Source organism: Stenella coeruleoalba (genome assembly GCF_951394435.1).
Source record: "Stenella coeruleoalba genome assembly, chromosome: 16".
Lineage (NCBI taxonomy): Eukaryota > Metazoa > Chordata > Mammalia > Artiodactyla > Delphinidae > Stenella > Stenella coeruleoalba.
The window spans coordinates 9,389,241-9,491,503 of NC_137162.1; the positions used below are offsets into that span (position 1 = coordinate 9,389,241).

Genomic DNA, 102,263 nt, shown 5'->3' on the forward strand with positions numbered 1-102,263 from the left:
ACCTCAGGGACCTTCACCAGGAAAATGGCCGTGACAACGGGTCTCCCTGGGGTAACTAACCTAAGAGTGTTTTTGGCAATGGAACCACTCCTGTGATGGTTCACAACCTAGAAGAGGTGTTTGTGACTGTGATGATCGGAAATGCAAGCCACATAGGCCACAGGGCTGTACTACTAGGGAAGGAAGAAAGCACCTCCCTGCTGCTGGAAGCCATGCTGGTGGTTTCCTCAGGAGGAGTCAACTGAGGGAGGAATGGAAGACCGAGCAGAACCTGAGAAGCAGAATTGGAAATGCCCAAGGTTTTAGAAAGACCATGATTGCATCACGATCACCCCCCTGCTCTGAGGATAACGCGGATCGCCAAGGGGACAGCTTGATCCAGGGGCCCCAACAAGTCCACGGACTCTGAGTTAGAAAATTAAAGTCCCACTGAAAGGATTATGGGGGCCCTGAACCGTCCACGTGGGAGGGTGTTGTGTGTGTGTCCACGAGAGGGCACGTGTGGAAGAACAGAATAAATCAGGTGAAACCTGGCCTCAGGCGCCCAGCATTGACCATCCCTTCGTCCCAGCATCTCCATATCTAGAAATAATGCTTTTGAAATGAAAGGGTTACTCTTTCTCTCTTTTATTTCTTCCTCCTCTGCTGCCACTTATAAAGATAGTTTCTTAAAAGATGCATTTTTTGAATACATCATGAAAAGTCATTTCTCACTCGCCAGGTCTTGGCACAGATTCCTAGAGAGGATTTTTCCAGAGAAAAGGGGGCAGTTCTGAAGCCACACAGGCGAGTTCCCTGCCATCCCCTCTGCAGGCCAGATCTGCAGCATGTAAGCTTTCATTTTGAACAAAGTCAAGCCTATTCATGAAGAATGAACAATGAAACACCATGGCTGCCAAAGCCTGGGTTTGGAAATGGGGCTTCTGAAGTGGAACCATGGCTGTGCTTCTCAGAAGGAGAAAGATCTCCCACGGGGTCTCCCAAGTGCATGAAGGACCCAGAGTGGTGAGAGCCCTATTGCCTTTCCTCATCTGCAGGACCAGAAGCTAGGGAGCAGTGGTAACACTTTTGTCTCTTCCTAAAGTCTTGTCAGTCCCCTACCCCCTAACTTCCCGGTCTCTCAATCACAGTCACATGAAGTCCAGACTTCATGCCCGATGCTCTCCCCCAAAATGCCCTCAAACCAGGCTGCCCTGTGGTCCCAGGGCGGCAGGTATCCTGAGTTATTCCCCCATAGCGCCCACTCTCACTCTCTCCATAGTAACAGAACCCTGGCTGGCACATGCCACCTCTGAGCTGGTTTGGGCTCCCTTCCCTCTGAGTACCAGGCACGCTCCCATCACCTCCTGCCACCCCACCGTCAGAAGGTGGTGACCTCCTGTGACAATAGGCACACCCTGGTCCTGCTTCTCTGAAGACAGTCTCACGTCCGATCGGTTTGGTTTGGTTCAGGAGAAACTTCTGAGCATCTGCCATGTGGTGGCCATTCTACTGCCCACCGGAGACGTGGTGTTGAATGATGCAGCCCCTGCCCTGCAGGAGCTCAAAGTCTAGAACTTCCTGCCGTGATGGAAAGGCTCTCTCTACTTGTGCTGCCCCAGAAGGTCGCCACCAACTAAATGTGGCTGCTGAGCTTTTGAAATGCGGCAAGTGCCCGTGAGGAACTGAACTTTACTCGTCTTTCATTTTAATTCATTTAAGTGTAAACAGCCCCGTGAACGCACTCCGTGAGGCGCAGGAAACTAGTGCCTGTTACTCAGGAGAGAGAAGGACAAGAAAACAAATGCAGGGGGGTTGAAGGACTTCCGTGAGGGGAAAATTGGGGCGTTAGAAAGGTGCTAACAGAGCTCCATCTTGAGGGACGGGGAACAGCAGGAAGCACATCGTCCACGGGGGTGGGAGGGGACGTGATATTACGAGGGCGCCTAGTTGGGAAAATTCTAGTGTGGCTACAGGCGGGAAAGGGGTCCCCGTGGGCAGGAGAGGCAGCTGGAGTAGGGGGCCAGGTTGAGAAGGGCTCCAGCTGTCCGCCTAAGGAAGTTGGGCTTACACTGATGCTGGTAAGTTCCACTAGGCTTTTAAGGAGCTGTGTTTTGGCAAAATCACCCTGCTGCAGTATGGATGCTAGACTGAAAAAAAAAAAGTGGATTCAGTAACAGACATTTAAAACTATAGATACATTATTCGATTTTAGGTGAAGGAGAACTTTGAATTACATTGAAGATGCAGTTAGCATAACCCAATAGGATAAGAAGCAAAGAGATTCCATTAGCTTTGTAACAGCTAATTCATTTCAGCAACGACTTCTTCAGTGCAAACCCCTCCTTCAGAAATAGTGCAAACGGTATGGATGTCTAACATATTCTGGAGAACTTCTGAAGCACTTTAGGAATATTAGGATTTCTGATATCAAGTCACAAAACATTCACGGCTGTTAATTAAAGAAGGACCCCCCGTAGAAAACAATCCCAGACCTGGCTATTGCTCTGTTTCCTTTCAAGCCCTCAAGATCTCTAATTCAGACCTTTCATTAATTTAAGACTAACCTGTCGCCTAAATCAACTGCAGAAGACCAACGGTCCACGTTTGCACTAATTAGCTCGTTCCAGTATATTTGCTTTAGAAAACTAAAAGTGCAAGGTGCGTGACCAGTTTTTTCCACTCTCAATGACCAAATATCAGACAGACACAATTTCAAATAGACCCACAGGCAGGCACCCAATTGTAATGAATGACAGCTTGTCGATTTTCTGTTATTCAGGAGCTGCATGAAAAGCTGAACAAGGTCACATGTAGAGCATGCCGCCTTTTAGGCAAGATAGTTCACGTTTTTTCTTGTTTTTTCTTTTTGAGGAGAGGAAGGGAACAAGCATTTATTGAGCATCAGCAGATTCCCAGCAGTTTGAATATACAAGCTTGACAACAACCCTGTAACGTAGGTATTATTATCACAACCTTGCTTTTGAAATAAGGAAACTGAGACTTAGAAAAATCCAGTAACTTATCGAGGTCGTGAGTGTTAGAGGTGAGATTTGGTACCCAGGTCACTCTGTCTCCTCCCAGTTGTGTGTGATTAACTCTCCTGGCCACATTGGAAAAGGCTTCATGGAGGAAGTGACATTTGAAAGTAGCCACAAGAAGTATGTCTAAAGGCACAGAACCAAGACAAGGCTGTTTAAAGAGCAACGAGGGGCTTCCCTGGTGGCGCAGTGGTTGAGAGTAAGCCTGCCGATGCAGGGGACACGGGTTTGTGCCCCGGTCGGGGAAGATCCCACATGCCGCGGAGTGGCTGGGCCCGTGAGCCGTGGCCGCTGAGCCTGCGTGTCCGGAGCCTGTGCTCCGCAACGGGAGTAGACCACAGCAGTGAGAGGCCCGCGTACCGCAAAAAAAAAAAAAAAAAAAAAAAAGAAGAGCAACGAGGAGCCAGTTTTGTCTAGACAGGTAGGAAATAAGCATGGGAAGGGAGCTTGGGGCAAGACTGTGGAAGTTCATATGCCTTACTAAGGAGTTTGGATGAGTCAACACAAACCAGCACCACGTCACAGAAAACAAACCGAAATGCAAACCCTGTTGGTGGTGGTTTGATGATGTCATCTTTAGGTAGAGAAGGGAGCATCCTGCTACCCCCTTGGGTTAGTCACAAAATGAACCCTGGAAAATATCATTCAAAAATGAGTTGGGAAAAGCACTTACTGGAAAAAAAAACCAAAAAACCTGCCTTCAGAAAAGGGTTTTTTGTTTGTTTTTTAAGAAAATATCTTTTAACATTTAAGAGGTTTTTTTAGAACGTGTAGTCTTTTTGGATATGGACTATATGGATATATTTATTTTGGACCTCAGGTGCACAGGATTGAGTAAATCATACTTTTTATATTTTTCCATTCAAGGCCCCTCTCTTGTTTTCTGTATTTATTTATTCTCTTTTACTCACATATCCATCTCTCCACCTCCATCCCACTCTCAAGCATTCTGATGGTTCATTGTGCATCTGTTCATTTGCACGTATTAGTGCAAACAGGCATTGGTTTGGAGGGATGCATTTTTACTGAGGTGTTATTGACATGTAACATTACATTAGTTTCAGGTGTACAACATAATGATTCGGTATTTGTACATGTTATGAACCGATGGCCACAGTAAGTGCAGTTAACATCTGTCCCTCCTCGTGGATAGTTACAAACATGTTTTCCTGTGATAAGAACTTTTAAGATTTATTCTCTTAGCAACTTTCAAATATGTAATACGATACTATTAACTGTAGACACCATGCTGTACATCACATCCCCAGGACTTATTTATCTTATAGCTGGAAGTTTGTACATTTTGACCCCTTTCACCCATATGTGAACCATATGTGACCCCTTCACCTATATGGAAAAAGTTCACATATAGAACATGCTGTCTCTTAGGAAAGATTGTTCAACTTTGACTCAAGGAAATTATGAGACAGAATTTTAAAGGTACTCGTAAAAAGACTTTTTAAAAGGGAGGGGGTGCTTCAACCTCTGAGTTATCTCACCATCTAGTTATATAGACACTAAGGGATCCTCAAAGTGCCGAAGTTCTATAAGCGTTAAAAAGCGTTCACTAAAAAAAAAAAAAAAAAAAAAAAAAGTATTCACTAAGTTTATTTATCAATAGGATCTCTAAGGTCTTAGAAATCAAAGTTTAAACCAACTTGACCTAGAAGGCCCAGATTCTTCTTCTACAAACTTGAATTGTTTTCTTACATATACCGCCAAGTGTTTTCTCTTTTAGTTTTTTTTTTTTAATCCTTAAATCAATGGGAACCATGAGATGTGTAAAGCTGTGAGAATATAAAAGAATTATGCAGCCATGTCTACTCTAAAAACCTGGACCAGAAGTCGCTGACAGCTGAGGTCTCTGCTCCCCTCAGTATAACCCCCCAAGACAAGGCTGCCACCAGCTCAAGGGGCCGCCCAGATGGCCTTCCACGGGCTTTGGGATTCCCGTCACCCAGTCACATTCTCCCACCCACGCCATCTTTCCTGTTTCCTTTGTCTGGCACAGAATAGGTTCATTGGAAATATTTGTCAATATTCTTGATTCACCAGCTGTAAAGAACGTGTGCTTTGAGAAACTTGAACCAGAGAAGGGCTGGTCCTGCCTGGACCTCCCTGTGACCATAGCTACTAGGCCAGGGGGTCTCAAACCTGAGCGTGCATCAGAAGCTCCTGGACGGCTGCTGAAGACTCAGATAGCTGAGCTCCACACCCCGGGAGTTTCTGTTTTGTAGACCTTAAACAAAGGCAGGGAAGAGCAGAGCAGAGACGGCCACTGCTCCCATTTATTGAGGATGGAGGAACTCAGGCTTCATCTAGGGATGGGGTTTTAATCAGGAATGGGATGTGGTCAGATTTGTGTGTTAGAAAGACCACCGGGACCAGGGTGAAAGCGGGCCTGAGGGATAGGGAAGCAGAGGGAGGGTTCTGGCAAGAGAGAAGAGCGTATAGTAAATAGAGTTCAGCTAGGATTTTAGCAGCTGGGCTCACGTTGTGCCACAAAGAGTCTGCCGCTCTGCCTGCAGTCACTCTCTCTCCTCCCCTCTCAAATGTCAAGCGCAGACTCGCCAAGGGCGGAAATGAAGGGTACACATCCAACTAAGCAGAACAGACTGGCTGCCCCAGGCCCTCAGAGGCGGGCCTCTCCCCCCACCCCCTCCTCCGTGGCTACAGCCAGTCCTGGATGGAGAAGGCGCCGTGTGCTAGGTGCAGGGGGTGTAACGCTGTCTGCTCGCCAGCCGGCTGCCCACCTGGGTCAGCTCTGGGAGAGGTGTCTTTTCCCAAGTCACACAAAGGTGCCCCAGAGGATGGGTACCCTGAAAACTCTTTCCTAAATCATTAATGACCTGAGGGAGGACATTCTCCTCGCTGGCTTTAATGGTCCTCCTCAGCGAGGGGAGGTGACAGAGATCCCTGTTGTCCAATAGAATCACCTGGGGGGCTTTAAAAAAAAAAATGCTGGTACCCAGGAATTTGGCAAAAGTTGGATAAATTCAGTAACCGATAGTATTGAGTTTGTGCTGATTTCGATGATTTTACTGTGGTTGCAAAAGGGAAAGTTGGTTTTTGTTTTTGTTTTGTTTTGTTTTAAGAAAATACGCACTGAAACATTTAGAAGTAAAGAAACTTCACGTCTGCAACTTAGTGTTTTTTTTTTTTTTTTTTTTGCGGTGCGCGGGCCTCTCACTGCTGTGGCCTCTCCCGTTGCCGAGCACAGGCTCCGGACGCGCAGGCTCAGCGGCCATGGTTCACGGGCCTAGCCGCTCCGCGACATGTGGGATCTTCCCGGGCCGGGGCACGAACTCGTGTCGCCTGAATCGGCAGGCGGACTCTCAACCACTGCGCCACCGGGGAAGCCCTGCAACTTAGTCTTAAATGTTTCAGAGCTAGAGAATGATTAAGCACATGTGGTTAACACTTGGGGAATCTGGGCTAAGGGTAAATAAGAGTTTTGTCCTATTTTTGCAATTTTTCTCTAAACCTAAAATTATTTCCAAAAAAAACAATTTTTAAGGAAAAACAATAAGCACCAGCAAGCCCGTGAAAAGTTCTCAACATTGTTAGTCATCAACAGATCAACACCATAACGAGATGCCACCTCACATTCAGCAAGGTGACTAGAATCAAAGAGCCAGGTGAGGGCTTCCCTGGTGGCGCAGTGGTTGAGAGTCCGCCTGCCGATGCAGGGGACACGGGTTCGTGCCCCGGTTCTGGGAAGATCCCACAGGCCGCGGAGCGGCTGGGCCCGTGAGCCATGGCCGCTGAGCCTGCGCGTCAGGAGCCTGTGCTCCGCAACGGGAGAGGCCACAACAGTGAGAGGCCCGCGTACCGAAAAAATAAATAAATAAATAAATAAATAAATAAAATACATATAAACCCCTCTAGGGGGTGTGGTTGAGCATCCCTGGTGTCTAGCTTTCAGGGCTCTCCAGGGACTGCAATGGGCAGCCGGGCTGAGAACCACAGGCTGTTCCTATGTAGTGATGCTATGTGAACACATGTTTAAACCATCCAGTTATTCTATAACCAGGGTAATGTCCTTAGAGATCCAAAATTCGGTGGCACTGGGAATTCCATTTGTCTAATCCACAGCCCCTATTTAGTCAACCGAACTGTGCCTGGATGGCTCACCCCATGCCACCCCCCTACAGCTTCAGCAGGCTGGGAGCTGCCTGGACCAGCCACCTGGACTGCCCATTGAGCGAGACAGTGCCAGCCACAGAGCAGACACAAGTCGCACACTGGCTGAGTTAGAGATGCTCACTTGCAGCAGAAGCCAGGAATTGCATTGAAGTAATACATTTTCATCTTGATTTTCATTTACTTTCTTCCCTTCAGCTTGGTTCCGTTTTTGATATGACCTCTGCTGTCACTGTCAGTACTCCCGGACGGTGACAGTGGGACATCAGCAGCACATTATCCGTGATGAGTCACGGCCGAGGTACTTTTCCACTGGGCTCACAGCCACAGCCCTTCTCCATCCTTCCATAGAATCACCACACACCATGGACACCTGCCTCTCTCTCTCCTGCTGGACTCCACTTCTTAGCTTCTTAGGGACAGCTTCTGGGTGCTCAAGCCTATCTCAGTGCCTAGCACCCAGTTATTAAATTGACTCTCTATTCCTTTAAAAAAAAAAAAAGGAAGAACCACCACTTTTAGAAATCAGACCGAAAACTCAGTCTCTTGCGTTTACACTAGCCTTCCTGACGTGAAGACCTGTAGCTTGATAGGAGTGGAGGGAGAAAAAACCAGAACCCTCAATTTCAGGAAGACCGAGCCCAACCCCTGTGATCATTCAAAGAGATTTCAGGAAATCCTCCACGAACGGCCCAATTTCCCTGGCTTGAGATTCGAGAGGAAACAGAAGAAAGACCCAGGGGGTTACTTATACACCGAACAAGAAATGCAGGATATAAAACTGTGCGTGCTGTTTGCTCCTGATTGTTTAAAAAAATAATCATCAGACTTAAACCTGGAAGGAACAAAACCTGAGTGTTAACCATGGTTCATTCTGCGTAGAGGGGTGGTGGGGGATGGATGATAGTTTCTGCTGCTTTCTATTTTTTGCACTAACCATTAATACTAGGGGGGAGAGTATTAAAATGAAGGAAGGAAAGGTCAAGAAAGCCAAAGCCCTGTTAGGGGGCAACCTCCCCAGTCGTGCTCTCCTTAAAGCCAAGGCCCCCTCTCCTAGGGCCCCTTAACCCTGGGCTGTGCTCCTTCCTGGGGTCACTCCTAGTCCCTTAGGCACTTCACACCCACCTTTTCCCTCCTCTGAGCTCAGCATCTGCTCCATCCATGACTGCCTTCTATTCACTGGGCACATGGTAGAGTGTGTACCAAGTGCTTAGCACTGAATGAATACAAAAAGATTACAGATTGTTCCAAATCTATATTTTCTGACATTTTAAAATGAGGATGCTTTTCTATGCTTTTTAATCCACCAAGATATCTATACATCTTTAAAAAACAAAAAACCTTGACGTCTTTAGATAAGCTCTTTTGGTGTCTGGACGTGGCTTATCCATTCCCTTTCTGTTTTCCCTGTTTCACTGTCCCCATCCCTAGGGGCCAGTTCTCTGTGTCCTGGCACAAGGAAATGGCCTTGCAAACTCTATAGAGGTGGCAACTCCCAGGATACCCTTGAAGATGGTGTTTGGGAATCACAACATAATTTAACAATAATCAGGACAGCTGGGTATTGGCATATGATGAAAGTATAGATCAATGGAACAGGAAGGAGTCCAAGTCAGACTCATACAGACAAAAGTCACCTGATTTCACAAAGGCATAACTGCAATTAAATAGGGTCTTTTCAATAAATGGTGCTGGATTAATTGGCTCTTCATATGGGGGGGGGGGAATGAACATAGGTCCCATACAGACATCAAATGTAATTAATTCAAAGTGGATCATAGACCTAAATTTGAAAAGTAAAAATAAAGAGTCCAGGGACCCTATGGCCTGCAGAGCCTAAAACGTTTACTATCTGGCCCTTTACAGAAAAAGTTGCCAACCCCTCATTTAGACAATCAGTAAAAGAATAAATCAGGCCTTCATTTGTAACTTCCGGTTTGCCAATTTCTGTGGTGTAAATGCTTCCCCTGTGGGCACGTCACACTGCCGATGTAACATCACTGAACACGGAATTGGAAGGAGAGGCAGGACGCACAGCATCACACAGTCCGTCAACCACCCAGGTCCAGTAGATGTAAATAACCCCTAGAGCGTGGGTAATAGTTAGATGCAGTAAGACAACTAGGAAGTGATGAGTTCTGAGTTTTTTTATTACCTTTGTTCCTAATGTAATTTATGTAATTGTAAGTTTATGTCTAATTTTCAATAATGGCTGTTTGACAACCAGCTTGCATGATTCCCCAAAATTCAACAGCTGACTCTCCTGAGCCAGCCCCCAGCACCTCACCAACTGAAGTGGCCAATGGCCTGGCAGATGTCAGTTTTGTGGCTTGTGTCCACACCAGGTTCCACAGAACTGGGGGGAACACCCTTCTCTGTGCCCACTCTGCCACCTGGTCCTAAAGCAGGGGTACTTCTTATCATCCTGTCTCCAAAGGCACGTTACTCACAGCCTTCTCTGTGTTCAGAGCCTCCACCCAGCCATCCTCTCCCTCCACGCACATGGCCTCCTCTGCAAATCTCCTTCCCCCAAATGCAAACAGCTACCAGGAAGATCCCCAGTGGGGAGACCCCCCCCGCCCACAGAGTCACCTAACACAGCTACTATCACATCTCAGTTGTAACAGGAGCACCTCACACAACTACAAACTTGACGTAATTCCAATTTTTAAAAAGTAAGATATTTTGGAACTCCAAGATAAAGATTCAGAGTTTCAAAAATTGAATAGAAAAACATTTCTATGATATTAAAATATATTGTTAACTACAATTACTCATATTGTATGATTCTGGCGGAGAAATATCCCTATTCATGTTATAAGAAGTTCAGAAATGGACTCCACTCTGAGCGATTACTGCCTGAGTGCTATAACCTGAATGTCTGTGTCCCCCCCCAGATTCATATCTTGAAACCTAACCCCCAAGGTGATTGTACTGGGAGGTGGGGCCTTGGCAAGGTGATGAGGCCATGAGGGCTCCACTCTCACCCCATCAGAGACTCCCGAGAGCTCCCTTGCCCCTCCGCCACGTGAGGACAGAACGAGAAGGCAGCTGCCTAGAACCAGAAAAAGCGTTCTCACTAGACGCCACAACAGCTTGATCCTGGACTTCGCAGCCTCCAGGATGGCGAGAAAGACATTTCTGTTGTTTATCAGCCACTCAGCCTAAGGTATTCTGTTGTAGCAGCCCAAGCTGACTAAGACACTGATAAAAGTCTTATTTCAAGTCAGTCGGAAGAAATAGATTTTTAATACTAACAGCTTAGAGAAAACTGGACAGACTCCTGTGCTAGTGTTAAGGACATTGATCCCATCTTACTCAGTGTCCCTTGTAACACATCCATACAACAGAAGCTTCTGAATATTCAATGCCAAAGAGGTTCTCTGGCTGAGTAAAGGTGACATGCTTCTTTGCATCAAACAACAGACTTACAGAACTCAACATCTGCTTCTTCCATTGCCAGGAGGCTCAGAGTTAAATGGTATAAGCACCTTTCCTAGATTCCTGATAAAATTCTGTCTCTATAGAAGATATCAAATAAAGAAAACTTTTTATTCTTACCTGAGTGTAATCTCTCAAAGCAGGTGGATGCAGGCAGCCTTTTTCAGTGGGGTTCCTCAACTGAACCCCAGAACACAGATGGTGATATGGGTGTCCATTTTCTCAGCTCTCCTAAGGAGATGCCTAGGAGAGAATTCACGACATGCAATGGATGCGTTAGGGCAGTGGGTCTCAGACTTTATGGGCACCGGAATCACTTAGAGGCGTTAAAACAGATTGCTGCTCCCATCCCCAGAGGCGCTGATTCAGTAGGACTAGGGAGGGGCCGATAACTTGCACGTCTAACAAGTTCTCGGATGACGGTGACACTGTTGGTCTCCGGACCACACTTTTGAGAGCCACTGCTTTCGGGAATTAGAATTTACTTTCTCCCACTGCAGGCTCAGAAGAGCAATGGGGCAGTTATGGGTGCTCCAAACTTCAATGTAAAATTGAATGTGATGAGCGTGAAAGGGACCCTGGACCTCCAACAGCTGTGAGTGACTGCTGAAACCACACATTCTCGCAGTACTTTCACAGAGCGGCCAACACTACCAGGATCTGTTTAAATTTTGTTTTCTCTCTTATGTACTTCTCTTTTGGGCCAATCTAATCAACAAACCGCTAGACTGAGGCTGTTTCCATTTTCTAATCTCTTCCAAATTTTGAAGTCATTGGCTTTTTGAAAAGACTGCAGCGGTGAGAGAAGAAGCTATACAGTGAGCCCAGAGTTCAAGCACAAAATCTTAAAATGCATTCCAGTTCCAATTAACTGAGTTGAATGTTGGCACAGGAAGGGAGAGGGAATCAGGTAATTTGGGGCCATCGTGGCTTGTGTTGTGGGGAAGCTGAGAAAGCAAGTCCAACATCTCAAGGAGGAAGTTGCATCTTAGCGGAAATGGAAGGATGAGTGGGATTAAACAGCACAAGGGATCAGGAAAGTGGCATTCAGGCAGAAGGACCAGCGTGAATAATGACAGGGAGGTAGGAAAATCAGGAAACAAAGAATGGTTCCCTGGAACTGGCGCGTAGGATATACAAGAAGCACTGTGTGAGAAGGTGGAAACGTAAGCGCCTGAAGCTAAGAAGTTTAAACACTTTCCATAAGGAGACTGTTTCTCAAATGAGAAACCCAGACTTGTTCTCCTGGGATCACTGATTCTTTATGATAAATTATATATGTCACACTTGAATTTTAATTTTTAGACGACCCATACATTTGATTTAGATGGCCTCCTTATACCTGAATTGCAGCACTTTATTCTGGTGCCCATGTTTGCGTTTGTAATCATCTTGGTGCCAAGTAAAAATCAGATATCACAACTTGCCATATAAACAAAGTGTTCATGTTAGTTCATTTGAGTTGAAGACAAAGTGAGTTCTTACACTGTGTGTTTTGCTCAGCCCCATGCACATACATTTGAAAACTTAGAATGTATACTTTTCTAGGAATATAATTTATTGAAACTGATTCCAGGGACTTCCCTGGTGGCGCAGTGGTTAAGAATCATCCTGCCAATGCACGGGACACAGGTTCAAGCCCTGGTCCGGGAAGATCCCACATGCCACGGAGTAACTAAGGCCGTGCGCCACAACTACTGAGCCCACACGCCACAACTACTGAAGCCCATGCACCTAGAGCCCGTGCTCTGCAACAAGAGAAGCCACCGCTATGAGAATCCCGCGCACCACAACATAGAGTAGCCCCCGCTCGCCACAACTAGAGAGAAAGCCCGGGCACAGCAACGAAGACCCAACGCAGCCAAAAGTAAATAAATGAAGAAATAATATATACGTACATAAATAATTCTTTTAATTAAAAAAAAAACTGATTCCAGAAAAGATAGAAAACCTAAGCGCATCAATTTTCATAGAGGACATGAGGAAGTAAGTTGTCAAATGTAGCCCCGCAAAACAGGTCCAACAGGTTTCACAGGGAAAGTTCACCAACTCTTTAGAGGAATAATTCCAAGTCTTTTTCAGCTGTTCCAAAACAGCTTAAAAGAAGAAAATCTTCCAAGTTCTTTCCACGAAGCTAGGCATAACACCACAAAGTCTACAAAGACTAGATCCACACAGAAGAAAAATACAAACCAGTATCACTTGTATTTATGCCAAAAAACCCAAATAAAGTTATAGCAAACAGAATCAAGCAGTACATTTTTAAATAATGCATCCTGGGCTTCCCTGGTGGCGCAGTGGTTGAGAGTCCGCCTGCCGATGCAGGGGACACAGGTTCGTGCCCCGGTCCGGGAGGATCCCATATGCCGTGGAGCGGCTGGGCCCGTGAGCCATGGCCGCTGAGCCTGCGCGTCCGGAGCCTGTGCTCCGCAACGGGAGAGGCCACAGCAATGAGAGGCCCGCGTACCGCAAAAAAATAAATAAATAATAAAATAAAATAAAACAAAAGAATGCATCCTGACCAAATGGTACTTATTCCTGAAATGTAATGATAGATATTAGGAAATGGATTAATGTTATCCACCAAATTAATTGACCTAATTAATTGAGGGAAACAAGATTATTTCCACAGATATTGAAGATATTTGATAAAATTCAACTACCCTTCTTCATTTAAAAAAAAATAAAATATGAATAGTTGAATACTTCTTTAACCTGATAAAATATTCCCACCTCAGCCCAAAAGCCAGCACCGTGCCCTTCAATGGGAACCACTAGAGGCCTTTCCACTAAAGTTAGGAGCCCGACAAAAATGACTGCAATTGCCTGTTATTTAAGACGGTAATTCATGACCACAGAGCTCAAGTGTTGCCAGAGCTCAAGTGTTGCCAGGATGTCCTCTATTTCCGTAGTCCATTCCTTTTCCACAGTCCGAGACAATTCACACTTTCTATTCTCTCCTCAAACCTCTAAAACCGTCTTCCCCATCTCACCGTTGAGGATTGTTTCCTAAGTTGCTGAGACTGAGGCAACCAGACTTTCAGAGACTCCTTCCCTCCACATGCACCCACTTACTCTGCCCTCCCACCACAGAACACCGACACATTGAATAAAGCCAAGCCCTCTACTGGTGTGCCAGATTCCATCTCATCTCCTCCCGGACTTGGTTCCAACAAGTCTCCCCACCTCCTACATCATCAATCCTCCTTTTGCTATTGGGTCATCCCATCAACGAAAGGCCACTATTTCTTCTATCTTAAAAAAAACAACAAAAAATTATTGAATCCGCTTTGGCTACCAGTAACCATCCCATTTCTCTGCTCCTGTTACAGCAAAACTCACAATAGTTCTGTTTGGTCCACTCCACCAAAACTGCTCCTATTAAGATTTCCAATGGCCTCCACACTGCCAAACCGAGCAGTCATTTCTCAGTCGGCCTCTTACTAGACCTGTGAGCTTCGTTTGACACATCTGAGCCCCTCCTCCTTGACTCATTTTCTGTCCTTTGCTTCCAATTGACTTGTAGTCACAACTTCTCATTTTCCACTGCCATTCCTCTCCTGAGCTCTTAATGTTGGAGCACCCTGTCCGTTCCTTGGTCCTCTTTTCTCCTTTCTTCATCTCTATAATCCAGCCTCATAGCTTTGAATAGCACCTAGTATGTTGAAGGCTCCCCAATTTTTATCTCCAATAAAGATTTCTCTCAAATCCAAATTTGTATATCCAACAGCCTTCCTGACCTTTCTCCTTGGTATCTAATAGGCAGCTCAAACCATCACACTCAATACTGCAATTGCAACCTTTGCCCTCAAACCTGCTCTACCTGCAACCTTTGCCCCTCAGCTCAAGGGCTCTCTGTTCTTCCAGTTGTCCAGGCCAAAAAACTTGCCGTTATCCTTGAAACATCACTTCCCTTCACTCGCCATTTCTAATCGATTAGGAAATCTTCCACTTTGGAAATACAGACAGGCCAAAGGAGAGTGAGAAGAAAGGGTAACATGAGTGATAACATGAACCATGACAAGGAGCACAATGCATATGAAAGTCACAAAGGAAAAGATGTCACTGGGACCAATGGCCTCTATTTGGAAACAATAAGGTTCCACAGGGAAGAGATTAAGTTCACATCGTGAAGGTACCAAAGCCAGGCAAAAGTGAGTTTTCATGTGGTTAAGTTCCTAAATCATGGAAAGATCCCCACATTTCCCACCCACTCTTTCTCTCCTGCCCCAATGCCGACCAATGCTGAAGAAAACCAGTATGACAGGTAAAAGTACTCTCATTTCGAAGGGAGAAAGAGGCAATGAAACTTCAAGAGAACAATTTAGATTTTATGCACGAATCTGGATACTTCAAATTCCAAATCATCATTTCCAAATATATTGTCATGTCACATAGTTTTTACTTATAAGGACTTTTTCTCTTCTGGGACCTTTTTCCAAATCCCCTCCCTCACTACGCTTCCCTTATTACCCACTCCACCATTACCATCTCAGTCTCTGGATGTGTAGTTTTCCATGACTGATTTGATCACATATTACACTTTATATTTCTTTTAGCAAATTCCTTGTGGGTGTCATCTTTTTCTTAGGTTTCCTGTGCACTGCATATTGTAACACTGGACACCCATTTGGCCCAAGACCTCATCAGAAGGTCAAAAGTTTCTTCACATGGAAAAACACCTCACTCTTACCCTATACCTAGTGTATAACCAGTTTCTGCAACTCCTTCAAATTCCAGAATCTGGCAACCTAAAATAAAGCTATTTTAAAATCCTTATTCTGATAACCTTATTAATTTACATGTCAAACGTCAGGGCTAAAAACCTCTCCGGGAGGTTACGATCAGGATATTTATCTACTATCGATTCTCAAATGTTAAATTTAAATGCATGCATAAAGAATATCATTTAAAATATTATGGTTCTGAAAAATATTGAAAATAGATTGAATGAAAATTCAACTCATTTATTAATTTGGAGATAGTACAATATAAACAAAGAATGATTTTCAAGACTTCTACTGAGGCAGCAGTACCATAATGGTTAAGCGCCCAGACCTTGAAATAAAGAAGATTGGATTGTAAACCTAGTGTGATTTTAAACAACTGACTTTTATTTCCAAACCTGTAAAGTAGGAGGTAAATGTGATTCTAAAAAGGCCACAATGAGAGATCCTTGTGATGATGGAATTGTTGTTTCCTGACCATATCAGTATCAATATCCTGGTTATATTATTTTACTGTAGTTTTTCAATGTTATCATTGGGTAAAACTGAGTAAAAAGGGTATACAAGAGCCCTGTATTATTTCTTACAATTACATGGGAATCTACAGTTATCTCCAAATAAAAGGTTTATTAAAGAAGTCATTCACAAATGTTGACTTAAGTTTTATATTAATTTCCAAACTATCCTAGGCAATTACGTATCTTCTCTAATTTTGAGTGAAATAGCGAGATTTCAAATTTAACAATGATGTAACCAGAAGGTGGCGCTATTACTTCATGAATATACCATAGTAAGGCACTATTCACGTTATGTCATAAAAATAAAACGCTAGGATTTCGTCAGTCAAAATTGTAAATGTTAACTCTAATTCAGCAATATTTTCAATACATGTCTTACGTGAGGTTTGACAAAAATACGATTTTCGTTAAGTCATTAAAAAATAACATATACAAATAACCAATTCTGGATCTGCTTCACAGGGAAGTTTGCAAATGGAAAATACGAACCCATCTAAGTGTATTTTTCGCTGCGTCATATGTGGACTGTCAAACCTCCCATGACAAGGAAGATTCTTACCAAGTCTGGTACTAAGCTGGTATGTCATTCCAGTTTTATACAAACATTTCCTGCCTCACCAACTGTTAGAACTTCTGATAAAGACACAGCACTACTTTAACTAGAAGTAAAAAAATGGCTGAGAAAGGGATCTTTTATTTTTTTTTTTTTGGTGAAAGCAACAAAGTTTAGAACTTCCACATTAAAAAAAAAAATAAAAACATTTAAAATACTTCTCAGGGAAAGAAAATTAAGTTGCACCAGTTAATAAAAATTACCAACACAGATATCCTTTATCCAGTTGCATTATTACTAGATGCTGGATACACAGCAAGTGTGGACTACTTGTTACTAATAGTGGGTTTGCAAGAAGCAGCCTCTAATACTTAACAGGGCATTTTTATGAGTGCAGGTCTACAGCTCACCTGGGGATCAGTATGTCCTCTGCACTCATCCTTATTTGTGTCATACCGATCTAACCAATAACCAAACACCGCAAAAGCAGCCTGGATGATTCAAACAATGCTTTGAAGCCAGAATAATTGATTTTGCTTTTGAGAACACGTTTTCTAATTAAGCAAAATAAGCTCTTTTCCCCAAAAAGACTCATGTTTCCTTGTGCAATTTCATATCAAGTTACACCCTTCCAAGTCTACCAAATAATCTGTCCTTAAATTCAAGTCAATTAACCAAACACATTTTGTACTTGTTCTATTTACTTGTTCACACAAGAACTGAACCAGACCAAATGAGAAATAAGTTAGAATTAATTTTGAGCAATTTATTCTCAAGTCATTACAGTGTTCAACCAGTTTGATGTATAAAGATGTCAGACATAAAAGTAAACAATGGGAAGCACACATATATTCCCATTCTGAAAGAAGACATGTTATATATACAGAAAAAAATGCAGCAAATATTAAGGTATTCAAAGTAATTCTTTGACAATTCAGATGTGACATATTTACAGGAAAAGTATAAGTTTTAAAATAATTAAATAATTTTCATAGAATTATAAAAGTATTGAGATAAATATTAGGAGACTCTGACAATCACAAGACCATTTCCCTGTGCTATTTTATACAAGGGTAGTTCTATAAAAAGTCCCAAAATAGAGCTAATATTTTGCCACTATGGAATATATCAAATTACCAATACCAAAATATTAACATGAACATGCAATGTAAAAGCTGTACCAAAGAAAACAGCATTAGGCTCCTGAAATAGCCAACTGTCTACACAAGATTTCTTAGGTGTGTTCATGAAAAAAGAGCTTTCTAAAGGAGCTGCTGTAATGGATGTATCTGCAGAGAAAGCGATAACTACTTCAAACCTTTTCATTCTATCATTCTCAAGTGTAGCTGCAAAAAAGGAAGAATCTAAATACAACTTCTAAAAATATTAGCTTATGAATAAAAATGCTGAGTGGTGCATTCTTGATGCATTCGGATTTTTAAAGTGATGCTATGATAATTCTAGTATAATAGACAGTAACCTCTGGACCCCACGACTGTAATAAGAAATCCACCCTCCCCTCTCTTTCTCAAACAAGAAGTCATCTTAGAAAACGAAAAGGAGAAACAGTGACATTTATGAATTCAAAACAACACAGTACTGTAATACGGCAAAATATCATAAAAATAGCAGCATGTGAAATTCAAGACTATTTTCTTAAAGCAAATGTTTAAGAATGAACCGTAAAAACAGTACTTGGTCAAACTGGTCTATTACTCAACACCTGAAACTAACGATCTTTTAGAGAGGTGCTTATACTTATGATATCCCCATGATTAAATGTAAAGTCAAATATGTGTTTTAAAACATATATTGCACAGATAGTAGAATAACAACATTCTGGTATCTCTAACACAAAATGGTATGTTATTTAGTACATTAACCTATGCTACTGAAAATTAATTTTATCCTAATAGTTTAAAACCAATCATGTAGGGGTTCTGAGCACATTAATCTCAAAATATTCCTAAACAAGATGAAAAAACACAGGCACTTGAATACAGGCTATTAGTGACAAAACACAGAGGTTACAATCGCATGACTAAGGGCAGTATGTCTTTACACATAAACTTGAGGTCTTTCACTGATCCAAATATAGAAATAAGAACTATTTTACAAAACTCTGACAAGAAAATCAGATCTCCAAGAAATTTCGTATCAAATAATTTTCACTGAATAAAGCAATGACTGCTGCACGTCTTAAGCTTTTACAAATAAATGTCCGAGATACGGTTGTTTGAATTTTAATTCTCCCCTTTTCTCCATCCCAGTACAACACACGACCCTCACTAACTGTCCAATAATATCCTCTACGCAAAACTCACAGCTCACCTTGAGACCCAGAGCATCAAACATGGCTACCATTTCAGAACTGTCCACACTGCACTGTAAATGTTACAGCACCACAGACGTCATGAGTTTAGATCCTTTTGTCTGGCAATACTCCATTCAATAATATTAACCGGTAAGAATGTGTAGAGATTGAACATTTAATTGGAAGTCACAGTAGCATTTTTAAAACAACCAAAATAATTAATAAGCATTTTTCATGTTTTAAATTGTGAAACATTTAAATTGTCAAATTCGCTTGGAAAAAATATCACACACACTTTTATCATCCCAATGAGAACAAAGCTTCAGACAGCTGATACTGAGATAGTTCGGGCTTTTCTCTTTCTTTCTTTCTTTTTTTAAAGAAATTGCATTGAGTTTGGCCACACCCTAGCTTCTTGGCTTACCAGCTTATAAAGAGAACATCGATGAGGCAGTACACTATATGCATTAAAGCCCTTTCCCCTTTATCATCTTTGGCGAGAAGCCTCTTGAAAGGACACTGAGGGCGGATGAGGCGGGTCAGGCTCCACGTGCTTCCCTCTCACACATCGCTGACTGGAAGGCTTGCGTCATCCAAGTCCACGGGGTCACAATCTTGTTCCTGAGGGCCATTTTCACTTTGAGGTTTTAGCAGAGCTTGTTCAGTCACTTTGGTAGCTGGTTCTCTTGGAGAGACAGTCTGGACCTTGAAGTTCCCTGGCTTGACCTTGGCAAGAGATTCGTAAAATCCTCGCTTCTCCAGGGAAAAGCTTGAGACCAGAGAGTCGCTGCGAGAGGCTGTGGATCGCGGGGTGGCTGCTGTGACACCGGCAGAGAGGAGAGCGTGTTTGGGTTCGGAAGGACAGCGGGAATGCTCCTGCAAAGAGGGGTGCTGATCAGACACGGGCAATCATTAACGGCAAGGCTAGTAACTCAGTGTGAGACTTTATTCTCTGAAAAACAAACAGAACAAAACACACACACACAGAGCAGAAGCATGAGCCATGCAGCGTACATGTGCAAGTTCCTACCCAAAGCAATGCAGTTTTAGGAGTGAGTTTAGAGCGCTGACAGCCAACAACCACGCCCAGTAAGAACAACAGTTCTTTTTTCTGAAGCCAAAGTTCGTAGCTGACACTGAAGACTCAGCCTAAAGGGGAATGCAGTGTGCCAACTGCAACTGAACTGTGTTTAACAGCGGGCCTACCAGCTTTACCATTTTATTTAAGAGTTTATTCTCAATAAACACTAGGAATTATCCCACACATTTTAGAAAGATTAAAAAATGAAAATGCAGAATATAAAAATAAAAGGCCATTATCTCTTTAATAAGCAAAACTCAACATTTTTCAAACCTGTTATTTTGTCTGTCAGCCTCACGAACTTAAGTTTTTGGTTCCCTGAATTTCACTGCAACCAATAATATCATAGTCTTTTCACTTCTTATTTAATTGCATTTATTTTTGCATATGGCATACATTCATATGGTTTAAGATTTTAAAGGCAGAGAAGGGTACATATTTAAGCATTTATTAAAACTGTGGTGAAATAATTTCAGTTGTGAATATTAATTTCAATACGCTTCTAACTAAACCAAATCTGAAGACAGCCTGAAATATGACCATTCCAAATGCATTGCCATATAGCTCCTAGTATATTGTGTTCATTTGTGACATTAGTGGCTTTGAAAACAAAGTGCTACAAAGCACTCTAGATTCCCATTAGATGGCTAAATTTCACCTGAGATTTAATACACCATGCACACTATACTAATGTAGAGTTTATCCAATGCATGTGCACCTGTGAGTTTGAGCAAACTGTTACCACAAAGGTGCATTTTAAGTGGTGTAGTATAAAAAATTTCAAAATACAGGAAATACAGAAATTGAAACTTGTGGCAATTCAGTAAATTAAGCTTTAGTAGATATGACTTTTTAAATTAGTAAAGTTGTCTCTTTTTTTATTATTTATTTATTAATATCCGTATCCAACCTGATAACTGTAGTGAAATAGTTTGCGTTAGTGTTGACAAAGTCAGTTATGATAACTGCAGAAGGCAGTTTAGTTAACTCAACTTTCCAGAATCAGTTGTTAAGTAGTGAGTAAGTCCAGGCCCTCTAGTAAGAAGGCACGTTTGCGTGAGAGCCCACATACGTGCTGCATTCCCCAGTTCTGGACGTATACCTCTGTATACAAGGATTCGACAGCCTTCTGGCCTGCCGCATCTGGAACACAGTGCAAAGCTAAGATTAGAGTTAACCTGTACTGGAGGGGGGGAAGAGAAAGTTCCGCTGATAGTTACAGCTTAGAGAGTCCAATCTGCCCCCACCACAAAGCACAAAACACAAACGCCCTTCTCCAACTTTTCCTCTTCCCAACAGACATTGTTTTTGCAGAGAGTCTCATACTTGACTGCTGAAAAGGTCACATAAAACACAGGCAGTTACAAAATTAACACCTATGAAAATAATTTCTGAGACATTCCAAACAGGATACAAGAAGAATAACTTTAAAAGTGAGAAAAATGGATTTGTATTTCCTGATCTAGAGTCATTTCTAACAAGAAACGATTAAAAGACAATATTACTGCAATACTAGAAATGCAGGAAAATACTGGAAGTGCAGACTATCCAGCATCAATGAGTCTAGATACTAAAGGCTCTCATGCTCCACGTTAGACCACCTTCTGCAGACCAATGTGCTGCACTTCAAGGCGATTGAAAGTTCTTCATTCCTTAGTAGAATTTGTATTTTCAGATCAGAGATCAGTGGCCAAAGTATTCCAAAGCTAAATCTTATTCCTATATGATGAACTTGTACATGATAAATTAAAAAGTAAAGACATTTTCCTTACTGAGAATGTTTAGCTGTTTTAATTTTATTATTATACTACCAAAAAGATAATTAAGATAGTAAAAAGCAGCCTTTTAAATTAACCTAGTAAAAAATGAGAATGAAATGGAAAATACTGACTGAGAACACTAGATTCTATTTAAAGTTCCAGCTGCTCAACTGTCTTCCAGCACTAGTGAGGCAAAAACCTAAACTGAAATCATAGGAAGCAAAAAGGAAATTGAGACCTTCACAAAACTGTGTAATGCTACAACTAAAGGTGCCTCACATGATTAGGCCAAATACCATACTAAGAATTGGTAAAATTATACCAAATCTGGACCTACTGACAAGTAAGAACTCCTAAAACAAAACAAGGAAATGTTCATTCTTTAGTTGCCCTGCTTGTGCATTTAAGACAATACAATGCACAGAAAGTTATGTATACATAACACTACAGGAAGCATTAAATTAGAAATGCATTATTTTTTTTGCAAGTCCAATTGGTATGAAAGTCAACATGCAGATAAATCTCAAAACAGAAAGAAACTGAAAGGATTAGGGGGAGAGGAAGAAAAATAACTTGACAGGATCAGGGGACCCAAGGGAGTATCACCCCAGAGAACAGGAAACATACAGAAGACGCTGATCTGCCAGGTCCCCGCTGTGCTACAATGGCACCAGAGACTGCTTTAATCCAACTGTGCATCTCTTCAGGGCTATCAGCCTAAGGGGAAGGAAGGATTCATTCAATTTTTCCTCAAAATCAGCTCCTATGTCTATAAATCCAATGTATTCATTTTGGTAATTAACAGTGTCAACAACAAAATCATTCTAAGGCAATGGTTTCCAAAAACTTTTAGAAATCACTTTTTTAAACCAGGTTTTGCTGGGTAACTTACAGAGATGTAAGTTGGGCATGTAATGTTTTAAGATGAGACACATCAAAAAGTGTCAATATGGGGCTTCCCCGGTGGCGCAATGGTTGAGAGTCTGCCTGCCGATGCAGGGGACATGGGTTCGTGCCCTGGTCCGGGAAGATCCCACGTGCCGCAGAGCGGCTAGGCCCGTGAGCCATGGCCGCTGGGCCTGTGCATCCAGAGCCTGTGCTCCGCAAAGGGAGAGGCCACAACAGTGAGAGGCCCGTGTACCGCAAAAAAAAAAAAAAAAAAAAAAAAAAAGTGTCAATATGAATAATTATGGAGAGAAAACAAGAAGAGGAAGAAGTCAAAGAAAGATCTTCTCATTTCTACTGCTATATTGTTTGAATTTTCAAGATGAATATTTATGTAATTGTGCAGTTAAAAATCCACTGTGACATCATTTTATATGTTATTTTTCTAAAAATAATTTCTAGGGCTTCCCTGGTGGCACAGTGGTTGAGAGTCCACCTGCCGATGCAGGGGACACGGGTTCGTGCCCCGGTCCGGGAAGATCCCACGTGCCGTGGAGCGGCTGGGCCCGTGAGCCATGGCCGCTGAGCCTGCGCGTCCGGAGCCTGTGCTCCGCAACGGGAGAGGCCACAACAGTGAGCGGCCTGTGTACCGCAAAAAATAAATAAATAAAATAATAATTTCTAACAATACCCTAAATCATCATATTCCAAAGCATCATCTTCCTTGATAGGACCATGACTTCCAATGTGAATTAAAAACCTTACTATGACTTTAATCCAATTAAACAAGGCCCTCAGAGGGGTGGAGAGGTACTGCCCTTTACTTCTGGATTCTACTATCTAGTAGTTTAAAAATTTTAAAGATACAAGTAATATTTTTGAACCAATGATATTAACAAAGAGTTTTTAAAAGGAAAAACTCAAAGTAGGCAAAGGCAGAGTATACTTTCATTCACTACAAACAGGAGCACCAGTCTAGAAGTCAATTTGGCAAAATAAAGAGGTTTAAAAAAGCTCACGCTCTGATAGTTATCCTCGATCTAAAAACGTATTGTAAAGAAGTAAGAAATTCAGGCAAATTTATGCACAAAATGTGCACTATCACATTAAATCACAGTAAATGTACAAAAACTATGTAAATGAGTGATCAGTAACAGTACAGTAGAGAAACAGTTTAATTGTGAAACATTCATATAAGAGAGCATAGCTCTAAAAGGTTTTCAGAGAATTGGTTTTTTGTGTGTGTGTGTGTGGTACGTGGGCCTCTCACTGTTGTGGCCTCTCCCGCTGCGGAGCACAGGCTCCGGACGTGCAGGCTCAGCGGCCATGGCTCACGGGCCCAGCTGCTCTGCGGCATGTGGGATCTTCCCGGACCGGGGCACGAACCCGTGTCCCCTGCATCAGCAGGTGGACTCTCAACCACTGCGTCACCAGGGAAGCCCAAGAGAATTTTCGACGTAGAAAAAAATGACTATAATATAGTAAACAAATAGGATATAACACTATATTGATATCATATAATCCCATTTGTTATAAAAAGATATGCTCTAATAAAGGAAAAAAAAAAGAATGGTTGCCTGAATGTGGAATTCTACATGGTTTATAAAACATTTTTTCTTCATATTTCTGTATTTTCTAAATTTTCTGCAATAAGCATATGTAGTAACTTTTATAAAACAAAACCAAATGTTCTTTTAAAAAACTTCTAATCTAAATAAATGTGTTAAGTAAAAAGTGTATTTTAAACTTAAACATAGGATACTATCTACCATTAGTGAAATGATACGATATACTGTGTACTTTTATTATGGATATTCGAGCCCCTCTTCTTATAAAATTACCAAAAGGTGATATAATTAAAATTCCAAAGTATGTGCAAAAATAATCCAAATTGAAAGTACACTTAGCATCTAACTTAAATAGCATTTCCCTTCCTCCAAATAAAACTTAATTCCATCAAAGAATACCCCTATTGGCTGAACATATGACCTGCCAATAATCTTATATATAACATTTTTTATTAAATTGGCAATTATATTTGTCATATTTTTTGCTTATTTTTATGAGCAACACATTTATTTATGTTTATTTCACCTCTAAAATTATTTATTTCTTGTTAGGAGGATCTATAATCTCCAAAGAAGTATCCTACCTGCACATAGAAAGTTCGAGACGATGTTACAATTTCAAAGAGGTTGTCTCTCATCATTATGTCACTGTTAACAAAAAAAATTTTCCAATTGTACTTAAATAGCAGTTGTTTGATAGTTTCCTTTCACTTCTTTACCCAGTACCAAATATGTGTCAATGAGAAAATAAATATTAGAGATAAAATACTGATTTAATTGAGAAATACTAAGTGATCGTTTTCCAATTTATTTTTGCATTAAATTTTACATATTTTATATAGTTGTATGTATTTTTAGAAAGGTTCATAAAACAACTTTAAAATTCAAAGTTTTCAACTGTGAAGAAATCAGTTTGCTCAAAGAAACAATGGCACAGTTAACATTCTTACAAAGCTCTATTGCAGCAACCCTGAAATACTAGAATTGATAATACATCAATTTGTCAAATACGATAGCTGTTCACTTTAAATTTTGTCCTTTCCATTAATAAGCTTAAGAACTGTTTCCTAATTTGTAGTTTTCAAACAAAAAAATCTCAATACTCTGTTTCATCTGAAGGTTTGGAAAGTTTTAGCATAACCCACTAGCAATAACACAGAAAAATATCATCTGTAAGTACATCAATTAAACTAAGGAATTATATATTGTGTAATAATAAGTTGTGTCAGACACCAAGTCAGAGGTGGTGCTTACCTCTGCTTACATTCCTGGACTTTATGAACCTCTTTAAGTGGTATTACGCGGAGAGGTTCCTTTTCCTGTCAAAAAAAGCAAATAAACAGATACATGACATATATTCTTAAAATGCTTTTAAGCATTAGTTGTTTTATTTAGAGGTCTATGCGAAAATCATGCTTCTTTCCTGAAGCACATCTAAGACATAAATCTACCTTCTTGAACCATCCAGCATCAGAATAGCTCAAATACTATAACCTGATACACACTGTGATTTGAAACAAGGAAACTGGCATATAACCCATGTTCACATTATTTATGCGCTAAATGACGGTGTAGCTTATTAAAAACCATTAACCACCAGACTTTTCCTTGGTGAACCCCTATATACCCAGTAAGTGGAGTACTTCCTATTTTGGAATGTTATTTTCATACAGAGGGTACCAGAGTAGTGAATACCCAGCTTCTTTGAGTTAAATTTGTCATTTTAGGAATATCACTTTTATATGAACACATCATTTTAACAAGCACAATTTATTAAACATTTACTAAGTGCCGGGACATCTGCTATGTTTTAAATGTGTTATCTCACTTTCCACAACCCTAGAATACATGCACTATTACTCACCTGAGGAAACAGGATTAGCCATATTAAGTACCTCACCTAAGGTTACAAAACTAGATATAAGGTTCACACATAAGATATAACTAGCTCCTAGTTAGCACAGTACTTACAGTAAACATTTCATGAAATACTATACACTGTATTTCACTGAAAACGACACCATGAGTTTAAGACATACCATTACTTTATGCAGTACTAAGAAAATAATTAAACCATGGCTGAACACTTTTTTAAAACCAAAATCTATTTTTTAAGTTTTAGAAAGTAACTCATTTGCAGGTAAGCTCTAGGACGGCCTCTTCATCTGCGTGGCTCTGGCCGCCCACACTGGTTGCCACTCCAGACACTCCTTCCTGCTCCTGCACCACCACCTGGGACACCTGCACTGATGTGCCTCGCCTAGAAAATTTACATCTGAATTGTAAGGAACTGATGGGAGGAAAAGAGGGAAAACAGGGTGACGAAGGATCCCCCAACTTTTAAGGTTCTTTACATATTACAGATATTAATGTTTTATCTGTGATATATGTTATTAAATATTTTCTCCAGTTTTTCTTGTCTGCTGAAATCTTTTATACCTACTGAAAGAAACTTTTAAATTCTTATCTTTCAGAGAAACATACAAAAATATTTACAGATGAAATGATATGCCTAATATTTGCTTCAAAATAGGAAGGGAGAAGTAGGTGGTGGTACAGAAGAAACAAAACTAGTCATGTGTTGATAATTATGAGATCTGGGTGATGGCTATATAGGGGTTCAGAATACTATTCTATCTATTTACTTTATGTTCAAACTTTTCCATGATCAAAAGGTTTTGTAAAAGAGCCCTTTTATACTTTAAACATCAACTTTTATCATATATTATCCTTGAGCATATATAAAAATAGGCAAAATAAATGGGTTAAGGTTTTTTAAAACCTCACATTCAGACCCCAGCTCACTTTCTGACTAGAAGCCATCAATCGCAGTGCTTTTCACTCCATACTATTCTCTGGGCCAGAAAGAGCACTGGTGATACTACAGCATTTCCTAAGAATCTCCCACTGTGTCCCTGAGATTTTCTTCCAGCTGCCAGCACCCTTTTCTGCAGGTTTTGGTCCTGGTGTCTTCTGATCTTACCCAAAGGTGCTGTGCACACACAGGCAATGACAACACAGCACAGCTGCTGCCTGGCTCCCTCACCTTCAGCATCCCTAAGAGACCTGAAGATTTCAGAAATGTTAAAACGGGGGGAGGGGATGTGCATCTTAGTAACTGACAAAGGTCAATAATTATATTTAAAGTGTTCAGCTTTATCTGTGTTTGCTAAATACTTAACATATTCCTGAATACACATAATATAATTTCCCTACCTCCTATGATAGTTCAAGTATTCTTTCATCTCAAACTTTATAGCATAATATCCACATGCAGGTTTTCAAATTATAGTAAATATTTCTATAATAGTTCTTGTCTCATTATAACTACTGTGGATGACAAGGGGACATGTCAATTTCTCTGGTAAAACTGAACTCCTGAAGGCCAGAACATCACTGACTGCCCTCTTTATTCCCAGTTCCCAGTGCACCAGGGCCATGGAGAGCTCAATGAACGTCTGGTGCAGGAAGGACTCCTCCCAGAGGACTGGCATTAACCGAAAGCAACGAATCAACCTGCCAACCAAGCACAAGGGTAGCTTCTGAGACACCAAGGCTGGTACTTTTCGAACCAAATAACTACTGCTTCCAACTGAGGCTCTTAGGTTTTGAAGTCTAAGAAAGGGTCCCATGCTAAAATGGCTATTCTTGTTATGCTATTTCATTTTTTTATTCATTCAAAAACACTTATTGATTATTTTCTAAGTACCAGGTGCTGTGTTCATAAAAGGGTACAAAAGAGAATCTTTGCTCTCAAGAAGCTCATGCAATTAACTGGTAAAGACAAGTATGCAAACAATTACAAAAGCCAGTGGGAAGTATCATGACAGGTGTGGGCATCAGCTTCCATGTATGTAAAGAGAAGCCACGAAATCCAGAGTCCAAAAGCCTTCCAGAAGAACAGACACCTGAGATGAATCTTAAACATTCCCTTCCTATTCTCCAGTGCTCTGCTGTCCAATAGAGTAGCCACTAGCTACGTGTAACTACTTGAATTTAAATTAACGAATACCAGATACAACCGGCTTTACTTTTAAAGTTAAATACGGTCAGGCTCCTCAGTCGCACTAGCCATAGTTCCAGTGCTCAAGAGCCACATGTAACCAGCAGACGTGGCCAATGCAGATAATGGAACATTCCCATCAGTGCAGAGTTCAGCTGGACAGTGCTGCTCTGGTACCGTCATTCAAATAAAACGTATGGTTCCCCCCTCAAATGTCCCATAAAAAGAAGAGGTAGGATCGCACTCAATTTATCCAACAATCTATTGCAGAGCTCAGTCACACGACAGGAGTATTTTAAATAAGGATGTTACTCAAACAAGTGAAAGATGGACCTTCAATCTTTGATTCTACCTTCAGATAGGACAAAAATATCTTATATGAAGAAACTTAAAAGTCAATCTGAAATGGAAAAGAAAATATCAAGAGAGGGCAGGGAAGAGAAGGCAGAAATCAGAGGGTCAAATGTTGACTTTCAGAGACTTAATTCTTTCTACCACCTCCTCCAATGCCTTCAGAGGAAATCTGTAGACTGAGGGGTTCTGATATTTTTAATTCTTTCAAGGTAGAATGCCTTTGAAGATACACTCTTTTTATTTAAGATGTATTTAACAAAAATATCATTAACCAAAAGCATCACAACAAAATAAACTGAACTGCATATACCTCTCAAAACCAGATTTTAATTATTTTAAAAATAGAAAACAGGACAAGAAATTATATAATCACCACAGTGTAACACTTGTCAAACATTTTTAAAGCAACATTCATGACTCAGCAACATACCAGTTCAGATTTGAAGTAGCCTATTGTGTTTTCATCCAATTGAAAATATCTTCTCTTCCAGTTTTTCATCTATCAGAGATGAACACAGACATAAAACTTCTGTTTCTAAGAATGTCAAATGTTAATAACAACTTAATTATTCTGATATGAACCCACAATCAGAAATGTCAAGCACTGGAAAACCTTACTACCATCCCTTAGTGAGGAGATACAGGAAATTTCATCTCTTTTGCTACTCAGGCCTTGAACTCCTAATTCAACTCTGGTGGCTGGCTTTCAGCTCTTACTGTATGATTTTATAATATGGTCTTATTTTTTTTATGCTCTAAAAGTTAAAAAAAAAAAAGGCACTTCCCCATCCCCCACAAAGTAAATGCCACCAAGAGTTCAACAGCAAGCACAGGAAATGTTGTTAAACCACATGAAGCTTCTCGTCTGTAAAATGCATGAATCCTTCTACAGGTACTTTATAACACTAAGAAGGAAAGCAACACGTATTTAATAAAGTGAATATGCTTTGTACAAATATCTTCCGTCAATGAAATATAGCTTTTGTGAAAGTACTTCAATATCTCTAAGGGTTAGTTAGTATTTTGGATTTAAGAGTAAAACAAAAAGAAAGGAATGTCTCTTTAAAAGCCCTAATTAACACTCGACCTGATGAGAATTCTGATTTTACCCGTAGACATGCTGGAATGAAAAACCTTCAGCCCTTACCTTCATTTCCCTTAGCCTAAAGAAGATCACACAATTAGAGCTGAAAGAACCTTCCTCTGGCTGACCTAAGCTAATCAGACTTGCCAGGAGTGATGTGAGGTCAAGCAGAACCGCCAGTAGACATTTAAGTACTTCCTTAACTCACAGAAATTTTTAAAATTTTATTTTTAAACTTTGAAGTTTATTTTCTCATGAAAGTCTATAGATTTAGTTCACATTTTAGAAAGGTATTCTGGATTCATAAACACTGGTAAATTTACTTGCTCTTCCCACAATTCACCATTATGGATCTGGTTGTGTGAGAATATCTGGGCCAAGAGGTAATAGCTCTTACTAAGGACCAGGTGCTATGCTAAGTGCTTTCTATTTATATCTTTCAAAAAAGACCTCTGGATGGTAGGTTTTATAATATAATTTTCCATAAAAAGAAACTGAGAGCCTGAGAGGTTAAGTAAGTAGCCCAAGGTCTCAGTGTTTTCAACTGGGGTCGCCCAACCCCGTATCAAGTAAGTGACCCTTCCACACCCTGCTCCCCTGGTCTCCCCTTTCCTGCCAATCTCCCTACTAGAGCTCCCTTTCCCTGACCTATTCCCAAGGGGGGTAAAAAAATCAACAGAAAAACTTTCTGGAATAAATTTAAGCTGTTAGGAAGCTCAGTTAAAATTGAAGGTTAGTGGTAATAAGCATTAACTTATCCAGCCACCCACAGACCAAGAAAATAATAGCACTGAGTTTTGAACACAGAATAACCCCTATTCTATCCGATGACTCCTGGTCAGTAAGCTGGTCTTTCACTTTGGATCTTTCAAAAAACAAAGCAAACCCTAACCCTAACCCATTTTGAGAGTTTGCTAATATATACTCATTTTTCATTACTTCACATATTTTGTTAAACTACTCACCACTGCTCCTTGTTTTACACAATATCCAGCTTTGATAACTGCACTATCTGAAGATGGTTTAGGAGTAAAGTAAGGAAGATGGCTTTGTGACCGCTTCAAATTATTTCTGTCAATACTTTCACCACATTCATTTACTTCTTCTTTCTAAAATGAAGCAAAATAAAGATATTCCTTTTTTGCTTGTTTACCTTCAAAGCATACTTGTAGTTCACGGTGTCATTCTAGTAGAAAAATCTTAAAATCCATCTTAGTTCAGTTAGAAACACGGATCTTGGAGTAAAGAGTTTTCTAATTAATTTGAGATACTTAATCATAACTTTCAATACCACTGATTAAACCACAGATTTCTATTTCTCTTTTTCTGCAAAAGTCCTGCCACCAGTGTTTTTTGGTTTTTGTTTTGCTGGGGGGGGGCGCTGGATGGGGGGGTATAACTTTTAATTTTGAAATAATTATAAAGATTCACAGGAAGTTGTAAAAAACCAATGTACAGGAGGTCCTATGTACCCTTCAACCGGTTTCCCTCAACAGGGAAACTGTATAACTATAGCACATTATCAAAACTGACACCGAAACATTTTGCAGACCTTATTCATATCTCACCCGTTTTACATGCATTCATTGTCTCTGTATATATCATTCTATGCAATTTTATTGCCAGATCTGTGTAACCACCACCAGCGCCAATGTACAGAGTGTTCACGATAGGATCCCCTGGGCTACCCCTTTAGAGCTTCTATCCCCAGTTCCTTGGCAGCCGCTAATTTGTTCTCCATCTTTATTATTCTGACATTTAGAGAATTTCACATAAATGGAATCATACAGTAGGTGAGCTTTTGAGATGGTCTTTTTTCACTCTGCATTCACTTTGGAGATTCATCCAGGTTGGTCCTTGTACCAACCGTCTGACCCTTCTCATTGAGAGTAGTATGCATGGTTTGGACGTACCACTGGCTAATTCACCCACTGAAATGGCACTTGGGCTGTTACCACATTTGGGCTATTAGGAATAACGCTGCTGTGAACATTCACGCTGTTTCCGTGTGAACATAAGTCTTCATTTCTTTAGGATAAATGCCTAGGAGTGCAAATCCTAGGTTAATACACTGATTGCAAGTTTACTTTTATAAAGAACTGCTAAACTCTTTTCAGAGTGGCTGTACAATTCTACATTCCCACCAGTTATGTATGAGTGATTCAGTTTCTCCTCATCTTTGTCAGCATTTGTGTTATCATTAATTTTTAGTTGAGTCATTCTGATAGCTATATGGTGATATCTCATTGCGGTCTTAATTTGCATTTCCTTACTGGCTAATGATGGTGAATATCCTTCCTAGCACTTATTTGCCACCTGTGTATCTTTTATCTTTTTTTTTTTTTTTGCGGTACGCGGGCCTCTCACTGCTGTGGCCTCTCCCGCTGCGGAGCACAGGCTCCGGACGCGCAGGCTCAGCGGCCGTGGCTCACAGGCCCAGCCGCTTTGCGGCACGTGGGATCTCCCCAGACCGGGGCATGAACCCGTGTCCCCTGCATCAGCAGGCGGACTCCCAACCACTGCGCCACCAGGGAAGCCCGTATCTTTTATCTCTTGATGAAATCTCTGTTCATGAATTTTGCCCATTTTCTAACTGGACTGTTTGGTATTTTTACTATTGAGTTTTGATATAGTTCTTTATATATTCTAGATACAAGTGCTTTGTTGTATATGCGGTTTTACAAATATTTTCTCCCAGCATGGTGCTTTTCTTTTCATCCTCAACAGACAAAACGTTTTTAATGTTGATAAGGTTCAATTTATCAATTTTTTCCCTTTATATAGATTGTGCTTTTGATGTCCAGTCTATAAACTCTTCACCTAGTCCTAGATCCTCAAGATTTTCTCCTTTGCTATTTTCTAAAAGTTTCACAGTTTTAATTTTTTTTTAACAGTTCAGTCCAGTGCTTTTAAAAGCCTGACTATACACAGTTTTCATGTTCCCCAAAGCATTGGCCTGCTGTTTATTTATAACGTACAACACAGGTGACAATCTATTCTACAAATCAACCAAAGGTGTATTTTCAAGAACTCCTAAATCTCAAGAGAAAAACTAAGTACTCAAGTCATATCTTAGGGAATTTTCAATCTGTTCTACATTTAGACAGGTCAACAGCACTAATTATGTACTTAACTTTGTAATCCTAGCACTTAACCTGCTAAACCAATAGTTACTGAATAAATTAATCATGCAAATGAGATGTCATTTTGTTACTGTTATCTGAATGCTTTTATAATGAGTAAATACTACTTTAAATAAACTATATTGTAAAATGATAAAGCAATACAATTCTTTGGGATCTTTTTAATATTGCACCTGCCATACGCTCTTAGAACCTACTGAATAATCGATATCAAAATTAAAACACAAATCTTAATTCTATACAAAATTAAGACAGCCACAGGTACAAACAACTACAATATCTTAATACAACTAAAGACAAATTGTCTTAGCTCTTCTATCAACACAAGACATAATACAGGTGAAAGCAGCTTAGTCTAGCTCTATCTTAACCAGAAGTCTTACAGGTTAAAATCGTTACTTTTTTAAAAAAGTAAATACACACACACACAAATTCCTAGTTTATTTTTTATCCAACTTTGGTGAAAAATGTAACCTCCCATTAGGGCAGGGAATTTTTGCTCATTAGTACATATATCCTCTGTCTAGCATAAAGAAAGCACTCAATAATTAATTAACTAATAAGGCTTTTAAGTACAAAAAGGCACACAGGTAATGAAAATGCCTAACATTGGCAATATCAATTAATTACCTTAAAATTCTTAGTTTCTCAATTGCCAGTAATTTAATTTGCATTACAAACTCATTTACTTAAGAGCAACCCAAGAAATTTAAGTGCATACAAATTTTAATTTCATCAAAAACTTTAAAATAAATTTATATTTTCCATAATACCCAAGAGTAAGAATTAACTCAGCATACCAGTACTTTGGGGATAGAACTGACTTAAAATTCCAGTCTTCTGTTTAGTTCATCTAGGCCAGGTTGTAGAAAAACAGGTTTAAAAAATTACACATATTTACAAATACTTTGACTTGGCAATTTTCCCTCCAGGAGTTTATCCTTTAAAACATATTATCTATGGCTCTAAAGTTTATGCTACAAGCATGTTCATCAAAGCATTTACGAGATAATGGAAAATATCTCATTGCCCCCACCTGCCCCATACTTCCTGGCACAGGGCTCCTAAAACCCTTGTAATTTCCTAAGTGATAAGAGCACTGGAAGCATCTTTTGTGCTAATATTTGGTCTTTGACCCTGCTTCCTGACAAAGAGTTCATAAATTCCTTGGAATTTCCTGGGTGACAGCATGTCTTTTGTTCTAATAAGGTGACTCTTGGTGGACTCCTGAATGGGGGACAGTCACCAGAAAGACCAAGTCATGATTAAAGGCTTGGAATTTTCAGCCCCATTCCCTACTCTCTAGAGAGGGGAGAGGGCTGGAAACAGAGTGGATGATCAATCATGCCTACGTGATGACGCCTCCATAAAAATCCCTACAATATGGAATTCAGAAAGCTTCTGCGTTAGTGAATTAACGGAGGTACTGGGAGAATGGTGCACCCAGAGAAGGCATGGAAGCTCCACACCCCTTCCCACATACCTTCCCCTACACACCTCTTCTATCTGAATGTTCATCTGTATCCTTTATCATATCCTTTTACAATAAACAGGTATACAGTAATTAAACTGTTTTCCTAAGTTCTGTGAGCTGCTTTAGCAAACTAATTGAACCCAATAAGGGGGCCACAGGAACCTCGAATTTATAGCCCATCAGTCAGAAGCACAGGTAACAACGTGGACTTACGACTGACATCTGAAGGGGGTGGAGGGGCAGTCCTGTGGGACTGAGCCCTTCACCTGTGGAATCCAGATAGGCAGTGTCAGAATTGAGATAAATTGTCGGACACCCAGCTGGTGTCACAGCATTGCTTGTGTAGGGGAAAAAACCCACTCATTTCGTGTCAGAAGCGTTGTGAGTGTAGCAGTGTGAGAGTACAGGAGAAACACAGGAGGAAGAGCGGGTTTTTCCTACTTCTGTTAGGGGAGCCACTGACCAAAACCGCCCACTCTGGCCAGGCACGATAGTAACCACTTGCGTGAGTTCTTACAACAGGAGGTCCTGGTATGGAACATAGAACTAACAAGCTACCACCAACCAGAAGAATTCGGGAAATGTCAAAAGGACAGAGGAGAAGCCAGTCCGTATACCCTACCAACCTCCCAGAATCCTTCTCACTGGAATTCATCTTGGCTGAGCGATGCACGCGCCACCAGGAAGAACCCTGAGTCAGAGTGATTGTCCAGAGACCACCCCGAAACTAACCCCATCACCATAAACCCTGAGACTGTGAGCCACGTGCAGAGCAGTCCTCCTGGGTTCCCTTACCCTGCCACTCTCCGCCTGGGCGCCCCTTCCCAGTAAAGTTTCTTGCTTTGTCAGCACGTGTGTCTCCTCAGACAATTCATTGCCGGGTGTCAGACAAGAGCCTACTCTTGGGCCCTGGAAGGGGTTCCCCTTCCTACAACACTTACATTGTTTGTAAAAGAAAAAAGGAAAGAGAAGGAAAAAGAACTGTCCAACAACAGAGGGTTTGTAATTTATAGTAAATTCATGGCAAAACTACTACACAGTCATGAAAAATGACATGAAATAATTTTTGATGACTTGGAAAATGTTTGAGATGTAAGTGAAAAAAGCTGTTTACAAAGTATCCCCATTTCTAGGGGCAAAAGTACAAAGAAAGGCTCAGAAGAAAACATGAAAAGTGTTAAATGTTGTTTATCTATGCTTTCCAGATATTTTACAATAAAAATATACTTCTGAAATAAGAAATAAATATAAAATTTTTGTATTAATTATTGCATTAATTCAGTAAAGATGTACTGCTTGACTTTTGATAGCAATACAAAAATCAACATGCAGTAGTTAAACCATCACACAATAGAAGAATTAATTTATTACCTGAGTTGGGGTAATGATGGGCACACCACCAACAATGTCAGTTCTGTAAGACACTTGCTTCTTCCCACATTCACCTTGGCGACTTGGGTTATCAGAATGAGGTTGTGAGTCTGACTGCTTTGGTACCTAAAATAGTAAGTCAATGAATCATTTTGCAACAAGCATTATATATGAGACCCTCTTTATCACAGAATTTCCAACTGATCATCAATTTATATATAATTGGCATATATAAAAATTATTTTTAGTATATGCAAATACCCCTTTAAGTTCTCATACTAATTTTTCTTTTACAGTATTACTTTATGACACAGCCATCATTTACTGAGTGCTTACTTGGGCAGGTACTATTTCATATATTTTCCCATTTAACCCTCCTGTCAACCCTATGCATAGGGGGAGCATCGCCACCGTAGCCGTAAGAAAACAGGCTCAGGGGCATTAGGGAACATAAGTTTTTTTTTTAATTAATTAATTTGGTTGCGCTGGTTCTTGGCTGCAGCAGGTGGGCTCCTTTGCGGCTTGCCGGCTGCTTAGCTGCAGGACATGGGCTCCTTAGCTGCAGCACACAGGCTCCTTCGTTGTGGCATGCAAACTCTTATTTTCGGCATGCATGTGGGAATCTAGTTCCCTGACCAGGGATCAAACCCACGCCCCCTGCATTGGGAGCACAGAGTGTCATCCACTGTGTCACCAGGGAAGTCCCAGGAACATAAGTTTAGATCCTGGCTATTCCACTTTCTAGCTAAGTTCGTGTAACTCTCTTCCACACTTAACCGCTATACTGCATCCCTAGTTTATCAGAGCACTTGACATTGTATTACCTCTCTGTGCTGTTACCTTTCCCTTTCCTCCATTCCTGCCCAAGATTTTGCAACATCCCGAGGACAGGGGATCCTGTCCCTTTAGATGCTTCCCCTAATGACTCTCCCCAGGCCTTAGGCCAACCCTCTACCCTCTCTCCATATTTAAACTACAATACCAGTCGTGGGCAGAAACAAAAGAAAGGGGGCTTCCCTCGTGGCGCAGGGCTAAGAATCCGCCTGCCAATGCAGGGGACATGGGTTCGAGCCCTTGTCCGGGAAGATCCCACGTGCTGCAGAGTGACTAAGCCTGTGTGCCACAACTACTGAGCCTACGCGCCTAGAGCCCATGCTCTGCAACAAGAGAAGCCACCACAATGAGAAGCCTGTGCACCGCAACTAAGAGTAGCCCCCACTCACTGCAACTAGAGAAAGCCCATGGGCAGCAATGAAGACACAACGCAACCAAAAATAAAAAACAAATAAATAAAATTTAAAAATAAAAAAAACTTTTTTTAAGTTAAAAAAAAAAGAAAAGAAAGAAGGAAACAAGAAAGGCAGAGAAGAGAAATGAATTCCGGAGGGGAAAGCCTGAATTCTTCTAAGAGTTTTTTTCTAAGAGGTTGCACATTTTGGAGTGCTTTTTAAAGGCAATATGATAATGGACAGAATTTTACTTGACAAGATTTGCAAAAATACTTAAGAATGTAAGGGCTATAAAGTTCACTGCACCCAGAAACAATTTGCTAAGGAAGTCCCAGTGTTTTCTAATGAACAGCATCATGTATTTCAATTATTTTGACAATGTGGCCAAGTTATCCTTAAGAACAGAAAACGGCATTAAAAGAATTTGAAACCAGAGACAGAATTATCTATTCAACTTATGTATTAGCTGAAATGTGCTGTTAAAAGGTGACCCATATAAAAAGTGGCTATTCCCTCTCAAGAAGTTGAGGATTTAATCATACATGAGAATATCCTAAAAAATACCTTTAATATCACCCTAAAAATATACTAAAATTTACACTGGTTTTTCCATTTTTCTTCTAGAAATGACAGTATATTAAAAATCCTTGGGCTTCCCTGGTGGCGCAGTGGTTGAGAGTCCGCCTGCTGATGCAGGGGACATGGGTTCGTGCCCTGGTCCGGGAAGACCCCACATGCCGCGGAGCGGCTGGGCCCGTAAGCCATGGCCGCTGAGCCTGCGCGTCCGGAGCCTGTGCTCCGCAATGGGAGAGGTCACAACAGTGAGAGGCCCACGTACCGCAAAAAAAAAAAAAAAAAAAAACCTTCCCTATGCTGTTAAACCTACTGCTTCTCATTTGTCCTTATAATAAAATAAAATGCTAAGTATAGCGTAATTCCAATGTTACAGTTCAACAATTAACTTAGAATTGCATTTTTTTTTTTAAAGTGACCTCCCTAGACAGATGGCAAATGTCAAAGACATTGAACATGCTTGGTTTAATTGCCTATTGCCTTTTTCCCCTCTCCCTTGCTTCCCTATCCTTTATTGTTCTGACTGTTGTTTTGTGAGAGATTTGAATGTATTTTTGGCAAGTATTTGCACATGATCCTAACAGTAGGAAATTCTAATAGTAGAAAAACGAAAAGGTAAAGATGACTAGAGAACAGATGAACAAAATGGAGAATAATGGCAGGGCTTAAAGACTGAAACCTAAGGCATGCAAGAACAAACTCTTGGGTGTTAGGATCTTTCTGAGGGCTCTACCCATGACCTGCAGGCTTTGGGGCACACACTTCTGTTAGGACTAAAGTCCTGTATTCAGCTTATTCTGTCTACTCCCAGTTGTCAATTAAAAAAAAAAAAGTTTAGAATTTTGGCCATAATTTAAAAACATTAATTTTTAGATTAAAATCTAATATTGAGGGCTTCCCTGGTGGTGCAGTGGTTAAGAATCCACCTGCCAATGCAGGGGTCACGGGTTCGAGCCCTGGTCCAGGAAGATCCCACATGCCCCGGAGCAATTAAGCCCGTGTGCCACAGCTACTGAGCCTGTGCTCTAGAGCCATGAGCTACAACTACTGAGCCCGCGAGCCACAACTACTGAAGCCAGCGCGCCTAGAGCCCGTGCTCTGCAACAAGAGAAGCCACCGCAATGAGGAGCCCGCGCACCGCAACAAAGAGTAGCCCCCACTCGCCGCAACTAGAGAAAGCCCGCACGCAGCAACAAAGACCCAACACAGCCAAAAATAAATAAATAAAATAAATAAATTTATTAAAAAACATTTTTTTTTGATTTTCCAAACTCTAGTCAATACTTCCTTCAGGGTTGTTCCTCTACTATTGCTCTTCCTCTCTTTTTTTTAAATAGGGGGAAAATTTTTTAATGGTAGCCACCAAAACACACTCAAAAAGACTTCATGAAAGTAAGGAAAGCCATAAACTATGGTGTTGGATGATGGTCCATTAAGATGGCATGGTACTATAATTAATAAGTAGATAAATAACCACCATTCCCTTACCCACTGCCCTCTAATCACCTCTATTCTGAAACCACATACCTCCAAAATCTAATTTTGGATTTCCAAAACTTTTAAGTTTACATATTACATTGTACTCAGCAGACTACTAAATTACATAGGTTCACCAAAACGTCATTTGGAGTGACTCCCCAGAAAGGTAAACTGCACATATATTAAAATGTAAACTTGAAATATTCAAAGAAATCTACACGTAAATCACCAGCAATTTCCATAGTAAAGTATGACAAATTGAAGATTCTGCACTGAAATGTGTAAAATGCATATGCAATTAAAACTGGTAAGATTTTTTAAAGAATAAAGTTAAAAATATATCTTATTAAAGCATGGGAAATTCTTTCATTGCTATTCTATGAGTTAATGTGTATCTATATAAAACTGATTTTTAGTAAGTGCTATCAATTCTATACTCACTTTAATATAGTTATAATCACTTTGTTGACTGGCTACGGATTTCTATATCTTAAATATATATTCTCTAAATGTGAATTATAAAAACACAAATATCAACAGATTTATCTTAAAAACTATAAAAATTTCAACATGTAACAGCTGCAAGACCACAAAAGCTATTTAAAAGTCCACATACTTTGAAACATTACCCAATTCCTAATCAGTTTCTCTTGCATTTGAATAAGCTTAAAGTGTCACTTGTATAAGATGGTTTCATACCATTAATAAATTAGATATAGCAATTCAAGAATCTCCCAAATGGTAAAAAGCCTGAGACCATTCACTACTTTTTCTCTTAAAGCTCTAAGAAACCAGTGCTGCTTATCACTGCAAATGTAAAAAAAATAGATTAATTCAGTAAAGTTACTACATGTTGTCGTTCTAAAGAAATTTTCCAAATAGGGAATATTTATTTATTAAGAGTCAAAAACAATCAGTTACAACCTTTTAAGAAAATGAACTTCTGAATCAGTTTAAAATTGCTTTCCTGAAACTGCACAAACCTAAAATAACTGCTGCTCCACGTACAGATCAGATGCAGTGCGCTGGCTGTTTTCTGTCATGTGGTAACAAGCTGTTCTGGTGCAAGATAAAAAATCGACTTAACTCTGAGAACAGCTTTAATTATATTAACTCTTTATTGTGTTGTGATATAAATACGGAATCACTTATTTAAATGGAAACGAACATATGCTGTCAGGGCATATGTTTTTAAAGAGTAAGTCATTTAGGGTCAGTAAATAACCTCATTTTAGTAAAAATACACTTCAATTTACACAAATCTCACACAGGACCTCCTTGCCCACACTTCCCATGCGGGCCTGCTGTGTGTGTTTTCTCCACTAGTGTGTAAAGAGGAGAAAGGGAAGGAGAGGCTTCATCAGGGAACAGTTCCTGCCTACTTGCTCATCAGCAGCAGTAGTAAACTCTCCCCGAAGTTTGTTTTCTGCTTCAGGGTCAAAGAGTAAGGAAGGAGGCTCTTTTTTTCAGGAAGCAGTGAGGTGCTGCACTTCAGGGTTAGGTTCCAGACTCAAGCAGATGGGGTGGCTCATGGCTCCACAACTTACCAGCCATTTAACCCATAAAAGTTACTCAATCCTTCTAAGTCTCACTTTTCCAGATACTTTATGTAGAACCTTTAGTGCAAGGCCTGGCACACTATAAATAATCAAAACATATTGATTTCATCAGAAAACCAAGAAGAGAAGCCCAGGTTGGAAGCAGGAAGCTACAGCATAGGAGGAAAGTGCCCGGGAACTGGAGGGAAAGAAGCGATGCCTGAGACAAACCCCTCAAGGACCACGCGGGCAGGACCCTCTGGTTGCCACAGCTCTTCCGATCAGTCCCTATCCTATCCCCATATGTCATTTCTAAGCCCTTTGTCTGCCTTGTCCCACTCCTATCTTCAACTCCTACCTACCTAACGCCAGTCCCAGTCACGGCTTAGAGGAGAGACGGAATGCCACTCCTGTTCCCTGGGTAGGTGGCAGGAAGTCTCTTTATCTTCCCTGGGGGTAAAAACATATCCTCAAGGTAAAACTCTACATGCATTTTCCCCTAGAAACACTACTGTAAACAGTGGTTAAAATCTACAGTAAGGGACTTCCCTGGTGGTCCAGTGGTAAAGAATCTGCCTTCCAATGCAGGGGACACAGGTTCGATCCCTGGTCGGGGAACTAAGGTCCCACATGACGCGGGTTAACTAAGTCCAAGCGCCACAACTACTGAACTTGCGCGCCTCAACCAGAGAGCCTGCATGCCGCAAACTACAGAGCCCACGTGCTCTGGAACCCTCACGCCACAACTAGAGAGAAGCCCGTGCGCTGCAAGGAAAGATCCCGCATGCCTAAACGAAGATCCGGCATGCTGCAACTAAGACCCGAAGCAGCCAAAAATGAATTTTTTAAAAAAGTTAAAAAAAAAAGTATCATAAATAATTTTTTTAAAAAAATCTACAGTAATATAGACCCTTATTAGGTACACAATGGGTTAAAAAGGCATCTATGGGCTGATTTTAGGGGCCAAGTTACCATGTACAAGAAAATTCATTCACATTATAACCTGTGTTTTAAACAAACTTTGAGTAACTCTGGGACAAACTGTTGGTAAGCTGAAGACACTCAGTAAGTATCGTTACAAACTGTAAAGATCACATCCACACATTAAAATTTTTTCACACAAAAAGTACAAATACTTACTGTAATTTTTATAGCTTTGTTCAACACATTTACCCATTCTACTAGGTCCTGCTGATCATTGGCTTGTAGGAAATATTTCCTCATCCCTGCATTCATAACTGTTGAGAGACAAAACAAACTACAACATATGAAATTTTGCACTTGTTACCTCTAAATTTATGTCTGCAGCAGCTGAAAAACCTTGCAAGCTTCAGTATTGTGACTCTCTCGAATCTGACAAAATGTTAGACCATATATGATACTTCTTTTATCACTCAATAACATAGGTAAAACTCTCATTTTTAATGGCCACGTTTTTCAGCGAATGTAAAAATACCACAGTTTATTTAGCCAATCCTCTGTCGATGGACATTTAGGCTATTTCTGATTTTTGAAACTATATAAAATATCCCAATGAAACATATATGTATACTTCTCCACACTTGGGATAGCACTAGCATAGGATAAATTTCTTAACATAGGCTTACTGGGTCAAAGAAAATTCACATTTAACATTTTTATAGATATTAGTAAACTGTCTTCTCCAAAGGCTGAATTCATTTACACTCCTACCAGTAGTGTATCCAAAAGCCTATCTTGTCTAATAGTCCTCACCAGTACCTCTTGTTTTCAGCCCCAAGGCTCTGTGACATTATTTCCTAGACTTCCTTGCCAGCACGGGCCACGTTCTGCCGATGGGAGCTCCTGGCGGGAGCCTGGAAGGTGGGAGGGAGGTGGCGGAAGGGACTCCCATGCAGAGTCCTGCTCTTGCTGGTCTCCCTCCAGCAGCAGCCAACACACAACGGCCACTGCTCCAGGCTCTTCTGCTGCTCCCTCCCTCCATCAGCCTTGCAGTCCCCTCAGAGAGTCCTAGGTTCTGGTAAGACCATCTCCTCCCTTTCTTCTCTCCAGCCCTGGGGATGGTAGCTGCTTCATGCAGGTTCTAATTTGTGGGTTACTTCAGCAATCCCTTTGTGCTCCTTCAGCCTTTCAACATCTGGTTATCCAATTCCCTGTAACAAATGCCCTCGGTTTGAAATGCCAAGTGTGGTGTGTTTTCCTGACTCTCTGTCAACCTAACTGGTGAAAAATTATACCTTGTTTAAATATGAATTTCTTTGATTACTGAGACAAATTAGCTTTATATGTTTATTGGCCACCCGCATCTGTTTTGTGAGCTGTTTATTTTCTTTACCCATATTTCTACCGAGTTGTTGATTTATTTTTTACTGATTTATAAGCACTTTTGTATTAATCCTTTGTTTTATCTCAAGTACTTTTCCCCGTCTATCATCTGTCTTTTCACTTAGTTCATGGTATCTCTGATCAATCAGAACCAGTCCATCAATCTTCTTCTTTTCCTTTAATGATTATGATTCTAGCTTTCACATCATATTAAGAAAGTCTCTCCAACTCAAGATTATAAAAATAAACAGCTTTATTTTTCCAGCACTTATGCATTTTCTTTATGTTTATAATCTTAATACATTTGGAACTTTTTATGCAATTTAATTTACATATACCCCTTTAGTGACTACCGACTTCTATAAAGCAAAGCACACCTGCATATAGTTGTTGATAAACTACTAGTCAATGTTCAAATTAAAGCTTATTAATTATACATCACACGATTTATTTTTAAAAACAAACATTATTCTAGGAGATAAGGCATCTGAATAGCTACAGTGCTGCAATTTTTTTTTTTTGGTAAATATACAAATAACTTCCAAAAGTCTCCATCAAAATTTTAAATGGTATACTAACAGTTGAATGTGACTAAGGGAAGCGGGTAATGAAAACCCTCAAGGGAAAAAAGCTTATTTCTCAAATACACAAGATTATGAAATTGAGACTGAGACCAAGACACTAAACAAGAGCTTCCTTGTATTGATATGAGAGTCTTATCTTGTGAAGTGCTATAAAACAATTAGTTTGGACCTAAAGAAATTTAACACACTATAAATCTGTTCTTTTATACCTTACTAGAGATTGGAGAAATTATAAATGCCATAAATATAAATTAAGATAAATTAGTAACTCACTAGGCTATTATATATGTCAATATATAGCTTCTGTTTTTAATTTCTAACAATCAGTAAAGCATCCTTTCATAATCTTTTTCCAGCTCCGGCTAAAGCTGAGCTCTCCTCATAATAGCTATTTTCCTCCTCAATGTTGTTTTGGGCAGCTACCTAAAACATCTCAAGAGTTTAAAAATCTAAGCTCTTGGTAATACACTACACCTGCTATAAAGCTCTTAATACACATATTTTTGAATAAATAACATTTATATAAGGATCTCTTTGAAGGGAAAGAAGAGAGGCAAATACACCTCTAAAAAGACTCTCAGCACACTTTGCAGTCTGAATAAAAAATCATGTGCTTTAAGCATTATTTAATGGCAGGAAGAGGCACAGCGATACGACAGGAGGGAGAATCAGAGCCTGGAGCTGGCAGACCTGACTAGCTCATGCACTTACTAGCAATACCATCTTATGAAATGTATTTAATCTCTGGCTCTTGTTTTCCTCATCTATGAAGTGGAATGCCACCCATCCCTGCCTTGGGGGGTGGAGGTGATCTGTGTAAAGAAACTAGCACAGTGCCTGGGATAGAACAGATATTCTTGTTCACCATCTTCATCACCTTCATCATCATCATCATCACCATCATCATCACTTGGAGGTTTCCAAGTAAAGAAGTATTGTGGAAAATGTAAAGCAAATTACTAAAAACTTATATTAGCAATGCTGGGGGAACAGTGGACAGGGAAAGGAAGGAAAAAACTTTTAATAATAATAATAATAATAAACTGTATGAAACCTGTAACTTCCCATGCTTTTAAAGCAAGGGTTTCATTGTATATAATGAATGCATAGCAGAGGCTTGTGTGCTTACTATCTTTTCACTTAAGTACTCCCTTATTTCATTTCAAGTCTTTACCATCAAAGTGAATGTACCAAATGGATAAAACCTGAAGCATAAACATTAGCTTGACTCCAAACAAAAATCATTTCACACCCCAGGATCAACTGGTTACGGCTCAAACGGTTATGAGACATTTTATTATACTTCTTTGCCAATTTTCTCCCGTTTTCTCTATCTCTACTCTTTCTCTAGCCTTTCCTTCTCTATTAGTCAGACGCTGGCTTTCTTAATGGAAACTCTAATTTAATTTTCTTATTTCTCTCCTACTATCTATCTTTGTTTTATTTTTAGCTTTCTTTGACTTCTTCTTTGGAGTTTTGCATTGTCTCATGTTCTTTTTCCTATGTGACAGTTCTTTCTTCTCAAATGTCATGCAATCCTGGACTGGCCAAGACCAGGATTGCATTTTGGTACCATATTTAAAAACAAGGTAACAAAAAACGGATTGGAAGCTCTCTTGAATATATGTAGGGTTTCTGACTGGTGGGCTTTGCTGTACAGCAATCTCCTCTGGTAGAAATGCCCAGCTGTCAGTACCTATGGCTCTCTTCTCTGGGGTGTTCAGATTCTTGCCCCACCTCCACCTGGCTGCCTGGTGCTCTGGGCCTGGACACGGGAAACAGTTGCATTCAGCGTGCAGACGTTTTCATTTAATCCTCCCATTTTCTGTTTCATGCCTCATCCCCCCACTTCTCTGAGACTACTGTCCCCACGCACACAGCCTCACTGATTCTATTTCTGGAGATACTACGCATGCCATTCCTCGCTGGGATGGGGGAAGGGTGGCTGCCTGCCGGAGCCAGATGGAGGTAGGGACTAGAGGTTGTTTCTACGTAGACATGCAAACAAAGTCCCTGTGTTGGGTCCCTCCTCCCTGTTGCCTCCCCAGACCAAAGCCAACACCTAGTCTATCCAGAGCTGGCGTGGGGGCAGGACATGGAAATAGCTACCTTCCACTGGTCTCTTCTACTCTGTCAAGTCATTTATTCCTCCTCCATCCACTTTCCATCTTTATACACTGTGGATTACAGAAATCTGCTAGTTTCAGCAAAGATGGTTTGGATGTTTCTTGTTCTCACTGTTTGGGGGCAATCTGAGAGGAAACAGGGAAGGAAAGTCTTTATGTTGCCATTTTGAATGGAAGCTGTAGTTCCATTTTAGAAGCCAGTGCCTCTCTCTGAAGGCAAACATTTTATGAATCTTTACTCCCTCTAATAGTAAAGGACCAATAAACTGTTGGCAGACCAATAAATAACTGTTAATCTCTGATTTCAACTAAAATCACTCATTCTAAATACCCCAGTAACTGAACAGCAAATCTTTTACTGTCTATTGCTAGCCCTTCAAACTGTATGTTTGAGATTTTACATTAAAGACCTGGCAAGAGTATGCACATGATACACTCTAAAATATAAAGTTCTCTATCACTTGACTTGCCCCCAGTAGGCTTCCATTCAACAAGGTTCTGAGGCATTTTCCTATTTGGCAACCAAAAATTATAAATTTGTAATAAATACATGACTTTTTATTAGTTTCTTAGTGGCAATAAAAGCATTATAGAGGATTCTCTGAACAGCTATACTACATCTTGCTCATATCACATTTCCTTACTGGATATATATGATTGCCATCAGATGCTATCCCTAACATACTGCCTACAGAAGAAACCTGCTCTTTTCAAGCAAAAGAAAACAAAGAAATTTAACATCAATTCTACCCCAAGAAGTATCTTTTTTACTTAATGTAAAATAGTCCCTATTGATGTCAGCTGGAAACTGACATCAATAATTTCATCACTAATGTCCACTAACATACGCTCTAACAGCATATCGATCCTCCCAGCTTCAAGTACACCCACTATTTTAACAGATTCTAAAGTTTTCCATTCTTGATCTTCAAGCTCCATCCAGTCCTCAATTACTGTCACCAGAATATTTCCATTTGGATGTTTCCCCACCATTCAAACTCCTTACCGAACATTTCACCCTATCTAATCTGCTCTCCTGGATCCCTCATTTCTTTCCTTGAAGCAAACCTACTGGACACCTCTCTCTTCCCTTCAACTCCCACATATCCAGTCACCGAGTCCTTGTGCTTTTCCTTTTGATGTTCTTCATACCTCCTCTTTCCCCCTAATTCAGGCTCTATGTTAGGAACAGCAGTTCAAAAGCCACTTAACTAATGTACTTGCATCAAGCTCTCCGATCCATAAAAAAAAAAAAAAACTTCCTTCACCCTATATCTACTTTCTAGATGCTCTCTAATTTCTCTTCTCTCGTTTTCCAGAAAATAAAAGAAACAAACAAAAAAAAATTGCTTGTCGGGCTTCCCTCGTGGCGCAGTGGTTGAGAGTCCGCCTGCCGATGCAGGGGACGCGGGTTCGTGCCCCGGTCTGGGAAGATCCCACATGCCGCGGAGCGGCTGGGCCCGTGAGCCATGGCCGCTAAGCCTGCACGTCCGGAGCCTGTACTCCGCAACGGGAGAGGCCACAGCACTGAGAGGCCTGCGTACCGCAAAAAAAAAAAAAAAAAAAATCGCTTGTCAACACGTTACACCCTGACTCCTCTCTTTCTACTTTTCAGTCTCTCACCATTCTCTCCAGCTTTACTGAGTGTTCAGTTCTCTGCTCACACCTTGTTCTTCTCCCCTGCACGCCTCTGTCCTCCCAGCTTTTCTCCCCAGTGACAAAGGATGATCAGGTTAGTCTCATCCAGTGTGGCTCCCTTCACTCCCAAGATCTCCAAAAAGGATCTGAAGCTCTTCCTTGAATAGACTGTACATTGCTTTATCTACCGCCTGTGATAAATGTAACGATAACTCCCTGGTACTGTATCTGTCTGTGAGACAGCCAGCCCGTGAGATTCTTAAGGGCAGCAATTGCTTCTTATTACTCTCATAGCCCCATGGCAAGCACAGTGCATATACCAGACATTCATTAAATGTTCACTGAGCACTTAATCAAATACCCTCAACTACCCTTGCTCCCAAACTGTAAACTTCTCATTACCCATAAGCTGCAAACTAAATCCTTTCTGTTATTTAAGTATTGAATATCAAATAATATCGGGTAGAGCGTTTAAAATTAATCTCACTGGACGTGATCACTATAAATGTCTAGATAATGATTACACATGGGCTGAGTGGGAGGAGGTTGTGACTGGGATGGGACACAGGAAAGAGGCTTCAGGGGTTGGGGAGCAGTTTTATTTCTTCACCAGATGATAGTTTCAAGGGAATTTGCCTTAGAATAATTCATTACCCTATAGGATTGTGTTGTGTGGTTTTCTGTGACTGTTTTTTCTTACAATATGATGAAATTATATTAGTCTAACTTAAAATAACTAACGTATAAAATATGGCTACTCACCAAAACAGAACTCAGCCTTTGGCCTTAGCTTAGTTGCATCGCTAACCTAACAAGAAAGAGAGATGAATCACTCACTTCTTCATGTGCTACTATAACCAATCTTAAACACTATGTGAATTCCACATGTATGATTTCCCAGTAATCATACACATTTAGCACACAGATCTAAAATTAAACTTTAAGGCAACTGAAAAAGAACTGTAAATTAAATTTAGAATATGGGTCCCAACTTTAAGATGTTTAAAACAAATGATACTTCCATGCTCTCTTTGAACAAAATTGTTTTTTCTTCAAAGGAAGTGCAAAGAAATTGAAAATAAACCATTAAGTTTTATGTCACACATACACATATTTTTGGTTTAATGTAGTTTTCAAAATACCCTCAATGAATACTCCACAGAAACTATGAATTCTTGCCAAATTGCATATTTCTAAATTAGCTGTGAACTGCATGAGGAAATGGTGGTGGGTAAGGGGGAGATTGTATATTTAATAAAGTCCAAAAATCCAGAAGGCATTAACCTGCAATGAGGAAATCAAAATGGCACTGGATTCCCACTTGTACATTAAAATACCCTAGGATAATAATGGGCCCCTCCTTTACTAAAAGTGGCACATGGTCCCGTTTAGAAGGTGAAGCAACTAGTTGCACCTGGTTGCTGCTAGCCCTTTAAATAAAGTAGCTCACATGGAAGCCCATTCATGACTGTTGCCATGCTGTTGCCCAGTGTTAGAACTTACAACTGTAGCATCTGTTCTGTACCTTCAGAAGGAATTCTAAGTCTGGGGTTCCTGACTGATCTCAAGTACAAATTGAGCAGTGAGTCACAATGAAACTTGTTCCAGGAATTAATTCTGGGGAAAAAGTGGCATGTCTAAGTAGAGTACAAGGTGTACAATTCAAACTTCAGTAAGCTGTGGGACAGAGATGAAACCTAACAGAACTACACAGGGAAGGTTATATTTTAAAAAGGAAGCAATGGAGGAGGGGAATGCAGCTGGCCAGTCAGTCTGCCTGCTTTGCTGAGTTAATACTTTAATTTTTAAAAAGACCAGGCAACAAGCAATTGAAAAGATACAGGCACATGGGCAATTTCTACCTCAAATGCCTATTCCAAGAAAACAGGCCTTTCCACATCACTTCATTAAGAGTCAAAGGTCCCTGGCAGCATATTTACATTGTAGTATACCTTTACTGTAGGCAATCAAGTAAAGGGGAGGTGGGGGCCGGAATTATCTACAATTTATTCTACAATGTAATTCTACACTTGCTTCCTAATGATAGTCTCTATAGAATTTAAGCTGTAAGATACCCTGAAGTATTACTAAATGTCTTAAATTTACAGGAACACTTGAGATATACTTCAACAATATTTGTCTTTTGCAAATTTACATAATATGGCTTTAACATAAAATGGTTCCCTTTAAATATGTAATTTTTTTGGTCAATGAGAATGAATAGCTCTATTATGATGCTGATAACAGCTTTTTTTAATCAAAATATCTTTCTTTTCAATAGAGGCACACTTGTAAATTGTTCTTCTGTTGAAGACCTTTGCTAACAAATCTCAGTGTATGCATAATAGTATGTATATGCATATTAATCATACTGAGTTGCTACTTTTCATATCTCATCTTAAGTCATCATCAAGCTTATTACTTTGTGTAAAACAAAACTAGTTCCTCAGCATCTCTCTATCTCAGTTCCCAAAACACTAAGAAAAGACAATAAGAGGGAAAAAACTACCTAATACCAAATCTAAATTTCTGAAAAGAAAAGAAAAACAGTACTGCAAAAATTCCAGAAAAATCAACAAACAAGAAAACAAGTTAGTAGAGACAAAGTCAAATGAGGGAAAAAAACCCATCTTTTATCATGAAGATGGTTCATATTTTCCTCAAAGTAAAACATAAAGGAACAAACAAAGGTAATGAGATTAAAAATTACAGTTTAAATAAATAAATACAGACTTAGAAAAATCTTCTCCAGATTTCCCAAAGACAGAACCTAATTGGGAACAGATGAATCTCCCCTTCTGACGTTCATATACCTGATCATAAAAGTTAATGTTAACTTTTCAATTTGCCACATCCTGTAATTTAACTCCATATTCTTCCTAATTTTATCAAAGAACTTCCTAAACATAGTAATCAGGTACTGTTTTCAATGTAATATGAACCAGAACATCATCTTAAATGGCAAAGCGAGGAGATGGCTCCTTTTATTCACACTCTCATTCTAAGGGATTTTAATTCATGCATGAATGTAAGACAATACAGAGAGACTACCTTTGAAATGTAGGTAAGTTTAATGGCTCCAACACGTGATGATCCAGAAGGCAGGTTCTATAAACAGATTATTAATATATAATTATTATCCAACATTACAAATTTATTTCATATAAAATGTTCTACACACACCAAAAAAGTTAAGAAATCAGATTTTTTTAAATGTCACACTTTACAAATTAACATTCCAGTTCAAGTATTTCCTAAGTCTGAAATCAAGTGGACAACATGGATAACAAAACTGAACTCTAGTCTGTTCCACCACAACGCATTTTATAACTAAAAGGCTATTTTGTTAGCACTGTATCTAAACTTTTCTTTTTCATAAACAAGGTCAGATTTTACTCCAGAAAGCAATGGGGAAAAATATTTAGACATAAAACAAACACAAATGTAAGAAATTTCAAAAGAGTATACATGTAACTTTGTTTTATTAAAATTTTTAAATCAAATATATCTCTTGAAAAAGACTGAATTTTCCCTCATTTAAATTATATTAGTATTTATTACGCCATAACTAATCTACATTTATACCATTTTTCCAAAAAATTATTGATACTTTTAAAACCATATTCAGGGAATGTATATATTGGCACTTTCATAAAAAAATATTTTTATTCTTCCCTTAACAAGTTTAAGATGTAGTTTGTGTCTTAAAAGAGCTAAGGGTAAATTAAGAAGAAGGAGAATCATTTCATGCTGAGGCTATCAGGAAAGACTCAGTGAAAGAATGAAGGGCTTTTAAGCTGTACTTTATTAAAGAAAAATTCTGAAACACAAAAAGCAGGAGAGAGAATATTCCAGGCAGAGAAAACAGATGAGCTACAGCAAGCAGATGAGGATGTCCAGAAGCTCTCTACTGAAATGGGAAAAAGGCTGTGTTGGGCCATAATACAGAGTCATATAGGGCTGAAGAAAGAAACAGCAGTTTAGGAACTTGAACTAAGAACCTAATTATACAGGACCTAAATAAGAAACAAACTAGCAAGGAATTTATACTGTTAAGAACTTGAAAACATTAAAGAAGGCTTTGTGAGCAGTTCTATAATCAAACTGTGTTTTAATTAATATATCTTATAACAAGCTGGATGGATTATATAAAGGGGGAAGATGGAGGTGGGAAAATCAGATAAAAGAATCTGGAAAAAAGTAATAAATATAAACGCAAAGACTGACAGATTTCAAAAGTAAAACAATCTTGATTTTGAATGTTTCCTCCACTGTAGATTAAGAATCAACCTTTTGGGACCTTCAAGGTGGCAGAGGAGTAAGACATGGAGATCACCTTCCTCCCCAAATACATCAAAAATACATCTACAGGTGGAACAACTCCTACAGAACACCAACTGAATGCTAGCAGAAGACCTCAGACTTGCCAAAACGCAAGAAACTCCCCATGTACCTGGGAAGGGTAAAAGAAAAAAGAAAAAACAGAGACAAAAGAATAGGGATGGGACCTGCACCTCTGGGAGGGAGCTGTGAAGGAGGAAAAGTTTCCACACACTAGGAAGCCCCTTCACTGGAAGAGATGGGGGTGGGAGGGGGGTGGGCAGGGGGGAAGCTTCAGAGTCACGGAGGAGAGCACAGCAACAGGGGTGCAGAGGGCAAAGCGGAAAGATTCCCGCACAGAGAAGATCGGTGCCAACCAGCACTCACCAGCCAGAGAGGCTTGTGTGCTCACCTGCCGGGGCAGGTCAGGGCTGGGAGCTGAGGCTCGGGCTTTGGAGGTCAGATCCCAGAGACAGGACTGGGGCTGGCTGCGTGAACACAGCCTGAAGGGGGCTAGTGTGCCACAGCTAGCCAGGAGGGAGTCCGGGAAAAAGTCTGTACCTGCCTAAGAGGCAAGAGACCATTGTTTCAGGGTGTGTGAGGAGAGGGGAATCCTTCCCTGTCTGCCCACAGAAGGCAGAGCACTGCCTTAACGAGCTCCAGAGACAGGCGCGAGCCACAGCTATCAGCTCAGACCCCAGAGATGGGCGTGAAACACTAATGCTGCTGCTGCAGCCCCAGGAACCCTGTGTGCAAGCACAGGTCACGATCCACACCCGCGCTCAGGAGCCTTTGCAGCCCGCCACTGCCAGGGGTCCCACGATCCAGGGACAACTTCCCTGGGAGAACACACAGCACGCCTCAGGCTGTTGCAGTGTCACGCCAGCCTCTGCCGCTGCAGGTTCCTCCCACGTTCCAACTCTAACTACCATACCCCTCCCACCCCCTAGCTTGAATGAGCCAGAGCGCCCTAATCAGCTGCTGCTTTAACCCCGTCCTGTCTGGGTAGGAACAGAAGGCTGAGGGCAACCTACACGCAGAGGTGAGGACAAAACCAAAGCTGAACCCCAGGAGCTGTGCGAAGAACGAAGAGAAAGGGAAATCTCTCCCAGCAGCCTCAGGAGCAGCGGATTAAATCCCCACAATCAACCTGAGGTACCCTGCATCTGTGGAATACCTGAATAGACAACAAATCAAGCCAAAATTGAGGCGGTGGACTTTAGAAGCAACTGTAGACTTGGGGTTTGCTGTCTACGACTGACTTGTTTCTGATTTTTACGTTTATCTTAGTATAGTTTTTAGTGCTTGTTATCATTGGTGGATTTGTTTACTGGTTTGGTTGCTCTCTTTTTATTACTTTTTTATTTTAATAATTTTTTTTAATTTTAATTATTTTATTCATTTATTTACTTACTTTTTTTCCCTCCCTTTTCTTCTGAGCCATGTGGCTGACAGACTCTTGGTGCTCTGGTCTGGTGTCAGGCCTGAGCCTCTGAGGCGGGAGAGCCAAGTTCAGGACATTGGACCACCAGAGACCTCCCGGCCCCATGTAATATCAATCAGCGAGAGCTCTCCCAGAGATCTCCATCTCAACACTAAAACCCAGCTCCACCCAACGGCCAGCAAGCTCCAGTGTTGGACGCCCCATGCCGAACAACCAGCAAGACAGGAATACAACCCACCTATTAGCAGAGAGGCTGCCTAAAATGATACTAAGTTCACAGACACCCCAAAACACACCATTGGACGTAGCCCTGCCCACCAGAAAGTCAAGATCCAGCCCCACCCACCAGAACATAGGCACCAGTCCCCTCCACCAGGAAGCCTACACAACCCTGAACCAACCTTACCCACTGGGGGCAGACACTAAAAACAACGGGAACTATGAACCTGCAGGCTGCAAAAAGGAGACCCTAAGCACAGCAAGTTAAGCAAAATGAGAAGACAGAGAAATACGCAGCAGATGAAGGAGCAAGATAAAAACCCACCAGACCAAACAAAGGAAGAGGAAATAGGCAGTCTACCTGAAAAAGAATTCAGAGTAATGATAGTGAAGATGATCCAAATTCTTGGAAATAGAATGGAGAAAATATAAGAAACGTTTACCAAGGACCTAGAAGAACTAAAGAGCAAACAAACAATGATGAACGACACAATAAATGAAATTAAAAATTCTCTAGAAGCAATCAATAGCAGAATAACTGAGGCAGAAAAACAGATAAGTGACCTGGAAGATAAAATAGTGGAAATAACTACAGCAGAGCAGAATAAAGAAAAAAGAATGAAAAAATTGAGGACAATCTCAGAGACCTCTGGAACAACATTAAACGCACCAACATTTGAATTATAGGGGTCCCAGAAGAAGAGAAAAAGAAACGGACTGAGAAAATATTTGAAGACATTATAGTTGAAAACTTCCTTAACATGGGAAAGGAAACAGTCAATGAAGTCCAGGAAGCACAGAGAGTCCCATACAGGATAAATCCAAGGAGAAACACACCAAGACACATATTAATCAAACTATCAAAAATTAAATACAAAGAAAAAATATTAAAAGCAGCAAGGAAAAAGCAACAAATAACATACAAGGGAATCCCCATAAGGTTAACAGCTGATCTTTCAGCAGAAACTCTGCAAGCCAGAAAGGAGTGGCAGGACTTATTTAAAGCGATGAAAGGGAAAAAGCTACAACCAAGATTACTCTACCCAGCAAGGACCTCATTCAGATTCGATGGAGAAATTAAAACATTTACAGACAAGCAAAAGTTAAGAGAATTCAGCACCACCAAACCAGCTTTACAACAAATGCTAAAGGAACTTCTCTAGGCAGGAAACACAAGAGAAGGTAAACACCTACAAAAACAAACCCAAAACAATTGAGAAAATGGTAATAGGAACATACATATCGATAATTACCTTAAATGTAAATGGATTAAATGCTCCAACCAAAAGACACAGACTGGCTGAATGGATACAGAAACAAGACCTGTATATATGCTGTCTACAAGAGACCCACTTCAGACCTAGGGACACATACAGACTGAAAGTGAAGGGATGGAAAAAGGTATTCCATGCAAATGGAAATCAAAAGAAAGCTGGAGTAGCAATTCTCATATCAGATAAAATAGACTTTAAAATAAAGACTATTACAAGAGACAAAGAAGGACACTACATAATGATCAAGGGATCAATCCAAGAAGAAGATATAACAACTGTAAATGTTTATGCACCCAACATAAGAGCACCTCCATACATAAGGCAAATGCTAACAGCCATAAAAGGGGAAATCGACAGTAACACAAGGGTAGGGGACTTTAATACCGCACTTTCACCAATGGACAGATCATCCAAAATGAAAATAAATACGGAAACACAAGCTTTAAATGACATATTAGACAAGATGGGACTTAACTGATATTTATAGGACATTCCATCCAAAAAAAACAGAACACACTTTCTTCTCAAGTGCTCATGGAACACTCTCCAGGATAGATCGTATCTTGGGTCACAAATCAAGCCTTGGTAAATTTAAGAAAATTGAAATTGTATCAAGTATCTTTTCCGACCACAACGCTATGAGACTAGATATCAATCACAGGGAAAAAACTGTAAAAAATACAAACACATGGAGACTAAACAATACACTACTAAATAACCAAGAGATCATGGAAGAAATCAAAGAGGAAATCAAAAAATACCTAGAAACAAATGACAATGAAAACACGACGACCCAAAACCTATGGGATGCAGCAAAAGCGGTTCTAAGAGGGAAGTTTACAGCGATACAATCCTACCTCAAGAAAAAAGAAACATCTCAAATAAACTACCTAACCTTACACCTAAAGCAATTAGAGAAAGAAGAACAAAAAAACCCTAAAGGTAGCAGAAGGAAAGAAATCATAAAGATCAGGTCAGAAATAAATGAAAAATATGAAGGAAACAATAGCAAGGATCAATAAAACTAAAAGCCGGTTCTTTGAGAAGATAAACAGAATTGAAACCAGTAGCCAGACTCATCAAGAAAAAAAGAGAGAAGACTCAAATCAACAGAATTAGAAAAGAAAAAGGAGAAGTAACAACTGACGCTGCAGAAATACAAAGGATCATGAGAGATTACTACAAACAACTATATGCCCATAAAGCAGACAACCTAGAAGAAATGGACAAATTCTTAGAAAAGCACAAGCTTCCGAGACTGAACCAGGAAGAAATAGAAAATATAAACAGACCAGTCACAAGCATTGAAATTGAAACTGTGATTAAAAATCTTCTAACAAACAAAAAGCCCAGGACCAAATGGCTTCACAGGCGAATTCTAGCAAACATTTAGAGCACAGCTAACAGCTATCCTTCTCAAACTCTTCCAAAATACAGCAGAGAGAGGAACACTCCCAAACTCACTCTATGAGGCCACCATCACCCTGATACTAAAACCAAAGATGTCACAAAAAAAGAAAACTACAGACCAATATCACTGATGAACATGGATGCAAAAATCCTCAACAAAATACTAGAAAACAGAATCCAACAGCACATTAAAAGGATCATACACCATGATCAAGTGGGGTTTATCCCAGGAATGCAAGGACTCTTCAATACATGCAAATCAATCAATGTCATAAACCATATTAACAAATTGAAGAAGAAAAACCATATGATCATCTCAATAGATGCAGAGAAAGCTTTCGACAAAATTCAACACCCATTTATGATAAAAACTCTCCAGAAAGTAGGCACAGAGGGAACTTATCTCAACATAATAAAGGCCATATATGACAAACCCACAGCCAACGTCATTCTCAATGGTGAAAAACTGAAGCCATTTCCTCTAAAATCAGGAACAAGACAAGGATGCCCACCCTCACCACTATTATTCAACACAGTTTTGGAAGTTTTAGCCACCACAGCAATCAGAAAAGAAAAATAAATAAAAGGAATACAAATTGGAAAAGAAGAAGTAAAAGTGTCACTGTTTGCAGATGACGTGATACTATACATAGAGAATCCTAAAGATGCTACCAGAAAACTACTAGAGCTAATCAATGAACTTGGTAAAGTAGCAGGACACAAAATTAATGCACAGAAATCTCTTGCATTCCTATACACGAATGATGAAAAATCTGAAAGAGAAATTAAGGAAACACTCCCATTTACCACTGCAACAAATAAAGAAAATACCTAGGAATAAACCTACCTAAGGAGACGAAAGACCTGTATGCAGAAAACTATAAGAAACTGATGAAAGAAATTAAAGATGATACAAACAGATGGAGAGATATACCAAGTTCTTGGACTGGAAGAATCAACACTGTGAAAATGACTATACTACCCAAAGCAATCTACAGATTCAATGCAATCCCTATCAAACTACCAATGACATTTTTCACAGAACTAGAACAAAAAAATCACACAATTTGTATGGAAACACAAAAGACCCCGAATAGCCAAAGCAATCTTGAGAAAGAAAAATGGAGCTGGAGGAATCAGGCTCCCTGACTTCAGACTATACTACAAAGCTACAGTAATCAAGACAGTATGGTACTGGCACAAAAACAGAAATATAGATCAATGGAACAGGATAGAAAGCCCAGAGATAAACCCACACACATATGGTCACCTTGTCTTTGATAAAGGAGGCAAGAGTATACAATGGAGAAAAGACAGCCTCTTCAATAAGTGGTGCTGGGAAAACTAGACAGCTACATGTAAAAGAATGAAATTAGAACACTCCCTAACACCATACACAAAAAAACTCAAAATGGATTAAAGACCTAAATTTAAGGCCAGACACTATAAAACTCTTAGAGGGTAACATAGGCAGAACACTCTATGACATAAATCACAGCAAGATCCTTTTTGACCCAGCTCCTAGAGAAATGGAAATAAAAACAAAAATAAACAAATGGGACCTAATGAAACTTAAAAGCTTTTGCACAGCAAAGGAAACCATAAACAAGATGAAAAGACAACCCTCAGAATGGGAGAAAATATTTGCAAATGAAGCAAATGACAAAGGATTAATCTCCAAAATATACAAGCAGCACATGCAGCTGAATATCAAGAAAAACAAACAACCCAATCTAAAAATGGGCAGAAGACCTAAATAGACATTTCTACAAAGAAGATATGCAGATTGCCAACAAACACATGAAAGGATGCTCAACATCACTAATCATTAGAGAAATGCAAATCAAAACTACAATGAGGTATCACCTCACACTGGCAGAATGGCCATTATCAAAAAATCTACAAACAATAAGTGCGGGAGAAGGTGTGGAGAAAAGGGAACCCTCCTCTGGAGCCCATGCACCACAGCTACAGAGAAGCCCAGATGCGCGGCAACAAAAGATCCCACATGCCGCATCTAAGACCCCGATGCAGCCACATAAATAAATAAATATTTAATAAAAAAATCTGTGGGCTTGTTCCCAGGAATGATTAGGAGGTACCTTTCTCAAACCTCTATAAGCTTAGCAGAAACATTTAATTCTATGGAAGCCTAGAAATTTAAAAGACTTAAGATTCACAAACATGAACTGATTATTGTTTACAGGGACAGGTCTTTTCAAAACCTGTAGTTTCTATGTAAACTACAACTCTATTATGTTCTGCTTTAAACTACAGACTGTACGAGCTTCCAAATTTAAATCTCCATAAATATGTACATAAAATAAAATTATAATTTTTAATATATACCTTTAAATGGTTGTGTTTTTATATAAAATGTTTTATGTTTAAAGGTTTTTTAAAAAATTTTGGATAAGAAAATGAAATGTTAAAATATCTTCAAGATCTCCTAACCACTACCAATGTGATTTTTTTTCAAACACTGCTATCCTTCCATTCAAAATCATTATTTTTCTTTTAAGTCCTCCATAAGTCTATTATTTGAACTAGCTGAATACAGCTCTAACCCCGTGTGTGAGGAAGAGAAATGAGCAACTATGTCATCACTGCATGACATAAAGCGTCACAGATTAAATAGTGGCACCGTAAAAGGAAATATAAGTAGCTGGGAGATAAAATGATATTCAAAATACCTAGTTTCTAAGAACTGGTACGATTACTGCCAAGTTCAACCAGAAAAAATCTGGGTTTCAAAATTTGTTACTTGACAATGAACAAGAAATAATAAACCAATCTGACATTTAAGATAAAAAGGGAAAGAAACCGTTTGTTCTCATGAGTTCCTGTACTCATTTTGCCAAAATACTCTTTCAAGTTTTCTCAAATTCACTTCCTAATAAAGCTACTTAGTTATTTACTTCTCCACCACTTCTCATTCCCTCAATAAAACACAGAAAGCGCCGGGACTTCCCTAGTGGCGCAGTGGTTAAAAATACACCTGCCAATGCAGGAGACACGGGTTTGAGCCCTGGTCCGGGAAGATCCCACATGCCGCGGAGCAACTAAGCCTGTGTGCCACAACTACTGAGCCTGTGCTCTAGAGCCCGCAAGCCACAACTACTGAGCCCACGTGCCACAACTACTGAAGCCCGAGTGCCTAGAGCCCATGCTCCACAGCAAGAGAAGCCACCGCGATGAGAAGCCCACTCACCACAACAAAGAGTAGACCCTGCTCACTGCAACTAGAGAAAGCCTGCGTGCAGCAGCAAAGACCCAACACAGCCATAAATAAATAAATAAATTTATTTATTTTTAAAAAAACAACACAGAAAGCCCCAAATTGATCCCTAGTAATACACTACAATGGATTTTTAAACCAATGGTTAGTGGTAAAGAAAGCAGTGATCAGAGGAAGAACGGCTCCCTAAGGACAGGTGAGCCAAACTAACTTCTTTCATTATCAGGGTTACTATGATCAGTAAAGCAGTCAGTGTTACAGCACTTAACATAGCAACCAGATTGAATCATATGAAATTGCCGTTTTTTAGTAGATCAAAATGGTGGTATATTGGCAATTTCATGTGGTTCAACCACAATAATCTTATCAAGACATTTTACTAAAGTTTTCATGAAGAGATGTGCCTAATACATTTTAAAGTGACACAAAGCTGGTATTGATGGCTAATACACTGGACAGTAGAATGCAGATTGTAAAAGATTCTTATCAGTTGGAATGAAGAGATAAAATTATTAAGAACTGAATAAAAAGACAGATTTAAAATTCTATACTACATTCAAAAACACTAATGGGCTAATTACACCACAGAAATCTGGCTTTAGAAGAGTTCATGTGAAAAAGATCTAGCTGAGTCCAAACTTTAACATATACCCTCCCTGCTATAGCCAAAGTGAACTATTTTCCAAATACACTACAGGGTTTCTTACTTTGATTTCCTGCCCATGCTATTCTTTGAGCACCAGAATACCCACTTCTCCACCTCTTGGCCAAAATCATACCCATTCTTCTAGATCAATTTCAAATGTTACCACCTCCGTCAAGACTTTCACTCCCTCTGCTAGCTATAATCACACCTTTCCTCTGAAATCCAAGCTTGTGGTTCCTTCAGTGTAATAAACATATTCTATTTTGTACTTTTCTTCTTTTAGCTCTGTTTAAGTGGGAAGTACCGACAAAAGGAGAAATTCTAAGAAGACTCTATTACATATAAAGACAGAAAAACAATCAAGGAGTTATAAATAAAATTCAGGAGAAACTATATACGAGTCAGCCAGATCTTATGAAGACAAATGAGGGAGAGCTCACAGGCAGGACTGAGCAGTGGTTTGCATGGGGGAGGAAAAGCGAAACTGGAATCTAATAAACTGTAATCAGAGGGAGTCAAAGGGGGCTAAGTTACTTTCCACCTTGGGAAAAGGAGTTTGGGAAGGGATTGTGCCACAGATAAAGGGATGGGTAGTAAAAGGGAGGAACTGGATTTATGTTTTTAAAAAAAGGAAAAAGAAGGTAAACATGAACTTTTGATTTCTGCTGACTTGTTCCTTCTCCCAGTGACTCTGGTCAAGTAAATAAAGGTATTAATCATGCAGTTGCATAGACAGGTTACTATCACCCAAGAAAGTTGGTCACACCCAGAGATAAGGGAGTAAAACAGGGTGTCAATAAACTCAATAAGGATAAGGAGAGAGAAAAGACAGTTCCTAGCAAAGAAAGTCTCATACAAAGTCAGCACTCAAATAATATAAACTGAATTAAAATACAAATTCTCTTCCAAAATTTGAAAGGCTGCATGTGGATAAAGGACTAAATTTATAGAGAATCAGAGGGCAAAAGTAGATCAGTAAGTAGAAGAGGCAAAAGTAGATCAGTAAGGGCTTCCCTGGTGGCGCAGTGGTTGAGAGTCCGCCTGCCGATGCAGGGGACACGGGTTCGTGCCCCGGTCTGGGAGGATCCCACATGCCGCGGAGCGGCTGGGCCCATGAGCCATGGCCGCTGGGCCTGCGCGTCCGGAGCCTGTGCTCCGCAACGGGAGAGGCCACAACAGTGAGAGGCCCGCGTAATGCAAAAAAAAAAAAAAAAAAAAGTAGATCAGTAAGTAGAAGATCCAAGGAACCAGCTTCTGGTGCACAAAAAAAAATAATAATTAAAAACTGCCTCGAATATAATAAACACTTTTTTTTGTTTTTTTAGTAATATATAGTTCAAACAACAGTTAAAGTGAAGATCAGGGATAGATGGGTTTCTTGCATTAAGGAGGAGGTCGAATTAATACTAAGGACTAAGGTCCCTAACAACTCAAATTCTTTTTTTTTTTTTTTACGTTTATAATTTCTTTTAATTATCAGTAGAAGTGCGAGTTGTCAGTATATCTGGTGTAGGAAATGATAAATGTATAAACTCCAAATCCAAGATATATGACACTGTATTTTCTAAAACTTCAACTTCTTGTATTGTGTGACCTTGGGTATATTTTAAACCAGATCGCTGGAGGCTGCCCTGATCACCATCTTATTACCTTTTGTATAACAGAAGGAAAAAAAAACCTGTCACAGGACTTCCCTGGCGGTCCAGTGGTTAAGACTCTGCGCTTCCAATGCAGGGGGCGCGGGTTTGATCCCTGCTCCAGGAACTGGGATTCCCCATGCCGCATGGCGCGGCCAAAAAATGGAAAAAAGAAAAAACCTGTCAGAAGTCAAGCTCCAATTTATCATCTCTCCTTGGTCTGTCCCCATTACAGGACAGGATGAGGGGATGTTTGCTTCCTGACTGGACTTGCTTTTCACAAAGTCCTGCTGGGGGTTACTCAGTACCCTGTGGCCTCCAAGGGTATTGCCAATTGATTACTTTTTCAATTATCTAGTATTTATCCTAGTTCTCTTTTTTTTCCTTTTTTATTTTAATTTTTTTACTGAAATATAGTTGATTTACAATTTTGTGTTAATTTCTGCTGCATATATATATGCCATATACACACATATACATACACACTCTTTTTTATATTCTTTCCCATTATGATTTATCTCAGGATATTGAATATAGTTCCTTACATCTCAAATTCTATATAAACAAATATAAATGCATTAGCACATATTTATTTTGTCTAACCTAAAATCAGTACTGGGGAGGAAAGAATACCAGACCAGTTGTTAGGGGATCTGGGTCCTGCTCCGTGACACAGAATAGAACCTCCTACCAGTCCCTGCTCTTCCCCAACTTTTCATTCCTCACCTGCACAAGTCATCCACTAGACCAAATCAGCTTAGAAGTTTGCTAGGGACTCATCTCTTGCTTTGCACATGCTTCCTTGCAACATACTTCTCAATTTGAATAAAGAGTTTCACAGGCAGAGAAAATTTAAAACTACTCAACAGATGATCTCTAATCCAAGGCCACTCACAGATCTTAAAACTGGGATTCTAATTTTTAATATATGACATTTACCTCCAATAATTTGCAAAACAACAATAAAATCAAATTCACGAGTGGCCAACACTCAAGTCTGACACTACAAGATGAAAGACTATACATGTGCAAGAGTATCAACTCGTTTAAGTAGTTTATTTACCAAAAGATAGTAGTCTCTATCTTAGAGACAGTATCTTAAATTTAAACGATTCAAAACTTTTCTACCAGAGTTAAGAGTTGCCCCTCCCAAGGAAGGGAAAACATAAATACATGCATAAATTTTTATCAAATAAACTTAGTTCCATCTTCTGAAATTTATTTAACACAGTAGGAGTTGGGGGTACAGGGCAAGGAGAATACAGTCAGTAGAAATAAATCTAAACATATTTTGTTTAGGAAGACAAATCCTAACACCTGCATAGTATATCAAATACTTTCATAATTAAAACTCTTGTATGCTTTTGAAGAGGTAACCCTTTGGATTTTACAAACCTGTGGATTATCCATGTACCATACAAAACTATCTTCTCTGGTATCCAGTATGAAGTACCTCCGAAGAAATTTCCCACTGTTTTCATTTTCTTCAATGTCTAGAAAACCACAAATGCGATTCTGACGATCCACATAAGGCATTTCTGTGCTTGAACATTACACTGTAAAATAAAAACATTAACAGTAAGTACTTCTCAGTGGACTTCAAGCATTAAATGTGCTATGGTATGGTTTATTCAACAAAGAGCCCACTTTCCAACATTAGGTGGGGGCTGGTTAATGTGAATACATAAAAGCATGGGCAAAAATCACTTGAAATTAAGCTTATTGTGAGTGGTTACTAAATGCAACTATATAGAACTGATGCGGACAAGGGACAGCTATTCATGTCAGCTGAATAATTTACTTAACTTTTCACTATGAGTAGGCATCGTCATCCCCATTTCATAGGTAAGAAATATAACACTGAGAAGGGGAAGTGCCTTTCCAAGATTAGTGAACTAGCAGGTAATGAATCAAAACATGAACCCAGATTCTTGGACTCCAGAGCTTATATCTTAACGTTTACATCATCCTGTCACTCTAAAATCCTTGGTATCATTAAAACCAAAATGAATCAAAATAAAGTAAGCTAACATCATGAAAAGAGAGATAAGCAGGTATTATATGCCCCCCGAATGGAAGACACAAACATCACCAATAAAGAACATATAAGGAGAAAAAAAAAAAAAAAAAAAGGTTTGTCTCAATCTGATCAAGTTTCTAGATTTCCCTAAGTCCAGCTTCCAGTTCACAGGAAACAAAGAACACAGAAGAACATATTAAACTTCACCACAGGTATTCAATCAGCAAAAGTGGACCGTGGGAAACATCAGGACCAAAAGCCCAGTTTCTTCAGCAAATAAACTACTACAGGGGGAAAAAAAAAAGGAGAGAGAGAGAAAGAGAAGTCACAGACTAAAAGAGACTTCAGAGGCATATCATATTCTGATTCTGAAGTACTGAAATTTTTGTTATGTTCATTAAAGTTAAAAACCATGGCTTGGATAAAAAGCAGTGTTTCCATCCATTTTTCTCTGAAAACTGTAGATATATGATTCCCTCCTGATGTGATGCAAATCTGCAGACTATTCCTACTCCACAGGTACTTCTACAGCCAGCGCCAACATCTTTCGGCAGGTTGAATTATTTATGTAACTATTTTTTCGTTTAACTCACAGGGAAGATTCAATTAGAATATGCCCTGATATACGGTTTATCTAAATCACTATTCTGTATACAGCCAGAGAAATGGTGAAACATGCCAAAAAGTTTTCTTTAATTAATTAATTTATTTATTTTTGGCTGCATTGGTTCTTCACTGCTGCACATGGGCTTTCTCTAGTTGCGGCGTGCAGGGGACGCTCTTCATTGCGGTGTGCGGGCTTCTCACTGTGGTGGCTTCTCATTGCAGAGCACGGCTCTACGTGCGTGGGCTTCAGTAGTTGTGGCATGCGGGCTCAGTAGTTGTGGCTTGCGGGCTCTAGAGCACAGGCTCAGTAGTTGTGGTGCACGGGCTTAGCTGCTCCGTGGAATGCGGGATCTTCCCACACCAGGGATCGAACCCATGTCCCCTGCATTCACAGTTGGATTCTTAACCACTGCGCCACCAAAAAAGTCCCCCAAAAAGTTTTAAACAAAAGCATAAATTAAGTTTGTATGTGTGTGTTATTACAGATCTGGCATTTGGAGATAATTTTTTAATGAACTTACCCAAAGTTCTAAAAAATTTCTAAAATATAATCAAAGTTTGGAAAATTAATACACTATACTAACACATACTGCAGGTAAAAACTGTCAACTTGTGTGGTATGCCATGAGGAAAGACACATGCCAAGGGAACAGAATTGAGAGCACAGAGACAAACCCATACATCAATGGCTAACTGATTTTCAACGACGGTGCCAACATCATGCAATAGGGAAAGAAGCCTCTTTAACAAACGGTGCTGGGACACCTGGAGAGCCACGTACTGAAGAATTAAACTGGACCGCTATCTTACACAATATACAAAAAATAACTCAAAATGAATTAATCTAAAAATAAGAGCTAGAACTATAAAACTTCAAGAAAACATAGAGGAAAATCTTCATGGCCTTGGAGTTGGCAATGAATTCTTAGATGTGACACTGAAAGCACAAACAAAAGAAAAAATAAGACAAATTGGACTTCATAAAAATTAAAAACTTTTTTGCATCAAAGGACATCACGAAAATGAAACTACAACCTACAGAATGGAAGGAAGTATTTGCAAATAAGGGTCTAATATCCAGAATATACAAATAAGTCCTACAGCTCAACAACGAAAAAACAAACCCAATTAAAAAATGGACAAAGGACTTGAGAAGACATTTCTCTCAAAGAAGATAAAACAAATGGCCAACCAGAACACAAAAAGTTGCCCAATATTATTTGTCATTAGGGAAATGTAAACCAAAACCACAGTGAGATACCACTTCACACCCACCTGGATGGATATAATTAAAAGAGGAAAATAATAAGAGTATAGGCAAGGATGTATAGAAATTGGAACCCACCTACATTGCTGGTGGGAATGTAAAATGGTACAACAGCTGTGTAAAACGGTTTGGTAGTTCTTCAAAAGTTAAACGTAGAATTACCATATGACTCAGCATTTCCACTCCTAGGTATATATCCAAAAGAATTGAAAACAGGTACTCAAACACTTATACTGAACATTCATAGCAGCACTATTCACAATAGCCCAAAACTGTAAACAACCCATATGTCCATCAACAGGTAAATGTACATACATACAATGGAATATTACCCAGATACAGAAAGGAATGAACTACTGATACAATACATCCAATCAAAATTCCAAGATATTTTATAAAAACTGACAAGGTGGTCCTATTATATATATTTAAATGCAAATAACCTAGAAAAGCTAAATCTATTTCCCAAAGAACAGACTGACATTACTTGATTTCAAGACTTACAACAGAGCTACAGCAATAAAGATAGTGTAGGACTGGTGAAAAGATATAATAAATCAATGGAACAGAATAGCATCCAGAAACAGACCCATACATATACTGTTAATTGATTTTCAACAAAGATGTCAAAGCAATTCCAAATAGTCTTTCAACAAATGGTGCTGGAACAATTAACTATGCATGTGGAAAAAAATTAACTTGAAATGGATCAGAAACCTAATGTACAATTAAGCTTCTCGAAAAAAAAAAATACATACACACACACACACACACTGATATATTTTTTAAAGACATTTATATATACATATAAATGAAGTCTTCATGATCTTAGGGGTAGACAAAGATTTCTTAGATAAGACACAAAGAGCCTAAACCATATAATGGTTGATATAATGGACTTAATCAAAATTAAAAACTGCTCTTTGAAAGACACCAATAAGAAATCAAAAGATGAGCCACAGAACAGGAGAAAATATTCAGTACACATATATCTATCAAGTAACTGATATCCAAAAATAGGCAAGGAATTATTACAACTCAATAAGACAAACAACCAAGTAAGAAAATAGGCAAAAAAATTTGAACAGACAGGTCAACAAAGAAGATATACAGTTTTTTTAAAATAATAAAAAAGAAAGAAAAAGGAAGACATACAAATAATAAATAAGCACATAAAGATGCTCATCATTAGTAAGATGATACAAATAAAAACTGTGAGATACCACTACATACCTACTAGAATGGCTAAAACAAAAACAAACAAATAAAACCCTGACAATACCAAATGCTGGCAAGGATGTGAAACAGATGACGAGTCTCTCATGTTGCTGGTGGGAATGCGAAATGGCACAGTAGCTTAGGAAGACAGTTTGGCAGTTTCTTAGAAAGTTAAACGTACCCTTAACGATATGACCCAGCAATGCCACTCCTAGGTATTTAGCCAACTGAATTGAAAACTTATGTTTATACAAAACCTATATGCAAACGTTTAAAACAACATTATTCATAATTGGCAAAAAGCAGAAACAAACCAAATGTCCTTTAACTGGTAAATGAAGAAACTGTGGTACATCCAATACAATGGAATACTACTTAGCAAGATAAAGGAACAAAGTATTGATACACACAATATGGGTATTTTGTTAAGTGAAAAAAGCCAGACCAAAAGGCTATAGGGACAGAGAACAGATCAGTGAGAGGGACTGACTTCAATGGGTAATTTACGGAGTGATGGAACTGTTCTGTATCTTGATTGTAATAGTATACACAACTATGTATTTATCAAAAGTAGGCTCAAATACCACATACAGTGAGCTGTATTGCATACAAATTAAAAAAAAAAAAACTACAGTGATAAAAACCAGATCAGAGTTGCTAGGTCTTGCGACAGAAGAACAAGAGAGAACAAGAACAAAAGAGAGAAAGAACAAGAGAGAAATTTTTTTGGCAACATAGCTGTTGCACATCCTGATTGTGGTAGAGCTTATATAATTACATGCATCCGTCAAAACTCATAGAACTATACACTAAAAGAGGTAAAATTTATTGTATGTAAAATTGTACCTCAATAATGCCGAATTTCTTTTAAAAAAGATGCCATATATACTCACCAGACTGGCTAAAATTAAAACAGATTGACAACACCAAATGTTATTAAAGGTGTGGTGCATCCAGAATTTATGTACTGTTGATGGGAATGTAAGATGGTACAATCACTATGGGAAAAGTTCTGACAATAAAACCAAACATATACCTACCCTATGACCCAGCCATTCTATTCCTAAGTATTTACTCAAGAGAAATGAAAACATATATTCATGCAAAGACTAATTCACAACCATTAGTAGCAGCAGCTTTATTCATAATAGCTACAAACTAGAAACAACCCAAATGTCCATCAAAAGGTGAAAAGATAAACAAAATGTAGTATGTTTATACAATGGAAAAGCAGTCTACAATATAAAGGGACTCCTACTGCATGCAACAATATGGTCAAAACTCATCAAATTGTAAACTTTAAATGGATACAGTTTATTGTATGTAATTTAAACTCCAAAAAGTTTTAAAAATCCAGCATAATAAAAAATTCATTAAATAAATTTGACTACAAATAACTTTTTAAAAAATATTTTGCATGGCAAATCCTGATCAGCAAGTCAAAACCAGTAGAAAATGCTTGCAGCTTATATTACAAAGGGCTAATCTCCCTAACATTTAAAGAGTCTGCAAAAAATGTCAAGGGAAATATATCAAAACTTCAGTAGAAAAGTGGGCAAAAGACATGAACAGACATTCCACAGAAAAAGACATAAAAATGACCCTCAAACATATTAAGAGATGCTCAATCACTCATGATAAGAAAATCCCAAAATGACACACGATACTGTAGGCATTGCTACTGACACCACAAGCAAAAAAAGGCAACCAGACTTCATGTGCCTCCTTGTGGAATTTATACCATCTATAAAACACTTATGAAAAAAAAAAGTACAAATACCTGAATCTAGATCTAACTACCAATTTATAGGAAATAGAGAAGACAGAGAAAGAATACGTTAACCTATATCACAGAGATTCAAACAGCAAAATTCAAACTATAATTAGTTTCTCAGGACAAACAACATGGCTTCTTCAGAAATAAATTCCAAGGGAGTAGGGGGAAAGAAACTGGAGGAAGAACTTATAAGTTAAAAGACCTAAAAAGACATAATCACAACATGTGGGCCTTATCTAAATCTTGTTAACAACAACAACACTGAGTTATCTAAGGAAACCGGAAATTTGAATACTGCCTCATGAAATTAAGGAAACATATATATTTTTTTCAGTGTGGTGATGGTATTGTGGTTATGTTACTAAGAAAATGAATTCGCATCATTTAGAGATATTTATTCATACAGAGACAAAACATTATCTGAATACTCTGGAAGGAGGGGTGGATGAAGGAGGGATGGCCTGGGTGGGCAGTTGTCGGGGCTAGATGATGGGTACTGTAGTTACACAATCCTGTCTACTTCTGTGGAAGTTCACAATCCTTCATTACAAAAAGAAAGGTTAATAAGAACTTTTTTTCATAAGAAAAGTTCAAAAAAAGTCTATACTACACAGAGATACCATTTCTTATCTATGAGACTGGCAAAAATTCAGAAATCTGACAACCTACAATACTAGTAAGGCTGTAAGAAAACAGTAACTCTCTTATATTGCTGGTGGGAATGCAGAATGGTATGACCCTACTGAGATGAATCTGGCACTATTTAACATGTGCATTTACCCTATGACCAGCAATCCTACTTGCTACTGTAATTCTGAAACAATTTTATGCAAATGATAGTACTTCAGGTGCATCACAGGACAATGTAAAACATACTGATGCTATGATTATATTTAAAGTAAAATAAAACAAATTTTGTTATTAGGAACCTAGATTTTCACAGTAAGGGAAAAAACGTACAAATACAAAACAAAAGGAAAAATTCTATACAATGCATCTGAATCAGTTAGTATGAACTCATGATCTTTGAAAATATGATAGTAATAGAAAATCACCACTTTGCAATTCCAATATAATCACTGATTTAAGCAAGAGTTTTCAATGAATACCAATACCACAAGAAAACAGGTTGTTAGGGAACAGAATATTCAGTCTCAAAATTTCACCCCCGTGCTCTTACCAATTACAAAGAGCAAAATGTACGTATATGTATCTTTACAGTGGTGAGATCTTATAGTCCCCACCTTTACCAAATGATTTAGCATCTAATGAATCTAGAAGCCAGGGATTAACGGATATCACTTCTCTCTAAATAGATCACAACACTATATGATTCCACTGATCTGAAATATCCAGAATGAGCAAATCTATGAAGATAGAAAGTAGATTAGTAGTTGCCTAGGAGGATGGGGGATGGGAAGGAATGAAGAGTTGCCTAGAGATGGGAGGGTTCAGGGTTTCTCTTTAAGGTGCTAAAAATACTCTAAAACTGACTGTGATAACAGTTGCACAGTTCTGCAAATATATTAAAACCATTGAATTGCACACTTTGAGTGAATTATTCCTCAACCAAGCTGTTTAAAAAAAAAAAAAAGAATTATAACTGTCTTTTATCTTTCATTCCAGAGCACATCAGAAACCTTAAAAAACATTTCCTCTCCTAGACCTCTGAATGTTGTAGTGTCCCAGGGGATGGTCCACGGACCTCTTCTCTATTTACACTCAATCTCTTGGTGAGCTCACTCATTCACATAGGTCTAAATACTGCTATCTCCAGCCCTGGACACTCTGCTGGACTCTAGACTCATGTATACAACTGCCAACTCTATGGATCTACTTACTTACCTAACAGGCCTCTCACACTTAGCAAACTGAGCCCAGATATACCCCCTCAGCAATCTGTTCCCCTCTGTCCTTCCCATCTCAGTAAAGTCACTCCCTTCTTCCAGCTGTTCAGGCAAAATTTGGAGTCACACTTGATCAAGACTTGCTTCTCTCATTCCATGTCCAGTCCATAAGCAAATCCTACTGGCTCCATCTTCTAAGTATATCCAGAATCCCACCATTTGCATTGCTGCCACTCTGGTCCAAGCCACCATCACCTCTTAGCTGGACTACTGCAAGGGCATCCCTGCCCCCTTCACTCCATTTTCAATACAGCTGTCAGAGTGATCTCATTAAAACGTATGTTCGAGTGTTTATTCAATATTTGCCAAGCAAATATTTAAAATTAATTTAATCCTTATAATAATTTTACAGATGAGAAAAACAAAGCACAGAAGATTTTAAAAATAACTTGTACAATGTCACATGATTAGGAAGTGGCAGAGCCAGGATCCAAACCAGGGGAATCTGGCTCTAAAGCCCATGTTCTTCAGTACTATAAAATGTCACTCTGCTCAAATCTCTTCAACTTTGGCTGCTTATTAAAATTACCTGGGAGTTTTTTTGAAAATCCTGATGCCTAGATTAGAGCATTCAGACCAATTAAATCAGAAACTCTGGAGATCGGATCTAAGCATCAGTACATTTTTAAAGCTCCCCCAATAATTCCCACATTCAGCCAAGGTTAAGAACCACTGTTTTAATGCAATCCCATCTCATTCAAAGTAAAAACCAAAGCTCTTACAAAGACATACAGGCTTCACCTACCCCCCACCCCAAACTGTCCCAGTTCCCCCGCTCGATTACTCATCTAGTCACTGACGCCTACCACACTAGACAAGCTCCCCACTCGGAGCCTTTTAACTCAAATGTCACTTTCTCAGGGAAGCCTTCTTGACGCCCCATCTAAAACTGCAAATGCTCCAAACTGTCCTGCCACTTCCCATCTCCCTTCCCCACTTCATTTTTCTCCTTAGTATTTACTGCTAACAAACAATATCATTTACTTATTTCTTGTCTGTTTCCCCACACTGGAATGTAGGCTCCATGAGATCAGGGACTTTTTTTCTATTTACTATTGTTTCTCCAATGCCTAAAACAGTGGCTGGAACATGGAAGGGACTCAATAACAATTTGTTGAATGAAAAATTAAGGAACCCATAATTATTGCATCAAATATTAATGTTTAAGTTTCCAGACAGAAAGCCGCTTTTGCGTCATCTGATGAGAAATCATTTAGCAAACGATTTAATCGACTGGTTTGCTTAGATGATGGAAGGAAAAAGGTTCGATAGTATATTTCTGTTTGGATTTATACTTTCAGTAAAGCTCGTATGAGGTAAGAACAGATAAAACTGTGTAATTAAAACCTCTACAAAATCTATCCTTCAGCTTTACTTGTGCTCTAAGGGCATAGTTAGATCATACAAACATTCATAAATTAACACACACAGTTAACACTTCATCAGTCAGGAACCATGAAGCAAGTCAAAAAAATAAAAACAAAACAAAAATCAAAAAGAGAGAAAGAAAAGAAAAAGAAAAATTAAATTCTGCACAGTGAGACTTCATTAGGCCCACAGGACTTCACTACTCAAGTCCTGATTAGATGCTGAATGAGACTACTCTTGTCCCAAAACTTCTGACAACACAAAGCTTAAGATATACAGACATCAAGGATCAAATACCTGTGGAGTCTGGCCCTGACACCCCACACACACCTCAGGGCTATGGTACTCTAACCAACGTCTTACCGTCATTCCACTCTACACGAGCAGCTGACAGGAGAGAGGGAAAAACACAAGTATTCCAAGTGTTCAGGGAGAAGGAAGGTGATGGTCACCCAAAAGCAGTGGTAGGGGGCCCCAAGAGAATCATTCACCAAGATCAGAAGTGCCTACAAGAAGGACAAATTGTCATCTCTTTCTCCAGTTCAATGTCTGCTTATGAAGTAGACTGAGTGACCCTGTGCCTATTTGAGCAGGGGGACAAAGAGAATTGATGAGAAACGGCAGGGCACAGAAAGGGAGCAGACTTAAGCAGGCTGCAGGCCACCATTTGACATCAAAAGGAAGTAAGTTTCCAGTGTATTAAGTGTAAATTACAGAAGGTAGCTGGACTTGAGCTGTCTTGCTGTTATCAAAAAATCTGGCTGCAGAGAGAAACCCACCTTACCCCCAAACACTCATAAGAACCACCAAGTAGACTGAGAGGACAGAAATGAGGAAGGAGTGTAGATTGGTAAAGGTTTACCCACAGCAAATTTCATATCCAGGGACTGTGCAGTGGGGACTCTCCCTGCAAGATCTCACCAAAAATTCCAGTTTGGAAGCCTACCACTAGATATTAATGGCTCGCCACTGTTAATCAAGAAAAGGCTTTAATAACGCCAGGTAAGAAAGAGTTGCCTTTTTTCATTTTTCTTCTAACTAGTCTCTATTCAAATACATCCACAAAGAGGGAAAAGAAAGAGGTATCCAGGGAGCACATCACAATCCCTCCCCACTCCAAGTGCTTCAGGGAATAAGTGACCAGATACTGGGTTAAAGGAGGAGTGGAGCTTTAATAGGAGATTGAAGGTTTAAACTGAAATAGATTAGACTGGAGCTTTTAATAGCTGTGAATGATAGAAAAGCTACCATTTGCCCATGAAATCACGAGGAAGCAGGGAGAGGGAAGATCCAACAAAGCATAGTTGAAAGCAGTCAATGTGGAAAAATATAACTGTCTTAAATCTGTTCTCACCAAGCTCCGACCGCTCAATAACCTGACGACATACGGCACAGCACCACTGCCCTCAGTAATGACAGGAACACCTGATGTGGAAATTCCCATGGGGGATTTACGGGACCCAACAAGATGCTACATTAGAAGTCCTCTGAGACCACTTCCAATTCTAAGTGCCTGTGATTGTCCTTTCTTCAAGAAGAGGTTAAACTGAATCCAGAATCCAGATTTCAAGGGTTAAACTATTAAAGGCTAGGCTACCCAAAGGAGTAAAACCACAACTTTCTGAAGAATAAAATTATCAGACTGATAAGTCTGATAAGGGTTCCATGTAGGAAAAAATATTTAAGACTTCAATATTTTTAAGACTCTAAAGACTTAAGTATTAAAATAATATCCTAAATGACTTTGATTTTTCTTTTACATTCAACAGAAATTCCAGTTCAAAGAATGTTTATGATTTAAAATCCTCAAAATACCATCCTCCTAAATCAAAGCAATTCAACTAATCAAAGGCTTACCAAAATAAACAGCAAGCACATGTTTGCTTAAATATCTTCTAGGAATTACAAATTCACGTGTTCTTTATCATACAGCAACTACTGGGAAAAAATATCACTCAGAGTTCAAATGGTTTAATGTCATTCATTAAGCATAACAAAATCCTATTGCTGCAACAAATACCAACAATTTCTATTTTTAAATTAAGAAAAAAATCCACACGTTTATCTTTCTAAAAATAATTAAGCATTGCAGACAAGCATCTAAAGCAACAGAAAGTTTCTACCCTAGGAACTCTTTTCTGATACCAGTCAATAAATTTCCAAATGCTAGGTACTTACAAATGGCCAAAAGAATTAAAACTAAATGTTAATATTTATCTCCTAATAAAGCCATTTTATTGTATCATTGCAGGTCTAAATGAGAGAATCACCTTGAAATTTAAAATCAAATTTTAATATTATCAAAAGTAAAATGCTCAAGCATGTGAAAAAGTAATAAAGCTGAGGCAGTTACTGCTACAGAACTTGAAATTTTCTGTCTAATAAAGGCAGAGTGTGAGTAACTACTGTCACATCTGAATAATTACTACATTTTATTCAGAAAACTATTTATCTTCCTCGTTCTTAAATGACAGTTATTTAAACAAGAACAACTATTTAACATCAAACGGTACTTCAATGTCAAAGGCCGACTTAAATTATGCTAATAAATTACTTCATGGATTTCATTCTGGATTACAAATTATCATCGGTAGAAGTAACTGTGGGTTTTGCAGTAGGAATGTAAGAGCTTTCAGGCTTAAATAAAAGTCTTTATTTTTTAAGCTGCATTAAATGTTTTTTGAGAAAAAGCCCTATAAAAAGATAAAATGTTTCCATCTTTCCCAAGTTATTCTCCTAGGGGTCTTCAATATCACAACCTATATATCAACAACCGACATGTGAGTGTTGCCCACAGTGACTTTTTAAAGAAAATAACTCTATGCTATTCTTAATGTCCTTAATTCTAAAACGGTCCTTCCGGCTTATGAACTCATGGCAGTTTCCTAACAATTGTATACTTATCCTGTTTTACTGTCTCTCCTAGTCTATGACAAACTCACATTTACACACCACCTCTTTCCTATTTTGCTACATTGCTAAAACTAGGGGGGAGGGGGATACAAACCTGCTACTTCCCCCCTTCCTCAAAAACAACAATAAAAATACTAATTAACAAGATAAAATGAGGTATGAAGCAGTTTCAATACATATAAATCACATCTCCTTAATGCCACAAAGTTATCCTCTGCTTACCACAAAGGACAAATGCATGGCCGTATCCTTTGATACAGGTACACTCTTCAAGAGAATCCTGTCAATGGATACATTGTAGGGTTTACAGCACTATAAAATAAATTAATTATTAACTCAAATTCTGCTAAGCTTAAATACTCTTGTTTAAATACATAAATATTCTAAAATGTAATTTCCCCTGGGAAGATATGGCCAAGTTAAGGATTTAAACTAACTCTACTTGGGGAAATATCTTTTGCCACAAATGTGTTACTATGAAAATTTAAGTATGAAACGCAATAGGCTTTTTAGTCAGAATGAATCTTACTATTTTTTAAATAGCAATTCTTCAAGTTCTTCTGTGAAAAAAACATTTAGTTTTACAAAATGATTTTTTCAAGTTTTTCTCTGAATCATATAAAGCTTACCCCAATTTTGCTGTAGAGTTTCAATGGCTTTAAACTAACATAGAAAGTGTGTAAGCTGTGTGCCTGGGGGGAAATAAAGCAGACAGATGAGTAGTTCTCGGATAAAAGACTATGGTATAAACCGCATAGTGCGCTATTGGTTCCAGTCGTTAAGCACACAGGAAATAAGGTTTTCTAGTTAAAAAAACGATTGACAAACGGCAACGACTCCGTTAAAGCTAAGAAAATCTTATCAAAACCAACAACGATCAATCATAAAATAAGAAAACAAGCATTATAGGACTGTAAGGTGAAATCGGAGGGGGAAAAAAATGGCCCAAATTGCCTTACTATATCTTCTATAACCACCTCTAGGACCTGACCCCAACAGAGCGATCGAGTTTCATTATTCAGGTGGCCAGCCGCGCGCAGATGCTCTGCTGTTGGGCACAGCATAACTAGAATTCTACCAAAGGCGGTAAACACGACTTTCATTATGACAACACTTTCCCCTCTGATGGTCTATCCAGGAGGGTCAATAGAAAGAATCTGAAATAAACCACAAACCACTCAAGACGGTCGCAAAGCGGTGAGACTGGCAGCTGGCCTCTAAGCTTAAAGACCTGGGTTCTGGTCGCCTCCTTGGTCCTACTTGCGTGACCCTGGACAAGTCACTTCCAACTTTCGCACTGGTCACTGCACCATTAAGGTGCTAGGGTAAAGCACTAATACTGCAGGATGCTAGGGCACAGGGCGGAGTCGACTTCTGACTCGGCGAGTCCTAAAGTGAAAGCGCATTAACATAATACAAGACGATGCCCCTAGGCAGCTGAGCCCCCGTGAGCTCTGCCCTTAAGTCTAGCCATTCGACAGGCGTCGCCCGCCGGGAATCCCCCGACAGCTGGCCGGCCGGGCGTCCGGGAGGAGGGCGCGACGGTACTTTTTAGCAGAGCCACCGCACGGCTCCTCGGCGACAGCGACTGCCGCCGGGCTCCCCATCCTCCTCGGCCGGACGCCGCCGAGGGCCGAGGTCAGGAAAACAATAAAGGAAGGAGCCGCGGGAAGACGCCGCCGCCGCCCCCTCCCGCCGCCCAGAACTCGGCGCGCGCAGGTGAGCCGGCCCCGCGGCCTCTACCAGGTGCAGCCGCGCGGGCCGACCGGCCAGGAGAGAGGCCTCGGGGCGCAGCCCGCGACCCCGCGCCCCCCACCGCCCGCGGGCCCGCACTTACCAGCGCCCGCCGGTCCCTCGAGCCTCCCAGCTCGCTTCAGCCGGCGCCGCGCTCCCGGAGCCCGGCCCTGCTCACCCCGCCCCGGCGCGGCCGCGCTCCTCACGCCGAACTTCACGGCGGCCCTCGCTCGGGAGCACCGGCGCCGCCGCGGCCCCTGGTCCCACAGGCACCGAGCTGCCGGGATCGGCGCCCACGACGGCCCGCCCGCGCACTGCGCACGCGTGCCCGCGCTACCTCAGCCCCCAGACGGCGGCAGAGATTCCAGAGCGGGCACTCCCAGCCCGAGGAGACTACAAGTCCCGGCAGGCCCCGCGCGGGTCCTGGAGGCGTGGCGGGCCGGGTTAGGGGGCGTCTTCCTGGTTCAGGGGCGGCGACCTCGGGCGCGTTGGGGAGGACCGCGCGCGGAGCGCTGGGCCCTTGCGCTGCGGTGCATCCTGGGATTCGTAGTTTTCGAGGACCACGGGGTTTGGCTCGGGGTTGGAACTCAGGGTTCTCTTGTGTCACCGCCTAGAACTTCCAGGCACAGGGATCTTTAAAAATAGGCTTCATTCGTTTGCAGATAGTTTGTTTGCAAGCTGTCCCATAATCAGTCCAGGAAGTATAAATTCACAGGCTGCTGTGTGACCTGGGGAAAAACGCTTTACAGCTCTTCGCGCCAATTCTAACAATTTCTCTCTCCCTAGAACTGTATCTGCACCTCCTACTTAATAGGACACGAGGCTTAGACAAACTTAAAGAATGATTAGTCGAAATTCGATTAGTCATTCGATTAGTCGATATTCGATTAGTCGAAAGGCTGGAACATAAATATGTATTATCATAAATATTTATTCGTAAATATTTAACCTGTTTGTTGAGCACGTACCATGCCAAATCCCGCAAGAGGCATTAGACACACACTTGAGAACAAGATAGATGCCGTCCTGACCTCATGGAGTCTGCAGTCTGTAGCGGGAGCTAGTCCTTAAACTAGCAAGATAAATACAGATTTTAATGCAATGGAGAAACTAAGCAAGTTAAAGAGATAGTGGGGGAGGAGGGGCTCTTTAGAGAGGGTGGTCAGGGAAGGCAGTCTGACGAAGTGATTTTTGAGCTGAAACCTGAAAAAAAGAATCATTCAGATACGCAAAGAGCTGGGAAAGGACTATATGCCACGGCTTTGACAGTGCATGGCACACGCTAGGCTGGCAATAAATATTTGTTCCGTTTGTGTCCTTCCTTTCCTTCTCCATCAAAATCTTTAGGAACACCTTTCAGAACATCCTTCCTATGCAAACATGTACAGGAGACAAATCAATGTCCAGCAGTAGCACAGGCTGGACGTGTACAGCTGCTAGGACAGAAAACACAAGGTAAATGCCTACGAGCCTGGAACCTTGACTACTTAACGCCTTCTTTATTTGTGAACTGGGTCAAAAGTCTCAGCACTCAGCCTGGCCTCCTGACTCACTTCTGTTTATGAGGTAGAGAATCGGATTTGGAGTTTACCTCCATTAGGATTCTAAAGGAAGCTTAGATATTATCTCAGCAAAATCAGAGGTGGAGTGAAAAACAGCCCTAGACTTACCTGTGGACACTTACCTTTGTGACCTTAGGCAGAGGGTGACACTTTACCTTTCTGATGCTCAGTGACCTCAACCGCTCACCTTACAGAATGTTCTCAGAGTCTGATAAGCTGATAGAGGGGAAAACCGCTCCCCAGCCTGCGTGGAATGCTCCCGCCCTGGTTCTTTCAGACTGCTTGTCTTCAACATTTCCAGGATGATTGTTCTGTTATCTTTTGAGAAACCTTAGCTGTGTAGCCCTGCTGACAGCTGTCTTCCCGAGGCCTCATTTCCTCATCTTTACAATGCTTGAAAGGATTTGGCCTCATCATAGTTTATAAACTGGCCAGAGCTGTTTCCTTTTGTCCACACAGTGGGTTTTATTTTTAACTGAATGTGTAGCTAACGGTTAAAAATAGGGAGATTTCACATAAAAACCCAGGTGTCACCTGCCTGGTCTCTCTGGATATTTGAGCTTGTTGTCCCTGGCTAGGGGGTCTAGAAGGGTCTCCAGCTCCAGAATCCTAGAAGATTCTAGATGGGATATTTGGGACATATTTAAACTTAGAAAAAAAAAAAGATTCCTTGTTTATCTGAAATTCAAATCCAACCTTAATGTCTTGTGTTTGATCTGAAAACCCTAGCTCAGAGATCAGACCACTGAAGCAGAGAGCTCTCACTCCCTCCAGATGGGACCCAGAGGGAATCTTTCTCCTGTTATTATCATTAGACATTACTGACTGAGTGGTTTTAAATTATTCCTTTGCTGTTTTTGCCTAACAAGCCCCAAAGGGTGTTTGATTTTGACAGTCACATTTACAGACAATGAGGAAAGCCAGAGAAGTGACTCAAGTTGCCCAAGGACACACACCAAGGTAAGGGCTACTTTGAGGTTGCAGTGTAACCAGAACCTGTTAGCATCCCTCTGTGTGGAAGGCTCTGGATCGGCCAATGAACACAATGAGAAAAACAAACAAATAAACAGAAACAGAAAAAAGAAAAAACAAACAGAACAAAACAAAAAAACACTCTCTGCTTTTCCTCTGGTCTTTTTTTGGATGGAGAAGTTTATTACATAACAGTACTTTCAGTGTTATTTAACAAAAAAAAAAAGTATGTGGAATATTCCCTTATTGAAATTACAGTCTGGGAGCAAACCAAGAACGTTCAGGACCCACAGACGGCATTGAGGAATGCTGGAATATTCCATGGATACTTGTCATCTGAAGAAAAGGGAGAGGACTCTGAATTCAAGAATCTGCAGTTTACCTTTCAAACATCCTTGTCATCATCATCATCCTGCCTTGCATGTGCAAAGCACTTGTATGTTTCCAGCAAAAATATTTATTGAGCCCCTTCTGTATGCTTACATGCTGGGCCCTGGATCCTCCAGACAGGCGTTAGCCTCTTTGACAACACAAATTAGAACAGTGAAATCAGGAGGATGATCCAAAGTCACAGAAACGGACTGAGCACTTGACTTTCCCTCCCCTCACAGGCACTTCCTAGCTCCTTCCCTGCTCTATTTTTCCTTAGCAATGATCACGTTCCCACACATCATATATTTTACTTTTTTATCTGGTTTATTTTCTGCGTGTCGCATTAGAATGTCACGTCCACACCCACAGGGATTTTATCTGTTTTGTATCCTCAGTGCCTAGAACAGAAATATTTGTTGAATGATGGATGCCACCAGCCCCCTTTATGAACAGAGTCAGAATCAGAAGTCAACAGAAGGAGCAACTCCAGCAGTAAACTCCTGTTTTTACTAGAAATCAGAACGCAGAGAGAACAAGAATCAAACAAACATTCTCTGAACCCAGATTTCTTCCTTTCTTATTCCCTCCAGAAACTGGGTAGCAGAGAGTTAAAGACAGCTCTTTCCTATTTTTCAGTGTGAAAATGAAACTCACACCCTGGGAAGGGAGTTGGTGGGGTTGCTTTTGAGGTTAAGGAGTCAGAAGAGTGGCCCTCCCATGTACCTGGCCTTAGCCCAGCCATAGGAAGGGTGATTCTCAGTCATCACCAGGATGGGGTGGGATTAGGTGACCTGCGCAGAATACAGATCAGGTGACTGATTCTCCTTCTGGAGAATTCTTGTGTCCCGGGGCTGGAACACAATCCTCCTTCAGGGAGGAGCTCTGAGGGACCGTCCATATGCCATGCTTACTGGGATACAAGAACAGGATTTCGAAACAGGTCAGCAACCAATCTCGAATTCCAGGCTCACACAGGAAAAAAAATCGAGGGTCAGGGGAGATGATTGCCTCCAAGACCTTTAGAGAACAGGACCACCTGCCCTAGGTGCACTTTCCTGCCTTAGGACGAACAGGCAACAAAAAAGGGAACCTGGCACTGAATATCGCCTGATACCACAAGACCCCTGAAGGTCCCCAGCAACCCACGTGATCTCTGGGGTCTGGTGAGGTTCCAGCCCCATCAGACACCCCAGTTAGGTCATACATTAATTATCCTGACTACCTGTGGCAGGTCTGGGATTCTGGGAAGCCCTAAAATTGTGGAGCACACAATGCCTGCATCTTCCAAGCACGTGGACTCTTGCTCCAGCGTGGCGAGAAAACTTGAAAAGGAAGATTTTCTGAAGCCAAGGTGCATGTCCAGGGCCACAGCCGGGTAGCTAATTGCCATACTGAAGTGGGGAACACTCATGAGGGTGAAGGGCTCTTTCCAGACAAAGCTGGGGGAGGATCTGGGCATGAGTCCATCTTGGGCTCTGGGAATTCCTCCTCAGACCCCGGCAACTCACCTGTCTAATGCTAGCCAAATTCCTCCTCAAGTCAGAGGCCAGTGGTTTCTCTCATCCATCTTGCCGTTTGTCAGAAGTGTTTGTTTACGTTCGACAAGAACCAGTGCCTCAAGTGTTCGGGAAGGCTGACGTGTGCCGTGCTGTGACCCCCAGGGGAAGGGAAGCAGAGGTGACAGCTTCCACCAGCTGACCCTATGGACACAAGCAAAAAGCCTGGTCTCCGGAGTCCATCTGAGCTGACTAGCCATTGACCTTGGGCTTGTTCCCTTGTTTCTCTGAGCCTCAACATTTCCCCATCGGTAAAATGGAGTTGATAATAATTCCTACTTCACAGCCTCTGCATACGTCTTAAATGAAATAATGCACGTAAAGCTCTTAGCCAAGTGCCTGGCACACATTACTGGCTCCATCAATAGTACCTTGTTTAGCCCAATTCCTGAGCCCACCTGAGCAAGGTGGATGACACATTCAGAGTCTCTCACCTGGGCAGTGGGTATGCTGTGGACCGCCCACATATCTGGATGACCAGGCTAGAAGTACTCATTGTGGCCTAGGACCTTGGGAAATTTGATATGGCTGGGGAGCAGGGCCATGTGGATATGGTGCTGGGGAATAAGGGGCCTGATTTGGAAGGATCCAGGATGCCAGTCTTGGGGGAATGTGATGACTGATTTTATGTTTCAACTTGACTGGGTTAAGGGATGCCCAAATAGCTGGTAAAACGTTATTTCTGGGTGTGTTGATGAAGGTGTCTCTGGAAGAGATGAACATTTGGATCAGTAGACAGAGTAAAGAAGATCACCCTCTCCAATAAGGAGGGGGGCACCATCCAACCCGTTTAAGGCCTGAGTAGAATGGAAAGGCAGGGGTAGGGTGAATTCACTCTCTCTACTTGAGCTGAGACATCCATCTTCTCCTGCCCTCAAATATTGGACCCCTGATTCTCAGGCCTTTGGACTCATTCTGAATTACACCACTGGTTTCCTGGCTCTCCAGTTTGTAGACAGCAGGTAATGGGACTTCTCTATAACTATGCAAGACACTTCCTATAATAAACATGCTACCATAACTCTACCTATCTATCTACCCATCTCCTATTTGTCTTTTTCTCTGGAGATCCCTGACTAATACAGGGGGACTTCAATTTGCTTTCCCAAGTACCCCCCACCTCCTTCTCCTGGCCACAAAAATGCATAAATATAAATAGATTAGAGCAGGATTGTGAAGACTTCATCATTTTCAATCATCTTCGCTCCTTCAGAAACATTTCACTTTCACCTGGAACCACCTCCCCTGGCCCCTCCCCCATCAGCAGACCTAACAGCAGGGCAGCTCTAAAAATAGCTTGCCTTCCAGACCCCCTGGCAAGTAAATACATCTTTGTTCTCGGCTGGCATTTAATAACTGTACTTTATGGTGAAACAAAAGCTGTAATCAGAGTCCAACAATGGAAGCTGCAGCCAGAGCTGAACAATACTCAGAATTCCCATGGTGATCCCCGCCCCCAATCCGCAGCTGTGAGAACCAGAAGTCTCAAGCATGAATTCCATTCACAATTATTTGCCTGGTCCTAGTCCCACTGCGGCTTATTCGAATCAACAGCTTTCCTGCCTCCTCGGCGGGGGTTTCGGGGCTTTCGAGAAGCTGAAAAGGGATGCCAAGCTTGAGCCCCTGCCAAGTGCAGCCCGTGCAGGTGTGCACGAGAGGGCTGGCCCTGAGAAGTCTGCACGGTTGCTCGGTGACAGGGCCAGACTGCCCCGAGGCTGGAGGCTTCAGCAGCTGTCTCAGAACCAGCAATTCATGCAAGACTTCCTTCAGATTAAAAAGAGCTTTGCACTGATTTTCTTATCCAGCACTGCAGTCTGTGCATTCCAGGATAAGCCCAGCAGCTGGCTTCTCCTGCCAGGTTCAAGTCCTAGAACCTCGGAGAGAGAAGGTCTTCAAGAGGAACTATTCCAGTGGGTCTCAAGCCTTGTTGCGTGTTAGGATCATTGCGAGTGCTTTAAATAACATTCTTAGGACAAGACCCCATCCCAGACCAATTGAATCAGAATCTCTGGCAATGAGGAATTGACTTTAGTATTATTTATTTCTTTTTTCTTTTGTTTTGTTTTGAAGTATAACTTAAGAATGTGTCCCCCCCAAATTATATGTTGAAGCCCCCATTCCCAATGTGACTATATTTGGAGATAGGGTTTTTGTAGAGGTAATTAAGATTAAATGAGGTCATAGAAGTGGGGCCCTGATCCAATAGCATTAGTGTCCATACAAGAAGAGACACCAGAGATCCCACCTCCCCAAAATGTGAAGACTCAGCACAAAGGTGGCCATCTGCAAGTCAGGTAGAGAGCCATCACTAGGAATGGAATCAGCCAGCACCTTGATCTTGGACTTGCAGCCTCCAGCACTGAGAGAAATAAACTTCTGTTTAAGCCACCCAGTCTGTGTGGTATTTTGTTACAGCAGCCGGAGCTGACTAAGACACCTAGTAAAGTCTACAGCTCTTAGATATAAAGGCCAATAAACTATGTAAGCACAATCCACATCAAGATACATTTCTCACACCCCAAAATTCTTCCTATGCCAGCCAGAGGAGGCCACTGCTTGATTTCTATCACCACAGATTAGTTTTGCCTGTTCTTGAATTTCATGTAATTGCAATTACACACCATATTGTATACTCTTTGGGGTCTAACGTCTTCTGCTCAACATTGTGTTTGTGAGATTTATCTATGTCATTGGGTGTTGTAACAATTTGTTCTTTTATTGCTGTGTAACATTTCATTTTGCGAATAAAGCACAATTTACCTATTCTATAGGTGGCCAGTTTGGTTGTTTCCCCTCCTGTTTCTTTTTCCATGTTGCTGCCTGTGCCCAGAGTGACTTTTCCCTCCAGCTCCATTCGGCCCCCTGATCTCTTACAAATAAAACCTGCCCACCACTAAGACCCTAGTCGAAACTCATTGTCTCTTAGAATCTTTCTGACCTTTCTTAGAGAAATGACCCTCTCTGCTCTGTGACCCCACTGCTCCCCAGGTTGAAATTATAGGGGCATCTCTGTAAGGGACCATGATTTCCTCAAGTGCAGGGACCATGTCTTAATTATCTCTATAGTCTCAGCACAGTGCCCTGGAGATAGGAGGGGTTCAAGAAATAATGGCTGACTTAACATTGTAAATTAATTAAAAATTAAATTAATTTAAGGAAGAAAGAAAGAAGGCAGAAAGAGTGGCTGGTTTCTGGGAGGCAGGCCCCCTACTAGGGACGGTGGGGACACCTGGGGTCAGATCTGGCTTTGGGAAGGGAGGCCGGCAGAAACTAAGCAGGTTCCAGGCCTAGAAATGGCCCAGAGACCACGAAAGACACCTGCCAGGTGGGACACCCAGTGGGACAGACTGGGTGTGAGCACAGCGTGCAGCTGCCCAGGGCTCACACCCAGTAGCAGCCCCAGTGTCCTAATTCAAAGCCCCAGGCTTAGCTCCGGATGCTAAGCCCCTGCGGCACCTGTGGAGATGGGCTCAGGAGGCTGGGAGAAGGGAGCCCTTAGGCAGGGTATCCGTGGGCCCAGCCAGCTCCAAGGGACTGGGAGCTCCTAAGTCCTGACATGGCCCGGAACTCTGTCTTAAGAACTGCCACGTGGCCCTTGATCCCTCATGATTGCCACTCCCCTTCCAGTGGGACACGTGGAGTTACCCAGGACGCTGGGTTAGAGGAGCTGAGTTAGCGGGATTCACTGGATTTGCTGCTGCAGGATTCCTTTTTCTGATTTCTCTCTAGTCCTTCATTTAAGTCACTTACATAAGGCCACCGATATAGTTCTCAGTCCAGTATGGCAACCCAACAGCACTACTTAGAAAGCTCAGTCTCTGAATGAACAGCTCTTCAGCAATTCACGCTTTTTGTCACAGAAAGATGGTTAGCATTGTTTAGAAAATCTGCTCTCACAAAGACTTAAATGATTGCATGTCTTAAAATGATTAGCTCACTAATGGTTTATAATTTTATGTCCTTCACATGTCTGTGATCTAAGGTTTTGACCCACGATGCTGTGGCAAAGGGATGCCGTTGGTGCCAGAGAGACCTGAGTTCAAATCTACCACTTGCTGGCTGTGTCACTGAGCCACTCAACTGCATGTTCTGAGCTTCAGTTTCCTGTTTTCCAGATGATCCCTCTGCTGTGTAGCGGTTGTGAGGATGGGGCTTAGTGCATGGCAGGTGCTCAGTAACAGCTACCATGATGGTGTCCACCTGGCCATTGAAGAAGGCTCACGCCCCTCTCCTCCTCAGCCCCATCCCTGGATTCGTCATCTTTACTTCCTTACAACAAACAAGTTTTGCTCTGGAAGCTTTCCTGGTTATCCTGAAATGCTCTCCCGCATTTCATTCTCCTGCCCACATGCTGCCCGCCAGACTGTTTGTTTTGGATGCAGGAGGCCAGCCAGGGAGTGGCAGGCCTGCCCATGCAGTTCCTTGAAACCAAAGTTGCTCCCTGAGTCATTGCTGGGAGAAGCCAGTACATCCAAGCACCTACACAGGCATGTCAGAGGTAGGATACCCTGTGGGTGCACAGGCAGAGTTACGGGGTACAGAGGGCCTATAAGCCAAGCACATGGTATAGGCTTTATCTTGGGGGGTTCGGAGAAGGGGCATTGAAAGTTTTTAAATAAGAAAGGGACATGATCAGATTTGTGGGTTAGAAAAGTCCTCCGAACTCTTTGATGAAAACCCCACCTATATTCTAGCATCTTCTTCCTTTGCCCAGTACAGGTTTTCTGCTCTAGCCAACCCCCTACACAGACTCTCTGCACCTCTGCCCCATTGGAGTGCTCTCCACATGGCAACGTTTTCCCTGTACTTCAAGGCCTGGCTTGGTTCTTCCGCCTCCAGAAATCCTTTCCTGCCCCTCAGCACGTGTTCATTGCTCCCTTCCCAGAACCCAGGGTTCTTTCCCACACACCCAGCAGCCAGGGCCACTCAGAACTTGCTACTCCATGTGGCTAATTCTTGGAGCACACAACGCTGTGGAAAGAACAAAACTTTGCAGTCAGAAAATCCAAGTTCAAGTTCAGATTCTGTCCTTAGCAGTTTGTGATCTTCAGCCTCTCACTCAGCTTCCCTGAGCCACACTTTGCTCATTTGCTCGACAGACACCTCCCAGGACTGGGGTAAGTATCAAAAGAACGTAAAAGCACTCTGGGAACAGTGATTTAAAAAAAAAAAAAAGAAAGAAAGTGATCTTTATTCCTAGATAACATGATTGTCCACAAAATCCAAAGAAAGCTACAAAAAAAGCTAGTAGAATGAATTTAAGCTGGCAGAATACAAGAGCAATACACGAAACCAATTTTATTTCTATATATTAGCAAGTGAGAGAAGCCAGACCCGTATGCAAGGAAAACATAAAGAGGAAAAGAACATTACTCTCCCATGAAAATTCCCTGGCGGTCCAGTGGTTAGGACTCCACACTTCCACTGCCGAGGGCCCAGGTTCAATCTTGGTTGGGGAACTAAGATTCCATAAGCCGCGCAGAGTGGCCGAGAAAAAACAAACAAACAAACAAAACAAAACACTACTCTCCCTCCAAAAAACATACTCCATGATTCCTGTTCTACTGGATAAACTGTAGAAAATGCAAACGAATTTATAGTTACAGAGAAATCAGAGGATGGAAAAGTAAAGAGGGGCAAGAGGGGGGATTACACAGTTTGGGGGACAATTAAAATGTTTACTATTGTGATTGTGTTGTTGTGTAAACAGTGATGTTAAACAAAAAGGGGAAAAGGCATGGGCTGTAGAGCCAGGGAGACCCGGGGTGGGACCTAGGCTCTGTCTCCCACTGGTTGACTGTCTCTAGGCAGGCCATCCAGTGTCTCTGGGCTAACTTTTCTCCTCTGTAGGTGGGAAGCTTAGTACTTGCCTCCAGGATTAATGTCAGGATCCAATATGTTAAGAGGCCGGCACCTTGCCGGGCACATAGTAGCCTGCCAGTGGATGTTAGCGCCCTGCCCTCCCCTGTCCAGGGCTTTGGACGTGGGAGTACGTATATGTGCACTGACTGCCTAGCTGATTTAATTACCGACCCACCAAATAAAGGGATGGATGTGTTGTTGGATAGATGGGTGGGTAGATGGATAGATGAGTGGACTGGGAGACAAATATCTAACTGAATCAACAAATAAATCCATGGGTGGATGACCAAATGGATAGCTGAAAACATCGAGGAGCAAACGAATGTCTGAATGAATGACTAACGAATGGAGTGAGCACGTCCCTAAATGAGTGGCAAGAGGGACATGGCAGAAAATGACCGTCCTCCTTCAGCCCAGAGGCCCACCCTCCCCCCGGCCTTCGTGCTGTGCGTAAGGCACCGGTTACCTTGCAGGCTCTCTCTTAGCGGCAGGCGGATGCCCCTGCCAGGTAACCAGGGTAACCTGGTGCCTGAAGAGAAGCAGCATCTGGCTCCTTGGAAGTCCCATCTCGGCCTCTCTTGGCAACAAGGACACACGTTCTGGGACTGCACAGACTGGAGACAGTGCCCCCTCTGAGCGGCCAGTGGCCAAGCTCAGGCCAGGTGCTTGCCCACCTTGGGCTGGGGTGGTGTCCTTGGTGGTCACCGACCTCCTGCTGAGGAAGGGGGCGTCACTAGTTCCACTAGAGAAGATGCAATGGCCTGAGCAAGCTAGGGAGGCGGGTTGGACCCCCAGGAAGGGGGGATCTGCAGAGAGCTGGGGCCTGGCCCCACCCTGCTGATGGTGAGCTTGTGGGTCAGGAGACGGCTCCGTCAGTCACAGCATCGCCCTCGGGGCAAGGAGCAAAGACCCATCTGTGAAGGCACTCTGACTGAGAGCCATTCACAGCGCGGGCCTCTTTCTTATAACCTCACTGGGAGGCAGCTGGGCAGTGCTTGCCTCTCCGTCAACCCATTTATAGATAAAGAGGCCCAGATAGGAGAAAAGGCTTGCCCAGGGTGCGAGAGAAACAGCAGAGAATGAAAAAAAATTCCAGTCTCTCGATACCTCCACCCTTCTCTACGGGCTACAGGGGACTCAGTTACAAAGGGGGAGGAAGACACCCTCTGGCCACCCCAAAGAGGTTGCTTTTTGTTGCTGTTCCTCTAAAATTGTACTGAACCTGTTGCCTGGTCACTTCCCCAACTAGCTGAGAGGAATCTGTCTCTGAAGCCTCAGGTCAGTTTGTTCAGGTTCCTCTTTTCTCCTCCCTGAGTTGCAGTTATTTAAGTCCTGTCTTCTCTGTGCTACTGGGAGTGATCACCTCAGTGGAGAGCCCGGCCTCTTCCCCCTCCCCTGTCCTCCCCCCATGCCTGGCACATGTAACACAGTCTGCAGTAGCCACCAAAGGTTCCACAGCAAGTTAGGGAAAGAGCTGGGTGGCCCAAAGATACGCAGCCCAATAAGACACAGTCCATTTTGTCAGGAGGTGAAAACAGAAGACTTCTAGAAACAACAGTGTCTTAACCCAAAAGTACAGATTTCTTTTCTTTTCTTTTTTTACTTTTACTTGCATTTATTTTTTGTGGCATTTATTCCCAGGCCATAAGTTTTTGTTTCTTCTGTTTCTTCTGGGATATCTTTTTCTTCTGGGCAATCTCCACTTCTGGTTTAGGAACCATCTGTTCTTTTTCAGTAAGGAGCATCTCAACGTGGCAGGGAGAGCTCATGTATGGGTTGACCCGACCATGAGCTCTGTAAGTCCTGCGCGGCATCCTGGGGGCTTTGTTCACCTGGATGTGCTCCATGACCAGAGTATCTACAGCTAAGCCCTGAAGTTCAGCATTACTCTCTGCATTTTTGAGCACGTGAAGTAAAAAATTCAGCACTCTTTTTGGGCCACTGACCCTGCATCCAGCCCCACTGTTTGGCCTGGGCACACCTACCAACTCCACCACTGCAACAGCAGAACGGCACACATTGCTTCTTTAAAGTGACATCCTTCAGATACTTGGTGGCTTTTCGGATATGCATACCCTTAATGGCCTGGGCAGTTTCAGAGCGATCTTAAAGTGAACACGAAGATTTGAACCTCTTGACTTGCATGATTTTGTGGGGTTTTCTGGGTCAAGTGAATAGCGAACCATTTTTAGAGGTCACCTCAGGCCACTTACCGGGAAAAGCCAGACTTCTAAAGGTGGGATTCTGGGCAGTTGGATGGGCCTGGGGACAGATAATTAGGCCACAGGCTCTTTTCAGAGGTTTCATCACATGGTCATTACTAACTCCGTCCAGGCATAATTCTCCCTCAAGTGTATCACTTTCCATCTTTCTTAGGACAAACGTGCTCTTTTCTGTGCTCTATTGGCTTTTCATTCAGGAAGAGAGGGTAAAAATATCCTTTAATTTACCAAAATTGCTTTTTAAATGCATCAACCAACTCAGGACTATCGGGAAGATAATGGTTCTTTCCCCTCATAATGATGGAGTAAATTTCAGCCAAAATGAATTTAAACATTGTTCGTGGGCTATAGTTTTTTATTAATTTCATCAATCACGAGTAAGCCATTGACCTTCCACAGCTCCAAGCTGTTCTTAGAGCATCTCTTGCCTTGTTCAAAGCCAGCCTCAAACATAGTTTTCAGCTGGATAACAAGAGGTGGGTCTTTTTCTCCAGCAGGGCAGTGGCTGAGAGCTCTGGAGTCTGACGGTCCCAGGCTCATGTCCTGGCTCTGCTGCTTCTTGGCTCTGTGACTTAGAGATTGCTCTGTGCCTCTCTCCTTCCCTTATTTGTCAAGTGAAGATAAAGATGTTATCTGGAACTTTGCAGGGTTGTTTAAAGATTAAACAAAATGACGTATGTGAGGCACTTATCAAGGGGTCTGTCACATAGTAAACTCAATGAACTTTAGTTATTGTTATTATTCTAATACAAACATGGCATTATGTTTATTTTGTTGTCACAAGGTCTCATGGTGTATCTCTCCATCCTTTATCCCTTTATCAAGCCTTTATCTCTTATGGTTTGGCTACTCCCTCCCCACATCTTCCAGTGGTGGTTGGGTTGCTACTGAGGGCAGGAGAACCAGGCAATGTTCCCTGTTGCATGGCATAGGAGGTGCAGCTGGAAGATGGGCTATGGGCCCTGCCTGTGGGCTAAACGGGTGTCCAGCATATCCTGGTGCATGTGCTTGGAGCTCAATTCCACAGGCGCCCAGTGAGGCCAGGTGCACCCAGCTCGGAGATTCTGCAGGAGAATCCTCCAGTCCCAAGCTTCTCCAACCACTAAGTACATCACTTCCCACCAAGCATCCGAGGTGGTATGTTGGGATACAGGAAAAACATACAATAAATGTGGTTGCTTTCCCAGAACACTGATGACTCTTAAAAGCTGGGGGGACAAACATAATTATTAATATTAAAACAAAGGGGCTTCCCTGGTGGTGCAGTGGTTGAGAGAGTCCGCCTGCCGATGCAGGGGACACGGGTTCGGGCCCCGGTCTGGGAGGATCCCACATGCCGTGGAGCAGCTGGGCCTGTGAGCCACAACTGCTGAGCCTGTGCGTCTGGAGCCTGTGCTCCGCGTCAGGAGATGCCGCGACAGTGAGGCCCGCACACCGCGATGAAGAGTGGCCCCCGCTTGCCACAGCTGGAGAGAGCCCTTGTGTGGAAGCGAAGACCCAACACAGACATAAATAGATAAATACATTTTTAAAAAAATTTTTTAAAAAAGAAGACAGCACTTGGACCTATGAGCCTTTGAAAATGCTTAAAGCCAGAAAAAAAAATCTATTAGCTTCAAAATTAAAAAATGGCAATATTGGAATTAATAAACATTTAATTATATGCCCACCCATAATGTAACATTTTGTCAGCTTCCTTAATTGCTGAGTTCCTTAATTGAGTGGTCGAACATCTCGACGTTTAAAGATAACAGAGATTAGATTTCTTTCACTTCCCAAAACGTTCCCAAACATATATGACTACTAAGAAATCATAGACATTATACACTAGATATTTACCACAGCTAAATAATTTCAAAAGCAAAATGATAAAAACTTTCAAAATTTGTAGCAAAACAGCTTAGCTTTGATGTGGAACGGGCTGAGTTTTAATATATTTGATGTGATAAGGAGCAAAGCCTCTGAAAGTAAGATTAGGTCCAAGATGATCTTAAAATCGTCCTGCACTTGTGGCATGATCCCACAAGAGCAGGTTACGTTTCAGGCTGGTCAGAGTCAGTTGCCCAGCCACAGGCAGCAAGCACCCCCTGCATGCAGGATTGGGATCCAGTGCATTGAGTGACTGAGCTGAGGCAGTGCCGAGCTGACTACCTGATTTTCTTGCATAAAATTTCCGTTTCCATATGGAATCTCATTTTCTGACTGCCTTCCTTGTCATCTCTGGGCTGGGTTTGTACATCTCCCAATTCTGAAGATACTTAAAAGGGGATGGGGGAGGAGGAAAGTATTATCGGCTCTTCCTCCCACCTGGGCAATATACTGGAATTCACAGGATTTGCTCATTGGAGGGAATCTACCGGGGCATTTAGCAAACACCTACTAAAGGCTCAGATCAAGAACGTTTGGCATTTTGACGACTGGCTCCCAACTTCCAGAAGGAGATGACCTTGTATAAAGAAAGGGGTCCTCAGGCTCGCTCCCTCCCCTGGCCTCTCATGGCTCCACATATTTTGAAATTCTGGAATCGCTCAGGATGCCCTGTTCTGAGAATGGTGTTCAGAGGAAAACTCATAGTGATGTTAAGACCCTTTTGTGAGATCTTCCTAAACACCGAGTGACCAGGAGGAACTTTCCAGAGTCTCCTTAACATTTGACTAGAGGAGGCAGCCCAGCTTGAGAAGAGAGAACAGGCAGAGTGGTGGTGAGGACAGAAAGATGCCATCCGTGACAATGCTACAAAACCAGGCCGCGGAGGAAGTGGGGAGAGAAAGACCCTGAAGGAAACACACTTCCCTCTCCCGCCCCGGTCTCGCCAGCCCCTCGGGGAAGAGGAAACTGTAGTGTGGCAGGAGTACCAGGTCGATTCTTGCAGAGCGTTCCGCTGACCCTGGCTCAGGCCATCCTGATGGAAAATCACTTCCCGGGTTTCCTGTGCCTTTTCCACTTGGCTAGTTTCTGAGATTTTCCAGCCCACTGAGCAGTGGATTTAGATGTGCAACGAGAAGAAAATATGAGACAGTGATGGGGCAGAGAGAGCCTGGAGGGATTCAGGGAAGCCACCCTGGGGGTGACCCGGAGCTGAGACCTGAGAAGTAGAGGCCAGCTGTGTGAGGACCTGGGGAAGAATGTTCTAGGCAGAGAACAGAAAGCGTAAGGGCTCAGAGCAGGGATTCAATGTTCAAGGAGCAGGAAGAAACATGGGGTGGTGGGAGGTATGGAGAGCAGGTGAGGGCGTAACGTGAATCCACCAGGATGGTGAAGCGAGCCCCCCAGGATCGCGGCGGCCGAGGCGAGGAGTTGAGATCACATTCATCGTATTCGATAAGGGTTGCCAGATAAAATATAGGACACCCGGTTAAATTTGAATTTCAGGTAAGTTTTATACTAAACAATTATCCATGTGTTATCTGGAATTCAAATTTAACTGGCATCCTGTATTTTTACTTGGGAAATGTATTTCCAAGTCCTATTTGAAAGGCAGTAGAGGGTTTTAAAGCAATGAAATGACAACCTGATCCAATTTATAGCCTAGTTGGGTTGTTGGACCCGCCATGTGGACCGTGGGCTGTGGTGGGGCAGATGGAGAAGTAGGAATTGCAGACAGGGAGGGAGAAGAGGCTGCCTGAGCAGGCGCCTTGACCCAAGGAACGCAGGTGAGGTGAGTGTACGCTCGCAAGGAAGAGGCCCGAGGCCACCCACTTGGGGTTTGTTGACTGAATAATTAAGCAGAGGGGACCCCAATCCTTAGTCCAGCCCCTGGATGGCAGGGCGCCCTTGCCATCAGCTGCAGGGCTGCTGGGTTAACAGAACTGTCCGAGGCACCTGGAGCACGAGAAGCCAGTGACATCCAGCGTCCCACTCTGCCACCGTGGTTGACGGTTCTCCAAGTGGACTCAGAATGCGTGTGGCCAAGAGGAGGAGGAATTCCCAGAGACTCATACATGAGTTCCAGGGAATAAGCCAAGTTATGAAATGTTAGGTGTGGTCACACCTGTGCAGGGAGGGGTGGCCGTGAACCAGGTCAGTGGAGCTTCCAGGGAACAGGTGTCCCGGAGAGAAACTTTGATGGGTGACAGGAAGGCCAGACAGTAGCCTGAGGGTCCTAAGGCCTCATCAGTGGCACCATCGCACGCTGTCCAAATGCCAAGGGCTGGTGTTCACCACCCCCGCAGGGCTCACTTCATTATTTCTGTGAGGAAGTTTCAGGGGAAATTTGTGTCTTCTGGCTCAAACCTCTTGGTGATACCTGCGGCCCGCAAGGCCCCAAGGGGGACGTTTCTCCACTGCCACCTGGACAGTGACCCAGGTGGAGGTTGAGATCAGCCAGCGGTCTTGAGCTGCAGGCTTCAGGCTGCAGGACGTGCCAGGCAGTGTCTCCTGCACTGCAGCCAGGCCGTGGTTCGTCTAGAAGTGGGGCCAATGCTCCCTACTTCCTCTGTGTCCTGCCTTGTCTCTGGGCCTCAGAGCAGCACAGCCGGTCCCATGCAAATAGACACCTGCAGGCTGCCACCCTGCTGGCTTATCAGCCACACCCACTGACATTGGCCTCACCTGCTCTGGCCACATTACAGCAAATCCTTCCATTTGTGGAGGACTTCATATTTACACATCATCCTGTATTCATTTCCTGTGGCTGCTGTAACGAATTACCACAATCTCAGTGACATAAAACAACACACATTTATCCTCTTACAGTTATGATGGCCAGTGTCACTGGGGTAAAGTCGAGGTGTCAGCAGGGCTGGTTCTTCCTGAGGGCTCCTCACCTCCTCTACCTTCTAGAGTCTGCTGGCATTCCCTGGCTTGTGGCCGCATCACTCCAATCTCTTCCTTCCACAGTCTCCTCACCTTCCACCTCTCCGACCTGCTGCCTCCCTCTTATAAAGACCCCGATGCCTACTTCAGACCCACCTGGATAATCCAGGATAACCTCACCAGCTCAAAATCCTTAATTTAATCACACCTGCGAAGTTCACTTTGCCGTGTAAGGTAACATTCAGAGGTCCTGGGGATTAGGACATGGATATCTTTGAGCCATTATTCTGCCTACCACACACCCCCATTCATCATATCATCTCATCTTCGCAGTGGCTCTGGGAGGATAAAAAACTGAGGCTCAGAAAGGTTAGGTGAGTTGCTGAAAGTCACACAGCTAGAAAGTTGTAGGAAAGGGGAGGTGGAATCCAGGTCTTTGTGATTCTAACTGAATTTAACAGGTTATGTCATCATGTAAGAGGAAAACAAGGCACTTCAACATGACAGAGGTCTTCGGCTTTTCCCTCTGAGATTTCTGCTCCTCAACGTTCCCGGGCAGGCCTTTGTCCCTCCTTCTTTTTTCAGGGGTTAAGAGTTGAGTGTCTGTCTGAGCACAAAGGGAACACCTGCAGCCTGTCCTAGTTCAGGGAGTGACCCACATTTGAAGAAAGAGCTCAGCAAGCCACAGCTGGGTCTCTGGTCTTTATGGCAGTTTGAGGGTTTCTCACACGCACGCTCACATGTGGTTTGGTAAATGATTTTCTCAATTAACCCATGAGTTAATAAGCTTCCTGTTAATTAAGGAGATGTCCCAGACCCCAGGGACCTTCAGCCTTGATTCAATGGCCAGGAGAAGGGGGAAAAATAGTGACTCATCTCTTGGGTACTGAACCGGCAGAAAAAAAAGACGCGGGGGCAATATTATTTTGTTTTAAGTAAGGCATTATAGATTCAATATTTAGTTGGTGTTAGAGGGGGGACAGCAAGTATTATTCACTCCTTGGGTATCTCAAGGGCGCATAAAGGGACAGTTGCACCTGCCTGCCAGGAAACATGCTCAGGTCCCAGTAAGACACTGGGTGACCCATGCAGAGCTTGCTGGGGAAGCCAAGCAGTTGGCCATGCTGTTCAGTGATGCAGAGATAAAGAGAAGTTAATCACTGTGTTCGAGACTCGCTGAGCCCTTTCTGGTGTTCTGGGTGGACACATGACAGCTCCCCTGCTGCCAGCTGCCATCCCATCCCACGCCCATGGAGCCTGGTTTCCTGCCGGTTTTGTGTGATGCTGGGCCTGATGGGTCCCTCTCCTTAAGGGAGTCCAGGAGCCTATCAGGCCCCTTTGTCCGGGTGACAAATGGGTCCGGGGAAGATGTCTCTGGGTGGCCAAGAAACCAGGAAATCTTGTTCAGTGAAATAAATATTAAAGCTATCTTTGCTTTATGTCACATCAGCTCCGAGAATGGACTCACCTGCCTCTCAAACGTGGCTGGCAGGAAGGGACTGGGACACAGAGAAGCAGGAAAGCTCATCGCTGCTGGCAGGAAGAAAACCTGTGGCATCCACTGTAGAGAGCGATTTTATGTGATCGAACTGAAGTTGCACATGCCCTCGGACCCACCGATTTCATATTAAAATATATTTAAAATATGCATATTTTAAGGGGATCACACATGCTTTTAGAATTTTTGTTTTTCCAGTTATTGGTATATTTTGGAAATCTTGCCGCTAGAATGCTTCAACAATAGCTTCTCAATGATTGCATAGTGTACAGTATTCTAATTCCTACTGTTGGACAGCTAAGATCATGCTGACGTTCTGCACTATAAACAATGCTGCAAGGAACACCTTCGTAACTAAATCATTGGCTCTTTTCTGGATTTTGCTTTCACCAGTATAAATGCCTAAAGTGTATTTGTTCAATCAAAACAAAAGAGCATGTTTTTCAGTATTATTGCTGGGTAATAAGCTGCCCCAAAACTTAGTGGCTTAAAAAAACAATTATTGGGCTTCCCTGGTGGCACAGTGGTTGAGAGTCCGCCTGCCGATGCAGGGGACACGGGTTCGTGCCCCGGTACGGGCGGATCCCACATGCCGCGGAGCGGCTGGGCCCGTGAGCCATGGCTGCTGAGCCTGCGCGTCTGGAGCCTGTGCTCTGCAACGGGAGAGGCCACAACAGTGAGAGGCCCGCGTACCACAAAAAAAAACAACAAAAAACCACAATTATTTCTCAAGGGATAGAGTGGGAGGTTGGGGTGAGCAGATGTAAGCTATTATATATGGAATGGATAAACAACAAGGTCCTACTGTATAGCATAGAGAACTATATTCAATATCCTATGATAAACTGTAATGGAAAAGAATAGTTAAGAAAAAGAATGTATATATATATATATATATATATATATATATATATATATATACACATATCTGAATCACTTTGCTGTATAGCAGAAATTAACACAACATTGTAAATCAACTATACTTCAATTTCTTAAAATTGATTAAAAAATTAATTATTTCTCATGATTCTGAGGGTTGGCTGGAGAAGTCCTTTTCGGTGGAATTTCCTTCTGGGGTCACTCACGTGGCTGTGTTCCTCTGGAGGGGGTACTAGGTTCCTTCTGGGGTCACTCACGTGGCTGTGCTCCTCTGGAGGGGGCACTAGGCTGGAAGGTTTCAGGCGGCCTCAGTCACAGGTCTGGCCATTGGTGCTGGTAGTTGGCCGAAACCTCAGTTCTTCACGTGGCCTCTCAGCCTCCAGCAGGCTAGCCCAGGCTGCAACGTGGTGTGGTCCCGGGGCTCCCAGAGGACAAGGGTGGGGGTGCAAGCCCATTATGGTCCAGACTCCTGAACCATAAGGGGTTCATGATGTTACTTCTGCCACATTCTATTGGCCAAAGCAAGGCCCAGGGCCAGCCCAGATTCAAGAGGGTGGAGAAATGGTCTCCATCTCTTGATGAGTGGAGCAGCGAGGCCAAGGGGCACAGACACAGGGAGGTGGGATTCACTGGGGCCGTTATTATAATGATATACCACAGTCGCTTACATCCTAAGCCCTTTTCTAAAGTGTTCCAAATTGTCCTCAGAAAGACAGTACCAATCTATACTGCCACCAGCCCGCGTCCTTTGGGAATATTTATTTTTTAAAAGACTGGGGCAACCACTTCTGGAAAAATGCACACAATCTGTGACAGAAGAGGAGGTTTCTGTCTCCTGAGTGGCCAGTCATACCCCTGGGTGGTCACCTGGGGACCTGGCAGCACAGCCAACATTCACGCAGGGCAGTTGAGGGATGGTCATTCCCTTTGGGCAGAGCAGGAGCTGAGCTCCGTCTCTCCCAGTCTGTCTGTTTGGCCACCATCTCCATGGCTGTCACTCCTGCCCAAGCCCCCTCACCTCTCCCGTATCACCACAAAAGCCTCTTAAATGTTAAGCCTCATTCCCACTCTGCCAGCCCCCCACTCCTTTGCCATGCATCGTTCAGAATGACTTTTTCAAAACACAGATTTGGTTTGCAAGTCCCCCCGATGTCCAATCCACCACGACTCCAGCTGTTTCTGCCTGCTCCCCTGCCTCTGGCCACTTGGCCTTCTTCCTCGTCTTCTAAAGGAGTCGGCTCCCCAGCTCACGTTCTAGTCTGGACCGAATCTTCTCCTGACCCCCAACTTTTCCTTTTTTAAAAAACAGCTTTGGGACTTCCATGGTGGCACAGTGGTTAAGAATCCACCTGCCAACGCAGAGGACACGGGTTCGAGCCCTGGTCCGGGAAGATCCCACATGTCATGGAGCAACTAAGCCCGTGCGCCACAACTACTGAGACTGTGCTCTAGAGCTCGTGATCCACAACTCCTGAGCCCGAGTGCTGCAACTACTGAAGCCCGCATGCCTGGAGCCCGTGCTCCGCAACAAGAGAAGTCACCGCGATGAGAAGCCCACGTACCGCAACGAAGAGAAGCCCCTGCTTGCCGCAACTAGAGAAAGCCCACGTGCAGCAACGAAGACCCAACACAGGCAAAAATAAATAAATAAAGTAAATAAATGAAAAAAAAAGAAAAAAACAGCTTTGTTGAGATGTAATTCATGTATCATACAACTCACCCATTTAAATGTCCAGTTCAATAGTTTTTTAGTATATTTACAGTTTTGCAACCATCAGCATCAGTCAATGTAGAACATTTTCATCGTCTCAGACGGAAACCCTGTACCCTTTAGCTGTCACCCTCCCTCTCTCCCCAGCCTCTTCCTCCCTCCAGCCCTAAGCAACAACTAATCTACTTTCTGTCTCTGCATATTTTCCTGTTCTGGACATTTCACATGAAAGGGATCATATAATATGTGGCTTTTTTGTGACTGGTTTCTTTCACTTAACGTCATGTTTTCGAGGTTCATCCACCTTACGGCATGTATTGCACTTCATTCCCTTTTACAGCTGAATAACATGCCATCGTATGGATCTACCACATTGTGTTTAACCATCTGTCAGCTGATAGACATTTGGGTTCTTTTCACCTTTTGGCTACTATGAATAGTGAACATTTGTGCCCACGTTTCTGTAGAGACACATGTCTTCGTGCGTCTTGGGTATATACTTGGTGGAATTGCTGGATCATATGGCAACTCTATGGTTAATCATTTGAGGAGCTGCCAGACTGTTTTCCGAAGTGGCTGTACCATTTCACAGCATATGAGGGTTCCGATTTCTCCATCCAAACCCATTTTAATTCCACTCATGAGAATTCCCTGGTGGTCCAGTGGTTAGGACTCTGCACTTCCACTGCAGGGGGCACAGGTACAATCCCTGGTTGAGGAACTAAGATTCCACAAGCCACGTGGCACAGCGGAAAAAAAAAAAATCTCATTCATACTTCATGTCTCAGCTTAAGGGCTACTTCCGTGCAAAGACCCCTCCCTGGGCCTCGCATGCCCTCCTGGGCTCTAGGTCAGCTTCTTTGCTTTAAGCTTTCAAGCAACTGGGCTTCCTCGCTTCAGGGCGCTGAAGCATTGCTTAGTGCAATGATTCCATCAACACCTGTCTCTCTCCACACTGTGGGCTCCGTGAGGGCAGAGGCTGTCTGTGTTGTTCACCTTTGAAGCCCTAACCCACGCCTGGCCCACAGCAGCCAGCCGCCCATGAGAAATCTGTAGAATGAATGTCAGGGGCTGAAAGCGCAAAGGGCACATAACTCACTCAGAGTCACCAAGTGGAGCCATGGGAGCCTTGCGTCCTATTCCACCCTGTCCAATACGGTAGCCACCAGCCAAATGTGGCCACCGAACACTTGAAATGTGGCCAATGCCACTGAGAAGTTAAGTTGTTGATTTTATTTCACTTTAATAAATTGAAATTTAAATAACTGTCAGTGCAGGTAGGAGTGGGGTAACACTGGGACTCCTGATAGAGAGCTGAGTTCTGCTTCCCTGGCATTAGAATCTTCCTTTCCCCCAACATGCTTCTCCCTGCCCCTGAGGAGGTAGCCTTCGCCCAGCAGTCCAGGCAAATGTTTCTGGTGACTGCAGGCTGAGCCTCAGGCATGGCCACTGACGCTTCCTTCTCCGGGCCTTGGGGAGAGACTAAAAGACTCAGTGCTCTGGAGGGTGTGTAGAAATTGGAAGGTCCCAGTCCTGTTCCGTGGTTGGTACCTTTGCTACCCTGTTCCTTCTACTTGCATTTATGGTGATTTAAATGTAAATACCTTAAGATGAAATAAACTTAAAAACTCAATTTCCTAGCCACACTAGCCACATTTCAGTGCTCTGTGGTTACATGGGGCTAGTGGCCACCATATTGGACAGGGTGGATATAGAACATTTCCATCACTGCCGAAAGTTCTACTGGATAGCACTGCCCTAGAGGTTTCCCTACAGAGGGTTCTCTCCTCTCTGTCTCCCACAGGATACTCTGTCCTCACTGCTTCTCAGCTCTCAAGGCCTCAGATCCTGTAGGCCAGCCTCCAACACATCCTATGCCATCCTCCTGTGTGCACATGGGGCTGGGACTTCCCCCACCCAGTTCCTGGGGAGCCCGTCTTTCTCCCCAGCAGCTTGGCAGGCCCCAGCACATCCCCTTCTCATCTTAGGCTTACAAGAGCAAAAATGTCCTCTCTCATCTGGTACTCTAGCCTCCAGGATTCCAAACCCTCTAAGGAAGAGTGAGGATAAAGCCCTTCTTGCTCTTCCCGATGAGCTCACAGGAAAATAAGACAGTTCATTTCTTCCCCAGGTCCTACTTTTCCTGGTCATAGGCACAGCCATTCACTTCTGTTCTTCTGCTCTCCTGGAATCAGAGGACTCAATGAATGAATGCAGCTGGGAAGGTCTACCAAGAGTGCCTAGCTCGACCTTTCATTTTGCATAAGGGGAAGAAGGCCCAGAAGAGAAAAAGGACTTGCCCAAGATCACAGAGCATCCATCTTGACCTAATAAATACTGAATGACTCCAAATAATGAGGAGGAACAGAGATAAATTGTATCAACCTCCTACTATGTGTTGGGTGCTTTACCAATCACACATCAACTTATTTAACACCACAGGTCTGATGGCCCACTTCAGATTAGACTCTGAGGTTCAGAGAGGTTAGGTGACTTGCCTAAAGCAACACAGCTAGTAAGGGACAGAGCTAGGACTCAAACCCTTGTCTTGCTACTTCATGACTTAAAAGAGTTGCTGGGCCATCTTTGTTGGAGGGGAGGGTCTGGGGAGGTGAGCCAGATGGTCGGTGATAGGAGAAGCAAACACAGAGAAGGTCATGGACATGGCACATAATATGTTAGGCTGACCAACACTCACGGTCACTGCTTTTGGCCTGGTGACTGTGGACTTTTTAAGTTCTAGTCTAAGAAGTTCTCACTTGTAAGGAGAGCTTGTAAGATCATCTTAAGAATTTTTGTCTCAAGACTTCTACTTCCCAGGTTCAGAGATTTTGTGATGTGAACACTGTAGATGTTTGAATGACCCAGATGAGAATCTGGGATGTAAAAAAAGTTCACTTTGAACCACTAAGCAAGGAAGACCCTGCAAGATGAGCTTTTAAGTTGCAAATTTCTGCCACTGAAATTCTGGTTCCCAGTTTTGAGGCAGACCTCGCCCCCTAGTGGAAAGGGGTGGACTCTGCATTATAGTAAATGGTCCACCCAGAGGAGGGTGCCTCCTTGAAGTTCTATATTTCATAATACAGGAAATTTGGTTTTAAAAATAAAATCATCCAGTGTGGTGAAATAGATTCACAGCTTTGTTGTTGTTATTGGATTTTTTTTTCACTGGAGAAGAAAGACAGTCGGGTATGTGGGGTACGGTGGGGACCCCTGCTATGGAATCAACATTTTCAGATCGATCTGAGTTGTTTCTGGGAGTGATCCCAGACTTCCCGCATCAGGACTTCCCCAAAGCCTGGGAGTTAAAGTGCAGGTTCCTGGGTGTCTCCTAGGCTGCAAAGTCAGCCTTCACAGCTGGGGGGCCAGGGGTCCATTTGCACCAGCAACCAGGAGATTCTGGTGAAGATTCAGTCCAAGAGTCCTGGACCTGGACATGAGCCTGTTCTCAGCTGTTTCAGCTTCACCTGTACCATTTCCCAGCAACCCTCCACCTGCAAGGACACTGCTCATCCTCCATGGCCCATTTACCTGCCACCTCCTCAGTGAGACCACCCTTGCCCTGTCCCAACGCCCCCAGCGGAATCAAATGTGATTTCCCATGTGGCAGCAGCCTGCCCAGCACGGCCCAGCATGCCCAGATGCTCCGCACACAGTTCTGTCGGGCATGTAGTAGGTGTTCAATAAATACTTGAATTAAGCACCTTAAAACTTTTCCCCTCGGGACTTCCCTGGTGGTGCAGCGGTTAAGAATCCGCCTGCCAATGCCGGGGACACGGGTTCGAGCCCTGGTCTGGGAAGATCCCACATGCCGTGGAGCAACAAAGCCCGTGCACCACAACTACTGAGCCCGCGCGCCTAGAGCCCGTGAGCCGCAACTACTGAGCCCACGTGCCTAGAGCCCGTGCTCCGCAAAGAGAGAAGCCACTGCGATGAGAAGCCTGCGCACCGCAATGAAGAGTAGCCCCTGCTCGCCACAACTAGAGAAAGCTCGCGCACAGCAACAAAAACCCAATGCAGCCAAATAAATAAATAAATAAGTAAACTTTTCCCCTCTTCTCAGTGGCCTGTGGAGGGAAATGGAAACAGGTGAGCCCTGTGGCCAGGCCCGTGGTGGCCCCGGCTCTGCCACTCTGAGGAACCTGGATGTACAACTTCCTTATTCTCTGAAGCTCAGCTGCTGCTCTTTTTAAAAATTTAATTAATTAATTAATTATTTTTGGCTGCGTTGGGTCTTTGTTGCTGTGCGCAGGCTTTCTCTAGTTGCGGCGAGCGGGGGCTACTCTTCGTTGTGGTGCTCGGGCTTCTCATTGCGGTGGCTTCTCTTGTTGTGGAGCACGGGCTCCAGGCGCGTGGGTTTCATTCGTTGTGGCACATGGGCTCAGTAGTTGTGGCTCACAGGTTTAGCTGCTCCGCAGCATGTGGGATCTTCCTGGACCAGGGCTTGAACCCATGTCCTCTAGCATTGGCCGGCGGATTCTTAACCACTGCGCCAGCAGGGAAGCCCTCAGCTGCCACTCTTACTGACGTGGAAAATACACCTACATCACGGGGAGGGGGGGCAGTTGGGAGGATTCAGTGAGAGGGTGGGCGTCAAGTGTAACATCTTTAAACCAGAACTGTCACTCCAGCTCCCTGGGCCTGATTCCCCGCTCTTACAGTGAGGAGGTAGAAATGACATCATCTCCTGTCCCTGATGCCCCGAGTCCTTCTGCCTCAGGTGCCTCCATTCTCTGGCCCTTGAGGCAGGGGACGCAGCCCGGCCCGTCAGGCCCTTACTCCATCCTTTCTGGGGTTGCCTTTCTCCTACATCCCTGCCTTTTGGACCCTCACAGTGTGACTGGTCACCTTAGGGAGGCCTTTTTGGAATTGCTGTTCCGCGAGGTTTTCCCAATCCTGCAGACTCCAGGAGCTTGACATTGCATATTCCAAATAGCTGAGCCAGGACAGTGGTTTCCCATAGAAA

The 102,263-nt window shown here is 41.9% G+C and overlaps 1 protein-coding gene and 1 pseudogene across 5 annotated transcripts; both read right to left on the reverse strand.

The window, feature by feature from the left end:
* Positions 1-17,143: 17,143 nt before the first annotated feature.
* Positions 17,144-76,283, reverse strand: PLEKHA1 (pleckstrin homology domain containing A1). Of its 4 annotated transcripts, none has more exons than XM_079900305.1 (13): positions 76,012-76,283; positions 62,494-62,654; positions 49,962-50,018; positions 47,673-47,718; positions 41,399-41,496; positions 35,440-35,565; positions 30,417-30,560; positions 28,798-28,866; positions 25,265-25,329; positions 24,595-24,658; positions 22,185-22,274; positions 20,900-20,940; positions 17,144-19,592 (listed from the first exon to the last, which is right to left on the reverse strand). In XM_079900305.1, the coding sequence occupies exons 2-13, from the start codon at positions 62,632-62,634 to the stop codon at positions 19,382-19,384; spliced, it is 1,152 nt and encodes a 383-aa protein (XP_079756431.1). In that variant the 5' UTR covers positions 62,635-62,654; positions 76,012-76,283; the 3' UTR covers positions 17,144-19,381. The 4 variants fall into 4 exon arrangements, with proteins under 4 accessions (XP_079756431.1, XP_079756430.1, XP_079756429.1 ...); XM_079900304.1 differs by having other exon boundaries at positions 20,870-20,940; XM_079900306.1 differs by having other exon boundaries at positions 19,468-19,668; positions 20,870-20,940.
* Positions 76,284-87,863: 11,580 nt separating this feature from the next.
* Positions 87,864-88,424, reverse strand: LOC307175499 (large ribosomal subunit protein uL22-like; annotated as a pseudogene). The gene has a single exon. The product of its transcript is annotated as a large ribosomal subunit protein uL22-like (transcript).
* Positions 88,425-102,263: the final 13,839 nt, after the last annotated feature.

Excerpts from the sequence above, each read along its gene's own strand:
- PLEKHA1 (XM_079900303.1), bottom strand. The coding sequence starts at position 62,634 with ATGCCTTATGTGGATCGTCAGAATCGCATTTGTGGTTTTCTAGACATT. Across the intron at positions 47,719-49,961 it reads AACTTACCTACATTTCAAAG|GTTAGCGATGCAACTAAGCT; the intron begins GTAGTCTCTCTG and ends CTTTCTTGTTAG. Across the intron at positions 19,593-22,184 it reads CTGGCAGATCAGCGTCTTCT|GAGCATTCCCGCTGTCCTTC; the intron begins GTATGTTTCCTG and ends CCCTCTTTGCAG.